This window comes from Arachis hypogaea, chromosome 18, assembly GCF_003086295.3.
Source record: "Arachis hypogaea cultivar Tifrunner chromosome 18, arahy.Tifrunner.gnm2.J5K5, whole genome shotgun sequence".
In the NCBI taxonomy this organism is placed as follows: domain Eukaryota; kingdom Viridiplantae; phylum Streptophyta; class Magnoliopsida; order Fabales; family Fabaceae; genus Arachis; species Arachis hypogaea.
This window is the reverse complement of record NC_092053.1, coordinates 8304373-8448551: the sequence shown is the minus strand read 5'-3', so window position 1 is coordinate 8448551 and position 144179 is coordinate 8304373. Positions and strand designations below refer to the sequence as shown.

Genomic DNA, 144179 nt, shown 5'->3' with positions numbered 1-144179 from the left:
TTTTCGTTAGGTCAATACAAAGTTGAAGAAAAATTTTGACTTTTTATTCTAAGAGTTATGTTGATTCCCTTAATTTAATGGTTTGGGTCGCAGTTTTACATATTTGTCTACTTTTAGAATTTTTTTAATTTAGATTTAGTAAGGCATAACTTCGAAGAAGCCTAAATTTAATTTATGTTCAATTGAACTTTATTTAATTTTATAAATTCAGACGTTGACTTTAGTTTTTTCTTTTATATTTATGTTTGAATGCAAATTTAAATGATAATATAGTAAACGAGAAAAACTTATGGATAAATTTGTTCACATGAGTTAACATAAGTAACTTATTTAATTTATTAACTTTTGTATGTAAAAGAAATCTAGAAATAGTATTACTATTTAAGTAATAATGATTTAAACATATGTAGTTTTAAAAAAAAAGTAGTGAGTACTTAAGTAGATTATACCTGGATGGTTTTTTTTTTTTAAAAAAATATTGAAATATGTATTTAAATGCATTTTGTGGTGGTTGGAAGAAAACCACTGCAAATATTTAAATAATAATTTAACATAAGTAATATATTGTAGCGGTTTCACTAAAACTGCCGCTAAATATAAAGTTAATTGCAATCTCATTTTTAACCGCCATGATATCTGCCAATATTATTCATTATAAAATCACCGCAAAATTCTTGCCGCTATTTGTAGAAATTGTTGTAGTGGTTAGCTGCCAAAATCTTGTGCCACTAAAGAATTGGTCTTTTATATATATATAATTTTCATAATTATTGTTTAATTGACTGATTTAATGCATGTTGAAAGATTAAGATTCTCTAAAATAAAAAATTAATAATAATGATTAATTTATTATTTTATCACTTTACATTGTTTAATAGATTTTTTTCCCATTTTAACTTATTTTCATTATATCTCTCACTATGTTGGCTAATTTTTCTTCTTTTTTTAGTTAATCACGATGGAAATATAGTGATTTATCAAAAACACCCCCTTCTTTGTTTTTCCTTTTTGGGGTAGATAATGATCTTTGCACGGGAGATTTGGATTTTACAATTGTGTTTACAGCAAGAAATAAGATATCAAGCCCATAAAACATAAAATTAATACTATAAATGATAAGCATGAAGACCCAAAAAGAAAGAAAAGGATAAGCAAAATATAACAAAATTTAGAACACAATCATTACAAATTATTTAGGATAATATACGGCGTTACATAAATGTAGATGTAGATACAAGATTTATACCTATAGTGACGCAAAGCATATTAAAGTTTAGATTGTACAGTTTGGACAAAAGAGACTTTTCTCACCTGTTCCAACTTCTTCCTACTCTTCATGTATATAAATATTGTTGCTCCGTACGTATCTTTTCACTCCACTATAGTATTTTTCAATTACCACTTGTCAACAAGCAAACCAGAAACAAATAGCTAAATTCTTCCACAATAATGGCCCCTACTAGAATAGCAGGAATTTTCCTTTGTCTCCTAATTATAATCATGGATGTTGTAGCTGGGATTCTTGGCATGCAGGCTGAAATTGCACAAAAAAAGGTATGCTTCAAGTTATATATATACACAGATTTTTTAAGGTTGTGTTTAGTGACGGTCTTACGACATAAAGTAAACATAAAATAAGTTTGTATGTTTCAATATTATTATAAGAACAATGCTACACCGTTAGCAAATATTATTAATTTTGGCAAATACTTGATCAACATATAACTGTTGTGTACTTGTGTTTGAGAAACAGGGTCACCATGTAAACCTGTCTCTAGTCGAGTGTAAACAACCAAGTCAGAAGGCCTTTCAAATGGGGTTCACTGCATTGATACTTTTGGGGATAGCCCATGCTATAGTCTGTTTATTGGCTGTCTTCAGTTGCTTTTGTTCTCGACAAGGCCTTGTCATGGCTTATTTTATCAAGCAAATCTCCATGGTTCTCCTGCTTTTAGCATGGTAATGTCTCTCTACCTTCATACCAATTCATTCAGACTTGCCTTATTTGTATTCATCACTTTTTTTTACTAACATCCCATAGGAAAAAAGACTAATCCGTAGTAGATTTGAGCTCTGGTATTTTGTGGAACTGACACCTTTGACGTGTTGGCCCAGCATAAAATATAATAACTATACAATTATTCACTGAAACCATATTTTTATTGGTTAGGATTACATTTGCTATTGGAATGATTTTGTTGCATTTCGGGACAAAATCAAACAACCATAAAAAACGTTCTTGTGGATTCTCAGACCATCACTTCTTGTATATTGGTGGCATTTCGTGTTTTGTTCATGGCGCATGCTCAGCTTCATATTACGGTTTTATCGCGGCCACAATTATTTAATCAATTCAACTAGATATCCTTTAAAAGTTGTACAATATTTAGTCTTTTATTACAATAATTTAAAAAAGTAAAACAAACACATCTAAAAATTATAAATAGATTTAGTGTATTTTTTAAATTAAATACACATTCAAAATACAAACTAAATAAAATTGAAATTTAAAATTTTAATTTTAATTTTAAATTTCTATTTCAGATTTAATATATTTAATTATTAATATATTACAATTTAAATACACATCCAAAAGTTAAATTAGTTAGAATTCAAAATTTCGAATTTAAAATTCTAAAATAAATCTTAAACCATCTTAAATCACTACTTCACTAGTAAAATCTTCGTTCCGTAAAGATCTAGAGCTGCAGCACCTCCCCCTCCTCATCTGTGGCCGCTTTCGTCTTCTCCCGCATTGCGCACTCCTCCTTTGGCGACGCGCTCCTCCACGCGACGTGCACTTTCCCTGCGCACACCCCGCCTCCTCCATCGATGGGCTCCTCTCCGTTCCTGGTCTCCTCCCTCACGCCATGCACAACCGCCCCCTTCTCCCGCACCACCCCCTGTCTCCTCCCCCACGTTGCACTCCTTCTGTCTCTGGTATTTCTGCTTGCAAAAGTCTAAAAAAATTTAGTTGAGTTCATTCATGAAGATATATTATCCTTTTTTTTTTGCTTAATAAAAAGTTCTATTTTTTTTAAATTTAGGTATAATATTAGAAGCTCTGTGTTTTTTTTTCTTTTTTTTAAAATGTATTTGTGATTATAATTTTTTTCACTCATATGTTTGATTTGGGAGTTGTAATGTTAACCTAATTTGGATGTGTCGATACTTAATTTTGGATGTGTTTATGTTGTTCATTATGTTCTTATGTACATATATAAGTTTTTTTACATGAGTTTTGGATGTGTTGATAAAATATTTAGAGTGTATTATTATAATTTTGGATGTGTATTTGAGTTTAATTTTTTCTGTGTTCAATATGTAATTTAGAACTACAATGACAATAATTTAGATGTGTTAATACATAATTTTGAACGTTTTATTTATGTTGTTTATTTAATTTTAGATGTGTTTTTGACATGAATTTTGAATGTTTTGAATAAAAAAAATTGAAGTGAGTTTAATTGATTTTGAAAACTTCACTGATTTTTAAAAAATTAGTACACGAAAAGTTGTTACGAGTTTTATGGTTTAGTTTGCAAAGAATTAATGTATTGCAAGTGGTTACAAATTTTACGGTGATAAGTATTCAAAAATAAAAGTGGTTCCTTAAAAATAGGAAATATGATTAATTAAAAAATTAAAATGATAAAATATTAGATTTAAAGGCTGAATAAAGGATGAATTTTGTTGTACAAGTAGCATTTTCCTTATTTAATTAGTGTGCAAGATAATTTGATTATGTCAAAATAAAAAGGCATATAAATTGTAAAAATTTAATTAAGATTGTAACAGTAAAAAATCATGCATGTTCAAGAGCTAAAATTAAAGTAATGTGGGGCAGAAGGTGAGTATTGAGATTTGATATAGAAGTCATTGCACCAATAATTATTGTTTATTTGTGTTTAATTTTAAAATTGTCTTAACTTATTATCATCCTTTTTTTTTAAATTACTATCTAATGACTTGGGAGTTTTTAATTTTTTCTGAGTATACTTATTTTGTATATGCATGTTGATATTTTTAATATTAGCTTAATATTCTAGTAAAATAATTCGTGACAATCAAGACGAGAAAGAGTCTGATTCAGAAGATAATTTAGTTGATATTCCCTCTGTTAAAATTGACATCTCCATGTAATTTGATCTCAATAAGGTTTCAGAAGAAGACAATAAAACTTTAGAAGACCAACAAAGGCAAGATGATATATATGTTACAAAAAGTACTTTAATCTGAAAAAAATCCATGATATAGAGATGACATATCAGATCCTGTAAGACATGAAGGCCATAGATTCTTGACAAAGTATTTTTCGTCAGGTCAATACGAAGTTGAAGAGAAATTTTGACTTTTTATTCTAAGAGTTATGTTGATTCCCTTAATTTAATGGTTTGGGTCGCAGTTTTATATATTTGTCTACTTTTAGAATTTTTTAATTTAGATTTAGTAAGGCATAACTTCGAAGAAGCCTAAATTTAATTTATACTCAATTGAACTTTATTTAATTTTATAAATTCAGACGTTGACTTTAATTTTTTCTTTTATATTTATGTTTGAATGCAAATTTAAATGATAATATAGTAAACGAGAAAAACTTATGGATAAATTTGTTCACATGAGTTAACATAAGTAACTTATTTAATTTATTAACTTTTGTATGTAAAACAAATCTAGAAATAGTGTTACTATTTAAGTAATAATGATTTAAACATATGAAAAAAGTAGTGAGTACTTAAGTAGATTATACCTGGATGGTTTTTTTAAAAAAAAAAAAACATTGAAATATGTATTTAAATGCATTTTGTGGTGGTTGGAAGAAAACCACTGCAAATATTTAAATAATAATTCAACATAAGTAATATATTGTAGCGGTTTCACTAAAACTGCCGCTAAATATAATGTTAATTGCAATCTCATTTTTAACCGCCATGATATCTGCCAACATTATTCATTATAAAATCACCGCAAAATTCTTGCCGCTATTTGTAGAAATTGTTGTAGTGGTTAGCTGCCAAAATCTTGTGCCACTAAAGAATTGGTCTTTTATATATATATAATTTTCATAATTATTGTTTAATTGACTGATTTAATGCATGTTGAAAGATTAAGATTCTCTAAAATAAAAAATTAATAATAATGATTAATTTATTATTTTATCACTTTACATTGTTTAATAGATTTTTTTCCCATTTTAACTTATTTTCATTATATCTTTCACTATGCTTAAAACCGACAAAGATGCAATGGATATGGCAAGAATTGGAGTAAAGGATGACATGGTTGAGGTGTATGTTGTGCACAAGACAAGTGAGGTGGGAGAAGTTGTGCAACTTGGGCAACTTACTGCTCCTGCTGAAGAAGGTGATCAAGCTGGGCCTGGCCCAATTGTTGTGTATGATGGCCCTGGTGTTGGGTCAAAGGCAGCTACTGATGGGCCAACTGATGGGCCTACTGATGGGCCTACTGAAGTGGAAGAGGTTGGGTCTATGAGTGAGGGATCCTGTGAGGTTGTAAAGAGTGATGATGTTGTTGAAGAAGATGAGGAGGGGAGTGAGACATCTGAAGATGATGACTATGAACCCAGGGGGAGTGAAAGCTCATGGACTTCTGATTCGATTGCTGGGAATGCATCAACTCACAGCATTGGTAGTCTTGATTTTGGTGACAGTGATGATGAGAGGGAGGGAGCTGAAGGCTTAGTTGATGTGAACATCACAGAAGAGGGGGAAAAAGAGTCTGCACCCAATCAGTCTCATGGTCAATCATCACAGCAAGCTGCACAAAATCTTGGTAAGGAAAAAGTTGTAGGGGGTTTTGGTGATGAGGATACAGGTTATAACAGTGAGGAGTTCCTGGATACTCCATTCAGTGATGATGAGGATGGCCCGGGAAAGAGGTATCCCATACACAGGCCGTTGAAGAACATGAGTGAATACACTTGGGAGGTGGAAACTTTGTATGTGTCAAGGGAGGAGTTCAAAGACTGTGCCACTGCATATGCTGTCAGCAGTGGCAGGGGTTTGAGATTCATAAAGGTGGATCTGAAGAGGGTTAAGGTGGAATGTGTGGAGGGATGTGATTGGTATGCATACTGTGGAAAGATGAAGCATGAGCGTAGTTGGCAGTTGAAGAGCTGCAACAACAAGCACAATTGCTCTAGGGAGCTGAAGATTGGAATCATGCATGCAAGGTGGTTAAGTAAGGTTTTCTTGAACAAAATTGCTGAGAACCCAAAGATTAAGTTAACCACACTAATGAGAAAAGCATACACAAAATGGAATGTGGAGTTGACCAAATCTAAGGCCTCCAGAGTTAGACAGTTTGCTCTGGATGAGTTGCAGGGGACATATGTGGAGCAGTACAGAAGATTGTATGACTACTGTCATGAGTTGCTGAGGACCAACCCTGGGTCATCAGTGCATCTGAAGGTTCAGAGGCCTCCTGAATTTGCTACTGAAAGACCAGTGTCAGGGGTAGATTTAAGGCCCAGGTTTGAGAGGATATATGTGATGTTGGATGCTTGTAGGAGGAGTTTTATGGCTTGTAGGCCAATAATTGGGTTGGACGGCTGTTTTCTGAAAACACCTTATGGAGGTTGGTTACTGACTGCTATGGGTTGGGATCCAAACGATCAAATCCTGCCAATAGCATATGCAGTTGTGGAAGCTGAAACAAAGGACTCCTGGACATGGTTCCTCCAGCACCTGTGTGATGACCTAGGAGTAGACAAAATCAGGACCTGCACCTTCATGTCTGACCAACAGAAGGTACATGTATTTTATTTTGTTTGATACTTAATTACAAGTGTTCTAGTTAATTACATGTGTTTTATGTTGTTTGATACTTAATTACAAGTGTTCTAGTTAGCATGTAACATTCATAAGTTTTGTCACAACTTTTCTTATACTCAAAACAGGGGTTGGTGCCAACTTTTGAGGAGCTTCTGCCTGGAGTTGACCACAGATTTTGTGTCAGACATCTGTATGCAAATTTCAAGAAGAGATATCCAGGACTCCAGTTGAAGCTAATGATGTGGAATGCTGCCAAGGCAACTTATCTTCAAGAATGGGAAAGGAGGATGAGTGAGATACAGAAGGTGGATCAGGGAGCATACAACTATCTTATGGAGATTCCAACAAAATACTGGTGTCGTCACAGGTTTGAGTGTAGACCTAGGTGTGACACTTTAGTTAACAATATGTGTGAAGTTTTTAATTCTGTTCTGGTTGAGGCTAGGGAGAAGCCAATAGTGACTATGCTAGAGGATATTCGGGTTTACATCATGAAACGTTGTGCTGACAACAAGGACAGAATAGTGCCTTATAATAGAGATGTGTTGCCCAGAATTAGGATTAAGGTAGAAAAACAAGCCGAACTAAGTGGTCAATGGGTGAGTGTGTATGCTGGACGTGATAGATATGAGGTGGTTAGCATTCAGGGGGTAAGGAAAAATTTGTGGTTGATCTTAGGCATCATGAATGCTCATGTAGGAAGTTTCAACTTTCCGGAATTCCTTGTGCACATGCCATGACATGCATAAGAAAAATGTGTTTCAATGTGGATTCATATGTTGCTGACTACTACAAAAAGGCTGCATACATCTCTTGCTACCAGCATGTTGTCTACCCAGTCAATGGGCCAAACCTTTGGGACAGAACTCAGTTCGAGGATGTGTTGCCTCCAACTTATAGAAAACCTATTGGGAGGCCAAAGAAGAAGAAGGCAAGAGGTGCTGATGAGCAGGCTACTAGGACTGGACTGTCTCGTGAAGGGCAACAGCAAAAGTGCTCTTACTGTTTGTGCTCTGGCCATAACAAAAGAAGTTGTCCAAAGAAGCGCAAAGTCACACCAAATCCAACTGTAACAAATTTTAATTATGTGTTTATTCTGTTTCCTAATTGTGTATTTGGTTATTTATTCTGTTTCTATTTTGTCACCAGGTTAACAATGTTGCTACTTCTACTTCAAAGGGTAGAAAAAGGCAAGGAGTCAGAAAAAGTTCCAGATTATCTGCCAAGACAGATTCTGGTAAGGCTGCTGATAGTGGAAGTAGGAAGCAAAGGGGCAGCAACAACAAACCACCCTCACACCCAAAGAGGAAGCCACCTGTGAGCTCCCAACAATCACAAGCTGCTTCGAAAAGGGCCAAAGTGAATCATTCACAGACTGCTTCTGCACCAGCCCCAACAACTACAAGGGTACTGCCAAGCCCAGTGAAGAGGGTCACCCAGTCTCAGCTCAGGTTCATGGCCAGGACACCACCAAGAGCATGGAAGAAAGTGGAATGACTTTGTTTCACTTGTTACGACTTTTGTATTTTGCCTTTTGTATCAGCCTAGGAACTATGGTTGTTGGTTTAACTGTTTTCAATTTGGTTTTGCTACTGCTACTATAGTAAAACTGTTTAGCATCTATGTTGACTTATATTTCTAGTTCTAAGACATCTACTTAGGAATGTATGTATCTTAAGTTGCTGACTATTGCCTATCTATGCCATATGGTTGATTTTAATGCTTTATGTTTGCTCTATTTCCCTGTTTCATTTAATCATTTCTGCTGACAGTTACCTCCATATTTGTACCATGAGAATGTAAACTAAACACATAAAAGTGGATAACAACAAATTTTCATTCAAAAAATTTCAATCAACAGGTTACATTACACACCAAATTACAGACAACACATTGCCAACACATTACACTAGCCACTATGTTTCTGCAGCCTTACTACAAAAAGAACCTCCCATTTCTTGTTGATGAAAATTTTTCACACAGCAAAATTATAGCGCATGTCCATCCAACCAGACCAACTGCTACTGCCATTCTCAACATCCTCTCAACTGTTGTCACTTTACCCTTCAAGCATGTGATTCTTCTTTTCAATCGAGGAACTTGTGGCTCTTGCTCCGACTCTGCCCACACAAAGTACCCACACTCTTCTCCAATCTAGGCAAAAACCAAAAGAAAATCCCAATCAACAAACCAAATAACAGCCATACCCAGATGCAAAGTTTCCTACTTACCCCATAGTTAACACAGCCCCAGAACCTCCGTCCCGGATTTTCTGCCGTTGACGAAGTCGCAAGCACTGGCCTCTCCCCACAGTAACAAGTTCTTCTCCGTCGACGACCTTGGCTGCTGTTTCGACCTGAAGCAAAGCTACTACTCGGCGCCTGGGAGCCCTGCGAAGCCATGGACTCAGCAATCAACTTCAACAGAGACGGCGATGGTGAGAAGGAGAAGCTACAGGAGACGCACGATGAAATTAGGGTTTCAACATCCTTTTAAATTAAATTTCCAATTTTTTTCCCAAATTCTCAGTAATGGTCACCAGGGACAAAGTTTGCCAGAGTGGACAAAGGGATCCACGTAGGCATCTCCGTTAGTGTTCTGTGACTGGAATTAACGATGGGGTAACATTGCATCATTTTTGGAACATTGGAGACAAAAATAGGACGAATTAAACGTTAGGGACAATTATAGGACTTACCCCAAACGTTGGGGACAAAAACAACACTTTACTCTTTTTTTAAAAAAACATTGAAATATGTATTTAAATGTATTTTGTGGTGGTTGGAAAAAAATCGCTGCAAATAGTTAAATAATAATTCAACATAAGTAACATATTGTAGCGGTTTCACCAAAATTGCCGCTAAATATAAAGTTAATTGCAATCCCATTCTTAACCACCATGATATCTGCCAACATTATTCATTATAAAATCACCGCAAAATTCTCGCCGCTATTTGTAGAAATTGTTGTAGTGGTTAGCTGCCAAAATCTTGTGCCACTAAAGAATTGGTCTTTTATTTATATATATATATATATATATATATATATATATATATATATATATATATAATTATTGTTTAATTGACTGATTTAATGCATGTTGAAAGATTAAGATTCTCTAAAATAAAAAATTAATAATAATGATTAATTTATTACTTTATCACTTTACATTGTTTAATAGATTTTTTTTTCCCATTTTGACTTATTTTCATTATATCTCTCACTATGCTGGCTAATTTTTCTTTTTTTTTTTTTGGTTAATCACAATGGAAATATAGTGATTTATCAAAAACACTCCCTTCTTTATTTTCCCTTTTTGGGGTAGATAATGATCTTTGTACGGGAGATTTGGATTTTACAATTGTGTTTACAGCAAGAAATAAGATATTAAGCTGATAAAACATAAAATTAATACTATAAAAGATAAGCATGAAGACCCAAAAAGAAAGAAAAGGATAAGCAAAATATAATAAAATTTAGAACACAATCATTACAAATTATTTAGGATAATATACGGCGTTACATAAATGTAGATGTAGATACAAGATTTATACCTATAGTGACGCAAAGTATATTAAAGTTTAGAGTGTACAGTTTGGACAAAAGAGACTTTTTCCACCTGTTCCAACTTCTTCCTACTCTTCATGTATATAAATATTGTTGCTCCGTACGTATCTTTTCACTCCACTATAGTATTTTTCAATTACTACTTGTCGACAAGCAAACCAGAAACAGATAGCTAAATTCTTCCACAACATTGGCCCCTACTAGAATAGCAGGAATTTTCTTTTGTCTCCTGATTATAATCATGGATGTTGTAGCTGGGATTCTTGGCATGCAGGCTGAAATTGCACAAAAAAAGGTATGCTTCAAGCTATATATATACACACAGATTTTTTAAGGTTGTGTTTGGTAACGGTCTTACGACATAAAGTAAACATAAAATAAGTTTGTATGTTTCAATATTATTATAAGAGCAATGCTACACCGTTAGCAAATATTATTAATTTTGGCAAATACTTGATCAACATATAACTATTGTGTACTTGTGTTTGAGAAACAGGGTCACCATGTAAACCTGTCTCTAGTCGAGTGTAAACAACCAAGTCAGAAGGCCTTTCAAATGGGGTTCACTGCATTGATACTTTTGGGGATAGCCCATGCTATAGTCTGTTTATTGGCTGTCTTCAGTTGCTTTTGTTCTCGACAAGGCCTTGTCATGGCTTATTTTATCAAGCAAATCTCCATGGTTCTCCTGCTTTTAGCATGGTAATGTCTCTCTACCTTCATACCAATTCATTCAGACTTGCCTTATTTGTATTCATCACTTTTTTTATTAACATCCCACAGGAAAAAAGACTAATCCGTAGTAGATTTGAGCTCTGGTATTTTGTGGAACTGACACCTTTGACGTGTTGGCCCAACATAAAATATAATAAGTATACAATTATTCACTGAAACCATATTTTTGTTGGTCAGGATTACATTTGCTATTGGAATGATCTTGTTGCATTTCAGGACAAAATCAAACCACCATAAAAAGACGTTCTTGTGGATTCTCAGACCATCACTTCTTGTATATTGGTGGCATTTCGTGTTTTGTTCATGGCGCATGCTCAGCTTCATATTACGGTTTTATCGCAGCCACAATTATTTAATCAATTCAACTAGGTATCTTTTAAAATTTCTACAATATTCAGTCTTTTATTACAATAATTTAAAAAAGTAAAACAAACACATCTAAAAATTATAAATAGATTTAGTGTCTTTTTAAAATTAAATACACATTTGAAATACAAACTAAATAAAACTGAAATTTAAAATTTTAATTTTAATTTTAAATTTATGTTTCAGATTTAATATATTTAATTATTAATATATTACAATTTAAATACACATCCAAAAGTTAAATTAGTTAGAATTTAAAATTTCGAATTTAAAATTCTAAAATAAATCTTAAACCATCTTAAATCACTAGCTATGAAGCACGGATACTTCGCTGAGTTGTCGTGTCTACCTGTCGGACACATTTCGGATACGACACTCACTGACACTCGTCCGACACGCGTGTCTGCTGTGTCCAACCGTGTCTTAATAAAAAGTAAAAAATTCTTCTCCGGACACGCTTAGATACACCTAAATACCATAACATGTCAGCGTGTCCAGTCTTATTCTTAACATATATTCTTGAAATAAATTTAGTTATAGTATATATTATTATTTATTAAAATAACAATATATTTTAAATACTTAATATAATTAAAATAAAATATTAAAAATAATTAAAAAAAATTAATTTATATTTTAATATCAATAAAATATCAAAATATCAATACGATTTATCTAAAAAATACTTTATATTTTATATATATGCGTGTCCCGTGTCTTATAAGATTTTAAAATTCACGTGTCAGCGTGTCCCGTATCGTGTCGTATCCCGTGTCCGTGTCAGTGTCCGTGCATCATAGGTCACTAGTAAAATCTTCGTTCTGTAAAGATCCAGAGCTGCAGCACCTCTCCCTCCTCATCTGTGGCCGCTTTCGTCATCTCCCGTATTGCGCACTCCTCTGCGACGATCTCCTCCTTCGGCGACGCGCTCCTCCCCGCGACGCGCACTTCCCCTGCGCACACCCCGCCTCCTCCATCGATGGGCTCCTCTCCGTCCCTGGTCTCCTCCCTCGCGCGACGCACAACCGCCGCCTTCTCCCGCGCCTCCCCCTGTCTCCTCCCCCACATCGCACTCCTTCTGTCTCTGGTATTTCTGCTTGCAAAATTCTAAAAAAATTTAGTTGAGTTCATTCATGAAGATATATTATCCTTTTTTTTCCACTTAATAAAAAGTTCTATTTTTTTTAATTTATGTATAATATTAGAAGTGTTTGTGTTTTTTTTCTTTTTTTTTTTTAAATGTATTTGTGATTATAATTTTTTTTTTGCACTCATATGTTTGATTTGGGAGTTGTAATGTTAACCTAATTTGTATGTGTCGATACTTAATTTTGGATGTGTTTATGTTGTTCATTATGTTCTTATGTACATATATAAGTTTTTTTACATGAGTTTTGGATGTTTTGATAAAATATTTAGAGTGTATTCTTATAATTTTGGATGTGTATTTGAGTTTAATTTTTTCTGTGTTCAATATGTAATTTAGAACTACAATGATAATAATTTAGATGTGTTAATACATAATTTTGAATGTGCTGTTTATGTTGTTTATTTAATTTTAGATGTGTTTTTGACATGAATTTTGAATGTTTTGAATAAAAAAAATTTTGAAGTGAGTTTAATTGATTTTGAAAACTTCACTAATTTTTTAAAAATTAGTTCACGAAAAGTTGTTACGAATTTTATGGTTTAGTTTACAAAGAATTAATGTATTGCAAGTGGTTACAAATTTTACGGCGATAAGTATTCAAAATAAAAGTGGTTCCTTAAAAAAAGAAAATATGATTAATTTAAAAATTAAAATAATAAAATATTAAATTTAAAGGCGGAATAAAAGCTGAATTTTGTTGTACAAGTAGCATTTTTCTTATTTAATTAGTGTGCAAGATAATTTGGAAAATACTACTTGTACAACAAAATTCAGCCTTTAAATTTAATATTTTATTATTTTAATTTTTTAATTAATCATATTTCCTATTTTTAAGGAACTACTTTTATTTTGAATACTTATCACCGTGAAATTTGTAACCACTTGCAATACATTAATTTTTTGCAAACCAAACCATAAAATTCGTAACAACTTTTCGTGTACTAATTTTTAAAAAATCAGTGAAGCTTTCAAAATCAATTAAACTCACTTCAATTATTTTTTTTATTCAAAACATTCAAAACTCATGTCAAAAACACATCTAAAATTAAATAAACAACATAAACACATTTAAAATGATGTATTAACACATCTAAATTATTGTCATTGTAGTTCTAAATTACATATTGAACAGAAAAAATTAAACTCAAAAACACATCTAAAATTATAAGAATGCATTCTAAATATTTTATCAACACATCCAAAACTCATGTAAAAAAAATTTATATATGTACATAAGAACATAATGAACAACATAAACACATCCAAAATTAAGTATTGACACATCCAAATTAGGTTAACATTACAACTCCCAAATCAAACATATGAGTGCATAAAAAAAATTATAATCACAAATACATTTAAAAAAAAAAAAGAAAAAAACACAGACACTTCCAATATTATACATAAATTTAAAAAAAATATAACTTTTTATTAAGCGAAAAAAAAGGGATAACATATCTTCATGAATGAACTCAACCAAATTTTTTTAGAATTTTGTAAGCAGAACTACCAGAGACAGAAGAAGGAGTGCGACGTGGGGAGGAGATAGGGGGAGGCGCGGAAAAAGGGGGCGGTTGTGCGTGGTGCGGGCGAGGAGACCAGGGACGGGGAGGAGCCCATCAATGGGGGAGGCGCGGGGGTGTGCGCAGGGGAAGTACGCGTCGCCGAAGGAGGAGATCGTCGCAGAGGAGTGCGCAACGCGGGAGAAGATGAAAGCGGCCACAGATAAGGAGGGGGAGGCGCTGCAGCTCTAGATCTTTACGGAGCGAAGATTTTACTAGTGATTTAAGATTTATTTTAGAATTTTAAATTCAAAATTTTGAATTCTAACTAATTTGATTTTTGGATGTATATTTAAATTGTAATATATTAATAATTAAATATATTAAATCTGAAACAGAAATTTAAAATTGAAATTGAAATTTTAAATTTCAGTTTTATTTAGTTTGTATTTTGAATGTGTATTTAATTTTAAAAAGATACTAAATCTATTTATAATTTTTAGATGTGTTTGTTTTAATTTTTTTTAAATTATTATAATAAAAAGCTGAATATTATACAATTTTTAAAGAATACTTAGTTGAATTGAGATAATTTCTGGAGTGCAATATGTTCAAGCCATTCGTGTTAGTTAAAGAAAAGATGCAACCTTTTAGGTATCTTGTATAACTTTCACCATGATGTTTATTTTTAGTTATTAATTAGAGTCAGATCCATACAAATTTGGAGAGAGATAAATTTATTATATTATATAATATATTTTAATATTATTTAAATATTAATTAAATATTATGTAAATTTATATTAAATTTGAAGTATTTTTATATTAAAAATGTTTTACAAAATATTTATTTAATAATTTATATATAATTATTCAACTAAAAATATAATACGAATTGGATTATAGTTTAGTGTTTCAAAAATTTAAATTTATTTATTTTTAGAAAAAAACATAAATTTTTTATACTAGAGTTTGTTTTTAAATAATTAAAGACAAATATTTAAAAAAACGAATTAAAATAAAAATACTAAAAATATAATATAAAACTATAAATTAATATTATAATTATGATATATTTAAATGTACCTAATAAAAAAGATATTATGCCTAATTTAAACTTGTTTAAAAGAGTTTTTAATAATTGATATAAGAAATTAAGAAATACAGTAATAATAATAAGAGTCCTAAGTAATATGTTTTATAAACAGACTAAATAGTATAGTAATAAGAGTCTTATACAATATGCCAACAAACTATAACTCAAATGACACAATTATGATATTTTTAATGTGTATATTTATTGTATTTAATAAGTAATTTATGATTTATTTGAATAATAATTGATGGTTTTCAGTGGCTAAGAGAAGAGGGGTTGAATCTTAGTCACTTTTTCGCTTCTTAAAACTTGCTGGTCTTAGAAACAACTTCTGGAGACTTTTTGATTTCTGTCTCGTACCCAGCCACGAGACTTTTTCGGTTTATCTTTTAACCCGGCACGAGATATTTTTCGGTTTTATCTCCTGTGCAGCAGAAACAGAAATGGAGTAGAAGAAAGAGAGATAATCACACCACGATATATCCTGGTTCAGCTGCCAAGTGCAATGCAGCCTACATCTAGTCTCCATCACAACAATGATGGAATTTCACTATAATCTTCATGATTACATACACCAATTCTCCCTAGGAACTACCCTTCCTATCCAGGACAAGTCCAGAATCTAATCCCCAATCCTGAACTTGACTTGGTCACTACCAAGCTTTCAACTGCTAAGTGCTAACCCAACTTGCAAGGGGATTCCCACAGAATCATGAAACACAACACAGATGTACAAAGGACCTCTAAGAACATCTATGGCATTTTCTTTTAATTTTTCACTCTCTACCTTTTTTCGCTCTATGGCTTTTTCATACAAACCTTGCCTTTTTCCATGAGACTCAAGACAGACAAAACTAAACAGAAAAATACAAAATGAAGAACATTGAAGGAGAAGAATTTCTGTTAGCTTAGGTAGCTATGAGAACTATGTGCTTTGCACTCTCACTCCTTGCTTCAAACCTTGGCTATGAGAAACTGTTGAACCAAGCTAAACTTCTTCTTCTTCAACCAAAACCGCTTCGGCCAGAGAGAGAGGAGAGGAAACCGAATGCTATAACCAACATGCAATTACCTCTGTGTCTTTCCTTTGCACCAAACTTCATCAATCCGGGTCTTCCATCTTGACTTGCACTCCAAGAAAGATTCCTAGCCCTTGATGAGTTCTTGATGATGACAGCTTCTTCTGCTCTAACTTCTGCCTCATCCTCCACGTAGCTACAGTAGCTACCTCCTGTGGTGGTTAATCAAAAGCTGAGATAAGCGATCCCTCCAAGGATCTTCTTCCTCTGACCGAATGGATCTCCTTCCATTTTTGGTTATGAAAGGCTTGAGACTTCCTCACCACTTCTTACCATAAGTGGCAAAGATCACAGCCACACCATGCCTTTGATTTACTTTTTCTTGATGCCATCATCACTATGACTTCAAGCTTGCTTCTAGCTTCTTCTTTTTGCTTCTGATAACTTGCCTTAGTTTCCATCTTCTTCTCTATGAAGTGACCGAAGGCAAGAAGAGAGATGAGAGAGAAGGAAGAAAAAGGCTTCCAAATGAAATAAAGAAAGGAATTAAAATCAATTATATTCAATTAAAAACCCACTTTCCTTTCTTTTTTGCCTTGTAACGTGTAGCTCACATTTAATTGCCATCAAATCACATTTGCATTTTCTCTCTCATGTTACCAAGGTATTAAATCCATTTAATCAAATTTGAATTCCAACCATGGAGTGATTTGGTGTCTGTGGGAAGCATGCAGCATTTGTTTTTTTTTCCTTTTCAATTTTTGGACCAAGCCTTTGTTGGTCTTGCAATCACTATGATTTTGGACTGCACCAAAATTTTTGGCCCAATTTATGTTGCCTAATAATTCAGCCACATATTATAAGAACATTTTTGTACAAGACTGATTATATTTGCCAACATTGTTGGACTTTAAGTTGCATTAAGTACAATCACCAAAATCTGCATGTAACATAGAAATTATTAATTAAACATATTTGAAGCATAAATCAATTTAATAATTTTTAATTACTATTTTAATAATATTTGATCATCATCTTAATTTGGAGTTTTCCAAACTCAACAATAATAATAGATAAGAATTTTTTTCAATTTTTAATTCTTTTTTTTTTAAATGATTGGCTAATTTTCATAAGACGTCGTATGTCTAGAAATACCGATGTGACATTATTAAAAATAAATAAGATGGCTAAAATTTATTGTATAGAGAATTGATATTAACTTCTATAAATTATAAATAGAAAAATAGATTCGTTCTTTTACATCCGATAAATTTGCTGTAATTATGACAAAGAGATTAAATTGAAATTCGCCACAATAAAATATTTTTTAAAAGATTTCTTTTATATATATTAGCATCAACATAGATATTTTAATTTTTAGAAAAAGGTTAAATCTTACCAAAAAATTTCTGCTTTTTGCGAATAATCCTCGTGCAAATATCCTAAATTTTGAACGAGGATTATTGACAGATATCCTAAATTGATATTTTTGTATGATATACTTGAAAAAACATGCAATGACCAGGGAAAAAAAAAAGTAAAAGAAGAACAGATGAATTATACTTGTCAGATAAATCATCTAAAAATTTTCTATAGTTAAAAAGTTAGACACAAGGTTGGCTATTGAACTATCCTGTAGATAAGCAACAGTAATCAACAACATATAAAAGGTCAATTTGAGCACTAAGAATTTATATCATGAAGCTTTTGCTCACTCCAATTAATATTAGCTACTTGAAAAAGGTTGCAGCATCATTCAACCAGATCCATCAAATTTGTAAGGGAGAAACCAATCAAGAAGTTAATCCATGTCCCTTCCAAACCCCCCTTTCCACTCATGCATGTTTTCATGAGGAACAACAATACTAAACATTTTGCATCTTCCATTGATCATGAGCTATCCCTAACAAGCTAGGATATATACAATTCCCTGCATTCTTAGCACAAGAATTTTGGGGACTTATCTTCTTGCATATGCATAAAACTTGCTAGAAAAGCTATCAAGGTAATAACAACCTCTTAATCTAATTATCCTCTTCCTCATCCTCATCCTCATCTGAACTAGAGCAATGGATCCTGCGCGCTGCTATGGCCGGAAACAGTCTTCTATGCAGATCAGAAGGAGACTGCTGCTGAGTATTCGGAGATACTGGCGGCGACGACGAATTTGAAGCCTCTTTCTTATGAGAGATCTTCATTGGCTTCTGTGTTGTTAACTGCACCTCTTTGCATACTGTGTCCAACATTACCAAGAAATCGCGAACAATTACAAACAATCTCAAGCCTTCATCTTTCCCTGCTTGTCCATGGAAGTAATCTGCTGTAGCCTTCACTTCAGCCATGATCCTCTTCTCTTCCTCAGACAGCCATGACACTTGAGCTTTTGATTTGTCCACAAAATTTTCAAGGGAACGCTTGAAGTTGCTGTCTTCATCTATGCTCTTCAAATCATTGTTCAATAACTCCTCACTTTTGCTGAGTAACCGATCAAGTTTCCACACTGCAGCCGTTAGAGCATCGCCGTCTATAATTGCCGCCCTTTTAACATCTTCAAGTTCACTGCTTAGGCCTGAAACTACTTTAAGGCCAAGTCTTCGGTAGTGTTCTTCTGATTCTTGATCAATGGAATCATCAACAGAATCCTCTGTTCTGACACTAGAATTGCTCTGCCTCGCTCTCTCTGTTCTCAAAGCTCTTACTCCCTCTGAACGTATGATCTCCTGAACCACAAAGTGTAGAAGTGTTGTCTTTCCATCGGTTCCTTTTACGTCCGAAAGCTTCAAAAGTGTGTCAAGCTTGAAGGCCTGAGCGCCGCCGCGATATGTTCCATCATTCAATCTGTTTCCTGTCTTGAGAACTGCTTCTAGTAGTTTAAGGAAAAGCTTACTTTTTCTTAGTTTATCACATGAAACCTGTTAGTCACAGAACATCTATGTTAGCACTTATAACTATATATGGTGATCAAATTCAAAATATTGCTTGAATCATAGTGTAGTTACCTCTAATGTTGAAAAGCACTCCTTGATGCTTGAGACCTCTTCTGGAAGAGTGAGCATGAGTTGTAGAGACTCGAGACGTCGGAAAGCGAGTGGAATGTCAACTAAGACCTTGAGAAACCGCTCTGCAGGGCCAAGTTGAGCAATGTTTCCATCAAATAACCTCAGCTTCAGTTCCTCATCTGTTGTTGGCGCCATCTTTATTAATGTTTGGATCAGCTCAACAGGAATCTCGCTACCTGATTCAACCAAGAGATTACAGAATGTTCTAACACAGAAAGCACTAACTCTTGCTATATCATGAACACTAAAAGTTGAAATGAACATAATATGATGATAAATAAAGACTAGAGAGTGAGTCACCTTCTCTAAGGGCATCAACAACTTCTTCTGTAGTCACATTCAAAGCACGTAAAAGAATTGATAAATTCTGTGCTTTCTTAGGATCAATAATCTGAATTAACTGTAATGAAGGTTCTTGTGATGTTGACTCTTTTCTATTGGGGTTGTTGCAGCCAAATAAAGACTCGATTTTCTGTTCATTGAACCTGTTAATTTGTCATCAAGATCAGCAAAAAAGGTAAATACAATTTTACTTTCCTCATCTATGATAAATCTTGGTTTTGAGATGACTTAAAAATGTTCTTACTGGAATGACCCTGCTCTGATCTCATGCCAGACCATTGCTTGATCAGGAGATGCAGCAACCTTATCCCAGAAAAATGGCTTTAGTTTCGCTTTCGGAGCATCCGCAGAATCCTCTTCCACATTACTAAGACGTGCCCGTGAAAGGATTTTAACAGGAGGGGCAGGTGGAGGCCTAACAGGTGCTTTTGGAGCCGGTGGGGGGCGAGGCGCAGCAGCAGGGGGTGGAGGTGGTGGAGGTGGTGGGGGTGGTGGCCCTGCCGGCTCAGGGGCTAATCCTTCTGGAGCAGGACCTAATGGAACTTGTTCCTTGCTTTCTGATGATGAGGCCTCACCCGCAGCCACACCCAAACCCACACCAACACCCATACCCAATGAGGCATTGTTATCTTCAGGACTAGTGGTAACATTCCCAACAATAGAAGGGTTCTTTCCATAGATTATACCATTTTCATTGGTATTAGAATTTCCCAAAGCAATAAACTTCTTTGAACCTGAAAGAAGAAAAACAAACATTGATTGAAGCAACCATGAATTGTTTTACTATCATCAATTCATCATCATATATCAGCACAGAAATAGTACCAGACACATCACTTGAGCCTAATACAGTTAAAGGCCTGTCATCTTTGTAGGCTTTTCTGCTTTTCCTGATCTCACGATAGCATAAGAGCATGCCTACTATGATTATTATTCCTGACACAACCGAACCAATGATAATTGGTATCTTTCGTTCGCTATTATCCTCCTCATCAACTTGAGGAGGAGGAGGAGGGGGAGGTGAATCTGGTGGTGGTGGAAATAGCACATAAAAGTCTATAGGTGGAGAATTTGGAGAAGGAGAAATGTCACTTAGTGTTATCCCTTTAGGCGGAAGCGAGTTGGCAAACTTCTTCTTGACACGCAGTTTTTTGGGTGATGGAACAGGAACAGGTCTTGGTAGTTTCTTCTCACTCTGAGGTAACTTGTCAAGCAAGTATCTACCGCGATTGTCTTCGGAATAAAACTGTGACACTGACACATGATCAAGCTCCTTCTCTTCTGAATCATGAGTTGGAGGATGTGTCCTTGTAATGCAATCTAATAAGTTTGTTTTTGATTCCAAGTCATAGTCCTTAATATCATTGTTCCTCTCTATCAATTCCTTCCTGCAATGTATCCACTCCTGCTCTTCCTGCATTAACCAACAATTGAAACATCAGAATATTTGAGTTGATCTTAGATTAAGGTCTTCAAGAACCTCAGTGAATCTGTGAGGACTAAACCATTTATGCTTCAAACATCACAAATGCTAGCATGACATTTTAACTTACAAAAGAATAAGACAGTTCATAATATCTCATCCTATATTTTCTTCATAATATTGATCACAAACATGACTTTTATTTTTCCATAAAGAAAAAGAAATGGAAAGATGGAGAAAAATGCTAAAACATAAATACCTTAATTACAACACCATGATCTGCATAAAACTCTTGGGGTTTCCACAGTTTCCCTTCAAAGCCGATTTTGGCCAAGGTACAAAGAAGAAAGACAAAAAAAACAGCATAAACAGGTCTTGTAAACTTCATTGCTCCTTCCAAATTCACAAACGTGTAACTTCCAATTCATCTCATTGAGCTTGAAAAAATCCCTCTCCAACAACTCTCTTCATAAAGACAAAAGAACAAGCCTTGTCAAAGAGGTCCTTATTAATAATTAGCTTCCAAATTTGTTTGTTGCTTGTTGAAGAACACACCAAGGTAATTAAATTAGGGAATGCCCCTAGCTAGATCCTAGGAAAAACGCGAATGCCAAAATTTGATGATGGAGTTGAGCAAACGTATGAAACCTTATTTTTATATGTATTTTATTTTGTTTATAACGTTAGAAGGTATGTAAGGTGAAACACCAATCCAACGAACGTGAAGCAATGCATGCTAAAGCAATAGAGCTTCAAAGCGCGTCCTTGAGATTCTGTTGAATTTTTTGGTGGATAAAAATTGTTTTTCCGCTATATATTTTGATTAAAATTGAGGGTTTCAGTTCAAGGATGTGCGTTGAAGAAAGTTTGTGGGAAAAGTTTGTTTTGTTTTCGGGTAAGGGAATGTGTCTTAGGATAGAGATAGAGAAACAAAGAAACAAGAAACAAACATGCAAAGCGGGAAGTTGAAGTCCTAACGTACGAGACGTGGGGAGAACTATGTCTTTTTTTTGTTATTTACAATTTGGATAATGGACATTGGATATATATGTCATTCCCTATATTTCCTATCTTCTTATCCCAAAAATTGCTACTTATTTTTTCTTTTTAGTTATTACCACTCTACTTCTATCTTACTACCTTTTTTTTTTTTTAGAATGGGAAAACTTCATTTGCGCATTAGGAAAAAATAGACTTGTGGAATATTTGTTTATGTGGGTTCCTTCAATATTAAAAAACTTCATCAATAAGTAGCATAACTTCTGCTATGACACTAGGAGTTATGTATAGGGGTGGTGGTAAAATATTTAGATAAGGGGGTGCTAGGTAAATAATGATCATCTTGAACGATATGAACAACTACCAATTAAATAAAAATACACTACATTTTAATTTAATGCTACTAATTAAATTTAAGATTAATTTACTCTTTTAACCCTTTAATTATCATTGTTCAAAAATATTGTTGGTTACCTATACTTTTCTTTTAGATAATATAGGTCTGTCTAGATTTGTGATGAGCGGATATTTTATACGTTTTTTGGGGTTAATTTCATATAGTTTTTAGTATGTTTTAGTTAGTTTTTAGTTTATTTTCATTAGTTTCTAGGCAAAATTCATATTTCTGGACTTTACTATGAGTTTGTGTGTTTTTCTATAATTTCAGGTATTTTCTGGCTGAAATTGAGGGAGCTGAGCAAAAATCTGATTCAGGCTGAAAAAGGACTGCTGATGCTGTTGGATTCTGACCTCTCTGCACTCGGAATGGAATTTCTAGAGCTACAGGAGTCCAAATGGCGCGCTTCCAATTGCGTTGGAAAGTAGACATCCAGGGCTTTCCAGCAATATATAATAGTCCATATTTTGCTCAAGGATAGACGACGTAAACTGGCGTTCAACGCCAGTTCCATGCTGCTATCTGGCGTCCAGCGCCAGAAACAGGTTACAAGTTGGAGTTCAACGCCAGAAACAGGTTACAACCTGGCGTTGAACGCCCAAAACAGCCCAGGCACGTGAGAAGCTTAAGTCTCAGCCCCAGCACACACCAAGTGGGCCCCAGAAGTGGATTTCTGCACTATCTATCATAGTTTACTCATTTTCTGTAAACCTATGTTACTAGTTTAGTATTTAAACAACTTTTAGAGATTTATTTTGTACCTCATGACATTTTAGATTTGAACTTTGTACCTTTTGACGGCATGAGTTTTTAAACTCCATTGTTGGGGGTGAGGAGCTCTGCTGTGTCTCGATGAATGTTAATGCAAGTATTTCTGTTTTCCATTCAAACATGCGTGTTCCTATCTAAGATATCCATTCGCACTTCAAAATGAATGTGATGAACGTGACAATTATCATCATTCCTCCACGAACGCGTGCCTGACAACCACTTACGTTCTACCGTAGAATGAATGAATATCTCTTAGATCTCTTAATCAGAATCTTCGTGGTATAAGCTAGATTGATGGCAACATTCAAGAGAATCCGGAAAGTCTAAACCTTGTCTATGGTATTCCGAGTAGGATTCAGGGATTGAATGACTGTGACGAGCTTCAAACTCGCGAGTGCTGGGCGTAGTGACAGACGCAAAAGGATAGTAAATCCTATTCCGGTACGATTGAGAACCTGCAGATGATTAGCCGTGCGGTGACAGCGCATCTGGACCCTTTTCACTGGAAGGATGGATGGTAGCCATTGACAACGGTGATCCACCAACACACAGCTTGCCATAGGAGGACGTGCATGCGTGAATCAGAAAACAGAGGAAAGCAGAATTTCCGAAGACAAAGCATCTCCAAAACTCCAACATATTCTCCATCAGTGCATACAAGTATAATTTGTGTTCTGCCCTTTTATTCTTTGCAATCAAATTTGATAAGTGAATTATTTTATTGTTTTCCTGACTAAGAGTTACAAGATAACCATAGATTGCTTCAAGCCAACAATCTCCGTGGGATCGACCCTTACTCACGTAAAGTATAACTTGGACGACCCAGTGCACTTGCTGGTTAGTGGTACGAGTTGTAAAAAGCGTGATTTACAATTCGTGCACCAATTTGCTTTTGAAAAAAAGTATTTATTTTTTTTTAAAAAAAATTTTAATAGACAAAATTTATTTCACATTTGAATAGACATTTTAAAAAGAGTTTTATTCTTTTACAGTCGAACTACATATCCAAATATTTTTGTATCCAAGTCCAAGTATGCAGGTCTAAACTCAACAAAAACCACTTTCGTTATACCGCGTGTACAAACGCGCGTTTCAATAACGCTTCTTCTTCTTCTTCTTCTTCGTCTTCGTCTTCGTCTTCTTCACTTTCCTCCTTCTTTGTCTTCGCATTCCTTCTTCCTATTTTTCGTGTTCTTCCTTCTTCTTCTTCGCCTTCCTCCTTTTTCTTTTTCGTATTCCTTCTTCTTCATCGCGTGTTTTTTTCTCAATCGTCATTCTTTTATTGTTGTTGTTGCTGCGGTTTTTCTTTACCTCATTTTAATTGAGGTTCATTTGGATCCAAAAATGAATCGAATTTGGTTCAAATTTGGTGAATACTTAACAGTAGTATCAAGTGAACCTAACTCAATTCACAAATTGATGAGTTTGGAAAACTCTAAATAAATATTTGTGATGACTAAACATTATTAAAATAATTAATTACAAAATTATTAATTTAATTTTCATTTAATATATAATTTTGTTGCAGGTTTTTAATATTGGGCCGAAAATGAAATTCTGGTGCAAGCCCAATATGCCTATGAACACTCAGCCTTGATATTAATCTAATTGTGATTATAGTGGCTGAAACAATGTTGCGTTTTATTTGGGCCAAATTGAAGCTATTATTGCTACAAGCCCAAATTAATTTTGATGCTACAAGAACCAATGCTTGATCCAATATCCATCAGGAAAGCAAATGTTATCATTTGCCTCATGCTTTCCCACGGATCCCATTTCTTTATTTTGGATGGATTTCAAATTTAATTTGCTAGCATTGGAAACATAAATGTGAGAGAGAGAAATTGATTTGATGGGTTCAGTAACTCTACACGCTACCTTATGCAAGGGAAGTTGGACTTTAATTTCACTTTATCATTACCCATTAGCTAGTGTTCAAATTTCTCTCTCCTCTTTCTCATCTTTGCTTCTCTTCTTCGGTTATTACACAGAAAACCATGAAAGCAAAACTTAGCTACCAAATTGAAGAAAGAGCAAGCTACAAGACCATCACAATGATGGCAAGAAAACATAACAAAATAAAAGCGTGCTGTGGCTGAGATTTTCACCAAATATGGTTAGATTTGGTGAAGTAATCTCGAGCTCTTCATGCTCAAAAAGAAGGAAGAAAATTCGGCCAGTAAGGAAGAGATTCTTGGAGGCATGGCTTGTCTTTGATTCTGATCAACCACCACAGGAAGTAGCTAGAGTGGCGAAGTGATGGTAGAGGCAGAGATTGAAGCAGATGAAGTCATCATCATCATGAAGCGTCAAGGGCCAAAAATCCATCTTGGAGAGCAAGCCAAGGATGGAGAGCTCTGATTGATGAAGAGTGGTGACCAAGGAAGGACTAGAGGTAATTGCATGTTGAGTTTTGCATGGTTATCTCTTCTCTCTCTATGTGGCCGAACCGGTTCTGTTTCTTGAAGAAGAAGAAGTTGGCTTGGGTTTTGGCTTCAAAAGTGGAGGCTTCCCTCTTCTATAAAAAGAGAGAACAGCCACTGTTTGGAGCAAGGAGTTAGAAGTAAGCAGTGAGAGTGTAAGGCACAGGATTCTCAGAGCTACCTAAGCTTACAGATTTTCTTCTCCTTCAATGTATTCTGTTTTGTATTTTTCTGTTTAATTTTGTCATGTCTTGAGTCTCATAGAAAAAGGCAAACAGTGAGGTTTGTATGAAAAAGCCATAGAGCGGAAAAAGGCAGAGAGTGCAAAATTAAAAGAAAAAGCCATAGATGTCTTAGAGTTCCTTTGTTCATCTATGTTGTGTTTCATGATTCTGTGGGAATCCCCTTATAAGTTGAGTTAGCACTTTATAGTCTGTAATCAAGAAGATTATAGTAAAATTCTATCATGGTTGTGATGGAGACTGGATGTAGGCTGCACTGCACTTAGCAGCTGAACCAGGATATATCTGGGTGTAATTTTCTCTCTTCCCTACTCCAATTCTGTTTCTATTGCACAGGAGCTCAAACTAAAAAATATCTCGTGCCATGCGACGAGACAAAAAGAAAAGTCTCGTGCCAAGTGACGAGATAAAAATAAAAGTCTCGTGGCTAGGGACGAGACAAAAATCAAAAAGTCTCCTAAAGTGATCTCAAAGGCCAGCAAGTGTTACAAAGCAAAAAGGGGGCTAAGATTCAACCCCCCTTCTCTTAGCCACTGAAACCATCAATTGGTATCAGAGCTTGGTCTCAAAGAGATCAAGCTTTGCAGCTTGGAGAAAAGATCCAGATGGCAGAAAGCAGTGGCTCTAATCTGGTGTCCTACAACCTTACTGAAGGACAGTCAAGCAACAGACCGTCTCTTTTCAATGGGAAAAACTATACCTATTGGAAAGAGAGAATGAAGATCTTTGTGCAAGCAGTAGACTACAGACTTTAGAAAATCATTCTGGATGGTCCTCAATTTCCAACTATCACCAGTGCTGAAGGAATAATCTCTCTTAAACCAGAAGCAAGGTGGACCGAGGAAGATAGGAAGAAGGTGGAGCTAAATGCCAAGGCTGTTAACTTGCTCAACTGTGCTATCAGCTTCGAGGAATACCGACGGGTATCACGATGCACAACGGCAAAGAAAATCTGGGATAAATTACAAATCACTCATGAAGAAACCACCATTGTAAAGAAGACTCGGACAGATATGTTGAACAGAGAATATGAAATGTTTGCAATGAAGGAAGGAGAGTCCATTGATGAATTGTTTGAAAGATTCAACATCATCGTTGTTGGCTTAGATGCTCTGGGAATTACATATCCTGATTCTGTGCTTGTGAGAAGAGTGCTGAGATGTCTCACAAAAGAGTGGGAAACAAAAGCCTTAATTATTTCTGAGAGCAGTAGTTTAGATTCCATGACATGTGATGATTTGAGAGGAAACATTCTTGCTTTTGAAAATACCTATTTAAAAAGGGATCCAAAAAAGAAAGGAATTGCTTTTTCTTCTGTGACTAACCCTCTAGATGATGAATCCAGTGATAATTCTTCTGAAAATGAGTTTGTTTTGTTTGCCAAAAAATTCAGGAAAATGGTGAAGCTCAAAGGCAAAGGCAGCAGCTCAATGAAAATGAAGAAAGACCTCAGCAAAGTAACTTGTTATAACTGCAAGAAATTAGGACATTTCAAATCTGATTGTCCCAAGTTAAAGAAGGAGGAGAAGCCGAAAAGAGGAAAGAAGAAGGGACTGATGGCTTTATGGGAAGATTTGGAAAATGACTCAGATGATGATGATGAGGAAACCGAGACCAAGTCCCAACCATGTCTTTTGGCAGATCACATAGATCAGGTAGTCTTTCATAACCCTAATACTGAAGATCTTCATCTTATGATAGACCACCTTTCTGAAAAAATAAGATGTTTTCTACTTGATAACCAAGATCTTGAACAACAAATCACCATTCTTAAAGCTGAAAACAGTTTTCTTAAAGAAAAAGTAAGGGAGGCCGAAACTGCTTGTAATCTTGTTGAAGAAAATAAGCAGTTAAGAGCCCAAATAAGGAGCTGTGAAAGTGATCATTCTGTTTTTTCATATGTAGACTGTTTTAAAAGAAATGAAGAGTTGCTTAAAGAGGTTAAAAAGCTTAAGGAAGACTTAGCCAAGTTCACTCAAAGTTCTGAAAATCTTAATCAAATTTTGGCTAGTCAAAAACCTCTTTATGATAAAGCTGGGCTGGGGTTTTATAAATCTGCAGAAAAATCTCATTTTGAAAACATTGCTTCATCCTCTAATGATACAAAATTTCAAGATCCCACATACTTTAACAAAACAGCAACTCCAAGGTTTTGTAGGCTATGCAACCGAAACGGTCATTTTCCCATTCAATGTTTTTTTGGTGAAAGAATGATTGGTGATAAAGTTTACAAAGTTGTTTTTGATTACAATGGTTTGGGACATAGGAGATGGTTTAACGTGAAAGGATCCAAGAAGATTTGGATACCTAAGGTTACTTGAGCTTGTTTTGTAGGTGTGCCTAGCATCCAAACGTAAAGAAAATATGTGGTATATGGATAGCGGATGCTCTAGGCATATGACCGGAAAGACAACCTTCTTCATAAAGCTTGATGAATATGATGGAGGACTTGTCACTTTTGGTGATGACGCAAAAGGAAAAATAGTGGCTGTTGGGAAAGTTGGTAAAAAATTTTCATCTTGTATAAATGATGTTCTTCTTGTACATGGTTTGAAACATAATTTACTTAGTGTTAGCCAACTGTGTGATTTGGGTTTTGAAGTTATTTTTAAGAAATTTGTATGCTTGGTTGTTTGTGAGAAAACTAGGGATATTTTATTTGAAGCTAAAAGAAATGTGTATGGATTAACTCTTGAGGACTTAAAAGAACAAAATGTAACATGCTTTACATCTCTTGAATCTGAAAAATGGCTATGGCATAGAAAGTTGGGTCATGCTAGCATGTACCAAATTTCTAAGCTAGTTAAGAAAAATTTGGTTAGAGGAATTCCAAATATCAAATTTGATAAGGATCTTACTTGTGATGCTTGTCAATTAGGCAAACAAGTAAAATCTTCTTTTAAACCAAAGGATGGAATTTCTACTAAAAGGCCATTAAAGATGTTACACATTGATCTTTTTGGTCCAACAAGAACACAAAGCTTAGGAGGTAAACACTATGGTCTTGTGGTGGTAGATGATTACTCTAGATTTGGTTGGGTACTTTTCCTTGCTCATAAAAATGATGCCTTTCATGCTTTCTCAACCCTTTGCAAGAAAATTCAAAATGAAAAAGATTTAAAAATTGCTCATTTGAGAAGTGATCACGGAAGAGAATTTGAAAATCAAGATTTTAAAAAATTCTGTGATGACTTAGGAATTTCTCATAACTTTTCATGCCCTAGAACACCTCAACAAAATGGGGTAGTTGAGAGAAGGAATAGAAGCCTTCAAGAGATGACTAGGGTCATGCTTTGTGAGAATGAGATTCCTAAATTTTTATGGGCTGAAGCTGTGAATACAGCTTGTTACATTTTGAATAGGACAATCATTAGAAAAGGGTTAAAGAAAACCCCTTATGAGCTATGGAAAGGAAACCCTCCAAATCTTAAGTACTTTCATGTTTTTGGATGCAAATGCTTTGTACTTAACAATAAAGAAAACCTTGGAAAGTTTGATCCAAAATCATATGGAGGAATGTTTGTTGGATATTCCACCACAAGCAAGGCTTATAGAATTTATCTCAAAGAGCATAGAACCATAGAGGAATCCATACATGTTACTTTTTGTGATTCTAACTTAATTCCTAGTGCTGTGATAGATAATGATTCAGATGGTGAAGAAGCTGGAACAAGCAAAGAAAATCCCAAATCTGCTCAAAATGAAGAATCTGCCAGTCCAGTTTTGTCTCGTCAGATTGAAGGAGATATTTCCGTTTTATCTTCTGAGCAAACACGAAAAACTGAAACAGTGATACCACCAGAAACTCATCAAAGCTCAAAACCACTTCGGAAGCCTAGAGAATGGAAGTCTATGAGGGGTTATCCTCATGACTTCATAATTGGTGATCCCTCTCAAGGAGTAACAACAAGATCCTCCACCAAAAGGCAATCCGAACCAAACAACTTTGCCCTCTTGTCTCAAATGGAGCCCAACAATGTCAAACAAGCTCTTGAAGATCTATCTTGGGTCAAGGCAATGCAAGAAGAGCTTGCTCAATTCGACAAGAATGAGGTTTGGACACTAGTATCTCATCCGGATGGTAAGAAAGTTACGGGTACTAAGTGGGTGTTTAAAAATAAACTTGGTGAGGATGGACAAGTTGTTCGTAACAAGGCTAGATTAGTGGTCCAAGGTTACGATCAAGAAGAGGGCATAGATTTTGATGAGTCCTTTACTCCGGTGGCTAGAATGGAAGCAATTAGGTTGCTTCTTGCCTATGCTGCCCATAAGGGTTTCAAAATGTTTCAAATGGATGTTAAATGTGCTTTCCTTAATGGCTTTATTGATAGAGAAGTGTATGTCACACAACCCCCCGGTTTTGAACATAAAGATTTTCCAAATCATGTTTTTAAACTCTCAAAGGCTCTTTATGGCCTTAAGCAAGCTCCAAGAGCTTGGTATGAAAGGCTTAGTGCCTTCCTATTGGAAAACCACTTTCAAAGAGGAACCACAGACACAACTTTATTCATTAAAGCATCTAATGATGATATTCTCCTGGTTCAAGTTTATGTGGATGACATAGTATTTGGTGCGGCCAATGAGTCCTTGTGTGAAGAGTTTGGAAAACTCATGACTAGTGAGTTTGAGATGAGTTTAATGGGAGAGCTTACTTTCTTTCTTGGCCTCCAAATTAAACAAACTCCTAGTGGTACCTTTGTTCACCAAGGAAAGTATGCAAAAGAACTCATCAAAAAGTTTGGCCTAGAAAATTTCAAATCAATGGGTACACCAATGCATCCTAATACAAAACTTGAAAAGGATGATGATGGCCAAGATGTGGATGAAACAAGGTATAGGGGAATGATAGGTTCACTCATGTACCTTACCTCCTCTAGACCGGATATTGTTCAAAGTGTGGGTGTATGCTCAAGGTTTCAATCTCACCCAAAAGAATCTCATCTTACGGCTGTTAAACGCATCATTAGATACATTAAGGGAACTTGTGATTATGGCTTGTGGTATCCTAAATCTGATGACTTTTGTGCAGTAGGGTTTTGTGATGCAGATTATGCGGGAGATATAGTGGATAGAAGGAGCACATCGGGCATGTGTTGCTTCCTTGGAAGCTCACTCAACATGTGGTCAAGCAAGAAGCAAGCCACAGTGGCTTTATCCACAGTTGAAGCTGAATACATTCCCGCATCTGCATGTTGCTCTCAATTAATTTGGTTAAAAACACAATTGGAAGATTACAAATTAAAAATCAATAGTATTCCCTTATTTTGTGATAATATGAGTGCTATAAACATATAAAAAAAATCCTGTTCTGCACTCAAGAACTAAGCACATTGAGATAAAATATTATTTTATTAGAGAACATGTGCAAAAGGGTACTATTGATATTCAATTTGTAAAATCTGAAGACCAAATTGCTGATATTTTTACAAAACCCCTCTATGAAGACAGATTCTGTACATTGAGAAAAAGTTTGGGAATGTTTGATTTAAGCTCTATTGATAACTTGTGAATATTTGACTCTGTTCAGTTTTGTCTCGTAGGTTTGGACGAGATAAAAATGAGGGCATGGTGGAAGAGCTATAATTAAGGGGGAGGCAACGCAGAATTTAAGTTTCATGGGCCCCACCAAATATCTTTTGACCCCACCATGACAGTTTTGTTAGTTCCTCATTTTTTTTGAAAAATAAAATCACAAAATTCCTTAGTTGTCTTATCAAATCTTGTTGGAAGAAGTATGTTGTCAAATCAAATCTTTCCTTCCAACTAATCCCTTGATTCAAGGAAACTCCCTTTTTCAGTTTTTGAAAAACTTCCCTGGTTAATAACCGCGCCATTAATGGTTAATAACTCCCTCCACTATCTCTCTCCACTCCACATTTATTGCACCACTAACCTCCCTTCTCCCTCACATCTTTCGGCCTTCCTCACCCTTTCATATTCAAACTTCTCCACTCTCCCAACCATGAAAAAGAAAACTGCCCCCAGGAAAAGTGAAAGGATCCTATTCTCTCAAAAACCGTCCACTCCACAATCTCATACTCACATCCATATTCACTCTACATCATCATCATCACCCTCACCTCCCTCAAAGCAAATCGACACCATGAGAAGGAAGGTCATTGCCACGAAAACCTCCTCAAGAAAGAAGAAAGGAAAAGGTCCCGTGGAAGAAGAAGAAGAGTCTCACACATCACCCATTCCGTCTCCACCACCTTCACCACCGAAGAGATCCACTCCCCATGCATCCGGAAAGAGCTCTCAAAAGGCCAAGGGTTTCGTGCTTCATGAGACCAGAGAACCCACGAACCTTGGTTCAATGGATTTCAAGAATAACTTTCACAAACCACACTCACATTTTGATCCTTCAAGGTTCTCTATGTGTGTTTCTATGAATTTCACAAAGAGGTTTTGGAAAAGCGGCATCTGTGCCCCTCCTACTTGGTGAATCTCGAGTCTCTGGCTTCCAAAGGAATCAATCTACAACCCCTATTTGATAGTCTCAAATGGTCACCATTGCTCCTTATTCACAAAATGGTTTACCCAGGGTTGGTGAGACAGTTTTATGCGAATCTGAGATTCATTGATGGCAGCCTTCACTCCTACGTGAAACGTGTGCCTATCACCCTGAATGCTGAGACTATTGCTTCTGCCCTTGGTTACGTTGATGAAGGGCCAAAGGTTTACATGAGTGATAAATGGGATTCACATGTTGGGGTTACATACAAGCAAGTTCTTCATCAAATCTGTGAAAATCTGTCTGGACTAGATGGAATCGTTCTTACTCACAAGGCTTTGGGTCCAACCAACTCCCTGCTGCACCGAATCATAACCCACATCCTCACCCCACAAAGTGGTTCTCATAACAGGGTAACTGTATCTGACTGTCTCATAATATTTGCTCTTGTTACTTCATCTTCCATTTCATTTAGTTATCTAATGATTAGACATATGTGGGAGTCTGTAAAGAGTACAAAAAAGGCTAATTTACCTTATGGAATGTTTCTCACGTGCATCTTTGAGTACTTTAAGGTAGATTTAACAAATGAGGATGTAGAGAACAAAGTCTCTATGATCAAAGGAGGCGGGGCTGTTAAAAAGGGAAAGAAATCTATAGCTTCTGATGATGACTTTGAAAGCCGGCCAGAATCCTCAAAGGCGACCGATTCCCTAAGAGATATTCTCACAGAATTCTCAAACATGTCCGATCTCATAGTTCAATATCACAATCTGCTCGCAAACTTGCATATGAGAATGAGACGGCTTGGAAGAAATGTCAAGAAAGGGTCGGTTTAATGCTTGAAAGCCTTGATGATGAAGCTAGTAGTGAAGCAGGGGCTGAGGGATCTGACTTTAATCTTTCTGATGATTAAACTTATGTTTTCTGTTTGATATTGACACTTAGGCTCAATTCGGTACTTTGTTTTGGCTTGTTTCTGTTGGAACAATAACTCTGTGATACTTTGTAGATACTTTTTTATTATATTTTGCATATTATGCTTCCATGTTAAAACCTTCTTGCAGGTGCCCCTTTGATGACAAAAGGGGAAGAAAAGCTGAAAATTGAAATCAAGAAAAACAGGGGATGAAATTTTCGGTTGAAAATTCATGATCACCCTGGTTATATTTTGATACTTGAAATAATATTGAAACTGCATTTGTTTTGATTACATGGATGACAGGTTGTTAATTAACCTTGATGATTTGATGAATATGCATTTGATGAATATACATGCTTATATTGAATACTCTGTTTCATCCTGGTTAATATGCTTGATATTTTTGGCAGTTCCTTTAAACTATGTAAAGTATAAAGACTGCCATGTTTAGATCATGTGTGCTTCAACATATTTTTCTTACCATAATAATTTTGCTCTGATATCTTGACTGGAAAATTTTTTGAACAACATTGTTTTGTACTCAATTGATGTGTAAAATATTTGAGCAGACAATCAAATTATTGATAACAAATGAGTTTTGTATATCATTCAAATCTGCTCATAAGTTAAGCATTTAGCATCATGTAATAAAAATACTAAATAACATTGTTACTTGAAGCTTGATTAAACTGTTACAGGTTAGTGCTTCCCTTAGTAAAAATGGCATATATTAAGGCGGAGCCATGTGACAATTTGAAAGGGGGAGAAATTCAAATTCAAAGGGAGTATTCTTTACTCAATCTTTAAATTTCTTTCCATTTCAATTTTAATAATGTTTGTCATCAAGGGGAAAATTGATGAGTTTGGAAAACTCTAAATAAATATTTGTGATGACTAAATATTATTAAAATAATTAATTACAAAATTATTAATTTGATTTTCATTTAATATATAATTTTGTTTCAAGTTTTTAATATTGGGCCGAAAATAAAATTCTGGTGCAAGCCCAATATGCCTATGAACACTCAGCCTTGATATTAATCTAATTGTGATCATAGTGGCTGAAACAATGTTGTGTTTTATTTGGGCCAAATTGAAGCTATTATTGCTACAAGCCCAAATTAATTTTGATGCTACAAGAACCAATGCTTGATCCAATATCCATCAGGAAAGCAAATGTTATCATTTGCCTCATGCTTTCCCATGGATCCCATTTCTTTACTTTGGATGGATTTCAAATTTAATTTGCTAGCATTGGAAACATAAATGTGAGAGAGAGAAATTGATTTGATGGGTTCAGTAACTCTACACGCTACCTTATGCAAGGGAAGTTGGACTTTAATTTCACTTTATCATTACCCATTAGCTAGTGTTCAAATTTCTCTCTCCTCTTTCTCATCTTTGCTTCTCTTCTTCGGTTATTACACAGGAAACCATGAAAGCAAAACTTAGCTACCAAATTGAAGAAAGAGCAAGCTACAAGACCATCACAATGATGGCAAGAAAACATAACAAAATAAAAGCGTGCTGTGGCTGAGATTTTCACCAAATATGGTTAGATTTGGTGAAGTAATCTCAAGCTCTTCATGCTTAAAAAGAAGGAAGAAGATTCATCCAGCAAAGAAGAGATTCTTGGAGGCATGGCTTGTCTTTGATTCTGATCAACCACCACAGGAAGTAGCTAGAGTGGCGAAGTGATGGTAGAGGCAGAGATTGAAGCAGATGAAGTCATCATCATCATGAAGCATCAAGGGCCAGAAATCCATCTTGGAGAGCAAGCCAAGGATGGAGAGCTCGGATTGATGAAGAGTGGTGACCAAGGAAGGACTAGAGGTAATTGCATGTTGAGTTTTGCATGGTTATCTCTTCTCTCTCTATGTGGCCGAACCGGTTCTGTTTCTTGAAGAAGAAGAAGTTGGCTTGGGTTTTGGCTTCAAAAGTGGAGGCTTCCCTCTTCTATAAAAAGAGAGAACAGCCACTGTTTGGAGCAAGGAGTTAGAAGTAAGCAGTGAGAGTGCAAGGCACAGGATTCTCAGAGCTACCTAAGCTTACAGATTTTCTTCTCCTTCAATGTATTTTGTTTTGTATTTTTCTGTTTAATTTTGTCATGTCTTGAGTCTCATGGAAAAAGGCAAACAGTGAGGTTTGTATGAAAAAGCCATAGAGCGGAAAAAGGCAGAGAGTGCAAAATTAAAAGAAAAAGCCATAGATGTCTTAGAGTTTCTTTGTTCATCTATGTTGTGTTTCATGATTCTGTGGGAATCTCCTTGTAAGTTGGGTTAGCACTTTACAGTCTGTAATCAAGAAGATTATAGTGAAATTCCATCATGGTTGTGATGGAGACTGGATGTAGGCTGCACTGCACTTAGCAGTTGAACCAGGATATATCTGGGTGTAATTTTCTCTCTTCTCTACTCCAATTCTGTTTCTATTGCACATGAGCTCAAACTGAAAAATATCTCGTGTCAAGCGACGAGACAAAAAGAAAAGTCTTGTGCCAAGTGACGAGATAAAAATAAAAGTCTCGTGGCTAGGGACGAGACAAAAATCAAAAAGTCTCCTAAAGTGATCTCAAAGGCCAGCAAGTGTTACAAAGCAAAAAGGGGGCTAAGATTCAACCCCCCTTCTCTTAGCCACTGAAACCATCACAAATGAACCGAATTCGGTCCAAAGTTAAACAAAAAGTGATAAACATTCAATTATCAAGAAATGCACATTTCAATTCATTTCTGCATACAAATGAACTCAATTAAACTAAAAGATGAATCAAATTTCTTAAGGAATAACAGATTTGGTGAATACTAAAAGTAGTATCAAATGAACCTAACTCAATTCACAAATGAACTGAATTCGATTCAGATTTTAAAAAATAATTAAAAAATTACTTAAAGAATAAAAGATGTGTCAATACTTATCAGCAGCATCAAGTGAATCTCAATTAACACACAAATGAACTAAAATAAACTAAAAAATGAACCGAACTTATTTAATGATGGCATCAGAGAAAATCAGAACTAATAAAGATGTTAGCAAAATGTTGGTGTTATTAGTGATGACGATAACGAAAAAAGAAAAGAAAAAGAAGAAGATGTGACATTGGAGAAGAGGAGGAGGAGGGAAGAAGAAGAAGAAGAATCTGCGTGTGCGAATTTGGAAGGAGGAGGAGCAGGAGGAGCAGGAAGAGGAGAAGGAGGAGAGGGGGAGAGAGAAGAAGAAGGGAAGAAGAAGAACCTGCGCAAATTTGAAAGAAGAAGAAGAAAAACGAGGAAGAGGAGAAGGTGAAAGAACAGAGAAGGAGAAGGAAATAGAGAAAGAGAAAGATAAGGAGAATGAGGCGCGAAATTTGAAAAGTTATTATAATAACTTGGTTAGACTTAGTTAAGTATTTTGTTTGAATGTAGAGCTTTATTCTTTTAAGTATTAAAGACATCTTTTATTTTTACTTTTTTTAAAAGCAAGGTATTGCTAGCTTAAAAAAAAGCAAACAATTTACTTTTTTCTAATAAAAGTACTTTTTTAAAAGATGTATCCAAAGTTTTAAATTGAATAAAAGTATTCTATTTAAAAAAAATATTTTTTTCAAAAAAAAAAAAAATCCAAACTAGCACATATATATTTAAGAAAAATGATAAATATTTACACTATTTTTCTGTTTATATATATTTTTATAATTTTTTTATAACATACAAATAAAATTTTTATTATTATTTATCTATCACTTTTAATTTAAGATGTAATATATATATATATATATATATATATAATTAAAAACTTGAATTCTTTAGTCATTAATATAAAAATACAAGTTTAATTTTAATGTATTCTTTTTCAATCACATTCATTTTTTTTATGATCATTTATAAGTTTAAGCAAAATATAATTTAATGTATAGAATAAATTACCATTTGTACCCATAAAAGATACAGATGCTGACAAATGTACTCATATAAGAATAAAACGATAACTGTAACCACGGAAGATGACCTCCGTGTGCCAAGAGTACCTGGACGTTGGTTACGTAATTAGTCCGTTAGGGTACTCTTGGTACGTGGAAACCATCTTCCGTGGTTACAATTGTCGTTTATTCTTATATGGATATATTTGTCAGCGTCTGTATCTTTCATGGTACAAATAGTAATTTATTTTGAGTAATTAACCATTTCTGACTATGAAAGATTGAAGTGCTGACAATACTGACCATGACTAATTTAAATTAACTTTGTAACCATGAAAGATGTATTCCGTTTGACATTTCTAACCAAACGTTAATTTTTTAAATTTGCCATTAGTAAGGCTTCTTACGTGGCAAGTATCCTTTCAACTTGGCTTTCCAACGTGGCATTACTGTCTAATTTTACCATAATGACCTTATGTTCTTCTTCTTCATAAGTATGTGGGTTATTCCAAAATCTGAAACCCTAGTTATGAAAGGTTGAGAATATAGTTATGAAAGTAGAATATGGATTTATTATGATAGCTATCATGCTTCTTCTTTTCTGTTTATCATACTTCTTCTGCGATTATGACAAGAGTACGTTTATCATGTTTCTTCTTCTGTATTTATTATGAAAGTAGTTATGAAGATAGAGAAGATTAAGGGAGAAATTATAGAAATTAGGATTTAAATTTTGTCAATTGTTATAGGACTTGTGTTGTGCTTCCTTTCAATCATGTTTCTAGCATTTAAAATGTAGAATTGAGGTTTGATTTCATTATATTCTTTTCCTGGGTTGATGTTGAATTGGAATGGGAAAAGGAATATGGCGTTGAACCAGTTTCTAGTTTGTCAAAATATTTGTTGACAAAAGTAACCTGATAAGTATATATTTGTTGACATATCTAACCACGAAAAATTGAGAATCTGACAAAAGTAACCACTTAAAAATTCAAAATTTAACATAGTTGGTTATATTTCATATCACAAACACTGATTTAACTTTGACATAACAATATATGAATTGTGACAATTAACAGTTAATGAAAATTTATGAACTGAATGAATGTAAATTTGACAAAAATAACCTTTAGATATTCGAAATTTGACATAGCTGCTTATATTTCAAATCACAAACTCTAATTTAACCTTGACATAGCAATATATATGAATGATAACAATTACTAAATGAAAATTCTTATACCAAATCAATGTGGGACAAAGCCAAATATGTAATCATCTCCCATTAACATAGTAAACATATAAGTTCATGACTTCATGCTCATAGTTGTTTGATGAGAATTAAGTAACAAAACAAACCATGGTCAATGTAACTCTAAACCAAAACACTATAAATAAGTTTCCAAAAAGATTGAAGTGCACATGGTCTATGTAACAGCCATATCTAAACACTACAACAAAAATTTCTTAATCCAATTAATCTTAGGCCCTAACTAGGTGTGAAATTGCTACTGCCATTGGAGAGTCCAGTTGTTGGTGCTCCAAGTCTTGGAGTCGGCATAAATTGCATGAATCTGGTAGATGTTCCAGCACTAGCACCATGCATAGTTTCTTGGCTAAGAATAGGCCTACTTGAAGGGTTGCTTAGTGAAGGAGGTCTCATGTTGTTGAATAGAGTTGGAGGAGGCCTCTTGGTATTCTTCCTTTTGGTTGGCCTCTTGCTATCGAAGGGCATATTCTGCATTGAAGGTCTGATTGGTGGTGGTCTTGCAGGTGCCGGTTGAATTGGAGGTTGGTTGGCTTGAGGAGGAATAAGTGAAGAAGGGTATCACCTGCTTAGAGAGGAAATAATTGCATTAACAATTAAAAGCTATGAGAAAATAATTCAATTAACAGATATAACTATAGAATTGTTGAAATCACCATAGATGGAGCTGCAACAGAATATAACTATGAGTTGTTGCTGCCATCTAACTAAATATGACACAATATTAAAACTCATGCTAGAATTAACATAATTAATTGCTAAAAATCATAAACCAAATATTCAATTAAAATAAAATAAAAATTAACATGCAAAAAGGCATACTTTTTTTTAATATTCTTCAGAATGATATCCAGAAGTTACTTGCTGCATGAGTTGGAATCAAGAGACACAGGATGAGTACACCTAGGAGCAAGAGTCAAGCAATACTCTCATGTTAGAGACGTAAGTTACATGTTACCTGCAAATGCAAATAAATAAACTGGTAAAAGAAATGGATATAGATTATACATGATTTAGCCACAAATATACTAATCCCTTAAATTAAGTCAATTTTTTTTGGACATAAGTACTCAATTTTTGTTGTCACAAAAATGCTCTCTTTTGTGTCATGTGAACATAAGTCCCAAAATTACATATTTATATGCATATCTGAATATATTTATATGCATATCTGAATATGTGATCGATAATTTAGTTGTGTAGGCTCTAATCCTTAATGGATTTTAATCCTCAAATGATATGATAACTTATAAATGAAGTAATAACTAATTCAGGAAGTCAAATCAATCTAATATATTAAAAAAATATTAAACTTAAAGGAAACTGATAGAAAACATTGTTCACTAATACTTTGAGTAGAAAATATATTTCACTAAAGTCTCTTAAAAGACAAATAAATAAAATAATAGTGGATCACTGGATCAGTTTATGCATAGATGAAGGAAGCACATTGTATTATGGAATCACCCAAGAATATATCATATTTTCCATTTTGAACAAGTGCCTGTAATAGTGTTATAGTATGCTACATTTTTCTCTTCAAACAATAACTCTCTCTCTGTCTCTCTTTCTCTTCTGCACATGTTTAGGTCCCCCTTCCTTCCTTCCATATTTTTTCTAAAGTCTTGAGAAGATACCTAAAACTAAATTATACACATGCTGCTGATTGTATCACACCACAAATACTAAATATTCTACCCTTCTAATTAAGATCATTAGGAACAAGACATTTCAAAGTGCAGTGATTCTTCTTAAACTAACAACAATCAATCAAGAACATTCTAATTAGGAATTAATAACAAACAAAAATTACAAAATTAACAAAGAATAAAGTATTGAAATTAACAACTTAATCAGCAATCACCAACGATCAATAACCTAATTAGTAAAATCTTTGTCACATTTTCAAAGGAAATCATTACTAAATTGAAAATTCTGCAATAGTAGCATTTGCCCTAACTTAAAAAACGAAAACAACAATGGAAAAAAAGAAAGAGTAGAAGCAAGCACCAACCGGAACACAGGCAACGAGGGTGACGACGGAAAGGCGACGGCAAGTACTTTGAGTGCACATTAACGCGATAACGACGACTGAGACGGGACGTCCAAGTTCTGAATGCACGACACAGAGGACCTCCACGACGGCGACTACACCAGCGACGCTCACAAACGATGAACGACAGTGAAGAGCGACGTCGTCCGTTGGGTTAGAGGAGGGTCGACATCACCATTGATGAAGAACCTTTACTCTGAGCGCGAAACTCTTGGTGTTCCAATATGGTACAAGAGACTTTGAAGTGATTAGTTTAGTAACATTATTTTATTATTAAATTAAAATAAAATAATGACATCTTGGATAATAAACAGCCACGTAGAAAGACTTACTAACGGCAAATTTAAAAAATTGACGTTTGGTTAGAAATGTCAAGCGGAGTACATCTTTAATGGTTACAAAGTTAATTTAAATTAGTCATGGTCAGTATTGTTAGCGCCTCAATCTTTCATGGTCAGAAATGGCTAATTACTCTTTATTCTAATGTATATGTAAAATTGTTTTACACGACGACGTATCAAAATTAAATTGTTCTGGACACTTTATAGGTTTATTCAATTTTTAGATTTTTATAATTTGAAAATTTCAACGCAGTTTATAAAAATTGAATCTCTTTTTTGCTAAGAGCTCATACCTTAACCTTGCAGTTCGTTCTTGGTGTAGTTGAAGCAATGTAAATATGTAATGATGTAATCTGAAATTAAATCAAAGAACAATTTGTAAAGCCAACAAGGGGATGTAGCTCAGATGGTAGAGCGCTCGCTTAGCATGCGAGAGGTACGGGGATCGATACCCCGCATCTCCATTTGTTCTTTTGTATTATTCTCTTTCCCTATTACTCTTATTTTTGCCATGAAGTCGTGGAAGTGGTTGTTACAAATAATTTGGCATCTTTGGCCCCACTATATATAACATTTAAGTAACATTCACACAAATTTTCATAGACAGTATCATTAATTCACTATTATTTTCTTGGTGTCACTTGGCATATATGCTTAGCTATATGAATCTGATGTTATTTATTCCCTTTATGGTCGTGCTTAGCACTTGACAGATTTACAAGAATCTTAAAGCAGATCCAACTGCATGTTCCTAGTTCTCAATATCAACACAACAAACAATATCTTTCCCCTTTTTATTCCCCCTTAGTCTTGGTTTCGGCGCTGCTTAAATATACATAAGATAATGGCTAGTATATCAGCAAGTACACCACCAACACCACCAACACTCATGTCTGTTTCTCTATGCCATGTATATGGCTTTACTGGCTTTGTTGCTTCAAGAAGAGCCTCCACTGGTATCTTTGCCTTTGATCTCACCATAGGATACATGTAATGGTTGTACTTCTCTGGCTCTGGACAATAATCCTACAAATTTTCCAAAGCAATTAGGACAAAGCCTTTCACTGCTTCACTTCATATGTCACAAGGTGCTTACCTGATCAGCATGCATCTTTCTCACAAAGGTTTTGAATATATCAAAATTTGTTTTCTCCATTAACTCATGTGACAAACGGAGGTATGTGACTCCATACATCCTTAGTTTTGGAGGGCCCTTTTTGTTGACACCATTTGGTCTAGCATTCAGAAGGATTTGGTCGTAAGCTGCACGATCATACCTTGCAAGCGCATTTTCCCCTGCAACTTCAAGCTTCTCCATCCACCCTCCGCTTAGAACCTGCATGGAGATTATCCTATCAATCACAATTCACAAGTTGTCTTTTGGTTTCTGCAGACAAGAACACATTAGGCTTCATTTGTAGTTGGAATAGATTACTTGCTGAACAAGTTCCTGTGCACCACTTCTGGCATCAGGTCTTTGCTCAGAGTTCCTCATTTCAAGACATGTGAAATTGAAGAGAGCGTCGTGCCGAGACAGCATCCTCGCTATAGGCCGGTATCCATCTCTATCTTTTAAGTTGTAGTATCCTGAAGTAAGCTCTGCTGCATGGCTTTCTGTTTTATACCACCAGTGAATTCCAGCTACCTATTTTCATAAGAAAATGTTATTAGGTGAATCATGGTTGTTGCAAAAGAGAATCAATTCTTGTTAGGTGCAAATTCAGTAGATATATTTCAGAGTTTACTTTTGCTGCTAACTTCAATTTGCAACCTAGGAATGCCTTGTTGGCTTCATCAAGGATCTCATCACCATGGATCAGCAACTTATTTGAGTACCATGTAAGAAAAAACTTCCCTTTTTCTGTTGTGTAGGTTCCATTTGATCTAAAGAACTCTGTTGATTCAGGCGTGTCATTGGATTCACCAGCATTATCAGGAAGATCCCATTCAGGATGGCCTGCTTTTGTTGCAGCCTCTTTGAAATCAGCTTTTAGGTATTTGTCATAGCACTGCATACATGGTTTTGGAGATTTATTCAAAGAGGGTGTGAGAACTTAAAAGCTTAATCTTATTGATATGTATTGAATATAACAGAAAAGTCTAAACTCACCTGAAATTCTCCAATGCCAGGAAATACCCACCCCAGATTTCTTGAGTAAGAGGGATATCTGAGTTCTCCAGCAGGGCCAAGCCCAACTTCAACGTCTATCATCAGCTCAGATTCTAAAAAATCTTCCATGTTCTCTCTGAAGCTCTTCATGTAATCACTATACATCTGCATCCAAACCAATTTTAACATGTATATATAAATGTGGTAGGCATTAGAGGTTTGCTTCATTTCCTAGATAGAAATGAATGATTCTTCCTTCAAGTTAAAGAATAAAAAGTTCCTATTAAATCATGTTCTCCAAAATAGTTAGCAACAAATAGAAAGAATATGAGTCAGAAAACAAAAATTTTGAACATGGTCAACCTGAATAGCGGTTCTGCCATGGAATAAAGGCCTATTGTCAACCCCAATGGACAAACATTCCTTGTTCCTTATGCCATTGGGGTTGGTGTAGAAGATATCAGGGTCTGATACTCCGATTTCAAGGACCCATTTAGGGATTGGGATGGAAACGGAATCTCCCACATTGCCACCACACTGGTGAAATGACATTATGGCCTGTAACTTGAGCTTGGAATGTTGAACAAGTTGAAACAAGTCTCTATATGCTGACCAATCATACTCCTGAGGCCCCTTTGATTCCACAATGCCCCACCACACATCAACCATAACACCATCAACACCTGCAGCATGAAGCTCCTTCAGCTGTTGCTCAAGTCCTTCTCTGTCTTCTAAGACATTGTCGTTTGTAACAACTCCTAGCTGGGAATAAGAACAAACACAAAGAAAAACATTAACATACATGTATGCTGCATTGTTATTTATATGTATATGTGGGATGACATTTAATTAAGGTTGTGACTTACTGGGAGCATGACATATACTGGTACATAATTTGCAAGCATTGGATCGTCGTAAGTAGTAGGTATTGGAGCCTGCATGATAACTGAACATGATTATTTTTTCAAATAATTCAATATCAACCAAAAAAAAAAAATGCTGTATCTTACATGTCTTGGAAACTCAAATTTTAGAGCTTGTTTGAAATGCTAAAAATTAGAATTCACTCGAGAGTTAAATTCTGGTTCTTGCTTTGGAACAACTAAAAATGAATGATTTAAATTCCTTTGAGAATTCTAATTCCTATTTTTTCTTTATTTGTAAATCAGACCAAAAAGGGTCTGATTTCCAAATCAACTATCATACTCTCTAAACTTGAATTCTATTCCATTAATATATTATAGTTATTCCAAATCATGAAATTGAATTTCAAATAGAAATGAATTCTTTTCTTAAAGGAAATAGAATTCTTTTCTCATGTTAAATGCTTTCCAAACAAACTCTTAGAGTGTATTTGGTTTATTTTTTATTTTTATTTTCATTTTTAGTATACTACTACTAAATATATATTTTTCTTTCATGGTATAATTAAAAGACAAATTTTATATTTTCTTTTACTTCTTATTAGTTACTTTAATATCAAAAGAAAAAAGATATATACACATAAATTGAAGTGTAAACCAAAATTTCCAAAAAAAAAGTGTACACAAAAAGTAATACATATAATATTTCTTTTTTTATTTCTATGATTCTACAATGTGGAAAAAGGATAAAAAATAAAAAATAATATTCTATTATTTCTATGGATTTTACTAATTTTTTTAACAAAAATCTAAATATAAATAATTACAAATAAAATAAATACTAAAAAATTTCAAAGATATATATATATATATATATATATATGTATCCCTAATATTTATGGATGTTGCATTTTTTTTTAAACGGCACTTTTTGGGATAAAATATCTTTTTGCGGATTTTAATAAATTTGAAAAATAATCCAAACTTAAGAAAATAAAAACCATTTAAAAATTTTTCAAATTTAAAAGTTAATAATTGAGGGACATATTCATATTTTGTTATGTTAGCTTAACAAGAGAATATGTCATTTTTATTTTCTATGGTCAGAAAAAAAATCTCTTTGAATATCGGGATTTGATATGCTTAATAACAAATTATACTGCCAAAATTAATATCAGAAATGTTTGGTAACCAAAGAAAATCAGCCAAAAACAGCCATAACTTGTCTTATTTAGCATTTATTAATTATTGCGACAATTAATAAATGCTAAATAAGGTAAGTTCTGGCTGTTTTTTTTTTTTCTCTCTAGCATTACCCAATTAATATAAGAATTAATGTATTATTCTTACTATGGATTATGGAACAACTCCCAATAAAATAGCTTTAAACCAACACTACCTTAATAATTAATATAACTTTTTAGAATCCCTAAAGAGTTAATGGAATATTTGTACAATGTATACAATGAGCTATTTATTTGGTCCAATATGAGTTAAAAAATGAACCTTCAAAGTAAAATACTACTAATTTCTTAAACACAATACATCTATATTATTCAGAATAACCATCTAGATAACCATATATGATATCCAAAGATAATAAATATATGATATCCTGCTGAATCGAACATCACTAAACTCCCATTTTACACATTGTAAAAATACTCCATTAACTCCCTATACTTCCTCAACTTTTTAATACCAAGGGTTAACCATTTTCACATTTCTTGATACTTATTATTCATCTAGTCGATCTTGTGCAAGGGACTTTATGGATAACATTAAACATTTGACATTAAAGATGGACTACTTTAAAATGGTCAATGTAACTTGTTATGGATAAATAGATAATTATTAGGATAGTAGTTTACAATTTAGATAGTGTCAATAGCTGATAGAACATTAGAACCGAAGATTTTATACTTTTTAGTTTTTATCATTTGAAAATATGAGAAAAGAAAATAATCATTCAGCATTTTCTTTCCATTTTCATAATTTTAGCCTTAGACATAGAATTGACGAGCTATTTTTGGTTCATAACATGACCCATCCTCTTTATTCACCTACGCAACCTACAAATTAGCCACTTCATGAAAACAAAAGTAGAACAAAACAAATAAATGGGAATAAGATGATGATGAGGTGGGGACATAATGGTCAATCAAACATGACATGTTATGGGCTAGCTTTAATGAAATTTTCTTTGGTCACGAAATAAAGCGAGAAGATAAGTTAACCTTAAGAGTTTGAGTTGATTGAGTGGATACATAAATAGTTAATAAAAGAAAAAAACGAAAACCAAAATAAGAAGAAAAAGGAAAAAAAGTGCACGTGCAAGCGAGGGAAGGTTGATAATAATGAACATGAACCATTCAAAACTGAGAGCTTGAAGACATATACACAGCACTATTTTCTACGGTATTATTTTATTACGGGAAAAGATAGACTGAATAAACGGTTGGTTTGTATTATATACCTTTGGTTCAGCAATTGCCGCTTTGAGTGCCACCCCAACACCACGACCACGACGTCGACCACAACCTGGGTTGTTTTTCTTGACATACTCGCAATCCAATTTGAAGGCATGCTTTGTTGCCGTTGGCTTCTTTGCTGTGCCTACACGTTTGGCTCCTCCAACCCACCATGGGATTCCCTCATACGCATACCTTCCTCCAATCTCAAGCCTAATATTCCTCGTACCAATTCCACCTTGTACTAACCTTTCCATTATTTCTTCTTCACTTTCATCTACATATATGTTTTCTTGTTACATTACATTACACGAAAACTCCATTGATGCATGGCAATATCGAAACGAATTAAATCAATCATGACAAAGAGACAATCTATGAATAATAATGAATGAGTCCAATATATATAGTTTCCCTCAATTACTCTCTCTTCTTACATATGTAGCACGGATATAATGCTAGTAGATAGACTAATGGATGGATATGATTGGGCTCTATTAAATCATAACTTTACTTAAGGATTCTTACGCAGAATAAATACTAATCATACTTTATAGACCGTTTTATTAGGGGATGGCCCAAATCATGATCATAGAAAAGCCACAAAGAAGTGAAAGAACCACATAGGAAGCCCAACTTATTGACATACATTAGAAAGAGTCCAATATTTTATTGCAAGTTTCCACAAAAAGAGCATTTAATGTAAGTTATTAATAAATTTTTTAAATAGATTATTATTTTTTTGGATATTTTTAATCAGATATTATATGCTTTCAGCCTTTCACAGTTCACAAGCTGAGTAAGTTGGGGTTGAGTCTTGAGTGAAATTTGAGGATGAAGACAGGCTAGGAAGGTCGACGTGGCAGACATGCATGTCTGTCGAGCACGGTTCTCTATGATATATCATTGACCATTCCCCTCTTAACGGTTCAATTGAACCCTGTGACCCATCCTCGTTCGTTGTAGATTGATTCCTATTTCGGTATTTCCTAATTCCTATCCTACACAGCCCTGCGAGTGCGAGGAATGTCCAATTATTATTATTTTATTTTATTTTATTTTCCACATCTACTCCAATCCCATTTTTACAGCTAATATTTTCAGAAACTATTGAAAAAGGAACTTTATGCAGTAAAGAAACATAAATAATGCTCTATTGACTCTCTATTTCGTTAGCAGTCATTGAGATATCTTTGTGTAGCAAAAGAATCACTTTAATTTGTAATTGCGGCTTATTCTAATCGTTAATGCCAATAGCCAAAAAGCATGGTTAGCATCAGTTATATTATATAGTACGTAACTACTCACTAAACTAAATAAATAAACAAACTTCTAAGCGGTTAGTAGCAGCCAGCATGACAGTAAAGCGAAAGCAACATTGACCTTGGTCCTAATTTGGTATTGGCAAATTTAACTTTCTAACAACTTAAGGTAGCCTTCACGTGCTCACATTAACTCTCAATTAGTCTTGTATTCTTTAAACACAAATACCATTTCGGTTAACTCTCTCTCTCAGCACTTGCCAATCCATGTCGTTATTTATAAGCAGCTTCTCGCAGCACTCTTGTTTCTCCCCCAAAACAACCATGAGAAAAAGACGAAAAAGACTCCAATAAGACCCACACCGCCCGTCTCTGCATCTGAGAACAAAATCGCCTTTCAGATTCACACAACACACACACACAATGATTTGCTACGTTGGAAAAGCAACTAAGATCTTCATCTTCATTGTCACCCTTCTCGTTGTTATTGGCCTCGTATTAGGACTTGGGATCCTCCACCGCCACCACCACAACGCCGCCACCAAATGCTCCGATGATGATTCCTCATGCTCTCCTCCTTCAGGTTTTCCACCTCCCAATTTCAACATTCCCAACCCTCCTTCCCCCATTTATGGCGGCAATCCCGTTACTCCTCCTTCTCCTCCAGCTTCCACCGCCGCCCCATCACCGCCACATCGCCGCCGCCGCCTTCACCCGTTAACGCTCCTCCTCCACCTCCTGATTCGAACACATCTCCTCCGCCGCCTCCGGCTCCGGCGGCGACCACCACTCCAAATCCTCCAAGTGTAGCAGCACCACCCACGGGTACACCTACACCAGGAGGTTCCACTCTAGTAGCCCCTGGTCCTGTACATGCATTTTCGCGACACAGGAATTAGGATCGGCTAAGGGATACTGATTAGTAATTAAGAGGTCTCTAGAACATTCCTCATGGAATTTTTTTTTAATTTATTTTCTTCTATTTTTGGGTTCAATTCCGGATCGTTGTATAGAAGACAATGTACGTGGATGCAACGGTGGATCTGAGTCTTCACATTTTTTTTTTCCTGTTACAATTATTTTCACATTTAGTTAATCTTTTTCCCCCTTTTCAATGATGGCTGGTTGTTGAGAGTTGAGAAATGAGGCCGTGAGATAAGGAAGACGAGCATCTCTGTAAAGCTTGTTTAGTAGTGAATTTACGGTGCCGCCCCTGCCGTATACTTTGATTTCCACTTCATGACACTGCTGTTTAACTTTCCTATGCATTGTTACTCATAATTTTACTATGTCTATCAATGATCACAAACTATCCCTTTACATTATTTTAGAGCAAATTCTTTTGTTGTCTTTGGACTCTTGAAACATCATAATTCGTAAGGTTCAACTGCTCAGGCACTTATCCTACCTTTTTTTCCCTTCGTCTGTTAGCCAACTCATCGGATTCCAAATTTAGATATTGTCAAAATAATTATCTCAAGCATTTGAAGTTTAAATTCATAAAAGTGATATAATCTATCTCCGATTTTCTCTTTTTGGTCGACTGAAGTTGATAATAATTTAGTTAAATTATTAAAAAATTTTAATTATTAATTTTACATAAAATTAATTATACTTAAGTTTCTACTATTTTAAATATTTTTAGTCATAAAATTCCTTATATAATATTACAAAATTAATTATTTTAAAAATTTAAGTTAAAAAAACATAAATAAATAATTATATTTCTATCCTATATACATAGGGGTGGCAAGCGGTGAAGCCCGCCCCGTCCCGTCTAGTGAAGCGGTCTCAGAATCCCAACCCGTCCCGCCTAACGGCGGGCCGACGGGTTAAACCCGCCAAATATCCTATTTTTTTTACTTTTAACTATTAAATAATATATATAAAGGCATTAAAAAATCTCTTCTACTTTTTACTTTTAACTATTATAATTTTTAAAAGTATAAACAAATTATAATTTTTATATTCACAAACATTAAAGTCTTTGTAATTATAAATATCTAATAAACATAATTATTAACCAAGTTTTCATCCAAAATATAATTATAAATATTGTTCCTAAAGCAAAATAAACATAATCCAAAACATAATTATAAATATTATCTCTAAAACAAAATAATCATAATCCAAAACACTCAATTTTCATCTCCATTCTCTTGTAAGTTAGGTTAGGGGAAGTTGGATTTTGGCAAAAACAATTGTAAAAATACCCCTTGCAAAAAAAACCCGCCAAAGCCCACCAAAACCCACGGTTTAAGCGGTGCGGGTTAGACGGGCTTTTACTATTTGACGGTCCCAATTTTTCAGTCCAATTCGTCTTTTTTGACATGTTACGCGGATCGATCCGACAGATTTAGCCCCGTTTGCCACCCTGTATACAAATAAGATGTCAATTACTAAATTATGTTTAATTCGTAATTACTAGTGCTACAGCTCTCACCCACCTCCTTAGGCCGAAACCGATGCAATAATAATTTCGTTTGGTCCTCGCTGGACGCTGACTGATTCTTCTCAGGCCCAGGAGCGAGTGAACACTCACCGTAAGGCCCGGATCATGATTCATGGGCCCCCTATTTCAGTACAAGGTTGAAATTTATAGTACACTTCACTTATGTTTTATTGTCCATCTATGGGAAATTATTTTTCGGACGGGGAGAAATCATTATGCTTAATATCGACAAACTCATTAGTTTGGGCGATAATTTGAACTGTAACCCAATAGATAGTAGCCCTAATTAATTATCATTCATTGGTCCATCAAGATTAGTAACCCATTGGCCTTTTTCCCTTTAGTTGCATTTTCGTTAGATGCGATTCGGTACTTAAGTAATAGTGGAAATCATCCTCTTAATTTTTTATCCTTATGTGTTATAAAAGTATAATCTCTAACTATACTCTTTTTAATTAGGAAAACAAATATATGAGAGAAAATATTAAATGATATAAAATCACATTTGATAATATCAATGAAAAGAAAAAATTAAGGTGATCAATTCTTGATAATAGTTGAATTGACATTCATTTATTATATATATTATTATACAACTATGTTAGGTAAATATCAAAATCAGTCGTCAAAAGAATATACAATAAAATATAAAATACATATTAAAAATAAATTAAATTATATATATTTATACAAAAAAATACGAGAATTGATTTTAGTAGTTGATTTTAGTATATATTTAACATTTTTTATTATTAATTCATGAGTTTGTTAGCTAAAACTAATTATTATTTACAACTTAATTAACCAGTAACGTAATTGGATAACATTACAACGGTTTTGAGCCAATAAAATAATAAATGTGCAAAGATTATGAGAAAAAAAAGAAATTTAAAAAATAAATATTTTCTAATTATTTTTTAAAAAAATATTAATTTCCTTTTTTTTTCTAATAAAGAACACAGACCACAATTCTTTTTTTTTTTTGAGTGAATACCCACCTAGCTCTTGACAATTATCTCGAAAGGACAACGAGGTTCCTGATAAAAAAAAAAAGACCTAATCCGATTTCTGATATTTTTTTTTGGGACTATTAGTCCCTGTACCAAAAAAAAACTTTTTTTTGGCGATGAGATTTCGTTATCTTTCGAGGGAATTGTCAGGCTGTTTTGGGTTTTTCTCTTTTTTGTTTTAGTTTCCTTCTTGACGAGACCTATAAAATAATTATTTATGTGTGGCAGTGTGGCCATGGGGGGACTTTTCCCCGAAATAGAAATAGGTAGCAAAATGTAGGAAAGGTGTGATGAGAAAAAGAGTGATCTTAGGCTCTTAGCCTTTGAAAGGCTGCGTAATATTGCAGCGGTAACTGTTTGAATTTCATGGGTGAGTAGGAATGTTGGATAATAAAGTGCGTCACAATATTCTAATAAGATGTATTGTTATTGTTGTTGATGGACATCAAGTACTACGTCATGTTATGGCATGAAAGAAGCCATCCAAAGAAGCCTAGTTGGATTTTATTATGCGCAAATATAACAGGACTCAAGAATATTAGTTTAGTGGACTACTCTGCATAAATGAACTAATCACTATTAATCTATTCTCAATTTGTCATCACTACTATACTAATCGTTATGATTAGGATGTCAATTTCAATAACGTAATTTCTAGAAACAACCACAGTAGCTAGCTGCCCCACCCAATGACCCAGTCCTCATAATTGGTCCTCCTTATATATTATGTTTATGCTTAAAAGTGGTAATTTCTAATTCCATTTCATTCCCCAGGAAAGGCATCAAAGAAGGAATATGTTCACTCTCTTTTAAGCCATATGATTTTGAGCCTTAGAGTTTTACTTATAAGGTAATTTTGATGCTTAAAAAGAAACTATACTTGTTATAAAATCTTTAATGCTGAGAGATTCCGTTGAGTTGGCTCCGGAGTCTGAACACTGTTTCAACGTAATGCAAATGCATTGGCTATCACTGTGCATGACACACACACACTCACTCTTTCTTGTGCTGCTGCTTCCGTCACTGCCTCTCACAGCCACAATGACTTTCCTTTTTTTTTTAAGTACTCTCTATTTCTATAGAACAAGCAAGTAAACCAAATCCAAAGCAACAAAAACAAAATGAAAAACATATATACATAGTAATATATTCCTTTCATACTTGGTTTCAGTTCACACACAAGCACTTGTTGTTTCTTCTCACTCCCTCTCAATATGGACATAGATTCTTCAGGAGGCACATCCAATTGGCTCTACGATTATGGCTTTGATAACATCTCTGTTGCTGACTTCATGGCTCCAGACTCTGCTGCTTTCACCTGGCTGCCTCAACCTCAGCCACACACCAATTTCAAGCCTCCTTCTTCCAATATCAGGTGGGTGTTTTTGGGTTTTGTTTTGTTCTTCAACTTTCTCTTTTGTTTCAAGTTTCAACCCAAGTTTAAAAGCAGGGAATTCTATGGATTTTTTACCGGATCATCACATAACTGCTTCATGATTGCAGCTTGGAAATGGAATACTCAGTGGATTCAATTGTGCTGGAAGGTGGCCCTTCAAAGCGGTAATGTCTCTTTTCTTCTAAAATCCTTCCTTCTAAACAGTTTAGCCACTATTATTCATAATTTGGCATTTTCATCATGTAATGATAACATCAAATATTTAGAAATTTTGTATAATATGCAGCTTGGCCCTGGTCTCTGATTTGTTTTTATCAGTTGTGAGGGGAAACTGTAATGACTTGCATATTAGGCAATGTGGTTTATGAATAGTATAGGACATATTGGATCATATAAACTGAATTTTGAAAAAATCTATCATTATTAGGATGAGGAAGGATTTGAAATTTTCTAAGGAATCAAGCAAAGAAGACTATGTTAGCTATGTCATGGAAATGCCATGCTTGCTCCTACATACTTGATTCTGCATTGAGCCTAGATATCATGTTTAATATTGATCGTAATAGCTAATGGAAAAATCTAACATTGTATCAATGAAGATCCGGAACTAAGTATTAATTGCTCTCTTATGATTCACTTGTGTTCACCTCTATAATTTTGCAACTGTTACTTCAGGTTGAGGACTGAATCATGTGCATCTGGAACCAAGGCATGTCGAGAGAAATTGCGAAGGGACAAACTGAATGAGAGGCATGCTATTATTTTAAATTTGTGTGATTGAGTATAGTCTTCTCTGAATCTCATGTCCTCAAAATTTGGCATGGTTTTAAGGTTTCTGGAACTGAGTTCCATCTTGGAGCCTGGTAGCATGCAGCCCAAAACCGACAAGGTTGCCATATTAAGTGATGCCGTCCGAGTCGTAAACCAATTAAGAGATGAAGCAGAGAAGCTGAAGGAAATGAATGATGAAATGCTTGAAAAAATTAAAGAGCTCAAGGTGGGTGATTTTCTGTTTGTAATGGTTACTTTCAAGTAACATGCTCTTCTTCATAAGATTAGACTATAGTTGTTATTTTTTAAGTGCTCTTAGAGTATGACTTGTTTGAAGAACCTCTAAGAATTTCTTGATGAAAAACCAGAAAAAGGGTTAGATATGACTGAACCGTTATAGCTTTTGACTTAGTAGTAAGAACTTAATAGAATCATTGCAGGCTGAGAAGAATGAGCTTCGGGATGAGAAAAATAGGCTCAAGGTAGAGAGAGAGAAGTTGGAGCAGCAATTCAAGATGACAAATGTTCAGCCAAGCTTCCTCCATCATGCTCCGGCCGCCACGAAAGCACAAGGTGCTAGCCAAAAGCTGATACCCTTCATAGGTTACCCTGGCATAGCCATGTGGCAGTTTATGCCCCCAGCTGCAGTTGATACATCAAAGGATCATCTCCTTCGTCCACCAGTGGCATAATAGAGTGGTTAGAGCATCCACTTCATTGTTTTGTGTTTGTTAAAACATATATCAATGTCTAAGTTGTGTGGATTGTGAACTGTGTGTGTGTGTGCTTACCAATAATGTAAGCCTAAAAGTGTGTTGTGAAGCATTTCAATAAGGTGAACTTGTATTGTATTACTTTTGAATTTGTGATGCTATCATAATTAAATGGTTTTCTGTTGTGTATTACTGATGGATGCATTATGGATTATGGATTAGTCTTTATGAAATTTCAACCACAGCAAATCACCAATACAACAAAGAAAAAACACCAAACACAATAGTTTAACATAGAATAATAAGCACAAATAACAGAAAACAATGGTGGAGAGTGAAAATTTCTCATCCTTAAAAGGCCACAATCATTGTTAAATAGCTTAGCACTGCCGCTTGCATGACTTTGCTGGCTGATGATGAATCTGGCTGGTCTACCGAATGGTTTTCGAGAGGTGAGGCAGCAGAACCAGTAAATTCAGTGGAAGGAACCATTGGTGAGAGTGTAGGAGTTTCAAGAGGTGTATCCAACAATGGAGATGATGCCAATGGAACACCATAACTCGGTGATTCAGCTGATGGTGAAGGGGTTAGTGTTACTCCCTCTGGACCTGGAGAGGGAATGATGGGAATTTCTTGTGGTGAAGGAGATTCTACTGGTGATGATGAAGCAGAGGAAGTTGCAGCAGTGGCTAGAGTAGTGTCTATTTCAACCTTCATTCCTGTGCTGCAATGTCCTATTGTTCCACAAATGTAGTACTTTTTTCCTGGTGAAGTAAGAGGAATGGTTGTCTTGCCATCATTGTAGGTCTGAATTGGTTTTGTTAATTGGCAAGAGTCATAATCTGCTTTAGTAACTTCAATCACATTATGATTTGGTGGATACTGAAAAACTGCACAACAATAATATATGAAAGACAGTTGTTAAGTAGAATTTATATTAAAAGTTGTAGTTTGTTGATGAATGCATTGCAAGAGACTTACTGAGTTTGTCTCCAACTGAAAACTTCTGAGATAATGCCCATGATTGAAGGTCTGAGCTTGTATCCCACCCTCCATTTGGTCCTCCAACAATGTGATCTGTAGCCATGACCAATTTGATAAGTACAGTCACCAAAGTTACTCTGACTATGATTTCAAGTACACCCATATTTGATAATGTCAGAGGAAGAGTCACAGGATGTATTAAGGTTTGATGAAACTTGATTAGAGAGATTTTATTGATACATGGCTTTAAGTATATACAAGTCTATATATATAGGGAACCATAGAGGAATTTGGAGGAGTCGCTTTAGAATGATGTATAATTTTGGTTCAATCATGCAATAGCTGGAGTTGGTAACTATCTTATAATTATTTGCTTCAAGTCTGAAGGAGAATTAACAGGTGATAGTTGTTGATGACTTGTTAAATTAACAACAATTTATGTTTGGCTTTTTTCCTAGATACATAATTTTAAAAATGAATTTTTCTCTGTTCCACTATATTAGAATTTTGTGTTTAGTTTACTTGCACCCACATCAATTGGGTATTGATTTTCACTAGGAATCTTTCTCGGGTCTAATAGCCAATCAAAATATGGCAGCACAATTCAAGTGGAAATAAAATATTAATCATTTCTGTGGTTTGTGGAGCAAATGTGAGAGAGGTTCCTATCCTATCCCTCTAGTGTTGCAGGCACCTAATCCAAGTATGTAACCAACCCAAGGTGCCAGAATATTAAACTTTTATCAGTTAGGAATCTAAGAAAAGTAGTAAAGAAATTGCAATTAGTATTTACTACTAGTGTTTAATTACCAACATTGATAGTCTTACGTTTAGGGGTCTACGCGAATCGGATCGGATCGGATATGATATCCGCGTTTTTTAGTGTCGGATCCGATCCGATCCGCAAATATTCGGATTGGATATTGGATATATCCACATAATTGAATCTTTTTTTTTAATCATATTTCTATATAAAAAATTCAATAAAATATTTCTTTCACACTTTTAAACTTATTTATTCTTAAAATAATTTTAATCAAACTATTTTTGAATAAAAAAATAAGAGTATATACCCATTTTGGTCCTCAAAGAATTTCAGACTGGACACTTTAGTCCTCAACTAAAATTAATTACTCGATTGGTCCCTAATAATTAATTCCGTCAGTCACTTAGGTCCTTGGCTCCGTCAACTCTAACGGAAGACAAAATAGTCCATGAAAACTCTAACATGAGACAAAATAATCCCTGCCAACTCTAACAAGGGACAAAATTATCAGTGACCCCTTTATTCGAAAACGACACTATTCTTCCCCAATTTTTATCATATCTCGCATAACCCTAACATTCATACTCTTCTTCTTCACTTTCACAGTCTTCTTTTCCATCTTTTCCTTCCTCCTCATTAGCTCCAAGATTAAGCCATGGTGTAATTGTCACACGTGTCGCACCTACCTCAAGATGTCATGGACCACACACTTCCTAAATCTTTGTGACTGATACATCCACCTCCTCTGCACTTCACCCACCAAAAGCATCCACTTGCACGTCTTTGATAACATCACCTCCAACCCCGACAACGTCCACGACATCCTCAAGACTAATTTCCACAACTACTCTAAGGGCACGCCTTTCTCCACTCTTCGGCAACCAATATAGATTGTTGGACGTTAGGACATCATGAGAAGATTCTCCTTTGACATCATATGCAAATTCTCATTTCAAATAGACACCGAGTGCTTCATTCCTTCTTTTCCGGAGTCTAAGTTGGCAGACAATTTCAACCTCGCATCCAAGCTATTACAACGAACAATGTCGCCGTTGCCGCTCATATGGAAACTGAAGCGATTACTGAACATTGGTTCGGAGAAGAAGCTGAAGGAAGTGATCGGAATGGTGGACAATGTGGTCATGGAGATGTTAGGGCAGAGGAGGAGGGAGATGGCAACAACGACGACGAGATTTAACAAATCAGACTTGCCGTCTAGATTCATGGGATCCATCGAAGACGACAACTAGTTGAGAGACATAGACATTAGTTTCCTGAGTATGAATTGGTTGAGAATAAGTTGATGATTTTTTTCTTGTGAACATTAAATTTATAGAGTGTGCATTGTGTAGTTTGAAGTTACAGTGTTAAACTGTTAGTGTTATGCGAGATATGAAGAAAATTGGGAGAGAACAGTGTTGTTTCCAAACAAAGGAGATCAGGGACCATTTTGTCCCCTGTTAGAGTTGTCAGGGACTATTTTGTCCTCCGTTAGAATTAACGGAATAAAGGACTTAAGTGACTGACGGAGTTAATTGTTAGGGACCAATCAAGTAATTAATTTTAGTTGGGGACTAAAGTGTCGACCAAAATAGGTATATACTTAAAAAATAAAATAATATAATATATAAATAATAATTACTCACTAAAACATATAAACAAGTAAATATAATACTAAACATATATTTATTTATTTATTTTTTAATTATCATTGTGCGGATCCGCAGATCAAATACACGGATATAGAACAGATATCCGCGATTCGATCCAATTAATTTACAGATCGAATTGTATCTGCAATTTTTAAATTCGATGCGAATATTTACCACAGATTTACAGATTCGATCCAATTCATGAATATCATGCTTACATTCGTTACATGTTTGGCGTGGGTGCATACTCGCTAAATTCTTTGCAGTTAAAATATTATATTAGCAACCGTTTTGAGTTGGCTTAATTTAAGAACAATGATGTAATAACTTTAATCTTTCTAAAAAACAAACAATCAAGCATTAAATTATATTAGTTTAATTTAATGAGGACTGGCATGCATTGATTTAAATAGATCATCGAATGAGAGGATAATATAGAGAAATAGATAATTACTTTTTATTATAATTCTGAAAAAAGATATATAAAATAATGGAACAATTATGATTTGAAATAGGAAAGTAAACTATATGTTGAATTTATACTTAAAAAGTTTTATATTGATGTATGTTTAACATAATATTAGGTAGTTCGAATAATTATCTTCTCCTACATAATATAAAGAGTGATACTAAAGAAGAATACTTGATGTTCAATTCTCTAAATTAGTTGTGATTAGTATTTTTGTCTACAATAATATTATGAAATTGTATATTTTAAAATAAATTGTATCTCAAATTTTAATTTTTATTATGACTTTAAAAATAAAAAATATCTAAAATTTTTGTAAAAAATGTTAAAAATTTTATCAAATGACAAAAAAAATATGAGATTTTTGTTTTTATTTAACACCTCTTGCATGGCAAATAATTTGTGAATTAGTGTTTTTTTTAGAAGTGCTTCTTGGATAAGCGCTTTTCAGTTAAGACAACCAAAAAAATAATAATAATAATAGGTATCATAGTGGAAAAACGACGACATATGAATAAATAGTTTTAAAAAATGACATTTTAGTAATAAGTTTTAGAAATTATGACATATTGATTAAAAAGTCAATAGAGATAGAGTGAGAAAAAAATGAGAAAAAACTTTTTAATTTTAGAAAAAAAAAAATTATTTCAATTACAATGAAAAAAAGTATTATGTAACGTATTTTAATTATTAAATTATTAATAATATATAACACATTTTAATTTCAATTATAATAACAAAATATTATGTGATATATTTTGTTTGTCAAATTAATAATTAATAATTAATAATTAATAATTAGTGATAATATATAAGAGAGATAAAATGAATGAAAGAAAAAAATAGAAAAAAAAAGAAGGAGAAGGAGAGACCACTTTGATTTTTAAAGAAAAAAATTTTAATTCAATTACAATTAAATTAATATCATATATGTTTTGGTTGTGAAATTAGTAATATATAATTAATAAAATGGATTAATAATAATATATCAGAAAAATACGGTGAATAAAGAAAGAAGAGAGATAGAGAAAGTGCTAAGGGATAACAAAAAAGCGCCTTAATTTTAGAAAAAAAAATTATTTCAATTATAATGAAAAAGTATCATATGAAATATTTTAGTAATAAACTTTTAAAATTTTGGCATATTGACTAAAAGACCAAAACAAATAAAGTGAGTAGAGGAAGGAAAATGAACTCCTTAGTTTTGGAGAAAAATTATATTATTTTAATTGCAACGAGATAAAGTGTAATGTTATACATTGAGTAAATAGTCAAATTAGTCTCTAAAAAATTACTTGATCTCTAAATTAATTTTCGAAAGATTAAATTAATCAAAATTGTCCTCAAAAAAATTTAAAATTAATCACGTTAGTCCTTTTATCTATTCTGTCATTAACCACGTTAAATTTTACTAAGGTGACACGTTAGCTTGACAGTCCTACCCGAACTTGGATCCTACCCGCATCAAACCAAACCCAAACCCAGCAAGGAATAGGATTTCCTTCGTCCCATGTTCAACAGCTTCTTTGTCTTCTACTTGAAGCTCCACTATGCCGCAGCCCCTGCAAGGTGTTCCACGTCGCCGCCAGTCCCTGCACGTTCCTCTACCACAACGCCGCCGGTCCTTGCGCGCAGTTTCTCTCTGTCGTGATTAGGTAGCTGCTGCTTCGCTGAACACCCTCCGCCCAATGTCACAGAGATCGCCGTTGTTGCGCCGTCCAACTCCTCTTCATCCTCTTCTTTAGTTACCGCCGTTGGCTTCTGGTGGAACGTAGTCTCTTCTTCCGCTGCAACTTGCACCGATCTGCTCTGCTTGTGTCGGTCTTCCTCTGTACTCTTCCATGGACGCTGCCAAGATAGAACAAAGACCATTCCTGGACCTCCAACTTTTATCGGCTAACAATGTGTGTGTTGTATGCACATGTAACTTTTACCGGCTAACAATGTGTGTGTTGTATGCGCATGTAACAGTGTGGGTTGGTTTTTGATTTTTTATTATCTTGTTTGTTATTGCCGAATTTCTTTCCCAAAAAATATTGTATTTATTTATATTCGTGCAACAAATTAAATTGAATCCGATCGAATCTTGTCAGATCAAAGGCACACCGCCATTAAGTTAATAAATTTACAAACTTACCGTTCATTGTTGTTGAACAAAATCCTCGCTCACCGAAAAATTCTCAAGGATCAAGAACAGCAACAACAAGAACAATAGAAAATTTTCTTGTGGTTTTTGGGAAGTGATACGTTACTTGTATCCTCGGTCGCCCGAAATGCTCGGCACACAAATATCCGAGGCTGACGTCGCATTAAACAAGCTCGGAACAAAAGCAGATAAGCTCGGCCTCACCCATTCGAATAAAAAGACACGTGCATCATAAAGCTCGGTCCCGTATCAGCCGTCCGAAAATCTCGGCACGTGATCAGGACCGAAGCAGCATCACCTAATTGAAAATAAGAAACGTGCTCAGCAGATTTATAGCACCATAACAGAATATCCTAACCAATCTATAAACTAGGACTCACCCACCAACGGGTGAAAACGGACTCCTATAAAACCTAGCTGATATACTCAGCTAGGTCTCAGGTTCCACTATCAGTTTTCATATTTACTTATTCACTCTCACTTAATTACTCTCTCTCTTTTCTGAGACTATTACTAACTTGAGCGTCGGAGTATCTTTTGCAGGTATTCCCGCCGCGGTGTTCGACCATTGGCCAGCGTGAAGCTCTTCCTCTCAGTTGACGACTCACCCGGAAGTGCTTAAGCTCGGCCTATCCAGTGTTCAGACGAATCACTTGGCACCCACCGTGGGGCCGGAGTACATCTAACCCCACTGTTTCCTTCGTTTAGTCTTTTACCTTATCTTGCAGGATCCCCGATCCTCGGACATGGCTGACAAGGAAAATCCACAACTCTCACAGGATGACCTCCTGGCTCAGATCGCTGAGCTTCAGGCGGAGGTACGAAGGATAGCCGAGCTCCCAACACAAAATAATGGAGAGAACTCCAAAGGCTCGGCTCAAAGTACGGCGGACCCTTTAAACATCGTCCCGCCAAAGGAAAAGCTCACCCTCGACAACCCCTTCTCCGAGGAGATCACGAATTACCAGATGCCAAAAAACTTTACGCTGCCCACCGCGCTGGAGCCGTACAAGGGGTTCGGCGACCCCCGAGCCCATGTGAAGAAGTTCCAATCGATGATGTTCTTCAACGGCCCGAACAATGAGCCCGTCCTCTGTCGAGCATTTCCCACTTACCTAGATGGTGCAGCGTTACTCTGGTTTTCTAAACTTTCTGCAGGTTCGATCTCCTCCTTTGAAGACCTCGCCAGATCATTTATTGATTACTTCGCTGCATCAAGAATATATGTACATGGCTTGGACTTTCTCGGCACCATCAAACAAGGTCAGCACGAGAGTCTGAAAGACTACATGACCAGATTCGCTGACGCCACTATGGAGATCCAAGACTTGGACCCGGCCGTTCACCTGCACGCTCTCAAGGCCGGCCTCAGACCTGGCAAATTTCGGGAGACCATTGCCATAACAAAACCAAAGACGCTAGAGGAATTCCGAGAAAGGGCGGCTGGGCAAATGGAGATCGAAGAACTCCGAGAAGCCCAGAAATCAGACAAACAGCCACATCGGAGAGATGAGGAAAGGACTTTCAGATCGCCAGGCAACAGGGACACAAAAAAACCTCCTGAGCCCGCGTCAAAGTACAACACATACACCAGATTTAACACCAGAAGAGAGAACATCATCAGAGAGATCCTCAACGCCAGAATCATAAAACCACCAGCCCGAGCAGGGAACTACCAGGATCAACGATTTGTGGACAAGACAAAACATTGTGCCTTCCACCGAAAGTTCGGTCATACCACAGATGACTGCATCGTTGCGAAGGACCTCCTGGAAAGACTAGCACGCCAAGGTCTCCTGGACAAATACATTGAGACCCGGAAGGGCAGAGGAGGAAACTCGGACAGGGCAGAGCATAAGCAAGCAACGGCTGACGACAAAAAAGAGAGGACGACTCCTGATCCACCAAGAGGAGTCATCAACCACATATCAGGAGGATTCGCAGGCGGAGGAGAAACAAGCTCGGCCAGGAAGCGGAGCTATAGAACAATGCTGGCAATCGAAGGAACCATACAACCAAAGAAGGACAAAGAACCAGACGTCACAATATCCTTCAACCAAACAGACTTCAAATTGGCAAGCCCTAACCTCGACGATCCCGTGGTAATTTCCATCCAGGTCGGAGAGCTGTTGGTAAGAAAAACATTGTTAGATCCAGGTAGTAGTGCTGACATTTTATTTTACTCTACTTTTACAAAAATGAAATTATCAGAGAAATTGATACAACCCTCCTCTGGAGAGCTAATTGGGTTCTCCGGAGAGAGAGTCCCCATCATGGGGCATATATGGCTAAAGACCACAATGGGAGAGATCCCTACGTCAAAATCAATTGATATTCAATATCTAATAGTAAACTGTTACAGCCCTTATAATATTATACTTGGGAGACCCGCACTGAACATATTCAGGGCAGTGGTGTCCACATTACACCTGTGTGTCAAGTTTCCAGTGCAGGAAAACAAGATCGCTACGGTGTACGCCGACCATCAAGAAGCTCGGCAGTGTTACAACGCTGGCCTAAAACCAGTCCAAACAGAACAGGAAGCTCGGCCCCAGGTTCAAGCAATCCACATGACGGCCAACTCAGCAACACTAGCCGATCTAGACCCAAGGGAAGACCTCGGCGAAAGACCTCGGCCAATGGACGATCTTCAACAAATAACACTAACAGCAGACGACAAACCATGCACATATGTCGGAGAGGCATTAGAAGGGACAGACCGAGCAAGACTCATCCACATACTGCGTCAGAACGCCGACCTTTTTGCATGGACACCAGATGACATGCCCGGAATCAACCCAGAAGTCATCTGCCATAAGCTAGCAATTGACAAAACAATCCGACCAGTTGCACAGAAGAAAAGGAACCTCGGAGAAGAGAAAAAACAAGCAGCACTCGAAGAAACCCAGAAGCTCCTCAATGCAGGTTTCATCAGAGAGATTCGCTTCACCACATGGTTGTCCAACGTGGTAATGGTAAGGAAGAGCTCAGGTAAATGGCGCATGTGCGTCGACTTTACAAACTTAAATAAAGCTTGCCCTAAAGATGCATATCCACTGCCTTGCATTGATAAATTAGTTGATAACGCCTCTGGTTTCAAAGCTTTGAGTTTTATGGATGCATACTCTGGCTATAACCAGATTCTAATGCATCCAGAAGACCAAAGCAAAACAGCTTTTATAACAGAACATGGGAATTTTTGTTACAAGGTAATGCCCTTTGGCCTAAAGAATGCAGGGGCAACATATCAAAGGCTAATGGACAAGGTATTCCAACAACAGATAGGCCGCAATATGGAGGTCTACGTAGATGACATGGTAGCAAAAACACCTATGCAGGGGTCACACTGTGACGACCTAGTAGAAATCTTCAGACAACTCCGAGCATATAACATGAGACTCAATCCAGACAAATGTGCGTTCGGAGTACAAGGAGGGAAGTTCCTGGGATTCATGTTAACATCTCGAGGCATCGAGGCCAACCCAGAAAAGTGCAGGGCCGTGCTGAACATGACAAGCCCAAAAACGGTAAAGGAAGTCCAGCAACTTGCAGGACGAATAGCTGCCCTGTCACGTTTCCTACCTGCAGTGGCAAACCGATTTTATCACTTTTTCCAGACATTCTCTAAAGGCAGGAAGTTCAACTGGACAGACGAATGCGAAAACGCTTTTACCGAACTTAAACAACACTTAACATCACCACCAATCCTCCAAAGACCAGAGACAGGTAACCCACTGTATTTATACCTATCAGTATCTAACCATGCTATAAGCTCGGTTTTAGTAACAGAAACAGGAAGAAAGCAAAGCCCAGTATACTTCATCAGTAGGGTGCTACAACCAACAGAAACAAGGTACCCGAAGATAGAACAACTGGCGCTAGCACTAGTCACCACAGCAAGAAGACTGCGGCACTATTTTCAGAGCCACACAATCATAGTACGAACGGACCAACCGCTAAGGCAGATATTGACCAGACCCGAGCTCGCCGGCAGGTTGATAAAGTGGTCGGTCAAGCTCTCCGAGTTCGACATCCAGTACGACTCAAGGAAAACACTGAAGTCACAGGTGCTAGCCGACTTTATATCGGAGATGACTAATGATACACATAATACAGAGGTCAGTTGGAGCATACATGTAGATGGAGCGTCAAACAAAGAAGGCAGTGGGGCAGGGATACTACTAAAAGAAGGAGACAAAGTGGTGGCCGAGCAGTCACTACAGTTCCGCTTCAACGCAAGCAACAATCAGGCAGAGTATGAGGCCCTACTTGCTGGACTAAAGCTCGCCCTACAACTACAAATACCTCGAATAACAGCCTACTGCGACTCTTCCTTAGTGGTACATCAAATAAAGGGCGAATTTCAGGTAAAAGATCCTTTGTTAGAGAAATATTGGCTCATAACAAAGGATCTAATTTCAAAATTTAAAGAATTTGATATTATCCATGTAAACCGAGAACAAAACACCAGGGCCGATATGTTATCTAAGTTAGCCACAACACGGTAAGCCGAAAACACATCGGCACTGTCCCAGCTAACACTTGACAAACCAAGTTTTGAGCAAGAAACAATTTTAAGTATTACACAGGTCCCAGATTGGCGAACACCTTTTTTCGATTACATCAATACAGGCACCATTCCAAAAGGTGAGCCGAACTTGCCGCTCTTCAGAAGAAGAGCAAGCTTCTATACAGTGCTCGGAAACACCTTATACAGGCGAGGACATTCACAACCATTGCTCAAGTGCATCAGCAAAGAGGAAGCCGAGGAGGTTATGGCTGAAACCCATGAAGGAGTCTGTGGCAACCATATCGGCGGCCGAGCATTAGCAACGAAGATCTTGCGAACAGGATACTATTGGCCGACGATAAAACGGGACTGCATCACAAAAGTCAAAGCATGTGATAATTGTCAAAAGCATGCCACCCTCTCAGAGACCCCAGCCGAGGAGCTCCATACCATAGAGGTAAGCTGGCCTTTCGATAGGTGGGGATTGGATATCCTCGGACCCTTTCCGAAAGCGCCAGGCCAGGTAAAGTTCCTCTTAGTGTCAATTGATTATTTCTCCAAGTGGATAGAAGCACAACCACTAGCACACATAACAGCAGAAAAAGTGCGATCCTTTATATGGAAAAATATCATATGCAGATACGGTATCCCACGAGAGATAATCTCGGATAACGGGAGACAATTTACAGATCATAAGCTCGCCACTTTTCTGACAAATTTTAACATCAAACATCACTTCAGCTCAGTAGAGCACCCGCAAACTAACGGACAAGTTGAATCAGCTAACAGAATTATCTTGCAGGGATTAAAGAAAAAACTCAGCGAAGCTAAAGGGGAGTGGGCCGACCTCATTCCAGAAATTCTATGGAGTTACAACACCAGCATCCAAACTGCCACAGGGGAAACTCCCTTCAAATTGGTATATGGCGCAGAAGCGCTCATTCCAGTAGAGGTCAGCGTCCCAACGTTAAGGACCGAGCTCTATAATCAACCAAACAATCAACAAGCTCGGTCAGCTGAACTGGACCTCGTAGAAGAAGACAAAGACATCTCCGCCATAAAGCAGCGAGCCAGAAAACGATATCTAGAGCAAAGACACCACAAAAGAGTAGTCCACAGGTCTTTCAACAATGGAGACCTTGTACTCAGACGAACAGAAGATGCACGGAAACCACCAGCACATGGCAAATTAGCGGCAAATTGGGAAGGTCCCTTCCGAGTTCTCCAAAACCTCGGAAAAGGGGGCTTACAAATTAGAAACCCTTAGAGGAGAGCAACTCCCGGGAACATGGAACGTCTCCTCTCTAAGGGAATATCAATCGTGACATAGCCTGTGTAATAAGCGAATGATGGTACTCTTTTTTCCTCCGACGGTTTTTTCCCAAAACACAAGGGTTTTACTCGGAAAGGGTTTTAACGAGGCCGGACGCAACAAATCATTGTACCCATACAACTTAATGTTCTCATTTTGACAGTTAGCATACATTTCAGTTAGAAAACACTTCAAACTATCCGAGCATAATCCTCAGAACCCTAAACATCGCGAGCCGAGCATATTCCTCGGAAAACTACCAGCATAAGAATAAGTCAAAGTTTATCTAATTAAACTGATCCGAGCTTCATACTCGGAAAACAACATGCGCATGCCGAGCATACTGCTCGGAGGAAGTACAAACAAGCAATATCATGAAGTCACTTAAACAAATCCTAACGCGCTTCCATTCAAAAATACAAGTTCTACATTAGAACATATACTCTCATTTCCAACAAGTTCACTTAAACAGAGAATGGCTTTGGCCATCTTCGATACATATATACGATTACTTCCAACACACAATCATACGTTTATCCAAAAAATCAAATTTTATAAGATAAGTCATCATCAAGCCGAGCTATATGCTCGGAAAACAAAAGTATCACAACCAAGTTATACACTTGGTACCCAAAACATTACCGCCAAATATTCAAAAAACAAAGTTCAAGATAGACAGCCACAAAGTTCAAAAGAGGCTACAAATGTACAAAATAATCAAATACTAAAGGCCTAGTCTGCCTTATCGCCAATACTAGACTCCCCGCTATCATCTGAAGCAGCAGCACCATCATCCACAAGCTGCCCATTCACAACCACTTTAGTTGCATCAAGCATGTCCGCATCTGATCCAGGAAACAACACCCGCACTTGAGAAACAGCGCACTCAAAGCCTTGTGCATATGACTCATAAACCTCAGTCTGCAACTCCTTCACCCTTGACCCCAAGCGATCATTGTCAGCCTGAACAGTCTTCATCTCCTCCGCACAAGACAGGTGAAGACGTTTTTCCTCAGCAAGCTCGGACTCCTTCAACTTTAACGAGGAAGACAATTCTGTAATAGCTTTCTCCTTTTTCTCTAAAGCTGAAGACAACTCAGCAACATCCAGAGCAGACTTGTGTTCTCTCTCAAAAACTAGCTCTTGAGCACGACCAACAGCTACCATACGTGCACCAATCACCTAGAACAAAAACGAAGAACATCAAACACAATATAACAAACGCACATCAAGACAAAATAAAACCCTCACCTGCATAAAACGGCTCACTCCTACATGGCCGACATCCTCGACCATCTTCATAGCATCCGGGAAGCAACAAAGCTCATCAGCCATGACAGAAAAAGGATACAATTTTCCCCATAATGAACGACAATGAACATCTTCCGAATAGCCATGCAGTCTTTTTTGAGACTCATAAGCAGACTCCACTCGCTGAAGCTCCACAGAAGACTCCCCTTCCTTCAGGAAAGCCTCAGCAATTTTTTCTTTCGCAAAACCCCTCTTTCGTTTAGACTTAAGAGCAGCCTCGGGCTGAATCACAAGGCCTTTATCAGCATTGGTAGCCGAGCTCTCCTTCTCAGCCTTCTTCCGCTGATTGAAGAATGACTTCAAACCAGCAGTAGTAATCGTAGGCACCTTCTCACCTGCACCAAAAAGCCAACAAGGTAAGAACAGACAAGGACAAAACAACAAACTAAGCAAAAAATAACTAATTTACCTAGATATCTCAGAACTGCCTCTCTATCAGAATCCCATTTTAACAATTCGGACACAGATAGCAACCCCTTTGGGCCCAACTTCTCAAACAGAAACTCCATCACAAGTTGATCATCAACCGACCTATCATCCACGTCTAAAGCTTGCACAGGCTCGGAACACCAAGACAAAGGGAACTTCTCAACAAGAAACTCATTTAAATAAAAAGGAAACTCCTCGGGTACACTCCTCACTTTAACATACATGGTTTTAAAGTCCTTAAAAAAAGACTTGTAGAGGCCAAAAATAGCGCGACGAGGGTAACTACTTAGATTAACCCAGAGACCTCGGTTAACCCCTTTAGCTTGAAACAAGGAGAAAAACAACCGAAGAGAGGGCGGCTGCTCAAGGAATTCCATCAACACCTCAAAAGCCCTAACGAACCCCCAGGAGTTTGGGTGAAGTTGACTCGGAGCACAATTCAACCAATAAAGCACACCACATTCAAAATCAGTAAAAGGGACCCTAACTCCCAATTCAGTAAAAAGGCAGCTATACATATAAAAGTAAGCCCAATCATCACGAGAATGAAAAACCCGGTCATCAACACCACAGAGAAGTATCTCTATCCTTATATCACTACCACTCCTAACCCAAACATTCGAACCCAGCATATCAACAGACTCTTTATCACTGAACTGAGACACATACTCCTTAACCCTAGAATCAACCCAACCATATAAACCCCCCTCACCCTCATTAGACATTTTACCTTCCATAAGAACAGGGAGCAGAAAATCAAAAGTAAGAGAAGAAGAGAGAAGCAGCAAGAAAATGAATCAACACTCACCTTTCTTACTCATTTTCTCCGAAAACGCAGAAGCACCCAGCACAAAAAGGAAAAATATTAGGGAAGGGGAGCACGTTTATTACATAGTGGAAAGGCAGTTACATATGAAATGTTTCCCTCTGATCTACACCCTTAGAAAGCCCACGATCAACGCTCAGCAGATCAAACGGTCAGGGGGTCCTCGAAACTTACAATGCAATCAAATCAATCATTCATTACCGCACGAAGAACAACGCAGGCAATAAATGCCACAAACCATTTCAAAACACCAATGCGCCAAAACTAAGACAAGCTCGGGGGCTGTAAGGAGCACACATAATAAACAAAGCAACCGAGGATTTTCGCCATCCGAAGTATACAAAGCTCGCCTTAGTCTTGTCCAAACCAAGGCAAGCTTGGGGGCTATGATACGTTACCTGTATCCTCGGTCCCCCGAAATGCTCGGCACACAAATATCCGAGGCTGACGTCGCATTAAACAAGCTCGGAACAAAAGCAGATAAGCTCGGCCTCACCCATTCGAATAAAAAGACACGTGCATCATAAAGCTCGGTCCCGTATCAGCCGTCCGAAAATCTCGGCACGTGATCAGGACCGAGGCAGCATCACCTAATTGAAAATAAGAAACGTGCTCAGCAGATTTATAGCACCATAACAGAATATCCTAACCAATCTATAAACTAGGACTCACCCACCAACGGGTGAAAACGGACTCCTATAAAACCTAGCTGATATACTCAGCTAGGTCTCAGGTTCCACTATCAGTTTTCATATTTACTTATTCACTCTCACTTAATTACTCTCTCTCTTTTCTGAGACTATTACTAACTTGAGCGTCGGAGTATCTTTTGCAGGTATTCCCGCCGCGGTGTTCGACCATTGGCCAGCGTGAAGCTCTTCCTCTCAGTTGACGACTCACCCGGAAGTGCTTAAGCTCGGCCTATCCAGTGTTCAGACAAATCAGGAAGCATTGAAAAGAACTGTATATTACTGTTGATATGATGCTATCTACCTATTCCATGAGAAAAAAATAAATTTTGATTGGTGGGTGATTCCATTTTTTAGTGGTTCATATTGCTGGGATCTGGATTAAAGTCTGTCAGAGAGTTTAATTGAAAATGAGTATCATAAAGTCATTGGATTATTAGAAGAGTTACTTCAGGTCTTGACATATTTGAGATAATTGACCATGCGATCATGGTGGCGACTCCTGGTTGCCCCAAGAAATTCAAGTTGAGAAGGGACCGTATTGCTGAGATGCTCTTCTCTTGCAAGCAAACAAGGGTGGATTGTGACAGGGTTGAGCTCTCTGTCCCTGGTGATGGTGTGGTGGTAGTGCCTTGGTGGTGGCGATGATGATAGTGCCTACAAGAATAGTGATTTTCATCACAATTGGGATGATGTTCTTGAGTTTGAAGCTGGTGCAAACAAGATGAGTAAGGTGAATAGCTAAGTGATGATATTGATGATCATGGTAATATGGATATGAATAAGATCCTTAGCAATTATAAGTTGGTGAAGTTGAGGCATTGATTGATGAAATGGAAGAACAGTCAAATGCAGTATTGTTTTAATCATTGAGGAGGCTGCAATTGATGAAGGCATCAGCTGTTGGAACTGGCATGGAGGCTGAAATGCGTAGAGGAGATAGAGAGTATGTGACGCCAGGCCAGGTGATATTATTTCATAACGATCGTACTCTTAGTGTACTCTTGGTCTATATATTGGTAAGAATCTTGTAATCATTGATGAAAAATATGAATAACAAAAATAATTTTTCGTTTCTTTCCTAAACTCTTTGTACCGTAGAAACACTTTCTATTCTTCTTTCTATTCTTCACCGGAAAAGATTTCTCTTTCTTGAGATGATCTTTCGATTTTTCTTCATCCTTCACGTGTTCATCCTTCATTGTTCATTCTTTAAATGATCTTCGGTGCGTGCAAAAATTGAATTAAACCTCAACATGAGTCGATCTTTTCAATTTATCGGCGGAATAGGCGAACTTGTTGGCAATAGTGGCTTGAACCGACGCCTAGGAAACAACACGTGACACTGAAAAAAGAATCCAAAACCCAAATCCAAGAAAAAAAAAAATAACCCGACGAAAGAGAAAAATTAAAATTTTTGTACAACTGATACGAAAACAAAAAAAGAAAGACAAAAAAACTAACTCCGCACTTTCGATTAGGGTTTCCACGGTTCCGGTGTCGATGACGGGAACCCGAACCCGAAGCCTCCTTTCTATTAGAATATCATAATTAGGGAACAAAATCAGAAAAATATTAAAGATGATTAAAAAAAATTAATGTAATTTATTTTATTAGGATATTATTCCATAACGAGCGTACTCTTAGCGTACTCTTGGCCAAGTGGATTGAATGAATGAATAAATGAGTTTCTTATGTCACTCACAGTTCATTATAATAATGGTAACAAGTTAGAGTTTGACAATTAAAATCATACTCTAAGGGTTAACCAAGAGTTCGAAAGATGGAAGGAATTATACTTTGTTCTTCTGAGATTCTTAGTAAAAATATATTACTTCATACTATCGGGTAGTGTTGCTAGACGCCAACCTTGATTAGTAAATTTAGTAGGACTAATTTACTACCCGCTTAGTATTGAACCTATGGGGTCACACACTAACAAGTGTTCTAATATTTGCTATAGAATTATTTAATTATTATTTTGATTTGATCAAATAAATAATTATATTAATTCAAATAGAATATTATTATATTCTTTGCTAGTACCAAGAATATAATAATAATATGATAATTGAGAATATTAAATGAGATTTGAGAATAATAAGTTATTCTATTTTTTAATTTGGATGAGATCCTAAGTGATTCTGTTTCAAATTGAGTTATGATATGATTTATAAATTTGATGGATTCAGATTTAGAATTTCAAAATATGATTTAAATTTGAATTGAGATTCAAATTTAAAATTAATAACAAATCTCATAATATATATATACATGCCAAGAGTAGAAGAAAGGTGAGAGAATAACAAGGGTTTTATTCCTTTACCTCTCTACACACGTAAACTTATGTGAGCCTGATTCTTGGAGAAGAATTTTATGGCGTGCAAAGAGTTGCAAGAGGTTTCTCAATTTAGATCAGACATTCATTGGTCAAAGAGTTGACAGCGTTGATCTCGGTGTGGATACGCATAGCGCCTTCGTACCATTGAAGGAGAAAAAGATTTTTTACTAGCGTACTCAGGTATTTAGATCTAATCTATACATATATTACATTATTGTAATAAAATTTAAGTACAAAATAGATATTTAAGATTACCTTCTTTTCTAGCTACGTGTTATGAACACATGGTAATCCTTCAGCTGAGATGCTCTTCTCTTCCAAGCAAATAAGGTGCGTGGGTTGTGACAGGATTAAGCTCTCTGTCCCTGGTGATGGTCCTGATGGTGGTGCTCATGGTGGTGGTGATGATGATGGTACCTACAAGAGTAGTGATTTTCATCGCAATTAGGATGATGTTCTTAAATTTGAAGTGGGATAAGTAAGGAGAGTAAGGTGAATAGCTTAAGGGATGATATTGATGATCATGGTGATATGGATATGAATAGGATCCTTAGCAATTATAAGTTGGTGAAGTTGAGGCATTAACTGATGAAATAGAAGAACAGTTAGATGCAGTATTGTGTTTTAATCATTGAGGAGGTGCAATTGATGAAGGCATCAACTATTGGAACTGGCATGGAGGCTGCTGAAATGCGTAGAGGAGAAAGAGAGTATGTGACGCCAGGTCAGGTGATATTATTCCATAATGAGCCGTATTCTTAGCGTACTCTTAGTCTATATATTAGTAATAACACTTCTTTCCTAAACTCTTTGTACCATAGTAACACTTTCTATTCTTCTTCCTATTCTTCACCGGAGAAGATTTCTCTTTCTTGAGATGATCTTTCGATTTTTCTTCATCCTTCACGTGTTCATCCTTTATGTGTTCATAGTAACACTTTCTATTCTTCTTTCTATTCTTCACCGAAGAAGATTTCTCTTTCTTGAGATGATCTTTCGATTTTTCTTCATCCTTCACGTGTTCATCCTTTATGTGTTCATTCTTCAGATGATCTTTGGTGCGTGCAAAAATTGAATTGAACCTCAACATGAGTCGATCTTTCCAATTCATCGGCGCAATAGGCGAACTTGTTGGTAATGGTGGCTTTTATACAACTGATATGAAAACAAAAAAGACAAAAAAAAAAAACTAAGTCAGCACTTTCGATTAGAGTTTCCATGGTTCCGGTGTCGGTGAGGGGAACCCGAACCCAAAGTCCCTTTCTATTAGAATATCATAATTAAGGAACAAAATCAGAAAAATATCAAAGATGATTAGAAAAAAATCAATGTAATTTATTTTATTAGAATATTATTCCATAACGAGCGTAGTCTTAGCGTACTCTTGGTCTATATATTGGTAAAAACATTGTAATCACTAATGAAAAATAAGATAACAAAAATAATTTTTCGTTCATTTCCTAAACTCTCTGTACTATGGTAACACTTTCTATTCTAATTAACATCGTTAGTGACAGAATGATTAATTTAATCGTTCGGGGATTAATTTGGAGATTGAGTGATCTTTTAAGGATCAATTTGACTATTTACTCGTTATATATTTTGATTATCAAATTAATAATATATAATATATTTTAATTTTACTTGTAATGAAAAAATAATATATAATATATTTTAATTATTAAATCAGTAATTGGTAATAATATATGCCAACGAGTTATAACTCAAATAGTATAAACGGAGAAAGAAGAGAATATAAAAAAGAAAAAAGAGAGAAAGGGAGACATTCCTAATTTTGGAGAGAAAAATTTTAAAAAATTTTAATTTAATTACAATAAAAAATATCATGTAATATATTTTAGTTGAAATTAATAATATACAATCGTAATAAGAGTATGTTTAAATTCGTTAGATATGTTAAGAGTGTGATTAGTATAGGATATATAGGGTTTTTTAATGTGGTGATTGTAAATAGGGTAATATAGTTTTTTTTAAGTAAAGATAGGAAATTTGAATTCATAATCTCTAATATGAAAAAATTATGTCATTTAAGCTATAGTTCGTTGGTGTAATATAGGTTTTTTTTACTTAAATAAATAAATAAATAATTGATTAATAAGTGTAAGATAATAAAATAAGGGAGTTGCTCAAATAAAAACACTTAAAATATCTTTTTCTAAAGATATTTTTTAATTAAAATTTAATACATATAATGATTAAACCGTATTATTTTTGTCAAACTTAGATTAAACAAATTAATTTGGCTAAAAAATTAGTAAATTACACCTTGAACCCGTCTAAATTAATATTTTTTATAAAAATTAACTATAAAATCCTTATTATAAAAAATAACTAAAATAATAATAAAAATAATAATAATAATAATAATAATAATAATATTATTATTATTATTATTATTATTTAATTTTGAGAACCCTAAATCCTAACCCTTGTCTTCTCTCCGTGCCGTCACAGCTTCATAGGATTAGGATTTAAGGTTTTTAAAAGTAAAAAAAATATATATATAATAGAAGTATTTTAGTCATTTTCTATAATAGGGTTATTGTAGTCATTTTTTATAAAAAAAATATTAATTTAAACCAGTTTAATGTTTGATTTACCGATTTTTTGGCCAAATCAATTTATTTGATCTAATTTTAATAAAAAAAATACGATTTAATTTAGTATATGTATTGAATTTTAATTATTAAAAAAATCCTTAAAAAAACGTTTTAAATGTCTTTATATGAATGGCTACCATAAAATAATGTTAGAGAATCAATTTTGTCAACTAACATCAGGTCATTTTTTTTTAATTATTTTATTTATGTTAAATTTTAAATTTTAAATTATAAATTTTTTATTCTGAATCTTAAATATTAAATTAAAAAAAAAGTAGAATTTAAAAAAGGAGGCCACTTAAATAAAGACGCCTAAAATGTCTTTTTTTAAAGATGTTTCCATGTTGTGTTTTAATTTGTTTCTGTATAATTTATTCGGTGTTCCTCATCACATATTATTAAATTCGTCAAAAGATTTTCTTTCCAGAAACAATAAAAAATATTTAATTTGGACTAAAACAAAAAAGATAATAAATTAACTATTAGATTTTTTTTAAAAAATTATTTACATAAAAAAATATATCACATTCATCAAAATATATATATATATATATATATATATATAAAACAAGCTCTTAAAATTTTTATAAATAAAAAAATAATTAATTTATATTCGTATATATATAAAATAATTACTATATTATTATTATATTATATATTAAGATTCACTAATTTAATTTTTTTATTTTTAATATAATAATTAGAAATAAATAAAATTTTTATAACTAAATGTAGTGTAACAAAATATATATAATATTAATTAGTTCTTAAAAAATTCTAAAAAAATAGTTTCTTTCATTTTAGTAAAATAACTATTTATTAAAGTAGATAAATTAATTATTTTCTTCTCATATACAGTTTTTTTTAAGATATAAAAGTTATTAATTAGGACATTGGTTAAGATAATTAAAGTCACTATTTTATTAAATTTTTAATTTAAAGAAAAATCCAAGTTAATTTTGGTATAAAAATTTTGAATTTGAAAACATTGATAAAAATTATGTTGAATTTTGATTTATTTGATTCTCATTTAAATTAATCACTACATAAGTTAAAGTTCTGTTTTGAAGTTATATTCGAACTTTAATCTGATTTTTAAAGTTTCAATTTACTTAGTTTAATTTTTTAACTTAGGTATCCGTGACTCATATTAGGGTTTTAAGTGTTTAGTTGAAAAAAAAATAAGGTAAAAAAAATTTTAACTGTCACATCAAATAGTCGCTAGAATGTATAATGTAATAGTCGTTAGTCCATCTCAGCATGTCGTTAACGCTTTTGTGAGACAGTGACAAAAATAAGATTAGGAACCAATGTGAGTCATAACTATTAAGTTGGGAGACTAAATTGAGTAAATCAAAATTTTTGAAATTAGATTGAAACATAGTTGTTAGAACCGAACCAGTGATCGAACCGGTCAAGCTACTGGTTCACTGGTTTATTGGTTCAACTGATAAATTACTAGTTGAACCGATAAAATCGGTCTCACATAAATATAAAATATAAAATAGTTAAAAACTTAAAATTAAAAGTTGAAATACATATCTTCACTAACATTTTATGAAGAATCAAGTCTCAACTTCTAAAAATAACTAATATAAAAAAATCATAAAATTTTAATACTACAATAGTATCTTATTTTGACACAATAAAAAAATAATTAATTCACAAAGCCTATCATCTAACTATAATATCAGTAGATTTTAACACTAACATCAAAACAAATAACCTTAATCACAATACTAGTAATAAAATAGATCAAGTAAATTAATAAATTTTTAGTGAAATTTATATTTATATTAATAATGGTATATAATTAAAATATAATTAATTTTAAAAATAGAAAAAATAAAAATTAAATTAAATTAGATATTTATGTATACTATATAATTAGTATTTGTCAAAAATAATACTTAGAAGTGTAATGGCTAAGTGGCAAGTAGAGGTTGCTTTTGCTCCAAGGTTCTTGGTTCGAGACCTTATAGAGACATTTTAAAAATTTTTTCAAGCAGACCAGTTCGGTTAGACTGGTTTGCACTGGTTCACACCAATTTTATTCCTTAAACGGTCCAAAGAGTAAATCGAACCGAACCCTTCGATTCTAGTCCGGTTCACTAATTTTTCGGTCGAACCAGCCGATCCAGTTCGATTTTTACAACTATGGATTCAAATACGAACATAATTTCAGAGACCATAAGTATTATCTCTTTGTTGACAATTAAGTTGTTTTAATGGTAATTAAGATCTAATAATGGTTTATAATAAAAGAAGCATTCTTTTGCAACAATGAACAGTATTTATCCGTATCTGATCTGTAATTTGAGGATATGATCTGATCTGTAAGATGATCAGATTGGATCGAATCGGATCCACACTCTAATCAGATAGAAGTAAATATGTTTACAAAAGTAAACAAAAAAATTATTGACTTTTTTTATAAAAATAAAATTTTTTAATATTTTTTATTTTATGGATATATTTGATATCTGATCCAAACATAAAAAGTGCGAATATCGAATTTGATCTAATGAGTTCAGTGCGGATTGGATCGAAATTTCAGTCATATCCCATCTGTAAACACCCCTAGCAATAATAACTACAAAATTATAATGATTATATTTTTAACTAAGAGGAAGTGCCAAAAAAAAAAGTACTAAATACAAGGACATTTAATCAAATATTAAATGAAAATTTTACATTAAAACAGTTGGACTATAATAATAATAATAATAATAATAATAATAATAATAATAATAATAATAATAATAATATGATAATTATTTTATATATCACATAAATATAAACGGTTTTTTCTATGATCTTAAGAAAGATTTTGTAAGTCCCTAACTTTGTTATCGATTATTATTATTATTATTATTATTATTATTATTATTATTATTATTATTATTATTATTATTATTATTATTATGTACATTAAAAATAACAGGCCAAATTATTCCCATAACATAATAGAAGTATGGAAGTTTATCATTCTTCTCTAATGGAGGAAACAAAATTTTTTTCAATAGTTTATTTAACGTTTAGTAGAATAAAAATAAATTTTATTAGAATAAATTTTAGTACGAGTTTAATATTTTTATTCATCATAAAATATTTATAGAATTACTCGTAGATAAATTTTGGAAAAAAAAACATGATTTTTAATTTTATTTTTAAATAAACTTTATTTTTAATTTTAAAATAAATTTTATTTTTATTTTTTAATAATATTAATTTTTACCGTATATAATTATTCAATTATTTTTTAATCATATATAAATAAATTACTCTTAATAAGACTTTTTTGTGTTATTCAATTATCTTTTTTAAAAATAATAAAAAAAATTATGAACGAAAAAAATTAACTATCCTAATAATTTTTTGTATTTTTATTCATATTTTAATTATAAACATAAATATAATTTAATTATATTATTTATGAAATGTGACTATAGATGTAGATAAAAATTAGTTATATTACTTATATATAGTTTTATTGTATTGTATTGCTTATAAAGTTAGATTATAATTATGACAATAAAATTATTCTTGTATTTTTATATGTGTGACTAATTGGTGGTGTTAAAACATTACTCTTAATTATAAATAAGGTTTATAATTTAAAAAAATCAAAGACTCAATTAAAAAGATACGAAAAAATGATGTTAAAATATTCTAACTCTTTAAAATAAAAATATTCGAAATTCAATTAAAAATTATTTAAAATTTAAACTCAATAAAAATTTATATTCAATGTGTTTTGTATTAAATATATTTAATAACCTATTATATCATATTGGTTGAAATTAGTTTTTATAATGTTAATTTTTTAATAACACTTTATTAGAAAAAATCATCTTTTCAGAATTTTTTAAAAATTAATTAATATTATATATATTTTGTTACATTACATCTTGTTATAAAAATTATTTATTTCTAATGCTTATATTAAAAATAAAAACAAAATTTAAATTAGTAAATTTTAATCTATAATATAATAATAATATAGTAATTGTTTTATATATTATACGAATAAAAATTAATTATTTTTTTATTTATAAAAAATTTAAGAGCTTGTTATATATATATATATATATATATATATATATATATATATTTTTTTTTTTTGATGAATGTGATATATTTTTTTATGTAAATAATCTTTTAAAAAAAATCTAATAGTTAATCTATTACTTTTTTTGTTTTAATCTAAATTAAATGTTTTTTATTATTTTTGAAAAGAAAATATTTTGAGGAACTTAATAATATGTGACGAGGAACACTGAATAAATTATACAGAAACCAATTAAAACACAACATAAAAACATCTTTAAAAAAAGATGTTTTAAGCGTCTTTATCTGAGTCGTCTCCTTTAAAAAATAGTTAACTAATATAACTAAAAATATCATCACAAGCGCTTGGCACATTATCAAAGAATTAACTTAATTTCTACCAAACAGAACATGTTGCCCTCTATCTAGCATTCCTATCATATTAAGCCACTAGATTTTTGAAAACTTCTACATCCAAACTGGTAAACTATGTCAATTTCTTATGCATTGATAAAGTAATCATCAAGCAACGAATACCATATATATATATATATATATATATATATATATATATATATATATATGACATTGTCAAATTGTGTATACAATAATTAACTATCAGAAGTCGTCAATGGAAAATGTCAACCTTTAATTTTAAAACATGCACAACATAGAATTACTGACGATTATTTCCCTATAAATTGAGCGTGTCATCAAATAATATTACTTCAAAACTTAAACACAAACTGACAAACATGTCTTCGTCCTCATCATCAATAATCTTCACTCCCAAAACCCTTATTCTCCTAATCAATACTCTTCTTCTTCTTCTTCTTGTCCAAACATGTCATGGAGCCGCCAATGACAACCCTCCTCTGTTCCATTTCTGTTCCAACACTGGAAACTACACACCCTACACCCCCTACGAATCAAACCTGAAAATTCTCATCAACTCACTCATCTACAAAACCCCTTCAACGGGTTTTGGCCAATTCCAGAACCAACAAGCCTACGGCCTCGCCCTCTGCCGCGGCGACGCCTCCGTTGGAGACTGCAAAACTTGTGTCACCGATGCAGCCAAAGAACTCCGCAGTCTCTGTCCGTACAACAAAGGTGCCATGATATGGTGCGATAACTGCGAGGTCAAGTACTCGGACACAGATTTCTTTGGACAAGTTGATAACACTAATAGGTTCTATTTGTTGAACGTGCAAAACGTGAGTGATGCTGCAACATTCAACTATGTGGTTAAGGAGTTGTTGAGTTTGCTTGCTTCTAAGGCTTCTGAGGATCCTAAACTGTATGCTAGCGGAGACTTGAAGGTTGGAGAGTGTGAGAGAGTTTATGGGTTGGCTCAGTGCACCAGAGACCTTTCTAGCGTTGACTGCAACAACTGTCTTCATGACGCAATTCGCCAGCTTCCCAGTTGCTGTCATGGCAAACAAGGTGGTAGAGTTGTTGGTGGAAGCTGCAACATCAGATATGAGATCTACCCATTTCTCAATAAAGCTTAGAATTGTTACATTCTAAGGATCAAATAATGAAGAGTCATAAATGTCAGAAATTATTTTTAATAAAGAGATGAACATGATATTTTAGTTGAATATTGATATTTAAAGTGTAGAAATTGTATGTTGCGAAAATGTTGATTTTTTATGTGTGAAATTAGCTGATATATGTACTTTTATCTTCTCTACGTTGTTTTATTGTTAAGTACTGAAATTCTTTTATTATTCCAACGTGGATGGTGTAACACCTTTTGTGATCAGAGAAATAATATGTTTATGTCATTCTTTAGTTATATGCATATCTTATAAAAAATGTTAAATATTTATTAGAATTTATTATTAATTAATTATTAATATTAAAAAATATGAGATAAAATATATTATTGAATTATTAAATTAAAAAATTAAATTAATGACTAAATAATAATAAAAAATAATAAATTTTAATAATCTCTTAGTATTTTTCTATTTTATATATATCTTTTTTTTTGTATAAAAAATAAATTTTTTATACTCTCTCATCTCATATTGATTACTTTTAATATTACAAATAAAAAATATAGAAAAATAATACAAATAATATTTTTTAATATATATATCCTTCATTCAATAGTACTTACGTATTAGTTGATCACATTATATAACTTACTTTATATAATGAAAATCAAAAGAATTTGATAGATTATTTTAAGAATTTAGAGAATTTAAGACTTTTTAATTAATTAAAATAATTTAAAATACTTATCATTTTGACTAATCTTATGTTATTATTATACACCAAAAAAAAATCTTACGTTATTATTATATGAAATTAGTGTAAAGAACATTTTTCTTTTAATTAATAAATATCTCCATCACCATTTCATAATCACTAAGTTTTAATAAATATATGAAATGGAAGAACAACAAATTTCCAACACAATGTATTCACCTAATCACCTTTTACGATTTATTACGTTACAAAAACAATATGTTCTTCATTGATCACTTGATCTCTCTCTGTTTTGCTCATGGTTTCAATGATGATTGAATTTCTTTGGACAGAGGAAGCGGTGTGGGTAAAAATTTGGGTTGATTAATGGACTAACTGATTTTTTTTCAGCTTGAATTGCAGCTCTGTCGGCATCTACACATGAAATCTCAAATTTTTGAGTAATATTAAGGTTTCTTTGAAGCCTTTAGCTTGGCCAAATGTAACATCAAATCCATACTAATCAACAAATATGATCTATCATCAGTGCATGTAAATCAATTCATCATCTTTACATTCTCTAATTCCAATTTCAATTATGTTGCTAGCGCTAGAGTTCAATACATCACAACACTGCCTTCTTGGACTCAGCAACTGCAACACAAAAACATTAGTTACTAGTGCACTAGTACTACATTCATTTTAAAACAAATGTCACTTTTAATACACTAATAATAAAGATGCCAAAATTAAATTAAAGATTAAATTATTCTGTATAATTTTATTAAATTTATAATTAGGTTCTTATATTTTTTTTTAATTGAGTTCTTACATAATTTTTAATTTTATAATTAGATTATTTTTATGTTAAAAATATTAAAATCAATAAAATATTTTTCTTAAAAAATATGTGATCAAATATCTACCCACAATTTTAATTATAAATATCTTTAATTTATGGAGAAATATTCAGTTAATTCTAATATTTTTTATATTAGAAAGAATCTAATTACAAAGTTAAAAATAATATAAGGACTCAATTGAAAAGAAAAAAATATAAAGACTTAATTAAAAATTTCGTAAAATTATAAAGACCAACAGAGTAATTAAACCTAAATTAAACGACATTTATTTGAACAAAGTAACAATTTATTATATTACCTGTTTGATATCTAGCTCTAACTTGTTTGAGAAAACTTTGATAATTTCCAATCTCCTTGGTGATGCCTCATCGTAAGAGCAATTCTGGAAATACTTGTTGTAATTGCTTACGATGCTACCATTCAATTTACTATTATTAGCATAGGACAAATCTTGAAGATAGAAAATGGTAGGCCTCTTACACGGATGAGGGTGAAATCCTCTAGTGTTGAAAGTGTAGAGTGGTGAGAGAACATCTCCACCTGACCAATGTTTGAATGTTCCTTGAACTCTAAGAACATCTGTTAGTAACATAGGATGCTGGTATACCTGAACAGCATAGCCCCATGAGACAGAAATTGTCCATGAAAAGCGCTTGTGATAGCACACAGTTTGTTGTAGGATCCTCTGGGAATCAAAATTGACAGCTTGGAATAAATGCTCAAGAGATTTTGCACGCGTGGTGTTGATGTTGGGAAAGATTGGATCAATGTAATCAGGATGGTGGAGAGACACCAAGGGAGTTAAGGGGTGTGAAGCCAATAGCCCAAATGCATTTCTTCGCAAATCAACCTGAACATGATTAAGGAAAAATTACTGCCACCCAAAAATAATAACCCAAATAAAATTCAAATTCTTCAATCTAGAGAAATAACATAAACGTATTTTAGTTTTTGAAATGTTACACTAAATTATATTTATACTCGTGCAATGAGGGAAAATTTTCTACTATAAATATTTTTACATAATTTTTTAGATAATTAAAATTATAATAAAAGAGGTTTTGGTTTTATAATTAATTCAAAAATAGTTTATATAATTCTTAAAACAAAAAAGTATATCATAAACAATTTTATAGTATAATACAATGATATAGTATAGTAATGAAAACTAATTCCTACTATATATATATATATATATATATATATATATATATATATATATATATATTAAAGTATTTAATTAAGTAGAATTTTTTGATAAAGTATAGAAAAGAGAATCAATTTTTTTCTATTTGATTTTTATAAATTAGATTTAAACAAAAAAAAAAAAACATCTACATACAAAAGTAATATATTGGCACTCAAACAAAGTTTGACTCATATAAATTCTACTTCAAAAAATATTTTTTATTGTCAAATAAAATTCAATCATTTATATAAATTAAAAAAATAAAATTTGAAAAATGAAAATAAATTCAAATATTTTTGTAATAATTCTTCTTAATAAATATCAATTGAGACACAATTTATAATTTATTCCTAAAATTAGCAAAAGATATAATATATAAGTTATTTTATCTATAACATAAAATATATAAAAATAGAATAATATTTTAATAAATAGAATTAATGACAAAGGAATAATAGGATAATTTTCTTAAAGAATAATTTAATAATAATATTAAATTCAAAAATTAGAAAATAATGCTAATGGAGGTTATTGATCAAATTTATTATTAACATTAATTAGAAAGTAATATTAATGGAGATTCTTAAATGAATAGGGATAATAAAAAAATAAAAAATTTTAAAAAATTACAACATAAAAAAAAAGCTTACGTGATAAGAGAGTAACAAATGAGATGTTAATTTTTAATTGTGGTAAGTGAAAACTCTTAAATAAATAGAGAAAATAAAAAAAATAAAAAATCTAGAAAAATCACAACATAAAAAAAATTTATGTGGCAATGGAGTAATAGATGAGATGTTAATTTTTAGCTGTGAAAAAATTTGTATATCAATAAAACATATAGATAGACATTAGGTGTTGAAAAATTTATGGATAATAATCTATGTTCTGGATTAGACCCAAATTTGCTGGACACCGACTTGGCCCAAGAAGATTTAATAACCCGGTACAAAAAAAAAATCCAAATATTATAATGAAATAAATCCAGGATGCGATAGAAAAAAACAGTTGCAACAAGAGCAATTGAACCTTGGATTCATATAATAAACACCCAATTATGAGGGAATAAATCTAAAATGTTATGTAATGAGCATAACGAGCAAGTCATGAAGTCCATTAATTAATAAAGTTGTTACCTTACTAACGAAACTGATCACCTTATATAAACTGAGAAATAAGCCCGAAAATAGATAATAAAAGCTATACTAATTACATCTGAAATATTCTTTAGTTTAAATATCGGAATGTCTTTGCTCTCTAGCTCGACCTAATTCATAATTGGACGAGAAGCAAGTTCCTCAACTTCGTAGGGTCAAATATTCAGAAAATCATCCGAACAATCTTATAACTTTAGAGGGAATATAATTATTTATTAAAATGAGAGTCATGATTCATTCTATAACTATATCTAATATAAATACTAAGAAAACACATAAGAAATAAGTCATACAAATACCCGATAAAATTTGTTAAATTATTTAAGGACTTTCAACCATGAGAAGAAAAATACCTGATGAAAACCGGGTTCAAGTGTTAAAGCAAGACCAAGTTCAGTGACACAAGAGTAGACTCTGCCATCACTCCCATACACATGCGGATACCTTTGAATGCATTCATCAAACACCTTGGCCAACACCTTCGCCAGAGAACCACTTATAGCAAAACCAGCTCCACCATAAGCCATGTCGAAACCAAAGAACCACTTCTGTTTATAACTCTCCGAATTCGACCCTATGTAGTACCAAAGCCTATCATCATACTTGGACAGCGTCTTCACCAGATTCTCCGGCAAGAAAACCGTGTCGTCGTCACCAAACACATACCACCTCACACCCGAATGATTCAATGCCACTGTCTCCTTGAGCACACGCGCCACGCGGATCGCCGATCGAAGACCGCCCCGGTAACTGTACTTAAACCGGGAAGTGTCTTCAGAGACACACAGAGGAGGAAGAGAAGAAGAGTCATTATCATTCTCCATTGGCGTTTTGTCCACGAATACACACCCCTTCATTGTTTTATTGTTCCACCAGAGCTTTGTGTATTGTTTTCTCTTATGCCATGAATCTCCACTGGAAGCGATTCCAAACACAACATGCTCAATAGTGGTTGAAGAATAATGTTCTTGTAATGATGATAGTTTTGAAGAGTAGTTGTTATTCAAGTGTTGTAGTATTTGCTTTGGTGTGGCTAGAAGCTGAGTTGATACAAGGATGTAATAAGTGACACAAAATGAAGTTGAGAGTAATAGAATCAAGTTTCTCAGAGATTGGCTTTTATTCTTGTTGGTGCTTTTTTGAATCATCATCAGATGCTGCTGCATTTTTATGTTATTGTTCTGCATATAACATTCAACAGTAGTGTATGTATGTATACAGGGAAAGAAATTAAAGTTAGGTGTAACTGCAACTTGATTAAAAGAACATTATTTCTTATTGTAGTGAGAAATTAACAAATGAACAGTAGTAACAGAAAACTCGGCGTAAGAAATCCATTTTCGGAAGACTTTTAATTGTATGACCGTTTCGTTCTTTGGAGTAATAGTAACTTCTTTCTTCTTTAATTTGGTCCACGAGGTTGGCTTGTTCCCACAGAAATAAGAACCACGTGCCCCTTGTTCTAACAAATTATTATTCACTGCAACATGATCCATGAAAATTTATTACTAAATACAATACTATTTTCAGATTATTTTTTTATATGCCACTGTTTTATTAAGGGTGACATTTTTTTCTTTTGCGTTACCAAAGAGTTGTTAAACAAAAAAGCATTTCTGACTTGAAAGTCGCTAAACCATTTAGTAACTTGAGTACAAAAATACTAAAGTAAAAGGTACAAAAATAAGAGGAATGCTAACTTCAGCGACTTTTGTGATTTGTAACTATTAAATAATCATCAATAATAATTTTAATGTGTGAGATTTCATCCAATAACTCACTTTTTTTTGTTGGTTACATGTTGACCAAAATTTAACAAAGTTGTTGGCCTCTAAACTTTAAAAATATATTTGGAAAACGATGATGGTGTTCGTGTTAGAAGTGAGTTGACCAACTGAAAAGGTAAAGATTGGAGATTCCGATTTCGTCGCATATAGAATTAGGTAGACAACTTGCAAACACTCCAATACTAAAGTCAGTAATATATTATGTAGTAAGAAGTGCTTTATCATGTCTTTACCTGTTGGCTGCTTTTGTCTTTTAATTTTGTTTTATGAAGCTGTAATTTTTTCGATATTTAGTGATTTTTGCCACATATTATTGTTGAGATTCGATAGTTACAAATTTTGATAGTATAGTTGTTATGGTAATTTTGTCATTATCTCGCGACGATGATGATTATAACTTAATTGTTTTATCTGTTACGTTTTCTTTTGTCCAGAACAGATAGAGTGATATAAAAAACGGATAAAACAAAGTTTTATAATCATGTCATAATTTAATTTAAACCTTGTAAATTTCTACTAAATAATTAAATAAGATCTTAATAAACGACGGAATTAAACGTTTGCTTAGGAGTATGTGTTTACTTTCTTACTTAAAGGGGGGAAAAGCATGCTTTGCTCCGCTTAGAAAGATGAAAGAAGAAAGGACAGGTGTCTATGTAATGCAAGATTTGTGAAGAACTCAGTTAGAGGCAGGTGTGATATGATTCTGTGCACTGAAATATAAGGATGATTTTTGGGCATCGTATGCATGAAAAGTAAGCATATTCCTTCATTCCCGGATCCTCTATGCGGATCTATCATGTGACGACTAATGTCGGCGTTTGATTCTTTTTGCGTACACTAATCGAATCTTAACGCCACGTTTGGATCCATCTCCATGAATGGAATGAACATGATTTTAGTTATATACTTAATACTTATATGGGAATATAATTTAAATTATATTATTTATTATTTAATCAATTTTAGTAGTTTTATCAAGTGAAATGATTTAAAAGTAATACTGTCATTCTATTTTCTTTTTATAAAAATGAATTTTGATCCTAAATACGATAAATTGAGTAAAATAAAATATGTGTTTCGCTCCATCCAATACAATAAAACTCAATGAATCCCAAATTAACAATTCAAAGATAAGAAAATGTTAGTATACTATCTAGGTGGATACTCCTATGATGACATCTTCACATGAAGATAGTATTGTGAACTATTAAATGAGTTGATAAAGTTGACTAAATATTTTTTATTAATCATCTAAGGGTTTACAATATCATCTTCATATAAAAATGTCATCATGTGAGTATTCCCCTACTACCTATGCTATATTCTACTCCACTCAAAGCCATTAACTAAATATATGGTACGGTCTAAAAGGAGAGCTGCCAAACACAGGAAGTGTAAGATATGATTCAATCAAATTAAAGAAAGCTTATAACAAGGGCAAGAAAAAAAAATTACATCAATCATATTAAGTGTATATAGAAGATATTCATCAATTACCCATTACATAGAGATATATTTGACATCAATGTCACAATTTTTTTTAATTATACTATTATAAATAAGTTTAATTATTAGTCTATTTTAATTTTGATTATTCTACTATGATGACAAATTTTGATTTAAAAAATATATATACAAATCAATATATATAAAATCATTAATTTTTAATATACATAGAATATGTTTATTCATACAATCTCTTGAATTTAATTCATACCAAAATTTTTTAATAATACAGTAGAAATATATATATATATATATATATATATATATATATATTTATTGTAGAGATTGACCATTTAGACTGATCTAATAATTCAATCTATTTTAAATAGGTGATTTTTTTAATAGTTGATCGAATATATAATAAGCTTGGATAAGACATGCTTATTCTCATATGAGACGAGTATATTTTTAAGTGGGTAATACTAAGTAGACAAAGAAAATAGCTAGAACTTGCCTTATTTAACATTAATTAATTGTCGTAACAATTAATAAATGCTAAATAAAGCAAGTTATGGCTGTTTTTGGCTGATTTTTTTTGTTACCAAACATTTCCATTTTCAAGTGATTCTAATACTACTAATAAACATGATATCCAATAACCAAACTATTTTATAAAAGTTTTAAAGGAAATAATGTTCATTAATTACTTATTTCATTTTCTACAATTATTAATGAGTCTCAAAATCAAATTTCATAATTGTGGAATTATATTTGTCAAAGTCCATTTTTATTCACCGACAACTTTACGTTACTATTTCAAAAATAAAATCAAAACTAATTTAAAGATATTAATTGAGAATAATTTATTCAAGTCAAAAGGTACAACCATGAATATTGTTTAGGAAAGTGTTTCAAAATTTCATTGATTATATATAAGTTTTAAATCTATTTAATAATATGTAATTCTTAGACTTTTTGTTCTTCTACAAATTTGTTATTTGTTCCGTATGAATGATTTATAGATATTTATGAATTTATTCGTACTCAATTGATTTATTCACAATTTAATTTACAATTATTCTAATAATGTGTTGATTATAATTTAGCAGCAATGTTAACTTTAACTAATATACTCTTTTTTTTATAAGCTAACTAATATGCTCTTGCAATGGACCCAAAAGTAAAATCATATAACTTTACTTCTATGATCCCATATTTAGTTAGTTATCCTAACAGTACCTTAATATTAACTGTTTTTTTTTTTTTTATCAAATTTACTATATCCGTGAATAATGAAACAAAAAAAAGAGTAATATATAAATGTTCACAACGAATATGAGTACTTTTTTTTTTTGGTGACTATATGAGTACTTAAATATCTGTTCCATTGCCATTCTTTTTTTTTCGTACAAATTAAAAAAGTGTTTCCTATCTTAATATATTGAGTAAGTGAAATGCACTCTTTTATTTCGTGAAAAATATAAAGAAAAGGAAACAAGTATTTAAGAAGTAATTTAGTTAGAGATTCAATAATTATTAACAAGGGCGATGCAAGGAACCTAACCTGATAATAAAGATATCTGTATACAAATAACTTTAATTGAGCTACTAATTATCATTTATTAGATTCAATCTCATTTTTTGTTCCAAAATTTCTTTTATTTTTTATTATTAAATGCAGGAATTGCTATGATAAACCCTGTGAGCCTACTCTTGCAAGCTGTAGCTGAAAATGCCGAACCTATAAATAACTTAACAAACTTCTTACATTTAATTTTTGTCAACAATCTGTACTTTCAATGTAAGAATATCTATGAATTATGTATTGAATTAATATATGTCCCTTTGCAACAATCTCTTCCAATCCCATCATGTACAGAGTACACTAGCAAGTAGCAAGGTTCTTCAAAAAAATTCCTTTTGCTAGAGTATATTAAAAGAGTTTAATTTTGATATATTGACAGTATAAAACGTTTTATATAGTCGTGCAATCACATATTCACATCCATTATTTTTATTAATGTATCGTTACGTAATTGAATACACGTGTAAAACTCTTTTATACCGACATTTTATCAAAGTTAAATTCATATTAAAATAGGTTTAACTATTTTGTGTTCCATCAGTGCATGTAAATCAATTCTTCATCTTTACACTCTCTGATTGCAACTTCCATCATGTCACCTGTTGTGTAGCGCAATACATCACAACAGTGCCTCCTAGGACTCTGCAACTGCAACACAAAAGACAGAGGTTATTAGTTGTATAATGATGAGGTGAAAAATCATTTGCAATTGTATTTATGTAAAAATAGCAGTTGAAAATCGTTAAATGATAGTTTAGACAAACATATTAAATTATCTAACAATTCTTAGTTATTATCTTCTTATAAAAGTATCTTTATGTGAATGATCACTCTCGTAACGATAAAATAACATTATATAATTACAAATTTGAGATTACCTTTTTGATGTCAAGGTCAAGCTTATTTGTGACCACTTTGATCACTTCAAGTTTCTTAGTTGGCATGTCATGTGAGCAATTTTGAAAAGATTTCTTGTAATTGCTCATGATGAAGAAATCTTTACCATAAGAAACCTTATCTAGGTAGAAAACAGAGGGTCTTGTACATGGATCAGAGTGAACATCTCTTGTGTTGAAAGTGTATATTCCTCCAACAACACTCCCTCCTTCCTTCCACTGCTTGAAAGTCTTTTGGACTCTCACTGCCTCTGGCAAGGGCAAGTTGTTATGGAAAACTTGGACAGCATATCCCCATGACACTGAAACTGTCCATGAAGATTCATTGTCATAGCAAACGGTTTGTTGTAGCACCCTTTGGGAATCAACCTTTACAGCTTCAAATAAGTGTTGAAGAGCCCCTTTTGCTGTCATGTTGGGAAATATTGAATCTATGGCTTCTGGATGGTGTAGGGACAACAAAGGAGTCATTGGATGAGCAGCCAATAGGCCAAAGATGTTTCCCCTTAGATCAACCTAATGCAATTTCATAATCACAATATATACCAAAAGAACATCACAAATAAATTACTCGAATACTTATTTATATGCGATAGCTGATTGGTGATTGATTTTTAGTATACACGTAACATGATTGTTCTAAAATTTCTAAAACAAAAGTCACCCATAGTATCCAACATTTTTTTCCCAAAGTAATAAATTGTTACCTGATGAAAACCAGGTTCATGTGTTAAGCCAACTCCAAGTTCTGTTATGCAAGAGTAGACCCTTGCATCACTTCCATATAGATGAGTATACCTTTCTATACAAGAATCAAAAACCTTGGCTAGCACTTTCGCCAGAGGAGCACTTATAGCAAAACCGCCACCGCCAAAGGCCATTCCAAAACCAAAAACCTGGCACCCTTCATACATCTCAGTGTGTGCACCAACATAGTACCAAAGCCTATGATCATACTTTGACAGAATCTTCACAAGATTCTCCGGCAAGAACACCGTGTCGTCGTCACCAAACACATACCACCTCACATCAGAATGGTTCAATGCCACAATCTCTTTAACAACACGCGCCACACGGATCGCGGATCGGAGGCCTCCCCGCCGGTAAGTGTAGCGAAATTTCGAAGTGTCCTCGGAGACGCAGAGAGGAGGAAGAAGAGGAGAAGAAGAATTATTAGTATCATTGCTTGGAAGAGTATCGACAAAAACACACCCTTTCATTCCATTATTGTGATTCCACCATAGCTTTGCGTAATCTTTTCTTCTAGGCCATGATTTTCCACTGGAGGCAATTCCAAACACAAGGTGATTGAGTGTTGTAGGGTCAAAAACATGATGTGATGAATGGTCAACGTTGACTACCTTTGTTGTGGCCAAGAGTAGCACTGAAACACAGAGAGTGATGGCACAAAATGTTGAGATGGTGGCTAAGATGAATTTGATTATAGGGTGGAGTCTGGTGAGGTTTTGAATTGGTGGCTTCTTCATCTTAATTAAGGTTGGAATTATGATGAAGTTGTTTTGAATATATGCAGAGGAAGGAAACAAGAGGGATTATTTGTCTTTTTTTTTTGGTGACTTGAGGGATTATTTGTTTGAAGTATATATACATAGACGCGCAAAAAAGTTGAAAATGTGAAAATAAACGTAAGCAATTAATAAAGAAGACAGTATAGTAACATGGTAGCACAATGTGCGGCTTAAGAAAACTAGAGAACTTTGAGGCTTGGATCTAGTATTGTTAGTTCTTGATGCGTGTATTGTAACTTGTAAGATGGGTTCGGTAGAGTGCCACTTCTTAAGGTGTATTTGGCAAACGCGTTATAAGAGAAGAAGCACGTTTAGCAAGAAGCTACAATTTTAAGCTTTTGCATTTTACAAACGGACTTCTAACCATCAATACTCCATCTTTATTTACCTTTTACCAACTTTATCCTTCATGCATGTTATTATATTATTTATGGAATTCTTATTATTTTTGTTTACATGAACTCATTTTTTTATTATTATTTTTTATTAATTATTTATTTGATATTATACATTTTTATAATTGTAATTTTTTTGTATTATTTTTATTATCATTTTATAATATAATTTATTGATTCTATTAGGTAAAGTAAATTAAACAAAAAATTAATTATAAATAATAATAATAATAATAATAATAATAATAATAATAAATTATAGCATACTAAAAAAGAGTACTAAGAGTACTAAAAATATACTATATAAAAAATATCATAAAATTTTTTTTGATTTATTTCAATTACTATCAAAATAAATATTTAATTTTTTTATTATTCTTAGTACTCTCTAAAATTTATATTTTGTTAGTTTTAATTAAAAATATATTTTGCTAATTTTTATATATTATTTTTATTTTAGTGTATAAATATTAATTTTATTATAGAATTAATTAATAAAATCTATTCAATTATCTAAATTAAAATGATAAGATAATATATAAAAATTATTTAAGTTGGTGTCTATTTTAGTAATTTTTTATCTAAAAGTGATTTTGAGTTGTAGAATCCAAACAACATTTATTTTACTATAATTCATTTTAATGCAAAAATTACCAAACATAAATCACTTTAACACAAATTTATTTTTCATCAAAATTAAGTTTGCAAAATCAATTTTATTCAAACTCCCGTTTTGAACGGCCTTTGATTCAAGTCAACCAAAAATCGAGGTAAATAATTATGGATTACATAAATATCTATTATGTTAAATTTCTTTAATTAATAAGCATTCTCTTTTTCTTTTTGATCCAAATTTTAAAATGATTTCCTTTTCGAAAACCAATAAGAATAATTTTTTTTTCTGTTTCCTTTTTGTCTTAATTTTTTTTTTTGGGTATACAACGGGTCTGAGGTCCAAGGAAAGTAAGCTAAGAAGAAACTAAAGAATTGGGTTGAAGGAACCCCTTAAACATCACAAGACAGTATACTCACAAGAGCAGCAGCAGGGGTGTTCCACACTTAGGTGTAGGCTTCCTGATCTAAGTTAAATTTAGCCAATCAGTCTGCATAACCATTGGTCTCCTTGTAGACATGAGAAATTCGGATATCCCAGTCCCTATTGATATACTAATAGATGCGGAAGTATAAAACAGAGCTAGAATTTCGCCACTCTTTTTTCTTTTTTTTACCTTAATACAACACACCCACTCTAGCACGCTAGAGATGAGTTTTTTTCTCCACTTTTTTTTTTCAATATTTTATTTAACTCTCGACCACAAACGGGTAAGTCACACGGTACATAGTACTAGCACACAATCAAAAACCATACAAATATTTTTTTAATCGACTTCTAGTGGCTAAGGCCAGATTTCAACCCAAATTCGGTTGTTTGAGAAATGTGCCACTCAACAATTTCTTTTTCTAACTAACCTGGGTTGGTTGAGTGTGGTCAGCTCACTCATCTACTTAAGCAAGTGTCGAGAGTTCGAACTCCGCCTTCTGTATGCAGCAATTAATTGGCCAGCGATAGACCCTTAAATGGAGCTTAGATCCACAACGGATTAATCTTTAACCTATCGGGTTGAGAGATACCGGTTGAGTAAACAAAAAAAACAATTTCTTTTTCTTATGGTTCACTTTTTTTGCTCTTATTCCTCTCTTACTAAATAGTAAAATAAAAAAAGAGAAGGTTGCTGAATTTTCGGCCCGCAACTTAGTCATGGCCCAAAAATTATAAACAGAGCTGGCAATATTAAGGGCCTATTTGGGAAGTGTCAAACGTAACTTTTTTTTGAATTTTTGACTTATGAAAAGTAGTAGTATTAATGTTTAATACAATTTTTAAAATTAAATTGCAGTATTTTAAGAAGCTATTTAGGAGCTAAAAAAAATGATTTCTCTCATAATACTACTACTTTTTATCACATTTCTATAAAATAAGAACTTTTATAACTAAAAATTCAAATACAAAATAATTTATTTATAAGCTACTTTTAATATAGTTATTTATTGTTTAAACTATTTTTTCAAAAGAAGTTTAACTAAGATGTTGAATTAATATGCAATAATCACGTAATCAATTTATATTCTAACAAAAGACAATTTTTTTCCCTTTTAATAGTAGTTGTCCAAACATAACATTAAAATTTAATAACAATTTTTTTAAAATTATTACTAAATAGAGATAATAATTAAAATAATTTTCTCAATTTTTATCTTTATTATGACCAAATTAGCCCCTTAACAGTTAAGAGAACACTAAATTTTAATCATTTTTATTATTATCTCTATTTAGTAATTATTAAGTAAGAGATCAACATGATTATTATCTCTATTCATAATTTATTTTTGTTTTATTGTTTCTAAGTCACAACTCTTGTATTTTGTTGAAAAATCTCATTATAAGTTCATTGCATTGTTAGATTAAACTTATGATATATGCAGTGACGGATCCAAAAAATTTTGATAGTGGGGACAAAATATATATAATATAATAATAATAATTTTTATAATAAAAATATTATGTGTACATAAAAATTAGCTATTAAAATATTCATTAATTATTATATATTTGTATATAAATATATGTATTGTTTAATTTATTTTTAATATTTTTTTTATTTTAATATATATACAGGTAGTTATTTTTTATGTACATATAATATGATTAGTCTTTAAAATATCTAATTTATAAATTAAAATATTAAAATAATAATTTAAATAATAACACATAATTTAAAATTTTATTATTTAGGTTTTATATTTTAAAAAAATTGAGTAATCTTTTTGCTTAACAATACAATCAAAATATCTCTCTTTTTATATAAAATAATGTTACACATTCGAGTTTTTTTGTTAAACAAGAAATTTATTTCTCATACAATTAGAAGCCAACTCTTATTCAGATTCATAATTGAAAAAGTTCTTTCAATTAATGCAGTTGTTACAAAAAAAATTAAAACTAATATAAAAAAAAGATAAGAGTTATGCTACGTGTACACCAAAATTAGCCACCAAAGTCAGTCACCAGTATAAAATACATGTTGAAATACAAATATGCATTGAAAATAAATTAAACTACACATGTATTTATACATAAATACATTGGTGGTTGATTTTAGTGGCTAACTTTGGTGTACAAATAGCATTTTTGTAAAGGATAAATAATACTCTTTCGAGTCGATTTCTAAAAAAAGAAACATAAATTTTATTTAAATTGAGAATTGATCATTCTAATGATATCTAATATGAAATTTTTAAATTGATTATGAAGTACCAAAAATTGAATAAAAAATTATTGTGGAGTCAAATTTAATAATTTAATAGGGACAAATAAATATTATTATTATATATTACTCAAAAAAATTTCAAATGGTAGTGGGGGCATTTGCCTCCACAAGCACAAACATACATCCGTCCCTGGATATATGGATATTGACACAGATACAGAATATGGCACGATATGAGACATGCAAATATGCACGTGAATTTAAAATTTTTATAAGATACGGAGACAGATATATATATATATATAAAATATAGAGTTTTTTAGATAAATTGTAATAATATTTTGGTATTTTATTAATATTAAAATATAAATTTAATTTTTAATATTTTTTTTAATTATATAAAATATTTAAAATATTTTTTGTTTTAATAATTAATAATATATACTATTTCTAAACTCATTTTAAGAATATATGTTTAGAATAATGTTGGACACGCTAATACGTAATAGTATTTAAGTGTGTCCAAAGAAAATTTTTTTTTATCAAGACATAATTTAATTTGGACATAAAATATACGCGTGTGAGACGAATATCGATGGATGTCATGTCTAAAATTTGTCCAACACGCAAATATAATAAATCAAAAAAATATCCGTACTTCATATAATTGAACACTAAAATCAATAGATCGAAAAATATTAAAAATTTATCATATTTAATGAGGCTCAATTTTTTAGTTATGGAATTCGTTAGTGTGCTTTCCCCGGATATAAAAATAGGGAGAAATAGACAAGAAGGTGGGACAGCTTTATGTCATTTTTAGGTGAAAGAACTCGGAGGATCTGAGTTCTTTGTTAAGCAAAAATAAACAAACAAGTCGGAGGGTACGACTTGTTGATGGCTGAAATTTGAATTTTAACAATGCAAAACGGACCGTGCGTTTTGTATATATATTTTTTATCAAGCTGAAAATGAAATCGTAGGGTCCGAGTTCCCTTTTTTAAATATTAATTTGAATCTGCCAATGGTAAACGGTAGGTCCGATTTAGGTTTATTGAAAATATCAGATTCCGTGTTCTTCTTCAAGTTTGTTCGTCTTCTTCCTCTGATTCTCTGTATTTGTATTTTTCTCCTTCATGGTATGTAATCCAAAAATTTGTTAGTATGGTTTCTGTTATTATTTAGTAGAATAAGAAAAATGGATAATAGAGTACTTTTGAAAATGTATTATTTTGAATAATAGAGTACAAAAATAATACACATTTCTATTCAGCTTACTAAATATTAAAAAAAATTTTAAAAAATTTAAACGGAGAAAGGAAGAAGAAGAAGGTGGGAGCGAAGTTGAAAGTGAAATCTGAAAGTGATTGTAACCGGATAAAGAGAGTGGATTGCATGAGTCTTTGTTTGGTTTCAGAGCACCGTTAGGGAAGAAGTTGCTGTGCGATGCGTGTCCAGACTGCATCAAATCGGACCGTGCGTTTAGTGAAACGCAACTCGAACGGTCCGTGTAGTGAATGGGAACTCGCAGGGTCCGAGTTGTGGTTTCACTGACACCACAAAATTGTGAAGCACCTCTCTCTCCATATCAGAGTCCAACACCACTCATGCATCCATATGCAAATTAAATAGCGATTTAAAGCTATTCCGTGTCAAGATATAAAAAATAAAAGGAGTTCCCAATTTAAAAAAAAAAAAAAAGTAAACTCATCCTTAGTCTTAGTCGACCTTTTCTAAACTAAGTAACTAACTTGCTTAATATAAAATCCATCTTATAGTACAAAATTCAGAGAATCTAACGTGAGCATAAATAATAGAGGAATGAAATTTTATAACCTTAATATCTTTGATTTCCTAGTATAGAAATATGATGAAATCACTCCAACACTTAAAGTGTCAATGCTTGCATAAGATTAGCTTTATGAGTTTGCTCCACGTGATTTGCTCCCATCCATCCATTATTATTATTATTATTATTATTATTATTATTATTATTATTAGAAACTCTAAAAAATTAACTATAATATAAGTTAACTCATTTAATTTTGAAAGGAAAGAAAATGGGAGAAAAGAAAATGAATGGAAAAGTAAATTTTTTATTGTTTGGATGAGAAGAGAAAATAGGGAGGAAAGAAAATATTAGTGTGGAACCTACTAAATTATTTTCTTTTCACACATGAGAAGAAAATGAAAAGAAATGGAGGCAATATGAATAAAATTACACATTTACCCCTTGTCATTAATAACTTATAATTTGTATATAATATATATAAGGGTATTAATGTAATTTTATACTATCATAATTTTCTTTCTTCTCACTTTTCTTTCCATCCAAACAAAAGAAAATTTTCTCTTTATTTTCTTTCCATCTATTTTCTCTTAATCCAAACAACATACAAATAACTCTACTTTTCCTTCTATTTTCTTTCCACTCATTTTCTTTCTTCCCATTTTCTTTCCTTCCATTTTCTTTTCTATATCCAAACAAAGCCTAAGAGTAGTGAGAAATTGCTTTATTTTTTTATATATATAACTAATATATTTTTCAACTAATTAACTATAATTAACTATACCCAAATTGATTTTCTAACGAAATTATTATTATTATTATTATTATTATTATTCTTAAAAAAAATATAGGGTATCAATATACTATTTGCCAACTCATTGTCAATAATAATTAATTATTATTTTTTAAACACATGTATAAAGAGATACATCCAGAAAATATATCTATAAAGACACTTCTATTAGACATATCCACAAAGACACTTTCATTAAACACAGTCATAAACAAAAGTTGGCAGAAATTGGCAGAAATGTTACAACAACGTAGTGGGATTGATATTATTATTAGAGAAAAAATCCAAAACGGCCCCTGACAATAACATCAAAAGACAACAAGACCCCTAGGGAAAAAAAATCCTATACATCCCCTGTTTTTTAACTCCGTTAGACAAGTTAGCCCTTCCATTAATAATTTGTCTCTAGAGCTGATTGACCATGCCTACGTGGCATGTTAAGTTAATGATGTGTCAGTTAAATGCCAACTTGAATGGACAGATTAATGGGTCATCCAACCTGGCCCCAACAATTCCATTAAAAATAAACAAGTTTCATTTGTGATAACACAAAACTCCTCTTTTACTCTCTAGAATTACAAAAAATCCTAATGATCTCCCTTCCAAAATTCGTTGAAGATGCTTGACTTGGAGGAAGACGTTGGTCCTGATGGAGCTATTGACGGCGTTTTGACGGCGTCGTGACGGAGGAACTGTCTATTGAGAGGTAAGTTTCATTACTCACTCTCTCTGCCATTGCATGTGTATGATCAAGTTGAAGGTGGTTCATACTGTCTGCCATTGAACATGCTTTGGAACCTATGATTTGGATTATTGTTTATATTCAAATTTTGCATGAAGAGTTGAATTAGAACATGGCTTAGGATTCAATAACAACAAATATGCTTTGTATATTTTGATCGAAAAGTTTATGTATTTACAAAAAAAAATCGTTCAATGCTCCTGCTCCCTCTGAGTTTTCAATAGATTCGCTTGTGTTGTCAACTGGTGTAGGCTACAACTAATGTGATTAGAGGATGCTAAAAATTGTGTGCTTTGGGTTGGGATCCTGAATTTGTGTGCCGCTAACACTTAGTAGATCCTTAAATTGACCATCAATATTTAACAACCTAAGGAAACTTATCTGATCCAGGGTCGTAGCTACTGCATATACATGTACTAGCACATAAAAACTATTCAATGATCATAAATTTTTTGACCATGTTATGATTCAAAGCCTCAAGGTTCAATCATTATTTATTAAGATATGGCCTTTACTGCACACTGCATTGTCCTGTTTAGTGAATAATGTACATTAAGTTAGAACAAATTGTTATGCCTGAAAGTAACAAGTGGAATGCAGTATGAAATGGAGATAATGACAAAGTTATCTATGAAGTTCAAAAAAATTCTCACAAGATTGGTATAAATCTCAAAGAGCACACCTGCACATGCAATGTGTGGCAGCTCACAGGTAATTCATGTATACTATGCTATTTGATTTATTAAAATTGTAAATCTCAAGTTTATCTGCTATGTTATTATGGTATTTGAATTATTAAAATTGTATGTAGAACTTCCATGCAAGCATGCAGTTGCTGCAATTTTTAGATTGAAAAATATGGGATACAAATTAGAAGACTTTGTCGATAAGTCACTGACAATGGATGCTGTCCGAGCAGCATACTCCTATGTGATCCAACCAGTAAACAGTGACGATTATTGGATCCCACAACTTGTCAAGGAATCCTCCCTCCCCAATCGTACGTCCAGCTGGCCGGCCAAAACTTAGGAGGATGAAAGCTCCTATCGAAATAGTGATTGGCAATAAAGTTAGGAGATCACACCAAGTAACTTGTAGTAAGTGCGGAGAGAAAGGTCATTATCACAAGACTTGCAAAGGTGCACCTAAAGATTCAAATTGGCAGTCAAAGACTAAAAAGACAAAGAAGAAAAACAAGACTCAATCAGGAACTTCCGTTGGAGCAGCAACAAACAAGCTAGGACAACAACATGATCCAATGGTTGCATTTATTATTTTGCGTATTCTATATATCTTTTTTAATTATGTTAATTCTGCTAAGTCTGTTATGTATTGTTGATTGTAAATTACTGAATCTATATGTTATATTTGCATCATCATTTTCAGGCAAAGGCAAAAAAGAATAAGAAAAAGATGCCAAAACTGAAAGCCTCGCCCAATGTAGATTTTGGTGAAGAGATTAGTTTATCTCAATCTGCACCTCCTAATGATGGACCTGTGAGTATAGGATTGTATTTGGTGACTTTTGTCTTGCTCATTTTTTGTGCTGAAATGGTTCTTCTATCTTGTGCAGGCTACACAGCAAATTCCTGAACCTCCTGTTGGGTTTCGAATGAAGCAAACCATTGTGAGGCCGCCAATTCCACCCACTCAAAACCATTTAGAGCCACTCGGACCAGCTACCTCAGGGGCATCCGACAGCTTGTTTACCTTCATGTCAATACCTGGTTTTAGGCTTCCAACTAACACTTGAGTAGATTCATTAATGGATTAAAAGCATCAAGTGAAGACTCATGTATTTTGTTGGTCTATAAGTAAAGAGTCATATGTATCTTATGAACTCAATTAATTATCTTTTGGTTTCTTAATAGTTGTAAATGAATTCGCTGGTATATAAGTTAGACAACCGGCAATTTAGAGATATATTATTTTGCTATTGCACAGCACAAACAATCATACTTTGGTGCTAAGTTTATTATAATAAATTATGGAACTATTTTGGATTGTGTTTATAGCTCCATCTTTATTATCATATAGCACGTATGAAAATCATATATTTAGCTTATAATTATTGTATACCCAGATTTTTATATCTTCATCCATCAAAATATGTGATTACACATTTATAATATAATCTAATTTCTTTTAATAAATATCATCTCAGATTAAAGTGATAACAAATTCATTAGCATAAAACATAATATTACACAGATTCAGTTACATCTTAAAAGTATTACAATGCAACATAATTATCACAAAATGTCATAGCTAAGGTTATGACAATTACTTAAGACATGTTTTAAAGACTACATCAATTATGATACTAATTATGCCCAAAATTATAAGCCTAAAACATCTGAAGTAATATCTACCACCTTGAGATTCAATTTCGTTTTGATTTTTCAAATTCAATTCCATCTCTAACTCCTTCATTCTATGTTCTACGTCCTTCAATCTCCTTTCCATTAAAATAGCATTGTTAGAAGTAATGTCTTCATCCATATTTTCATGAACTAATACATCTAGCCACTTGAAATACTTGCAATGTGGGATGGGTGCCTGAAAATAAAAAATTTTGATTGTAAAAAAAAAAAACCAAAGTTACATAAAATTTTTAAATTTAAGAAATATACAAAAAAATCAATACTTACATTGTAATTAGGGCATCCCAAAAAAACCTATCCGGATTAAGTTCTGTGCAAGATTGGAAGAGAATTGCATAGGACCCACAGTGACATTTTGGAGATATGAATTTTTTCTTTTTTGGCTGCCCAATTCTTCCATAAGAAAAGGTGCAGCACTTACTCTCTTCGCCAACACTATAACCACGCAGGTTGCGACTCCTAGTTTTCGAAGAATAATCTTCATGGCTCATGGTGGTAGACAGTTAGGATTCTACACAAGAAGGAAGGAGGAAGAGGTGTTTAGGGTTCATCATGTTCTATGAAGTGCAGATAAAACACGAAATTATATTTTCAAAAAATTGTTAGGGACTGGATTGAGTGATTCATTAATATACCAATTCAAGTTGGTACTTAACGAACACATCAGTACATCACCATTTTAACTTGCCACATATTCACGTTTCGTTAACCCAAAAACAGATTATTGATGTAGGAGCTAATTTGTCTAAAAAAAAAATTTCAGAGACCAAAAAATAGTTTTTTTTTTCTAGAAACCTGGTTGTCTTTCGCAAAAAATATCAGAAACGGGATCGGTTATTCACCCTTATTACCACGTATTATTGCTACTTTGCGAGTGACGTGATTCTAAAGAAATTAATGTCTCCTTTCATTTGATTTACCTTTATTATTTGTGATGAATAATCATCATCACTAATATATACAAGGTTCCCCTTAAACCAAATGTAACTCAACTAGAAAAAAAAAAAAAAGAAGGCAAAAACAGGTGAATAGAAAATAAATACAATAATTATTATTATTCGAACATATTCTTGCTATTAGTTGGAAATTTAATAGGAGGAATATCCCCATAAAAGGTGACAACTAAGACCACATACAATGAAAGAAACACCCAAAATTCATACCATCATACATTTTATTTCCGTGTGTCGCAAATCAATATAAAGTAACTTATATGACTAATTTTCATCCACTCTTATCATCTAATTTGTATGACTTTATTACCAAAGATAATACAAGACAAAGCAAAATTAATTTTGATAAACTTTTTTGTTCAACTTCTTAGATATACTTATTTGATATCCATATAATTAGATTTTACTGGAATTTTTATTGAAACTTCTCCTAATAAGATGATTCTTCGAATTAGATTCGATTCATCTCATCTTCCAACTTCAAAACATTGAATAATACTGTATTTTCCAAAGGTATACGCAATATAAGAGAATCACGTACGAGATCATTATTCTTCCAAGATTAGACGGCTTAATGCATTATTTGAAACTTCAAAGCTAGGAAGTTTGGTATATAGAATTATATGGGTTGCACCATATACATCTCTCTTTCTCTCTTCTATTAAAGAAAAACGAAAGAGTTTAGTTAAATTTGATATTGCATATACTAAAATAATCTTTACAATATAATAGTAAAATGAAGCCAAGTTTGCATCTTTATATTTACCAAAATATATTCTCATCTAAAAAAAAATAAAAATACTAATCTCCTAAACTTTTTCTTATTATTATAACTCATTATATTATCCTTCTTTCTGTGTGTACGTAGTAACATATTTTTATTAATAATATCAATCTCATCGTTAGCAACTAAGCTAAGCATATATATATTTGCTAAGCATATATATATATATATATATATATATAATATATATATATATATATATACTCTTTGTATTTGCTAGATGCATTATTCCAACTATCTAAATAATAAATTATCATTTTGGTATTTTAAAAAAATTAATTTTTAACATAATTTCCCTCCAATATTAGAATAATATTGTAACTTTTATTTTTATTAACAATTTACCCGTCTAACAAATTGTACTAAAATGATGCATTTCTTTAGACTAGAAAGTAAATTCTAAAAAATCACAATGTCATCTAATATTTTAAGAAGTTAATATTTTTGTAGAAACTAATTTTTTATTCACAACTCACAAGTGTATATATATATATATATATATATATATATATATATATATATATATATATATATATATATATATATATATATATATATCAAACGAAGTTTCATTCAAATTAAAACAACATACATTTCCTTAATTAGCTTTTTCAGAGTGGCGTGAAATATTTGCAATGTGGATTCTGCTTTAACATTTTTGGTGGCCATTTAGTACGTTCCATTATACATATGTTTATGTCATCTGTTTTTTTATGCTTCAATCATCAATCATTGCACTAATTCACAAGTTTTCAATTACCTCATAATAATGAAAATCTTTCCCAATACCTCAACTGTGCCAAATCATAAACAATTTTCCTTTCATTTAATTTTCTCAGTCCAATAATTTAAACATGATTGCTTCCCATCCAATCTGATAGCCTCTTTTGTGGTTGTCTGTTGTGCCAATTGAACGGTTACAATTCATAACAAAATTCGTCCTCCATCATCACCAAACTCAATCAATAATTTATTAATAATACTTACTGATAGAAAAAAAAAATCCATATAATATGCTAATAATTTTAATTTATTCAAACATTCAATTATGTGTTGTTAGCTAATGATTATACATATGGTACATCATATCCATAAATTGCATGGACATGCATGATGCATCATGCATCATTTTAGGCGATCCAAATCCAAAATGAATTGGTTTGCACTCTCCCACGTCCATTAGCTTCCTGTTTCTTTGGAATCACTAACACTTATTAGTATTTATAAAATGTTTTCAATTGATAATTTAAGAATTATTTGACAAATTAAAACTCTTAATTAATTTTATTATTATTGATATGGCAGATAATGGGGTGATGCACCTGAAGTTTGAACCATACATGTGGAGTCATAATAATGTGTCATCCTCAAGAACATTTTTGTGGACAAGGACATGTTCTCCTCCAATGCCTCACAAAAAGACACTTCATAGGATTTTTTATTGAGAAAGAAAAAACAATGGCACAAAACTACACAAAAAAGAAGTTCTCAAATCTCAAACAATGCCAAGTAGCACAAAATCAATCAATCAATCAAAATAATAATGTTTTCCAATTCAAGTGGCATTACGTGGTGCAATTGAATCAAATGGAACGTTCCTCTTTGATGGGTCACTAGTTTTTAAAAGGTGCTTTCTACACCATACAATAAACCTTTCTACTTTAGGAACCTCATTTTTTTTTCAATTCTAACCACTCAACAAACACAAATTATGGCTCATAACAACCCTTGAAGCATCTTATAAGAACTTTAAAGCTTAATCATGTGTTCATCAATTATCCTACTTTGTCAAAACTATATAGGATTCACATATTTTCTCCCTTATATCTTAAATGACCAAATTGACCCTCTTGGCTTCATAGGGAATAAGACAAATGTGGGGCAATTTTTTTTTGTTATATTAAAAAAAAAAAGTGATTACGTGACGCAGTGGCATCCTTGTCCTTGTCCTAAAGAATATGTCCAAAGAACATGTATGTGATTCAAACTGAATATAAAGGCTTGTTCTCAATATATTCCAATATACACAAATTTTATTAAAAAAAATCATATTACAAAGGTTATTATAGCTACCATATAGTTTTCTCAACATGTGCAAAGGTCCACAAGGAAAAGGGCATGCCTCAACAAGAGGAATAGCTTCTTCTTCTTCTACATGTTGTTGTGAGTTATGTGGATTAAGGGCTTCATTGTATTGCCATGCTGATGATGCATATCTATGTAGAAAATGTGACAGATGGGTTCATGAAGCAAATTTCTTGGCCCTTAGACACATTAGATGCTTTCTCTGCAACACATGCAGCAATCTCACAAGAAGATGTGTTATTGGTGCTTCATCAGAGGTTATTCTTCCTGTTAATGTAAGTTGGGCCAATGGAAATCTTCCTAACAACAGCACCAACACAACAACAACAACATGTTCAAGGATAATGCATGATAACAATGATGATGGTGATGATGATATTGGTCTTTCCTTGTCTCTTTGATTTAATTCTCCATCTTTTTCTTCCTTTTTAGAGATGATTTTCTGTGTTGGGGATGATTTAATTTGTATCCTCAGGTTCTTAGATAGAGAGAGTTTAGTGGACAGCATATAATATAAATTAATCATAATGTATCAGTTATATTTATAGGTTGGTGTAATAGTTGATGAATATATATCATGATGACACAGAATAAGAAAGGTGTTGATGATGTGAAATGTTAATTTAGATCTCTTTAACTTCTTGTAGATTTCAATATACCAAATCAATGTGAACTGGTTTTTATGATATGGATTCTTGCTTCAGTTGCTTGTATCATGAATTATATGTTCAAAAAAACTACCAAGTTTAATTTCTATACAGAGTTACATGGATGATCAAGTCATAATTATATTTAGTTAACAATTAAAGATTCATCAGCAACCAATTATTAGAAGGCAACATGAAAACATCACTTTCTTTCCTAGCTGATCAGATTCTTCCAATGATTCTTCCTTTGATTCATTGCATCAGAGTCTTAGGATGAGAACTAAAATTGGCATGAGAACTAAAATACTATTCAAAATAGCATGGGATGTTCATTTTTTTAAACATTTTTTTTCCAATCTTTAAATTCAACACTATCCTGATGATATTATCTGAATGTTCTGTTTCTTTAAGGAGTTAATCTTAATCAAGATGAATTTATGCTATAAAATTGTTATGGCTTTTTAACTTAATGTCTAACAACTTAGAAGCTTATGATATGATGAGTCATTTTTCCTAATTTATGGTTGAGGTCCAAAACAGATTTATGCAGTGCTGGTACTAAAACCTGTATTTGTCAAACAAGCAAATAGTCATTAATATCTCCAATTTCATTGGAAAAAAGAAGTGACAAAAACAAAATTCTTTGATGGCATTCAAACAATGTTTGAATCATTGTTGAAAGAATATTTACCAATCCCTAAGAAAATATGAAGTACAAAGCATGATGAGGATTATTGAGGCAACAGAGAGGATTTCAAAGTTGCTGCTGCTGAAACTGGCTTCCAAAAAATGTTTCAATCTACAGTTGACAATGATTAGTGTCTGATCAAAACAGAATCAAGATTTTCCAAAATCTGGTGCTTACTTTCCAAGGAAGAACATATAGGCCTGCTAATACTAGATGAAAATACAAATGTCAAAAGAGAAGACAGAAGATTATTTTGAAAAACATTTACCTTCAAATGAATATTTAAAGAAGGGAAAACATATGCTATCTTCAACTCTAATGCTTATGCAACAAAAGAGGCTTCCTTATTTATTTGAAAACAAAAAGAAGATAAGATTGTTTGATATATAGAGGTACTTATCTTACCTTCTTTGTTTGTTTGTGATGCAATTCGAATCTGTTCACTTCAAACCTCATGCTCCTCTATGTTCCATGCCTGTACCTCTTAGCATTTATTACATATAAAAGAAAATGGAATATCATGATATGTATGCAACTCCTTCTTCTCCAAATTTCCAAGTGCACACTTCTGCATACCTTTGTTTTCATCTAAACACTAATGCCTTTGATTGCGAAACCTGTTAGAAAGCTCCAACAGGATTTGAACAATTATCTTGTTGCATTAAATAATTTGTTCCATTGAGAACTCAGAACAAAAACAATGTATGCACAATGTTTAAGGACTAGTTTGCAAAACAGAATCACATCTTGCATGAAAAAATAGTGATTGCACATTGGATGCTTATTCAAGCTTATTCTGCAGCAGAGAGTCATAATCATATTCTTCTCCTGTCTTAACAAATCTACCTTTCACTTGTTTTCTTGCCTCGGCCCTCGCTTTCCGAGATGCATATCTTATTTGTTTGCCGAACCTACACAGATGAGATCAGCAAATTGCATAGTTAAGAGAATAATAATCAACTAATCATCACATTTTAACCATTATGTATCAGTGTAAAGAGTTAAAGGTACACACATTTGGGTTTTCTTTTTCTCATTGTATCTCATTTTAGCTTTGGCCCTTCTCTGTGGGCATTGTATCTCATTGGACAACTCACAATCTAGATCAGTAACACTACTGTCTCCAGCAATGCTGGATAATTCCATCGATATGCTCGAATGAACTTGGCCCTGAGGGAATCCAAGATTCATGTCTCTGTTGTAAATAGGACTCACAAGAGCACAATTCACATTACTGTGGAAGGTCGGCGTCATGCTCGGAGACTGAAAGGTTACAAAATCTTGTTGGACTGATGATGATGCCTAAAATTAAACAATCTCATTTGTGACAATTAAGTTTGCATATCAATGAGGAGTTTAAGAAACAAGAGTTAAATGGATTAGTGAGATTACCTCAATGGAATCCGCAGAAGGACATAAACCATTTCCTTCATCGATTCCAAGATAGTTGAAATTAGAACATCCCTGCAGCTATTAAGTTCCATAAGTATTGTTACTGGTACTAATCAAAGCATGCAAAGAAGATTACAAATTCTCAACCTCAAAGTTTTAGGCCTTTTTAGTAACTGTCCTAGAACATAAAATACTTAGACAAAATCTCAACCAAAATGAATGATACCTACCTTTGGCTGGTTTGATTCTGGAGGGGAAAAAAGTGCTTGATCTTTGCAGAATTGCATGGTATCTTGATTTGATGGAATCATGGGAGACAGATCCGTCCAAGGCTCGAATTTGAAGCAAGGTTGTATCTCAGTCAACTTGTCACTCACCAAATCAAATAAACCATCATCATTATCAGGTCTTTCCACACATAGTGTACTAATTGGTTCCAAACCACCACCACCACCACATGAGGAGTTAGCATCAAACACAAAGGACCAGAGCCTAGACAAGTCCTCGAAAGAGGGACAACCGGTATAGAACTTCAACAGCAGGCGGCCGTGTCCCCTCAATAAGCACTCATTCTGGTTCCATTCACAGGCTTCACACACACACATGTTATGATCTACACAACAAACAACAGCTGCTTGGCAATAGCAGAGATCACAGAGGAGAGAGCGCGCATGCCGGCTTGACAGGGGATTGGAAGAGTGCACAGATGCATCACAGTTCAGGCATAGGCGCGCAGAATCCGACTTGCAATACACCACAGCTCTTACAACCCCACAAAATTCACATATGGGTTCCATGATCATCCTATAACTATAATGTCACTCATTCATTCATACTATACTAAACTAAACTAAACTAAAACTAACAAAGCTTTACAATAGAGGCAATTCAGCTTTTGTTTAATCTAATCCTCCAACTTGAGAACCATGCAGCACCTAATCCTTTACCATTTCAATGAAATCAACCAACGAGATTAAAGCATCATTTCAAAAATAACATAGCACCAATTTTTCTTTTTTCTTTTGTAAAACAAAATTAAGCCAAACCTGCATAACAAAATTCAACATGCATCATCATCATCATCATCGTCAATATATCTCTTATACGAACATTTTGGTAACTAGCACGAGCAAAATGTGTTAAAAGATTGTAGTGTTGAGGGTGCTAGCTAGTATAGTAGTAAGCTTGGTTGAATTTGGCATGAACATAGTAGTAACCGAAAAAAAAAAAGGTTGTTATTTATTAACGGTTTTCATAGGTTTGCTATAATTGATGTGTCTCATGTGGCAAAACATGAGCTTCAAGAATTGTTGGCATCTCTGATTAGGATGAGTTTGAGGCTGAAAACTCATTCATCTTATTTTGGTGTAATTATAATAGCCGTTTTACTAGGACATTAAACAAAATGGTGAAATTAAAGATTTAATACTGGCCAGAAGTTTGTGAAAAAAGGTGATATCAGATTTTTAAATTGGATTTAGGATACACTTGGGATTATTACTTGGCAGTAACAGATTTTGTTTTGTGTTTTGTGGGGATAGATTTTGATTTTGTTGTTTTTGAGCTTGATGATAATTATGTGTCACATTTGTCACATTTTGTTGTTCAATATTAATTTGCTGAAAATAATTTGAAATTGTAAAATTATTTGGTATATATTTGTGGATTGTGGGTACTCAATGCGTCATAAAAATCATCATGCCAATTTCTCTTATATTTTTTTAAAATTAAAACTTGAGACATATTTGCATAATTTTGATGAAAATTTTAAATTATATATATATATATATATATATATATATATATATATATATATATATATATAGACGTTAACTATATATTGAATCAATTAAATATATGATTATTTTGTATGTTAAAAGTTATAAAACAGACCTATATATTATGTAATAGAAAAAGTATACGAGAGAAAACGTAGTTATGTCAACTCTAATTTCCGAAAGATACGTACGTAAACAATTGGTCATCATCATGTCATGCATATTATCATATGCATCTTGTTTTAATTTTGTCAAAATTGAGGGGTGGGTGTCAATTAGCATAGTCTTCCTTGGGAAATTTCGTAGAGGTCCCTGAAAAGTGAAATATTGCCTGGATTCCTCTTGGTTTTTGCGGCAAAAGTAATGTACAAAATTGTGCATGGCCTTTTTTGTAGGACGAATTATTCTCGTAATTCCTTGTTAGGCATTTTAATGCCATCATTCTTTCCAAAGTAGGGGTAAGATTTAAATTTTAGACTTTTATGTGAGGATAAATAAATTATGTCATTTGAGATATAGTTTTTTTATTTTAATATATATTATTTTAAAATTAAGAATAAAATTTAAATCCAAAATTTTTATGTAAGAATGGAAAGAATATGTCATTTAAATTAGAGTTAGTTGACCATTTTAATGTGATCCTTAGTTCTTTAGATTATGTGTTATGTATTCTTAAACAATCATCTTAAATGTATCTAAAAGATTAATCATTAATTAATTTGTTATTACATATAAAAATATATATTTGATATTAAAAAATATTATACTACTGTAAAAAAAATTTTATTATTTGTACGGAATGGACAATAATAAATAAGTCTTCTAGCCCACAAATTCAGCTCAACATAATACATAAATTCTATTCTAATTTTAGTCTTTATTATTTTATCTTACTTTTATATTATCTTTTTATCTTATCTTATCTTTATTTTTATTTTTTATATACAATATTTTATATATATTTAATTTTACCTTTACAATTTAATCAATCAACAATCAATAAAATTTGTTCGTCTTTTTATTTTTTTCCCTATTCTTCTTAATAAAACGTTCTTTATTTTTGCGTACTCTTAAAATTTTGTTAGGTTCACAGTTTCATATTGATAATCGTGCATTATCAAATACCAATGGACTAATTTGGCATGGATGATTACTACATCAGCAAAGAAAATGAAGAAGTCTACGTAAATCGTTATGAGGAGGATGATTATACTTTTAAAAATTATTATCACAGTCATTCTGTTTCTTCCGTTGAAAAGTCAAATTTGGAATCGGACAATAAAATTATCATGTCCACTTCAGCACTTCATAAACTTTTGTATCCTGGAGTGGAATACCTTATGTTATTTGAAATGAGACATTTTTTTAATGAAAAATTTTCTCAATGCAGGGTCTTAGAATTTAGTGCTGAAGAGAAAAAAAATTTTATACCGAGTTGGATGATGAAAAATATACAGCTGGAAGATGGAGATCTTGTGCTTCTGAAGAGCACCACACTTGGAAAAGGAACATACCTCAAGTTGCAGCCTTACACAAAGGATTTCATGTATCTCTCAAATATAAAAGCAATGCTGGAGATTAATATCTGAGGAGCTTCTCATGTTTAATAACTGGTAACACAATAATGATTCCATACAACAACCAAGAATACTACATTGATGACACTGACATTCTATCAAAGATTGAAGAATTTGTACCATTTTCTAGTTCTATAAGACGTTTAGATGATAAGCCATCCACACCATCGGATAAACAAGCTTCTTCTTCCTCTTGTATGGCAAAACACCAAGATGATAATGAACACAAGAGTTCTGATTCCAAGTCTTCATCGAATAAAGCTTTATCTACAACTTTTGGGAAGCTTCTCTTAAATTTACACAAGGCCTCTCAGAAATTCACACAAGGCAGAAACAACTCAGAAGTCACATGAACCAAAATTCCAAGCTTTTACAGGAAAAAAAAGTATTTACTAAGAAGTTTATCCTTTTATTAGGCCTTTTTTTTCTTTGTCTTTTGAGTTTAATTTTAATTTTGGTGTAACAGGAACATTATTAGTCCAATGGTTATTATTTTTATTTGTTAGTATACAAATTAAACAGTTAGGTCTTCCCTCCTCTTAAATCATATCATTCTTTTTATTTAGTTGAGGACTCTAATATTATATAAATATTTTTATCATATAAATAGAACAATTAAAACTTCTATAATCTTACTACATCAATATTCTTTTTATTTGGTCTTAGAGTACCATAGATATGGTGATAGGCAATTTTTTTTTGACATTTATAACTTAAAAAATAAAATAATATTTTAATTCAAAAATAGTTGTATAAATTAAAAATTGTGAGATGAAGTTGAATATTTATAATAGACAAAAGAAATATTATAATATTTAGAAATATAATTATTAAAAAAATATTTTTTAGAATAATAAAAATGGTTTACTAAAAAAACTACTTATATTGTTATATTTTTAATTTTAAAAAATAAAATAACAATATAACACAAAAAAATAGCATATTGTATAAATCAAAGATTCTGAGATAAAGTTATACTTATTAGAAGAAATATTTTTTACAATAATATTAAAATTAAAAAAGTTTTGTAAATAAATTTAAAAAATTTATAAAATAGTTACCAACAAAATTCAGCAAGATGATCATATTAAATTGCTTTTCAAATAACAAGCATATTTTCCTAATTTAAGCCAAAAAAAATAAATTCATGTATAATAAAAGACATTTTAGAGACATAATTAATCTTATATTTTAAATAAAAAATACTATGCACACGTAAAAAATTAGTTTTCAAATTGTATTATGTATTTATATATAAATATATGTAATTTAATTTATTTTTAATATGTATTTTATATATATCAATGATTAATTTTAATGTATATCTAATATAATTGAAATAAAAAAATTAATACATGAACAAGATTATCACATATTAGACAAGTAGCATGAATCTTGGAGTAGCAAATATAAGTGTTTAACGGATAGTATTTAAAGACATGATTAATGTTGTATTTTAGAGGTTTCATGTCAATCTTATTAAACTTGTGAACTACTCAATCATGTATGTTGCGTGTTTATGTCATTCTATCCTTTTTCTTTTCTTTTCAAAAAACATAATCCTAAAATAAAACATGAAACTTCAAAATAAAACTCATTTAATTTATATTATTCTTTTAGTTTTTTAATCCAAATAAGTTAAAAAATCATTATATCCCCAAAACAATAAAAGCCACATTAAATATCAATAAAATACACATTTTCATGTTGGTGAGAGGGAAAATTAGGTGAAAAAAAGGTGAACCAGATCCAATTTTAATATATAGTGTTTCTGACGTTTTATTTAATTATAGTTTAACTCCTACAATTATTAATTTATTATACTCTCCAAACATATATTTTTTATTTGTAAGAGAATATAATAGTTAAGGTTGTGTTTGTTTTTAAGAATAAGATAAGACAAGATATAAATGATGGAAATATAAAATTGTGTTATTGTATTTTGTTTAGTGATAAATTATAATAAATTATGAAAATTTAATTTATTTTTTTTTTATCTAAAAAATTTAAGAAAAAAATATAATAATAAAAAATATAATTATAAAAGATTAATAAAAATAATAAAAAATAAACATAAATTATATTTTTTGTTAATTTTTTCTGTCAAAATAAATATAAAATATATTAATTCAATATCTCTAAATATAATATTTCTATTCATATCTCATCTGTCAAACACAATTTTATATATATCTCTGTATATTTATTTTAGTGTCCCGTTCATATAAACAAATACCGCCTAAAAATCTTATTTTACTTTTAAAAGATTCTTTTATGTTGATATCGATATATTAAACTCGGATTACAATATGCTCTATACGCCGTTATAACTTATAATTCTCGGTTTTGCATATAATGATTATGTACATTATTAGAATTAATTAAATACACACCTATAACCAACTGTACCATACAAAGTGTCAATGAATATCTCTTATAGTTCACTAATAAAAAAGGAGTTCCAGAGACAAGAGAGGTATGTTTTTTAAATGAAAAAGAAAAGAAATAAGAAATACATTTGTATTGATTTGAGCATCTTTTAAAATTATCAGACTTTGTGTTCTTGATGATGCGGGAACGTATATTTCATTCATTAAAGAATAAGCCGATTCAACATCATTTGAAAGAAACTATACCTTGGACAAATCAGTGAATTACCCACATAGGAACATCACTCAAAATTTTATTTTAAATAAAATCAGAATGATCTTCTATTTTTAAAATTCTTTTAATAATTATAACTAGGCTCATTTTTTTTAATATAGAGAGTATATTGATGTTTTAGGTGAAAATAGACAGTAAAGTATCGTTTTTGTCCCCAACGTTTGGGGTAAATCCTATTTGTGTCCCTAACGTTTAAATCGTCCTATTTGTATCCCTCACGTTTGTAAAAGTGATTCAATGTTATCCTACTATCAATTATACTAACAAATCAGATTATATTTTTCAATTATTCTCACTTGGATGTATTCATTCTCAATTAGGTCTCATTTGGATGTGTTCGATTTTAATATTATACCCACTATTTGTGTTTAGATTCAATTATGTCCATAGAAAAGTGAATTGTGTAAATATTGTAGGAATTAGTTTCAACTTTTGATGAGCTATTTTTCGGAATAGATCATCGATTTTATCCCAAACATTTGTATTCTAACTTCAAGAAGAGATTTTTAAAACTCAAACTAAAGCGTTCATGATGTGTAATTGGCGGCAAGATAACATTGAATCACTTTTACAAACGTTAGGGATACAAATAGGACGATTTAAACGTTAGGGACACAAATAGGATTTACCCCAAACGTTGGGGACAAAAACGATACTTTACTCCTTTTTTTTTTTGTGTATTTGCACGTTAGTAGACGTGTCAAAAGTGCAGCACCAACACGTAGAGAGTGTGCTGACACGTGAAAGGCGTGTTGCTCTCATGACAATTCGTGATTCGAGGCACCCTCAACACGCGGGAGCATGTTGCTGACGTGGCAATGCGTGAGTCGATGCACCCTCAACACATGGGGGCATGTTGATGACGTGGCGATGTGTGATTGGACGGTAGCATCAACACGTGGGCGCGTTGTTGACGTGTCGTTTTGTGATTCAATAGTAATATAACACGTGGAGGGCGTGTTGAGTGCTCTGCCTATATATGGCCAAGTTCGGTACCATTTCATTGCGAAGAGAAGAGTTGTTTAAGTGTATTTCTGGTGTGATAGAGGGTACCACAAACTTGGTAGTGTATCATAACAGTGAGATTATACAGAATACTCAGGAAGGAGTGAAGTTTGTGTGTTAGAATCCGTTTTCGTTTGTGGCTCTATGCACCATAACATTCATGGAGCTTCAGAACGGTCTCTGTCAAAGTATAGAGAACGGTATATTGAGGAGAGTGAGTAGTATTCTGTACCGAAATCCGGTTATAGTTTTTGATAGTATACAGTTTGATATTATGCCGATCATTGACGAAGTGAGTATGCAGAATATGTTCCAAATTCATCAGCAGACTCAGATGCGACAACCACAGATTGAGCTGTATGTTGATTTTGGAAACGTAGAGGCAGATGGGATTCAAAATGATTTATATATAGAGGATGATAGAACTGTAGTGTACGAAGAAATGAACAGTGACAGAGAAGAGGACTTCGAAGCCACTTATGAAGCCGGCGACGAAGACTAGGATGGTGATGTGGGAGTTGAGGCAGCAGTGGTGAATGTAGTTGTTCATCCCGCAGATAGTCAACTGATGAATATCTCACCTTTTATACGTAACTTGGATCTTGACGCCATGAATGCACCGGAATTTCCGGAATATGCAAACATAAGTACGTGATGAGTGAATAATACATTTTTATTAATTTATATTTGGATGGATCAATGAATGATGATTTCTGCTTTCTGTAGGTGTTCCTAATCCTGAGGACGGAGAGTTTAGGATCAGAATGGAATATAGTTTTAGAAACTCTGTCGTTGCAGCAATCAGAAGTTACACTATCTCTAGAAGAGTCGACTACAATGTTTATGAGTCTGAGCCACAGACGTTCTATACAAAATGCAAGACGTATGGGCGTGGGTGCAACTGGCTTATAACAAAAAAATTCAAAAAAATATATATTCACATTTATATAAAATAAAATATGATTATATTAGACAAATAAAAATATTATTTAAAAATATTAATAAAATACTAAAAAATAATAATACTAAAATAACAATACTATATTTTTATATGATACTGACAATAACAAAAATTAAAAATATTTAAATACATAAAAAAATTATCAACTTACATAAATTAAATAATCTAAATAATTGATAATATATTATCTAGATGTCGTATAATTACGTACCATACATTTTTAATCACTAAAAACTAATAATTTTTTGAGTGAATACCCCACCTGACCCCTGACAATTACCTCGAAAGGACAGCGAGGCCCCAAGAAAAAAAACACTCAATCCAGCCCCTGATATTTTTTTTTTGGACTGATTAGCCCTTGTGCCAAAAAAAAAAAACAACATTGATTTTTTTTGGCACAGGAGCCTCGTTGTCCTTTCAAAGTAATTGTCAGGGGTCGGGTTGGATTTTTTTTTTAAGGACCTCGTTACCTTTCGAGATAATTGTCAGGGGCTATTTTAGGTTTTTCTCTAATTTTTTTTATATAATTTTTTCTTTCAATACACTACTCACACTACTACTACTAAACATTAACACTCTCTTCTTCTTCTTCTGCTAACACTAACACATGATGCATGAATGGATCATAAAGAAGCTCAATTTACAAAACTTTACTGTTTCGTCACTAATTACTAAACTGTCTCTTAGATGCAGACCGCCTGCAACACGTTCCTGTATTACTGCAGACTTTTCGAAAACGTGCAGAAACCTTGCAATGTTTCACGAACTCTGAGGCAACACACTCCCACATGTTGGCAGAACACTGTCACCCGTCTGCGACTGCCAAATCACCATATCCTCTGTGTGTTGTCAGAAAACTACTACGTCGCTGACGCTCTCTATCACCACGTCTTTCACGTGTTGAACTTCCAGCCACATACCCACAAAATATCCGCATCCTCAATATTAAGTAAAAACACCCGTGGATGTTCCATATAATAACGTATAAATAAAAAAGTTAAAGAAATATTCACTAAAATTTTGTATAAAATCTTATAGAAATAGCTTTTGTCTATGACTAAATATAAAAAACTACCAAATTAATGACATGGATGGTCAGGTCACAATAATTTAGTATATTATTGAATAAATTATTTTTTTGGTGACTGAAATAAACTAAACAAAGAAAGACAAAATAAATGATCTGCTTAAATAGAGAGACAGTTCTTTTTAAGACTACTCTTAAACTCCTCACAAGGTGAAGGAAGCTCTACATGAGAAAGTTGTAACTTCATCGCCATCTTTGCCATAGTATTTGCCACCGTGTTTGCATCTCTCATAATCAAACGAAAGTCAACACGCCAATTTCAATGCATGATATCTCTTATTTTGAGCACCAATGGATCAATAAACCCAAAACCATCTTGGTGATTAGTAACAAGATTAAATGCTTCCACACAATCCGTCTCACAAATAACATCTCGTTGACCCACATCCCAAGCTAAGAGATATCTTCTCCAAATAGCAAATAATTCCCCTCGAAGAATACTATTACTCTCAATTATTCCCAAACACCCCATTTGCCAACTCCCATTACAATCTCTAATAACACAAGCAAAATCAACACTATTACCCGAACCAAGATAACTAGCATCACAATTAATCTTGAAAGTACCAATAGATAGGAGATTCCAAAAACCATTTAGAGTAGAGGTAAGGGACATACGTTGTAATTCAAAAATATTCCTAAGCTTCTTTTCTGAAGTTAATGCCAGACAAATCACTTTTTTCGGAGGCCAAGTTTCATGAGGATTAAAGATGTCATTATTCCTTGCTGGCCATATCCACCAAAGTCCCGAAAAGAACTTGAACGAATGCTCTCTGCTATGATACAAGAACTAGTTCTTCAAATCCAAAGGATGACAAGAAATATCCAACCTATGCTAAACAAGCTGAGCTTCTGGGCAATCCCAGATACAATGTAAAACCAATTCCTGGTTAGAAAGGCATCTTGGGCACCTATCCGATGACGACATCCGTCTTCTAAAACGAAAACTTGCAGTAGGAAGAGCCTCCTTAAGACACAACCAAGCCAAAAACTTGTGCTTTTCTGGAACAAGCTGATGCCAAAGCCAAAGCCAATTCTCCCGCTCCTCCCAACCAAAAAATTTCTTACACGATCACAAGTAACCATTGCGTGAGTCATAGACTTCGGCAGCAGACCCAAACCAATACCAACCCACTTCCGGACCTGCTTGCACATCTGGATTGTAAGAGAGAATATTACCTTTCAGATTTTGAGATAAAGGAGAATAAAGAGTATCCAAATGCCACCTACCAACCGACCAAATATCCTGTATCCGGAGATTCGAATAAGAAATGTGAACATAATCCATCTCATTAGATAACCGTCCTTCTCTCCTCCAGCTAGAAAATAAAAAATTCTAGTTCAAATTCCCAATACACCAAACAAACCCATCCTTCAACACTTCCCAAGCCTTGCAAAGACTCCTCCAAATGGGAGAGTCCTTGTTCTTAGGACAACTAAAACAGTTATATAGAGATGATCGATATTTGGCATCCAACAATTGGACCCATAACTTATTTGGCTGCTGGAAAAAAGTCCAAGTTAGCTTCCCAAGAAGAGCAATATTCACATAATAAAGATCTCCAATCCTCAAACCTCCATATTTTTTTGGAGTAACTAGTACCTTCCAACTAACAAGATTCAATCATTTTCATCAACTTGTCCTTTCCAAAGAAAATTTCTCATCATAGACTCCAATTTACCAATGATTCCTTTGGAAAAAAATAGAGACCTGCATCTAGTACGTGAGAATAGCGGCTGCAACAGAATTAAACAAGCAGAGTCTACCAGCCTGATTAAGTAAACTCCCTTTTCAGCTTACTAGTCTACTTCGAATCTTATCAAGGACACCATTAAATGTTGAAGGGGTCACTCTATAATGGCTAAGGGTAACCCCAAGATACTTGCCAAAGTCCTGGACAAATCTGATAGAGGATACCCCAGTGAAAATCTCTTTCCTTGTTGCAGAGACATTCTTAGAGCAAAGCGCTTTAGACTTCTTCACATTAATCTTCATCCCAGATGCTTTGCAAAAAGTCTCTAAAACCAACATCACATTTTGCACTTGTCTCTTTGTAGCTTTACAGAATAGAAGCAAGTCATCCGCAAATATTAAGTAGGATATTCTTGGTCCCCTCTAGAAACAACAACCGGCTTCCACAAGCCCAAATCAACCTGATGACTAATAAAGCATGCCAATCGCTCCATACACAATACAAAAAGATAGGGTGACATAGGGTCTCCTTGTCTAAGACCCTGGTTAGGAGTAAAGCCATTTAGACGATCCAAAGAATAGATAAAGAGAAAGCAGTGACACAATTCATAATCAAATTAATTGTAGAAATAGGAAAACCAAAGCTCTTAAGGATATGAACTAAAAACCTCAAGTCAACTCTGTCATAAGCTTTCTCTAGATCAATCTTAAAGGCCAGTGTGCCTTTCTTTGATTTAGTCTTCTTCATAAAGTGGATGACTTCTTGAGCAATAATGATGTTGTCAGGAGTTTCTCGTCCCGGAATAAATCCTCCTTGAAGCGAGCCAACAATCTCCGCAAGATGAGGACGGAGCCTATTAATAAGGACCTTCGTAATGATCTTGTAAACTACATTGCAGAGACTAATTGGCCTGAAATCTTTCATAGATACCGGTGATTCAACCTTTGGAATAAGAACCAGTAAAGTCTCCATCATTCTCGAAACCAGAGAATGCATGCTTAACCATCTTCCAAACATCAAGACCAATGATCTTCCAATATTCTTTGAAGAAAAAAGCTTGAAACCCATCAGGACCCGGAGCTTTAAAGGAGTTCATGTGAAAAATAGCTGTTCTGACTTCCTTCATAGTAACTGGTGCTGTAAGATTATTGCAAACTTCCTCATTCAAAGAAGGAAGAGGCACATCACCAAGGCAACCCAAATCAACATAATCCAAATGACAGAATAAGCTTTTATAGAAAGACTCTGCTTCTTGACTCAGAACCTCTGGATCAGTTTCCCACACTTCATCCTTGAGAAAAAGGCCATGAATTTTATTATACTTCCTTCACACAAGAGTTTGAATATGAAAGAATCTTATATTCCTATCCCCGAACCTTACCCACTGCTCTCTAGACTTTTGGAACCATAGGAGCTCTTCTTGCACTAGAGTATTATTATAATCATCAAGCAACTGTTGCTCTTTCTGACGCAAATAAATGCTATCCACCACTTCCAAACGCTTTTGTAAATAATTAATCTGTTGCTCTAATTCACATTTCTTAACAAAAATATTACCAAATACTTTCGAGTTAAACTCTAGTAAATTCTTCTGTACTTCCAAAAGCTTGCCATGAATCCCTCTATTAGCAAACCACCATGACTGATTCACAATATCCCTATACCCTGGATGAGTAGCCCAAGCAGCAACAAAACGAAAAGGTCGATTCCCTTTAGACTGAGGACGACCTTTACAACACACCAGAATAGGACAATGATTAGACTGAAGCCTATTTAAAACTTCTGCATAAGCCTCTGGAAAGATAGATAACTAACTACTATTTATACAGACTCGGTCAAGCTTTTTTGCCACGTCAACATAATTTTTCACCCTCCTGTACCAAGAAAATCGCCTCCCAATAGTCTTAAGATCAAACAAACCACTATCTCCTAATAAAGTAGCAAACATGTCTGCTCTTTGATGAGAAAATTGACAGCCCTTAGATTCATGAGAAAATTTGACTTCATTAAAATCACAAAGAACAATCCAAGGTCCTTGAAATATCATGGATTGTGCAACAAGATAATCCCAAAGGAGAACCCTTTTATTAAATTGAGGACTACCATAAATACCACTATACCTCCAAACTAAATTATCTTATTGAGCCTCAACAGTAACACCTTGATCAAAAGCATCAATGAACTTATAACAAACACCCTTCATAGAGGATAGAAACCAAATACCCCCCTTATGCCCCTCTGCTTCCACTATACCAACAGAGATAAGAACATAAACTCTAAATAGAATAACCAACCTCAATAGGTGGTTTATCCTGCGGTACTAGCACACTCTGATCCTCAATAATTGCAACCTTCGGACCTCTTAATGCTGCACCTGCCATGCTTTCATCTACTAAGGTATCCTCCGTTGCGTCACCATTTTTATCAACTGGCGAGTTCTGCAAGGAGGAAGGTCGCGGACGCTTCTGTAGAGAAATTTCACGACGTGCAGGAGTTCTACGCGATGGAGATGGCGCAATTTCATGTTTTTCTCACTTCCCCATCCTAATGGCAGTTGATTTGCCTCCATCACCATGCAAATCGGGCTTTGGAACCCTTCTCGAACCATACTTGTGCTGCTTTCCATCTTGGTCCTTCAAACCTGATGGCTGACCCATTGTGAATTTTCCCTTAAGCAGCACTTATTGCCAGCCCTTTTCATCATTCATGCATGCCTCATTAACATGACCATCAGGTACGTGAGGAGCCAATGATTCCGTAACCGCATCATTCCCTTTAACAACTCCTAATTTCTCACCCGAATTACGAGAATTCTCACCAAAATTGCGAGCTTCCAATTCAGCCTCTTTTTGAATCTCATGATTGTTGTGTGGCACTAGTGTCGGGGGCTTCATTATTTTTTCCATCATCACCAAAAGAATCACAGTTTCCTTCCAATGACTCCTTCTCCCTGCACAATGATTTATCATGCCCATACCGTGCACAAGTAGAACAAATCAGCTGTAAACTCTCGTACTCCACTTCATGAGTCATACCGTCCACTATAATATGTTTGATTACAGGCAACCTAAGATTAATTTGAACACAAACTCGGGCATATTTTCCTCTTTCTGCAAACTTAGTGGCCAAGTCTACTTTCACCGGAACCCCTATTGCAGAAGCAATTCGCAACATTGCTTGTTCCTGGTAACACCAGATTGGAAGTATCGAGACTCGAATCCATACTAGCGTTGATCCGAAGGATTTTTCGCATGGCCTAAAATTCACGTCCCATGACTTTACTTCAACATAGTAACTGTCTATCAATCACGGACCACCAATAATGACTTCTCACGATCCGCAGTCATATCAAATTTAACCAAAAAAATACCCAAACCCCACATCCAACCAATCAAACCCTCCTTTGATGCACCATACTATTCGAAGCTTATGCATAAGAGCCGTGTAGCCATAATGCTTATCCAGCACCTTGATCACGATGGCTTCCTTATAAGGTTCAGCTAGACAGCTCTTTGCCTCCTTAGTAAAACTGACACTTGGTGGACGAGAATCATCCTGCTTACCTGTCACCGTCGCGATACCATCCCAGATAAAGGCCCTATTAATGCAAAGACCTTAGACTTTTCTGCACCAATGACCTTATCTCTAAAAGAGACCTTAGATGGTTTTTCTAAACCCTCTCGAGAAGAACCCTCCTTAACACCGGATACACACCCTCCTACATTCTCCCCCTTATCTCTTCCGATGGTATGGCCATCTTTCTCACCGTGTTTTACCTTCAACCGCTAGTCTCCGCTCTCTTCTTCTCTCATTCTCTCTGAATATGGAGTACGTACTCTTTCTCTCTTAAGATTTCTATTCCTATTTTAATAATAATATTAAATAAATTATTTGAATTTATATGACGAAAACTTTTTAAATATTCTGAGAATAATTTAATATCTTATTCTAATTCATTAATTATCTCTTACGTTAATATTACAGGTTTAATTTATTATTCATTTTTAATTTATAATTTTAAAAATAATAAAATTGAAATTAACTTTAAATCGATCCATATTAATAAGAATAAAGTAAATGCTCCACCATTCATATACTCTTAACAGCACACAAGAGATTCTCTTCCTATGTATTATTTTATTTTCTTTTAATTCCGGTAACTTAAAATCCCAAAATAACTTAAATTTACGTTGTTCAAATGTAATACACGTGGATTGTGCTAAAAAAACGAGACGTACAACAAGTAAAAGTGTGAAAATTTACACAATTTTACAAAAAAAAAAAAAAAAAAAAATTGTCTTTTGGTGTCTTAAAAAAATATGTTATTAAAAAACATAATATAATATAATAATATTATAAAATTAGATAATTATTCTATTTTAATTAAATCTCTAATAATATACAAAGTAAGAATTGATGATGATGCTACTTTATTTTAATAACTAATTTTTTTTAAAGAGATATTAAACGGATAATTATTATCTCCAAATTAAATTTCTAATACAGAGATATAAAGTGGTATTTTGTAATATTTTATCAAAAACTAAATTTAAATTATACTTGAAATACTAAGTTAAATCGTGTAAATACTTTATTAAAATATAAAAAAATATTAAAAATACAAAATAATTAATTTTCTCTAACACAAAAAACAATTAATAATTTAGTGCACAAAATATATAAAAACACAACACACACAAAAATATTACAATTTTCTCTCTAATCGTTATTACATTATTACTTTTATCATAATAAACTAAACTAGTCAAGTCAAATAAACTAAATTAGCCAAGTGACCTATACTTTTTCTTATACTAATTCTATGGTAGTACAAAAAAAAATCTCTTGTATGTTAAATTTATTAACCTATCATGTTTATCAACTTGACAATTTGTCAAAATTATCAATTTAATGTAGGAAAATATTATTTGTATACTAAAATTAGTCATTAATATATTTGTGTATAAATATATGTGTAGTTTAATTTATTTTCAATGTGTATTTATATTCTAGCATATATTTTATATTGGTAACTGATTTTGATGGCTGATTTTGGTATACACCTAACATAACCCTTTAATATATGGATTTTGATCCTCTAAAATTTGAATTTTACTTTAGAGAGTAAAGTGTGATCTTCTACCCTTGAATATTTTCTCTTTTATATTTATTTTTGGTCTCACATATAAAATCAATGATAAAAGATCACACTTTATTTTTTAAAGTGAAATTCAAATTTTAGAGGATGAAAATCCTTAATATATTATAAGTTGCAAGCTTGTATGAATTGTAAGCAAAATTAAAACATTTGACTATGTCATAAACTTTTCGAAATTTTCATCTTTTAATCCAAATTAATTATAAATTCATCACAATGTAGTTATGATTCTTTCTTAAAACTTCATATTTCTTTTAATCAAAACCAAATTGTTTAATCATACAAAATTTATCTTGCTTTCTCACAATTTTCACTTTGAAATCAATTTTTTATTATTGCTTTAGAAATTCTACCATATTCAATAATATTTGTTAAAGCATTTGAGCCATCAAATATTGCTCGAACATCTTACTTTGTAAGCATTGTCATCATACGAACTTTTCATATTATAAAGTCGATGTGGCTATTGAATTGTTGAATCTCAAGCTTCATATACGACATTTTTAAATAAATTGGCACATAATTCAACCAACAGTTCTAATACTACTATTAGAAAATGAGGTGTTTTCAATGACAATGTGAAAATGTGCACAATTAACATAAAATAAACACTAAATATTTTACTAAAGAAACATGTAAAAGTTGTGGTAGACTTAGAGAAGGGGTTAAATCTATGTTTTTTTTTAAGTTTTTAAATTGACCCTTTCAAACAATATTTGAATTCTGATTCTATTTGAACTTAGTGGCGAAAATTTATGAAACAATTTATTTTTGTCTCATGAATATCAGAAAACAGAACAGTGTAGAGAAGAGAAAATCTAACACCAGCATATATCCTAGGTCGGTTGCCTTGTGCTATACAACCTACGTTCAGTCTCCTCCACAACAATGGAGGAATTTCCATTATAGTTATCAGTATTACATACACTAATTCCACAGAATTGACACAATCCTTTCACACTCATGTTCTAACCTAACTTGACATTGGTTATGCTAATACCAAACTATTCACTCTTAGTGCTAACCCAACTAAGAAAGGGTTACCTTATCGGTACAAGATACAAGACACATGCATACCTAAAGAAATCTGAAAATAACTCTAGACTTTTCTCTCAAGTGTATCACTCAGCCTTTTTCAACTCATTGACTTTACTAGAGCTCTCTCAATATGCCTTTTCACTCAAGAAATTATAGAAAGATAAACATTGAAAAGTAAATTACAATCTGTAACAAACATGAAGGAGATTGACTTCATCAACAACCTCTTTGCTATGTGATAAACCAGATTTGCATATCTCTGATTCAATTCTTCATTTTTGGCGGAATGCTTCTTTAAAAGAGAGCACTGTCCAAGTAGAGGAACTTTTTCAGAGAACTTCTTCATAAAACAAAATCTCAATACACTGGGTTATCTCTCACCTTCAGAATGAGTAGCAAGCTTCTTTTATCTCCTTGTATGTTGCTAGGTTCATCTTCCTAAGTCAACTCCTTGAGTACTGAACTTCACCAACCCAGCCGATCACCTTTTTTTTTAGTAATCTTCAAAATAGAAACTTTGCTTCTGACTTCTCTATCTTGACCGAAAGCCATAAAGTAGCAACCACAAGAGTCTTCCAATGGTCAATCGAATATGAGTCATTGAGAAGCTACTTGATTCCCAAGAATCACTTGTGACCGTAGATACACAGCAATGAAGAACAGAAAACAACTTTCCTTTGTATCCCATTTCGGACTGAGCATAGAGTTGGGAAGAGGAGAAGAAGATCTGATGCATGTAAAAGGAAATGGGTTACCTTTAATCTTTTTTTAAGCTTGATTTGGTTTGAACTCACTGATTTGACATCTGCCTTTCAAGCTTAATCTCTCTCTTTCTTTCTTCTTTTGTGAATGGCGTGTAGAAGAAGTTTTCTCTCTTTCTTCTGTGTTTTCTGACCAAGAAAAAAAAGTGAACGTTGATTTTGTGAGAGTAGGTGAGAGGGATTTGCTGAAATTAAATTGGGCTTGGATCGGATATCCATTAGGTAACCCGTTTGATTTCTTTGGCTTTGTTTCTTTTGGACTCCACTTGATTAACCAGCCCATTAGCCTTGATGTTTTTATTTTTATTTCAATTTGGGCTCCTAGACTTGGTTTTGGCCTGCAATATTTAATAAATAATTAACAACATGTAATTATTACCACTCAACACTAATTATTTATTTTGCCCAAAAAATAATGTTTGTTATCACTTATTAATTTAGTTAATTTCTTATTCAACAATCTCCTCCTTAATGACAAACATATTTAAACAAAATTTATATTACAATAAAAAAATGATAAGAACAAATCCGTTTTGTTGCACACTTTCAGCTATTTTCAATATTTTATTGACATTAATTTAAAAGTAATAAATATTAACAAGTTGTTAAAAATAGAAACTATACAATATAACTTATTTGTATATATGATTTTTTCCCCCTTAATTTCCATCAGAACAGCTGTTAGTCAATAAATACAATATATCCAAAAAGATAATTGAATATATAAAAATAGTGATAAATTTTTAAATAATAAAAGTGTATATTAAATAAATGCACAAACATATTAACACTAATATTTTTTAAGAACTTTCAAAGGAACCTCAAATACTTATAAGAAGTTGTATTTTCTATATCACTTTAAAATATAAGTGAATTAAATGAATAATAAGAAGAGAGAAATTACATTCTTATAAGTTATATCCATTTAGATTTTACATTTTTAGTGATATTCTCATATCTAGTTAGATTTTAATTTTTAGTGATATTTGTCTACCTGGTTCCTTTTTCATCATTTCTAAAAGTCCTGTTTATTTCTAAATAGGGAGTATAACATTGTAAGAGAGACCTATTATTAGAGGTAATAAATAAAAATATAAAATAGTAGGTTATAAATTTTGATTTTTTTTGTTTTTTTGTTTTTAAATTTATCTAATCAATGGTTTATCTTTTAAAACTTTAAGAAAAATATAATAGAATTAGGAGATAAAATTTGTTATATTCCTTATTAAAAAGTGTTTAAGGACAAACTTTTTTTGTTCTCTACTTTTTAGATAGTATATATCTATAATGCATGGACATTCACACGGACACAGGAAACGACACAATATGGGACACGCCGACATGCAAAATTTAAAATCTTACATGATATGAGGACACGTATACATATAAAATATAAAGTATTTTTTAGATAAATTATAATAATATTTTGATATTTTATTGATATTAAAATATTTTTTGTTTTAATAAATAATAATATATATTATATCTAAATTTATTTTAAGAATATGTTAAGAATAAGACTGGACACGTTGACACGTGATGTATTTAGGTATGTCCAACGTATTCGAAGAATAATTTTTTATTTTTTATTAAGATACGGTTGGACACAATAGACATACGTGTCGGACGAGTGTCCGTAAGTGTTGTGTCCGAAATGTGTCCAACACGCAGACACGTAACTCAGCGAAGTGTCCGTGTTTCTTAGGTATATATATTTGTGGACTGTGGTCGGTGGATACTTTGTTTTAATTTTGTGAAAATTGAGGGGTGGGTGTCAATTAGCATAAGTAGGCTTGGGAAATTGCTGAAGAGGTCCCCTTAAAAGTGAAATTAGCAAAGTGGGTTTTGCTGCAGCAAGAGTAATGTGCAAAATTGTGCATGGCCTTTACTCATTTCTTCTGATTCTTCTTCTGATTCTCTTCAAAACTCAGAGTCGTGCTCCATCACCATCATGATGTGAGATCCCTTATTCACACACACTCCACGCAAAATTCATCTTCACATCAACGCCGATTGTTCGATTAGGTTCGTTGTCTACTCTTTACGCCACTTTCTCTCTCCAAAGCTTCATAGATCTGCTTAATTCATCATTTCACCGCACACAACACCGGTTTAAATTTTTATCTTTAATGTATAAGGTCTTTTTGTTTGTTTGTTAATAGTTTCTGAAATCTTACAATGTTAGCTCCTCAATGATATGTAATGAGCATGCTGATAATCCCCTATTTACTGATAATTATGTTGATAATCCTCTATTTGCTGATAATTATGTTGATTTATTTACTCAATTTTCTCTGCATGCTGGCAGGTTATTGGCGCAATTAGTGCATAGCGGATTGAACTTTTTCATCTATGTTTGGAGGACTTGCTGTTCCTGCTAATAGTCCACATTTGAGGAAATCTGGGAGCAGAGCTGTTGTCTCTGATCTTGGTAACTGATCTTTTTCTTTTAGTAGCATATATGCTGCCTTTTTTTCCCTTAACTTTTCATTGTGTACATATTTTCTAGCTTTGGTCCTGTACAACTTATATAGTTTGTTTTAACCAGATGAGCATGAGGTGGAAAATGGTGCTGAGGAGGGTTTCTTGTATTCTGGGGAGGTGAACGATTCCAAGGGTGGCGTGGCACCAATTAGTGCCTCTGGGATAATGCCCTCGCCTATTTTCCTGTGGAGATTCAAGGTTTTTATACCTTGTCATACTTTTGAAGATAATACCATTTATATCATGTATTGGTGACGTCGTTCTCAACAAATTCGAACTTGTTTGACTCTCTGATGGAATGCTTACATTTCATTCTTGTGGTTTTACTGTTGTATTTGAATTTGATGCTTTCGAAGATAGAAGAATAATTGTAAATGTGAGCTGCAATTCTGGCTCTATCCCTATTGCATGCCACCTTCTACTGCTTTTCTTCATTCCCTCCACCTGCCCCCTCTCTCTGCTCTGGTTCTTTTACTCTTTTGTAGAATCTGATTGAGATGGATTTCCAGGTATTCTTGTTCCTTGTTTGGGCCTTCATCTGTTGCAAGGTCTGTATCTCCTATTCCACTGAACTTAATGACTTAGTATTGCCACAATCTTATTGGACATTGTGAAATTGCAGATTGGATGGGATTCTGTCATGAGAATGAGTGCTGACAAGCGGGATCTGTTTCTATATGAGGCATTTTTGTATTTTAACCCGCTTCTTCTTGCGGTTAGTTTTCCTCTCTACTAGAGTCTGTTTATCCATGAGCATATCTGCATCTGGGTTTGAGAGAATTAAATGATATTTTAATTTTTTATTTGCATCCTTTGTTGTATCAATGTGTTCATCTTATTTTTGCAATGCAGGCTTTAATGGTTTGGCTTTGGGGAATCAACTTATGGTTTTTTGCTCAGGCTGGTGTCAATTATGCAAGAATATTTGATCTCGATCAAAATTACCTTACTCACAGAGAAATATGGAAGGTAACATCTACCATCATTTTGGTGTTTTGCAAATGGATTAATTTTTTGCAGTGTTGCAATGGCAATAGAAATGTGAGTGGACTGATTTGGACTGCTGCAGCCATTTCTGTTCCAATATATGGTTTGCTTTGGAATGGATTTGTACTTCCTTTATTATCTGTTCTACTTTTATTATCCCTAGTATAAGTAGAGATAAACAAAGAAACAGAGCAAATATGAATTCTTTTCGGGTTTTGAATAATCATCCTTTCCATTTGTCTGGGAACGAATAATTATTCTTTGTGGGATAAAGCCATGGAATTTAATGATGTTTAATATTTTTAGCAGACTAAGGAATAAACCTTTATTCCACTGGAGTACATGTAGAAATCGAATGATTGTTCTGTGATATGTGTACTAAATGTGCTATTATTCATTTTCCGTTTAATGAATCTTTGCATTAGTTTTTGGTGCTTTGCCTTCAGTGTGACTATGTAAAACAATTGCCATCTTTTCATGGTTTTCATTTTACACAGTTTCTTTACTTTCTTCAGTGGACTTTCTAAGTTTTGTTTGTCTTGACTCTTGAATGTTGTTCACTGTTGCAGTGTGCCACATGGATGACGATTATTGTTCCAACCAGTATGACGGCATATATTTATCTTTATTCTCATGGAGAAGTTTCATATGCTGCCTCACAACCAGTGTAATAGATGCATCCACTCTTACTAGTTCTTCTTTCTCAGTTTAGACCTTTAAGATTGTCTGTTCAACATTATATTTAAATTGTCTGTTATCCTTTTCAAGTGTTCGGTTTCATTGACAAAAAGCCAATAAGTTTGAAGCACTAGTCCAAGAACTGCACCATTAGCTTCAAATCATCTTTGGGAATGAATACTTCTCATGTTACTGGGATGCGGTTGCAGAGGTGCTCTGCAGACTGCATCTTGTTAATTAGAGTATCAATTTAAAAAGTTGCATAATGTTATTATGCTGAGATGGGAGTCGGAGTTGATCTTTTTGGTATTCAATGATGTACTCAGTTCAAACTCAATGCAGTGGGTGAACGGGTAATTAGAGACGGGAAGGGAGACAATTTATTGGTTTTTCTTACTACGAAAAATACTCTGGCATATTTTGATGGATGAACATGTTCTTCCTATGGATACTTGACAACTTTATTAATTTGGATTTCTTGTTGGAGATAAGTGTTATATCTATTCATATCACATTATCATCAGTGAAAATTATAGTTAGTATGACTTTGATGATTTTATGAAGTTAATACATATAATTTTATTTATTTATTTATTTATTTTACTAATTTATTTATGATTGGCAAATATTTAATTCCATTTCCTGCTTTTTTTTTTCAGTTGTTGCAAGAGTTCTAAGTTTTCCTTGTACTTCTGTTCAGGTGCTCCTATATGCTGGTGTTGTATTGTTGTTGATATTCCCCTTTGATATCTTTTATTTTTCAACTCGATATTACTTCTTAAGGACATGCTGGCATATAGTTTTCCCATTGCAGGCAAGTTTGCTCTTAATTGGATATATTGTTTTAATAAGTTCATGATGGGTGCCTGTTGTCAATCAATAACATTGTCAGTTACACAAAATACACTATAATGTGGACAAGGAAAAAGTAAAAAACCCTTGAAGAGGCATTGCCACATTGGTTTGAAACTTGTCCTCTCCTTCCTCAGAGATACTTGGGAACTATTGATGTTAAGCTTTAGAAAATTATATTTTTTTTCTTTCTTTTTTTTAGATTCTTAGGAATTTCATGTGAGCCTGAACTTTAGCAAACTTCATATTATTCCTTAACCAATTTTTTAATTTATATTTTGTTGGAACTATGTTTGAATATATGATATTTTTGTATTTTCATGTAAACAGGCAATATCATTCTCTGATTTCTTCTTGGCTGATATTTTCACTTCCATGGCAAAGGTCTGCTTTGCTTTTGAAGATGTGTTTCTCTAGGAAATTTAGAATCAACATATTTGTTTATCTAAATTTTGGTTTCTAACTTTTTATTAATTCACTCCATCATTTATTTAGATTATGATTTTATGCAGGTTTTTTCTGATCTGGAGCGTTCTGTATGTAGGATGGTACATCGGCAGGTTTGGTTCTGATTGGTTGATGTTAATGCCTTTTACTATTAACTTTTTGTGATTTTATGTAACTTATGGGACTCCTATTTTGATTATGGCAGAATGTTGTCAAGTTTATGCATATGATTTATATATACATATATATAGCACTGAAGTCATGGAACAAGTTTCCTTGATTTTGTTCAAAATATTCTCGAGAAAAAAAACCAGCACTGTGGACTCTATATAATATTGATATTTGTAATTTGTCTACAGATTTAAGCATTCTTACCATTCTCCTTTTCCATAGAGCTTGTTCATTAACAGTTAAAATTTTTAGTTTCTAGACTTGTATCTTTTGTTCTTGGCTCTCAAGATGCTTGATTGACTTCTCTAATTAGGGGATCCATTTTCCAAAACCCTTGTAGGTTGCCACAATTGCTTGGTTGGAAGCTGATTCTGTGTGTGGCAGTCACTCTGTTGCAATCCCTTTAGTGCTTGTCTTGCCTTATCTTTTCCGTCTAAACCAATGTCTCCGTCAGTACAAAGATACCGGGGAGAAAATTTGTCTTTTGAATGGTAAGAGCTATTTATTGCCTTAAATCGTGCTGTCTTTTTGTTTCCTATTCAGAACTTTTTTTAGTTATCAATTGTTGGTCTAAATTTTGCAGGTTTAGGAAATTGATGTAATACATTATTCTTCTATCTTGGGCTTGTAATATGTTAAGAATATTGGTTTTAATGTTGGAGTCTTTTATACTGCTTTAGTTAATCATATTCCTTTGTTTGTAATTTAACTGCTGGTTTTCTATGTTCTTTCTTTTACTGATTGAGTTCTTTAATCATTAATGATCAACCCATCATGTTTTCAACTCATCTTTTGTCTTTTGGTTATGGTTTCAGCTTTAAAATATTCAACCGCAGTGCCGGTTATCTTTCTCTCGGCCCTTAAATATCACGTCTTCCCTGATAAGTGGACAAACTTTTATAGGCCTCTCTGGCTTCTGTCAAGTGTTGTAAACTCATCGTACTCTTTCTACTGGGATGTGAATAGAGATTGGGACCTAAGGTTTGCCTAATATTTGTTTACCATGCATCTCTAAAACATAGATAGAGACTGGGAAATCTTTAGGAAAATATGAGATGAACTTCTTGCATTGTAATTAAGTCTCTGTAATCTCTCAAAGATAGAATGAAAAACAGAACACAAATGAAAAGAAAAAAGATAGACACTGCAGCATTTCTAGGGGCCCCAAAGCCCCACCTTCTGTGACAAATTATTAATTCCCTCTACTACGATTCATACTTTCTTTTTTCCTTGTGTCTCACACCCCTTCCCCTGTTCCCCATGCCACAAAAGCAAGGCTGTTACGGTCAAAACTGGAAAACATTATTTTTCTTCCCAGAAGTATAACTAGTATTTCATTTCTAAGCGGATGAGTGTCTTGTGACATGCTTTTTGATAATTTTTTCTTTTTCTTTCCCAGTGGCCTCACTCGAATATTCAAGTTCAGCAAGCCACATACGCTCTCACATCTATTGCATGGAAGGAGATGGGTAAGGATTATTTATGTGCTTGAGTTCCCTAGTTTTCTTATGGATGCTATTATTAAGTTTATTAACATTATATTGTTAATCTGATTTTGATTGATCCGTTGAATGTGTGAAGACCAACTTGATAAAACAAAAAAGAGAACAATTTAGAACTGACAAAAGAAAAAGAGCAATATCTTCCTAAGAATCTGAAGTTGTTTATAACATTGTATTACTTGGGATCACAGGTTTACTTTTGGGTAATTGGAAGCAACCTGGTCCTTCGTTGCACGTGGACATACAAGCTTTCTGCACATCTTCGCCATAATTACCTGACAGTGTTCACCATTGCAGCCTTAGAAATTTTCCGCCGCTTCCAGTGGGTCTTTTTCCGTGTCGAAAATGAGTTGAGCAAGATGAATGCCAAATCACACGTACAGGTCACAGACATGTCAAACGAGGAAGAGAAATTGCTTCATTCCAACCACAATGTATAGGCTAGAGAGCATTTTGATGCTTTTGGTAGTATCATTTTCAAGGTATATTTTGTCGTTAGGGGATCTCCATTCCATTTTGTTGTTTCAATGGCCTCCCCACACTTACAAAATGTCATTCTTTATTCGCAGAAGAAAAACAGTTTATTCAATTATTAAAGTGTTCATTATTAGCAAATTCTTTCTATAACAATTTCATTAGCATCCCTAGCAAGCATGCCTTTGGGCTGATGAAAAAAGAAAAAAATAGGGTCCGAGATATCATAGAGTAATGGGGATACTCACTTTGCACGATATTCATCCCTTTACCTTTGAAAAAAGATACTCTAGAGTCTAGAGTGAAGAGATTGGTAACCGTAAACCGTAAAATAGAAACAAACCTTAAAACACGATAAAATTGTTAGCCCTTATGGATTGAAGGATGGCTGCGTGGCTCATCCTTTACCAGTACTACCTAGTACCAACACTAGCACAACATGATTATGCCCCTGTTTTTTGGCCTTTGGCAACTATTTCACCATTGTGTACGAGCTGAAAGCAATGCTGATATCTAATTGCTTGAACTTTAATGAAACTAGAGACCCTCAATAGAGACCTCGTATCTGAATTGTTGGGAAGATTGACCTCCATTTAGTTACACATACGAATCAAGCCAACCTAGTCGATGTTGCCAGTCTGTATATTCTTAGGCATGGCTTGTTTTTATTCCTAAGACAAAGTCACCACATACATAGGAGTGGGACCCCCTTGAAGAATAATATTTAGCTTCAATTTTGAACAGACAGATCCTAATTCCTAACTTCCAATCACAACCTTCTAAAAATTAGTTAGAGACATAGCCACACACGTCAATTATCCATAGAGAGAGTGGTTCCTCCAAGCCACAACTTGAAGAGTTGGAGTTATCACCATCCTAGTCTTTAGCCACTCAAATAGCAACCATATGAACACACAAGCAAGTGAATCTACATGGCCTAAATGTTAACAGGGGGCGAATACACAAACCACGGCCGGCAGCTTCAGCCGGAGACATGCCAGACCGAGCTAAACCTGCCCAGAGTACTATGCGTCCTGTCTTCGACGTTAGAGAAGCTGGTGGCTCGAAACGAAAAGCTGGTGCATGAACTGAGCCAGGAGGTAGATGGCTCCATAAGAATAGGGAAGAGCTTGAATGCATTCCATGGTGTAAGGGCCCCAAGCATAAGCATACCAAAGTACTTAGAGAGGATATACAAGTACACTAATTGCAGCCCTTCTTGTTTTGTGGTTGGCTATGTCTACATTGATAGGCTCACACACCTGCACCCTGATTCTCTTGTCATATCCTTGAACATCCACAGATTGCTAGTTACCAGTGTCATGATTGCTTCCAAGATGCTCGATGATGAGTGAGTCCTTACAATACCTCCTTTTGTTTTTGGATGAATTCAGTAAGTTCATGGTTTCAAAGAGCAATACTACATAATTAAAGAAAAAACATTTCATCAGAATTTTCCAAAAAAAAAATCATGGTGGTTGCTAGATAAGTATATCACGTCATTATGACAACTAAACTTTCTTACAAGGCTTTTTGCTGGTCTTGATTAGTTTTATATAATAGTAATATCCCAAATCGGTCTCTCAAAAATTTTTAGTCGGACACTTTAGTTCTCGACAAATTTTAATTACCAAATTGATCCCCAAATTTTTATTTCGTTAGACAAATCAATTTTATATGGAGAGATTGATATAAGAATTTTAAAAAAAATTAAAGACTGTTATGTCTTTATTAAATAATGATATGGACTGATTTGTCTATTTTTTACTAAAATTTGACTTGAAAATTAATTTGTCTAATAAAACAAAAAAATTAAGGACTGATTTAGTGATTAAATAAATTTTTTGGCGATTAAATTATCTTACTAAAAACTCGATAGAACTAATTTGTGATATTACTCTATATAATTTAACTTCTGTTATATATAGCTTTTACACTTACATGACTCCTTCAATTCAACAATATACATAACTTGTCTTCGTTATGATTCACTAATCTTTGTTGTGCTTTATTATTCATTGCTTTCCTTTCTTTGTTCCCCTGAATTTCAGGCATTACAACAATGCAGTATATGCAAGAGTAGGAGGAGTAAGCAATGCAGAATTAAACAAGCTTGAATTGGAGCTACTCTTTCTCTTGGATTTTGGAGTGATGGTAAGCTCAAGAGTATTTGAGAGCTATTGCTTGCACTTGGAGAAAGAGATGGTGGTCAATGGCACTGGCCTCATCAAGGTTGAAAGGGCATTGGCATCACCAAAGGCTATGCTAATGGATGAACGTGACCATAACCATCTTAACCATGAGCCTGAAATATTAGTTGAAGATGACAACAACAGCAACCAAAGTTCTCCTCTACCTCAAATTCTGGATAGTGAACTCACTTTTTCTTAGCTAATTTTTTGGTCTCATGGTGTAATAATTATTGGATTATTCATCATGGTTTTAATACAACTGAGTTTATAATTTTTTTTTCTTTTTATAAAAAAAAAAAATCAAAAGTTGATTCAAAGAACTCTTGAATTATAAGTGATGGGTTTAATTATAATACACTAACACTCTAACCGTGTAAACTAATCAAAACCTGCCATTATGCATCTTTCTTTTTGGAGTAAGCATTATTGCAGTATTTATGCATGAGTGCTTGCCAACTAACAAAATAAAAGAGTAACCATCCAATTCAGTTCTTGTCTATAATCACGAAAGATAATGCGATTTCTGAAAAAAAAAAAAAAAACTTCGATTTTCGATTTTTTTATTTAAAAAATTCGTTAAATAGTTACAAAATTAAATTTTTAATGATTTTATTTGTAATTTATGAGATTTTAAACTCTTAAAAATCTCACAAACTATTAATAAGTTTATTTTTAAAAATTTGTTTCACCAATAGTAGTCAAGTGAAGAAAGATCATAGATAAAGATGTTGCAAGAAAAAAATAATTGTAATACGAAAACCTTTTAAAAAAAAATAGCATCGAACAAAAAATAAGAGGAAAAAAACGTTAATGTTGATGAGATCAGTATTGATGATGATGATGGAAGAGAAGATAACGATGATGATAAAGAATAGTTATATAATAAAAATAAGAGTGAATACCCCATCCGGCCCCTGACAATTATCTCGAAAGGACAACGAGGCCCCCAAGAAAAAAAAACACCCAATCCGGCTCCTGATAATTTTTTTTTGGGACAGATTAGCCCCTGTGCCAAAAAAAATAACATTGATTTTTTTTTGGCACAGGGGCCTCGTTGTCCTTTCGAAGTAATTGTCAAGGGCCGGGTTGGGTTTATTTTTTTTGTCAGGGGCCGGGTTTGAGTTTTTTTTTGTCAGGGGCCTCGTTGTCTTTCGAGGTAATTGTCAGGGGCTGATTTGGGTTTTTCTCTAAAAAGAATTGAGTTAAAAGTGATAATGATGAGGATGAAAAAAATGGACTAAGGATTCTATGGTCCCAGAACGTTTAGACCATTAAATGGTCTCAAAACAAAACATGTTTTTTAAATTTTTTAACAATTGCTAAATAGTCCTTTTCTAATTTTAATTATAAATTAACTCTATATATTTTATTTAATTATAAAAATTATTTTTTATTTTATAAATTATTATTTTATCATTCATCTATTATGTTTATTAACAATAAAAAACAAAAACAATAACGAATTAAATCTTCCATTAATCGTAATAAATTTTTTGGCAATTCCAATCGATTAAAAGTTTATCTTTGATCCATGACATTCATCCAGGGCTGTGAAATTGTGTTTCTTAGAAAATCAATCGATTGGATTAACAAAATAATCGATTGAATTTCAGGTTTCCTATAACTCAATCGATTAGACTACAGGTTATCACAAAATAATCGATTGAAAATTGCAAGACAGTATGGTTTTCGCAAAATTCAATCGATTGGTTATATTATCCAATCGATTGAACGATGACTAGAAGATGGGTTTTTTATAATTCAATCGATTGTTTATATTACTCAATCGATTAAAGGCTTCAAAGCAACTTGAGCTCTCACAATTCAATCGATTGGGTCAGTTCAATCGATTGGTTGTGTTACCCAATCGATTGAAGTCATCAAAGCAATATGGATTTGCCCAATTCAATCGATTGGTTTTGTTATACAATCGATTGAATTGTATACTACGCCGTTTTCAATTTTCTTATCGCTTTTTATAAATTATTATCTTATTATTCATCTATCTTATCTTTAAAATTCTATCTTCAATTCTATCTTACGGTTGGATTCATTACCAAATTAAGATTATTAGCTGTATTTTTTTTAGTAGTAGCAATAACTACAGAATGTATATCGTATGAGTTGGGGCTAAATTAATTTGTACTAACCTTATTTATTGTCATTCACTTTCTCCTGATTCTTGGTATATTTATATATATAGTGTATTTCCTGGTTAAGTTAAGATCCTCCTCATGCTACCAATCATAGTAGATTGTTGTTAGTTTTTAAATTTACCTCACTTTCATATTATGCATTTGTAATATGGATCAACTTCCTTAAATATTTTAGCACTAAAAACATATAAAAGCTACTTGCAATTTTAACATAAATGCTAGTGGTAATTGATGAAAAACAGAAGAAATATTTAAATACATCTAAATGAAAACACAAATCTAATCATCTAGAAGCACGACAATCTTATTCCTCTGCATCATTTTCTTCGATATGACAACTGCATTATACCTTCTCCACATATTCAAAGCAAGCATACCTCCAATTGTTTTTGAAATACAAAAACCCAATAATTACCCAGAAACCAGTTGCAAAGCCAAAGGATACAATTGAGTAAAACAGCGCTTTCCCTAGCTGGTCATTTTCCCTATCTTCATCTTCATAGCCTTCAAAGGTAGGAACATGATGAGAACCATCACCGAGACAATATTTTGGGAGTGGAGCTCCACTGAGATATTGGTTACCAGTGTAACTGAGTGGATCGTTCAAGGTTTGAAATTGATTTTCAATTGGAATTGATTCTGAAAGGTTGTTGTATGATAAATTCAAGTGACTTAAAAAATTTAAGTCAATCATGCTTCTTGGAATAGCACCACTAAGATGGTTATGAGACAAGTCAATAGACTCTAATGACCTCATGTCTCCAATCCTTTCAGGAATCTTGCCTGACAAATTATTGTAGGAGAAATTGAGTCCAACCAATTTTGAAAGGAAAGATATTCCAGTAGGAATTGATCCAGACAAGAAGTTATTTGACAAGTCCAAGTTGACTACACAAAACAAAGTCATATCAATGTAATCAAGTTCTCTTTCTTTGATGACTTGCTTCATACCCTCTTGGTTCCACCAATCCAAATCCCCCTTATATGAACAAATATATGAAGTCATTCCTGTAATATTGACAATGCAATGAGGAATTGGGCCTACTAATTTATTTTCAGCAAGGTCCAAGATATGCAATGCATTAAATTGACAGAGGCTTGAAGGAATGCCACCATATAATCAATTTCTTCTCATCTTAAGAAATTGGAGGTATGAAAATTCACTGCCATTCTAAGAAGGTATGAAACCTGACCGTTGATTCTCCCCAACATCTAATAATATCAAGTTTTTCATGTTTGACAAGAACGAAGGAAGTTTTTCTTGAAACTTGTTATTATTCAGATGCAGCCACTCCAATGATGAAAGATTCCAAATTGTGCTTGGAATTTTGCCAGATAACTTATTGTTGGAAACATCAAATTTGGACAAGAATTTGAGATTCCCCAATGAACTTGGCAACGAACCATTCATGAAGTTATCATTAAGAAGCAAGGACCTCAAGTTGGGTGTTCTGGGTTGAAGGCTTTCAGGAATGGATCCAGTTATTTGATTACGAGACAGATCTAAGTACACGAGGTTCATGACCTGAGGCCACAAATTTATTAATCCATTCATTGTGCCTTGCAAGGAGTTTGAAGAAAGATGAAGCAATTTCAAATTTTTGAGTTGACCCAGGTTTTGAGGAATAATACCATTCAAATTATTATAAAAAAGAAACATAAGACGTAGATCCACAAATTTTGTAAAACTGAGCGGTATTGATCAATTTAAAAAGTTAACTGCAAGACTTAACTTTCTCAATTTTGTCAAATTTTCCATAGAAAAAGGAATGGGATCGGAGAATGAATTATATGACAAATCAACTTCTATTAAATTTTTAAATTGTCCCAACCAACTGGGTAAAAGACCACCGAATTTATTCACATTCAATTGCAGGTACTCTAAAGCATAGCCATTACAGCTAGATAGAGTTTCTTTGTCATTGAAAGCCAATCCTTGACAATTGCTACTGGACAAATCCAAGTATTTTAGATGATAAAAATTTTTTAAAATTGATGATAGAAAACCCTTTTCTATAGTATTGACTGTGGAATTATTCAGAAAAAGATCAACACGGACAAGACTCTTTAACTCGCCTAACCACAATGGAAGTGAATTAAAGTGGTTGTTGAAAAGTCTAAGATGTGTGAGAAATGTCAAATTGCGTAAAGCATAACGAAGTGGACCATAAAGATGGATGATTACCCTCAAGATTTAACTCAACAAGGTTTTCAAGCTTCCTCAATGGTACTATTAAACTCAGGCTGTTTTGACTGAAGTCAAGGGACCTAACGGAAGTCATATTCTGAAGAGTAGAAGGAAGTTAACCAGCAAAACCACAGCCCCTAAGATATAGTATTTGAAGGTTATCAAAATGAGAAAACTATTGTGGCAGCCAAGTTAAATTCGGAGTAGAAGAAAGATGAAACTCTTTAATGGAGGTCAGGTTTCTCAAAGGATCAAGGACTGTAATTCCGTTGGAAGACAAATCCAGTTTGACAAGATTGTGAAGATTGACTAACCATGATGGCACAGAGTTTAGATCGTTGCCTGAGATGTCAAGGACTTTGATGGAAGTGGTGTTCTGGAAAGCATGTAGGACTGATGAATGGTAATTAAAAAAATTCGATGCAAGACTGAGGAGTTGGAGACAAGTAAGATTTGTGAGAGGGAAAGATGACACTTTTGCAAAGTTACAGTAAGGTAGATATAAATGTAAGAGAGAAGGAAGCATGTTGAGTACCTTATACAGATTCATGGGGAGATCCATATCTTTTAAGCCAAGATATTGTAATGAGGAAAGTGGAGCAAGCCAAGTACTTGCAGTAAGGTTGGTGAAAGTGAAATCATCGAGAAAAAGAGCACGCAAGTTGGTGAGGTTGCTAATACTGCTGCTGGGAATGGGAATAGCGTCGCCTTCTCCTCCTTGTAGAGAAAGATAGCGTAGGCGTTGCATAGAACCAAGGAATTCTGGAACGGCATGGATATGAAGTCTAGAAAGATCCAAATAAGTCAAATGTTGAAGTTCTGACAGATATAGATTAACATCTTTTAAAGCATCCATCACAGGGGCAAATATCATCAACATCAGCCAGTAGTGGTTCTAAATTTGAATCAGTGAAAGAATCCGAATAGGGATCGTTGAGATCAAGCATGACAACATGTCGAGTGAGATTATTGCAGGCTATGCCTTCCCATTCACAATAGTCACCATCGCCTTCCCAAGATTGAAGTTGTGGTTCCAAACAAATAGGATCCTCATCATCAAAAAAGTTCAAACATCTTTTGAAATTAAGGAGAGCCTGTCTTTCTGGCTAAAAGCAGGCATAGGAAGCTCCAATTTGAATGATGAGTAGCACCACCACAACCACAGTAAGAGCAGTAGTGTTGCTGGAGTATTCTTTTCCTTTCATTTTTCACCAAGGAATTCAAACAACTTAAGAAGAAAGCGATGCTCAAGGGTTTTTCCTCGGACTCTTTACTTTCAACAAGAGCCTAAAAGGCAAAGATATGTATGTAGTAGTGTTTGGTATAGAAAAAGAACTCCTTCAGCCTCCACATTTATAGCGTGTCTAACTCTCACCAAAATCGTCAGTGCATATGCGAGGAAATTTCTTAGAAATTTCATGGTCCACATTCATAGCGTGTCTAACTCTCACCAAAATCGTCATTGAATGTGCGAGGAAATTTCCTTGAAATTTCATTGCAACGAGTCAACGACACAAGCGGCGCTAGCTTAGGACTTGGAGTTTTCTAAAGAAAAGTCTTTCTAATTTACAATGTGCTTTCTAGCTAGTATCCCTCACACTTCATTGCTTAGTGGTTACCAGCTAGTATCTCTCACAGACGTGTTCGAGCACGTCCCTGGCCTCTGGGACGTGGCTCGCGTCGTCCAATTCAAGGGAACAATAGGCCAAGCAGCGTCCTCTTGGACGTCTCTCATTTGGGACATTCTTCACGTTTGGGCAATGCATGGATCCCCCTGGCTCTTGGGACGTGGCTCACGCTGACACAATTAAGTAAAGACCTTTGTTGCTATAATCCACTAGGATTGATTCCTTGCTGAATTTTTTCAGTTTTGGAAGGTTTTGAGATTTGAGAAGTAAGTTCTTGGTCTATGATTATTATATTTTTCGTAACTGAGATGTTGCCATGATAACCACAAGGACGATAGTTCTCAGTGGTTGAAGGACTGACATTGTGATTCTTTTGACCCAGGAATGAACATATAGTGGGGTGTTTTGTTTTATTCATTATTTCTGTTTTGATGGAGCTACAGAATTTGGGGTTTATTTATTGGATAATTCTATGATGAAGAGGTTTTTGAGTGGAGAGAATAAAGAAGAGTGTATAGATTTATTTTTAAAAAATAAAATGGCACATTCTCTTAGATAGCTATCTATCTATCTATGAGAGTGAATCTTCATCTTTTTACCATAGCATGCACTTTATTTATTTGTTTAATTATTTATTATCTTGTTTGCAATTAAATTTTTTTTTTTGGGTTGGAGGAGGGGTTGGCAATAGATATTGTGGTATATTTGTTTATCTATTGATTATTGTTAGCAATGTAACGGAGAAATGTGGATCTAGGAAGAATCTTATATGTTTTATTTCTGTTGTGTGTTATTTGGTTGTAGCTTGAGGAAGGAGGAAGGCAAGGGGGGAATTTGAGGTTGTTTCCACCCGCGGATCGTCCAACATTGGAGTTTCACCTCCACACCATGATGCAGAAAATAGCTGCATCACTGCTTATAGAATTTAAGAAATGGGTGCTACAGGCGGAGTCTTCTGGAACCATTCTCAAGACACCACTGGATTCTCAAGCCGGTCTCAGCTCAGAGGAGGTCCATGTTTAAGTGTTCTGATTTTGTATTTTTGTTCATTTTTAGTGGTGCTATTTATATTTGATAGTGGACACTTTTTCCCCTTTCTTTACCCTCTCTACTTGTTTTGTAGTTCAGTTTGATTGATCTTTAATAATTTGTGGAAACGCAGGTTATCAAGGCTAAAAAGTGGAGACTTGAACGTGCACAGAAGACAATCGGTGACTACTGCTTGCTGGCTGGATCCCCAGTTGATGCTAATGCTCATTATTCTATCCTCCAATGCTCCAGCATATCAGAAGTAATCCCCAGTCAACCTACAAAGTTCCAATGCCGTACAATAATGAGCATTAGCATCAACTGGGGATCCAGCCAGCAAGCAGTAGTCACCGATTGTCTTCTGTGCACATTCAAGTCTCCGCTTTTTGGCCTTGATAACCTGCGTTTCCACAAATTATCAAAGATCAATCAAACTGAACTACAAAACAAGTAGAGAGGATAAAGAAAGGGAAAAAGTGTCCACTATCAAATATAAATAACACCACTAAAAATAAACAAAAATACAAAATCAGAACACCTAAACATGGACCTCCTCTGAGCTAAAACCAGCATGATAATCCAGTGGTGTCTTGAGAATGGTTCCAAAAGACTCCGCCTGTAGCACCCATTTCTCAAATTCCATAAGCAGTGATGCAGCTATTTCCTGCATCATCGTGTGGAGGTGAAACTCCAATGTTGGATGATCCGCAGGTGGAAACAACCTCAAATTCCCCCTTGCCTTCCTCCTTCTTCAAGCTACAACCAAATAACACACAACAGAAACAAAATATATAAGATTCTTCCTAGATCCACATTTCTCCGTTACATTGCTAACAATAATCAATAGATAAACAAATACACCATAATATCTATTGCCAACCCTCCCTCCAACCTAAAAAAAAAAAATCTAATTGCAAACAAGATAATAAATAATTAAACAAATAAATAAAGTGCATGCTATGGTAAAAAGATGAAGATTCACTCTCATAGATAGATAGATAGCTATCTAGGAGAATGTGCCATTTTATTTTTTAAAAATAAATTTATACACTCCTCTTTATCTCTCCATTCAAAAACCTCTTCATCATATAATTATCCAATAAATAAACCCCAAATTCTGTAGCTCCATCAAAACAGAAATAATGAATAAAACAAAACACCCCACTATATGTTCACTCTGGGTCAGAAGAATCACAATGTCAGTCCTTCAACCACTGAGAACTATCGTCCTTGTGGTTATCAGGGCAACATCTCAATTACAAAAAATATAACAGTCGTAGACCAAGAACTTACTTCTCAAATCTTAAAACCTTCCAAAACTGAAAAAAATCAGCAAGGAATCAATCCTAGTGGATTATAGTAACAAAGGTCTTTACTTAATTGTGTCAGCGTGAGCCACGTCCCAAGAGTCAGGGGGGATCCATACATTTCCCAAACGTGAAGGATGTCCCAGATGAGAGACGCCCAAGAGGACGCTGCTTGGCCTATTGTTCCTTTGAATTGGATTGTGCGAGCCACGTCTTAGAGGCCAGGGACGTGCGCGAACACGTCTGTGAGAGATACTAGATGGTAAGCACTAATGTAGTGTGAGGGATACTAGCTGGAAAGCACATTATAAATTAGAAAGACTTTTCTTTAAAAAACTCCAAGTCCTAAGCTAGCGCCGCTTATGTCGTTAACTCGTTGCAATGAAATTTCTAGGAAATTTCCTCGCACATTCAATGACGATTTTGGTGAGAGTTAGACACGTTATGAATGTGGACAATAAAATTTCTAAGAAATTTCCTCGCACATGCAATGACGATTTTGGTGAGAGATGGACACGCTATAAATGTTGAGGCTGGATGAGTTCTTTTTCTATACCAAACACTACTACATACATATCTTTGCCTTTTAGGCTCTTGTTGAAAGTAAAGAGTAAGAGGAAAAATCCTTGAGCATCGCTTCCTTCTTAACTTGTTTGAATTCCTTGGTGAAAAATGAGAGGAAAAGAATACTCCAGCAACACTACTGCTCTTGCTGTGGTTGTGGTGGTGCTACTCATCACTCAAATTGGAGCTTCCTATGCCTGCTTTTTGCCAGAAAGACAAGCTTTCCTTAATTTCAAAAGATGTTTGAACTTTTTTGATGATGAAGATCCTATTTATTCGGAACCACAACTTCAATCTTAGGAAGGTGATGGTGACTGCTGTGAATGGGAAGGCAAAGCCTGCGATAATCTCACTCGACATGTTGTCATGCTTGATCTCAACGATCCCTGTTCAGATTCCTTCACTGATTCAAATTTAGAACCATTACTGTCTGATGTTGATGATATTTGCCCCCTGTGATGGATGTTTTGAAAGATGTTAATCCATATCTGTCAGAACTTCAACATTTGACTTATTTGGATCTTTCTAGACTTCATATCCATGCCGTTCCAGAATTCCTTAGTTCTATGCAACGACTACGCTATCTTTCTCTGCAAGGAGGAGAAGGCGACGCTATTCCCATTCCCAGCAGCGGTATTAGCAACCTAACCAACTTGCGTGCTCTTTATTTCGATGATTTCACTTTCACCAACCTTACTGCAAGTACTTGGCTTGCTCCACTTTCCTCATTACAATATATTGGCTTGAAAGATATGGATCTCCCCATGAATCTGTATAAGGTACTCAACATGCTTCCTTCTCTCTTACATTTATATCTACCTTACTGTAACTTTGCAAAAGTGTCATCTTTCCCTCTCACAAATCTCGCTTGTCTCCAACTCCTCAGTCTTGCATAGAATTTTTTTAATTACCATTCATCAGTCCTACATGCTTTCCAGAACACCACTTCCATCAAAGTCCTTGACATCTCAGGCAACGATCTAAACTCTGTGTCGTAATGGTTAGTCAATCTTCACAATCTTGTCAAACTGGATTTGTCTTCCAACAGAATTACAGTCATTGATCCTTTGAGAAACCTGACCTCCATTAAAGAGCTCCATCTTTCTTCTACTCTTAATTTAACTTGACTGCCACAATAGTTTTCTCATTTTGATAACCTTCAAATACTATCTCTTAGGGGCTGTGGTTTTGCTGGTAAACTTCCTTCTACTCTTCATAATATGACTTCCATTAGGTCCCTTGACTTCAGTCA

At 33.4% G+C, this 144179-nt stretch overlaps 11 protein-coding genes, 1 non-coding gene and 1 pseudogene across 14 annotated transcripts; 7 read left to right on the top strand and 6 right to left on the bottom strand.

The window, feature by feature from the left end:
- Positions 1-18114: 18114 nt before the first annotated feature.
- Positions 18115-21440, bottom strand: LOC112769518 (formin-like protein 3). The gene is made up of 6 exons (XM_025814026.3): positions 21312-21440; positions 20455-21043; positions 19874-20363; positions 19588-19772; positions 19228-19463; positions 18115-19140 (listed from the first exon to the last, which is right to left on the bottom strand). The coding sequence occupies exons 1-6, from the start codon at positions 21438-21440 to the stop codon at positions 18253-18255; spliced, it is 2517 nt and encodes an 838-aa protein (XP_025669811.1). The 3' UTR covers positions 18115-18252.
- Positions 21441-41207: 19767 nt separating this feature from the next.
- Positions 41208-41280, top strand: TRNAA-AGC (transfer RNA alanine (anticodon AGC)). The gene has a single exon. It is a non-coding gene; the product is annotated as a tRNA-Ala (tRNA).
- A 190-nt stretch (positions 41281-41470) lies between these two features.
- Positions 41471-47410, bottom strand: LOC112773182 (beta-amylase). The gene is made up of 8 exons (XM_025818240.3): positions 46266-47410; positions 43793-43861; positions 43290-43688; positions 42927-43091; positions 42562-42825; positions 42252-42461; positions 41913-42152; positions 41471-41842 (listed from the first exon to the last, which is right to left on the bottom strand). The coding sequence occupies exons 1-8, from the start codon at positions 46515-46517 to the stop codon at positions 41621-41623; spliced, it is 1821 nt and encodes a 606-aa protein (XP_025674025.1). The 5' UTR covers positions 46518-47410; the 3' UTR covers positions 41471-41620.
- A 4122-nt stretch (positions 47411-51532) lies between these two features.
- Positions 51533-54056, top strand: LOC112772203 (transcription factor bHLH115). The gene is made up of 6 exons (XM_025817104.3): positions 51533-51834; positions 52156-52359; positions 52488-52544; positions 53056-53130; positions 53212-53377; positions 53592-54056. The coding sequence occupies exons 1-6, from the start codon at positions 51803-51805 to the stop codon at positions 53841-53843; spliced, it is 786 nt and encodes a 261-aa protein (XP_025672889.1). The 5' UTR covers positions 51533-51802; the 3' UTR covers positions 53844-54056.
- LOC112772204 (early nodulin-like protein 8) lies at positions 54029-55189 on the bottom strand. The gene is made up of 2 exons (XM_025817106.3): positions 54846-55189; positions 54029-54754 (listed from the first exon to the last, which is right to left on the bottom strand). Exons 1-2 carry the CDS (start codon positions 55009-55011, stop codon positions 54216-54218), a joined length of 705 nt encoding a protein of 234 aa, XP_025672891.1. The 5' UTR covers positions 55012-55189; the 3' UTR covers positions 54029-54215.
- A 5438-nt stretch (positions 55190-60627) lies between these two features.
- On the top strand, positions 60628-65658 carry LOC112769517 (uncharacterized). Its single transcript, XM_025814025.1, has 3 exons — positions 60628-62856; positions 63022-64248; positions 64471-65658. The coding sequence occupies exons 1-3, from the start codon at positions 60628-60630 to the stop codon at positions 65656-65658; spliced, it is 4644 nt and encodes a 1547-aa protein (XP_025669810.1).
- A 13057-nt stretch (positions 65659-78715) lies between these two features.
- LOC112771998 (antimicrobial ginkbilobin-2-like protein) lies at positions 78716-79638 on the top strand (annotated as a pseudogene).
- Positions 79639-80456: 818 nt separating this feature from the next.
- LOC112769071 (uncharacterized) lies at positions 80457-84610 on the bottom strand. The gene is made up of 3 exons (XM_025813469.3): positions 83732-84610; positions 81331-81882; positions 80457-80823 (listed from the first exon to the last, which is right to left on the bottom strand). The coding sequence occupies exons 1-3, from the start codon at positions 84563-84565 to the stop codon at positions 80713-80715; spliced, it is 1497 nt and encodes a 498-aa protein (XP_025669254.1). The 5' UTR covers positions 84566-84610; the 3' UTR covers positions 80457-80712.
- Positions 84611-88605: 3995 nt separating this feature from the next.
- On the bottom strand, positions 88606-90715 carry LOC112773200 (uncharacterized). Its single transcript, XM_025818267.3, has 3 exons — positions 89803-90715; positions 89078-89611; positions 88606-88847 (listed from the first exon to the last, which is right to left on the bottom strand). Exons 1-3 carry the CDS (start codon positions 90580-90582, stop codon positions 88737-88739), a joined length of 1425 nt encoding a protein of 474 aa, XP_025674052.1. The 5' UTR covers positions 90583-90715; the 3' UTR covers positions 88606-88736.
- A 13108-nt stretch (positions 90716-103823) lies between these two features.
- On the top strand, positions 103824-104219 carry LOC112769515 (uncharacterized). Its single transcript, XM_025814024.1, has one exon. The coding sequence runs from the start codon at positions 103824-103826 to the stop codon at positions 104217-104219; it is 396 nt and encodes a 131-aa protein (XP_025669809.1).
- Positions 104220-105934: 1715 nt separating this feature from the next.
- Positions 105935-107342, bottom strand: LOC112769514 (putative zinc finger protein CONSTANS-LIKE 11). The gene is made up of 4 exons (XM_025814023.1): positions 106776-107342; positions 106546-106623; positions 106169-106455; positions 105935-106064 (listed from the first exon to the last, which is right to left on the bottom strand). The coding sequence occupies exons 1-4, from the start codon at positions 107340-107342 to the stop codon at positions 105935-105937; spliced, it is 1062 nt and encodes a 353-aa protein (XP_025669808.1).
- An 18668-nt stretch (positions 107343-126010) lies between these two features.
- Positions 126011-132004, top strand: LOC112771407 (uncharacterized). 3 transcript variants are annotated; one of them, XM_025816144.2, is made up of 14 exons: positions 126011-126293; positions 126577-126699; positions 126817-126950; positions 127262-127300; positions 127375-127467; positions 127605-127721; positions 128309-128404; positions 129118-129231; positions 129600-129653; positions 129782-129829; positions 130228-130378; positions 130703-130868; positions 131287-131356; positions 131581-132004. In XM_025816144.2, exons 2-14 carry the CDS (start codon positions 126621-126623, stop codon positions 131827-131829), a joined length of 1410 nt encoding a protein of 469 aa, XP_025671929.1. In that variant the 5' UTR covers positions 126011-126293; positions 126577-126620; the 3' UTR covers positions 131830-132004. The 3 variants fall into 3 exon arrangements, with proteins under 3 accessions (XP_025671929.1, XP_072081981.1, XP_072081980.1); XM_072225880.1 differs by having other exon boundaries at positions 126119-126293; positions 126817-127128; XM_072225879.1 differs by lacking the exon at positions 126011-126293 and adding an exon at positions 126368-126467.
- A 1-nt stretch (position 132005) lies between these two features.
- LOC112771408 (cyclin-U1-1) lies at positions 132006-134372 on the top strand. Its single transcript, XM_025816146.2, has 2 exons — positions 132006-133214; positions 133915-134372. The coding sequence occupies exons 1-2, from the start codon at positions 132805-132807 to the stop codon at positions 134252-134254; spliced, it is 750 nt and encodes a 249-aa protein (XP_025671931.1). The 5' UTR covers positions 132006-132804; the 3' UTR covers positions 134255-134372.
- Positions 134373-144179: the final 9807 nt, after the last annotated feature.

What these genes read in the sequence shown, in the direction of transcription:
- LOC112769518 (XM_025814026.3), bottom strand. Translation starts at nt 21,440, where the DNA reads ATGAAGTTTACAAGACCTGTTTATGCTGTTTTTTTTGTCTTTCTTCTT. An exon ending in ATCATGGTGTTGTAATTAAG is followed by an intron (nt 21,044 to 21,311) that starts GTATTTATGTTT and finishes TGGTTAATGCAG; the next exon opens with GAAGAGCAGGAGTGGATACA. An exon ending in AGTGCTTTTCAACATTAGAG is followed by an intron (nt 19,141 to 19,227) that starts GTAACTACACTA and finishes TGTGACTAACAG; the next exon opens with GTTTCATGTGATAAACTAAG.
- LOC112773182 (XM_025818240.3), bottom strand. Translation starts at nt 46,517, where the DNA reads ATGGAAAGGTTAGTACAAGGTGGAATTGGTACGAGGAATATTAGGCTT. An exon ending in CGGCAATTGCTGAACCAAAG is followed by an intron (nt 43,862 to 46,265) that starts GTATATAATACA and finishes GTTATCATGCAG; the next exon opens with GCTCCAATACCTACTACTTA. An exon ending in CAGTATATGTCATGCTCCCA is followed by an intron (nt 43,689 to 43,792) that starts GTAAGTCACAAC and finishes TCTTATTCCCAG; the next exon opens with CTAGGAGTTGTTACAAACGA.
- LOC112769517 (XM_025814025.1), top strand. Translation starts at nt 60,628, where the DNA reads ATGGCTGACAAGGAAAATCCACAACTCTCACAGGATGACCTCCTGGCT. An exon ending in GGTTGTCCAACGTGGTAATG is followed by an intron (nt 62,857 to 63,021) that starts GTAAGGAAGAGC and finishes GGCTATAACCAG; the next exon opens with ATTCTAATGCATCCAGAAGA. An exon ending in AAATAAAGGGCGAATTTCAG is followed by an intron (nt 64,249 to 64,470) that starts GTAAAAGATCCT and finishes AGTATTACACAG; the next exon opens with GTCCCAGATTGGCGAACACC.
- LOC112772203 (XM_025817104.3), top strand. Translation starts at nt 51,803, where the DNA reads ATGATTTTGAGCCTTAGAGTTTTACTTATAAG. An exon ending in AGGGACAAACTGAATGAGAG is followed by an intron (nt 53,131 to 53,211) that starts GCATGCTATTAT and finishes CATGGTTTTAAG; the next exon opens with GTTTCTGGAACTGAGTTCCA. An exon ending in AAAAAATTAAAGAGCTCAAG is followed by an intron (nt 53,378 to 53,591) that starts GTGGGTGATTTT and finishes GAATCATTGCAG; the next exon opens with GCTGAGAAGAATGAGCTTCG.
- LOC112769515 (XM_025814024.1), top strand. Translation starts at nt 103,824, where the DNA reads ATGTGCAAAGGTCCACAAGGAAAAGGGCATGCCTCAACAAGAGGAATA.
- LOC112769071 (XM_025813469.3), bottom strand. Translation starts at nt 84,565, where the DNA reads ATGCAGAACAATAACATAAAAATGCAGCAGCATCTGATGATGATTCAA. An exon ending in TTGAACCCGGTTTTCATCAG is followed by an intron (nt 81,883 to 83,731) that starts GTATTTTTCTTC and finishes AATCATGTTCAG; the next exon opens with GTTGATTTGCGAAGAAATGC. An exon ending in TAGAGCTAGATATCAAACAG is followed by an intron (nt 80,824 to 81,330) that starts GTAATATAATAA and finishes TTTGTGTTGCAG; the next exon opens with TTGCTGAGTCCAAGAAGGCA.
- LOC112771408 (XM_025816146.2), top strand. Translation starts at nt 132,805, where the DNA reads ATGTTAACAGGGGGCGAATACACAAACCACGGCCGGCAGCTTCAGCCG. An exon ending in TCCAAGATGCTCGATGATGA is followed by an intron (nt 133,215 to 133,914) that starts GTGAGTCCTTAC and finishes CCTGAATTTCAG; the next exon opens with GCATTACAACAATGCAGTAT.
- LOC112773200 (XM_025818267.3), bottom strand. Translation starts at nt 90,582, where the DNA reads ATGAAGAAGCCACCAATTCAAAACCTCACCAGACTCCACCCTATAATC. An exon ending in ATGAACCTGGTTTTCATCAG is followed by an intron (nt 89,612 to 89,802) that starts GTAACAATTTAT and finishes AAATTGCATTAG; the next exon opens with GTTGATCTAAGGGGAAACAT. An exon ending in TTGACCTTGACATCAAAAAG is followed by an intron (nt 88,848 to 89,077) that starts GTAATCTCAAAT and finishes TTTGTGTTGCAG; the next exon opens with TTGCAGAGTCCTAGGAGGCA.
- LOC112772204 (XM_025817106.3), bottom strand. Translation starts at nt 55,011, where the DNA reads ATGGGTGTACTTGAAATCATAGTCAGAGTAACTTTGGTGACTGTACTT. An exon ending in TTCAGTTGGAGACAAACTCA is followed by an intron (nt 54,755 to 54,845) that starts GTAAGTCTCTTG and finishes ATTGTTGTGCAG; the next exon opens with TTTTTCAGTATCCACCAAAT.
- LOC112771407 (XM_025816144.2), top strand. Translation starts at nt 126,621, where the DNA reads ATGTTTGGAGGACTTGCTGTTCCTGCTAATAGTCCACATTTGAGGAAA. An exon ending in TTTTCCTGTGGAGATTCAAG is followed by an intron (nt 126,951 to 127,261) that starts GTTTTTATACCT and finishes ATGGATTTCCAG; the next exon opens with GTATTCTTGTTCCTTGTTTG. An exon ending in CTCACAGAGAAATATGGAAG is followed by an intron (nt 127,722 to 128,308) that starts GTAACATCTACC and finishes TCACTGTTGCAG; the next exon opens with TGTGCCACATGGATGACGAT.
- LOC112769514 (XM_025814023.1), bottom strand. Translation starts at nt 107,342, where the DNA reads ATGGAACCCATATGTGAATTTTGTGGGGTTGTAAGAGCTGTGGTGTAT. An exon ending in CAGAATCAAACCAGCCAAAG is followed by an intron (nt 106,624 to 106,775) that starts GTAGGTATCATT and finishes GGAACTTAATAG; the next exon opens with CTGCAGGGATGTTCTAATTT. An exon ending in CTTCTGCGGATTCCATTGAG is followed by an intron (nt 106,456 to 106,545) that starts GTAATCTCACTA and finishes GTTTAATTTTAG; the next exon opens with GCATCATCATCAGTCCAACA.